Source organism: Terrapene carolina, unplaced genomic scaffold, assembly GCF_002925995.2.
Source record: "Terrapene carolina triunguis isolate 2854851 unplaced genomic scaffold, T_m_triunguis-2.0 Scaffold139, whole genome shotgun sequence".
NCBI classification, from domain to species: domain Eukaryota; kingdom Metazoa; phylum Chordata; order Testudines; family Emydidae; genus Terrapene; species Terrapene triunguis.
In genome coordinates this window covers 1788190-1910646 of record NW_020664490.1, presented here as the reverse complement: position 1 = coordinate 1910646, position 122457 = coordinate 1788190, and the positions used below count along the sequence as shown (strand labels likewise).

The 122457-nt window shown below is 40.5% G+C and overlaps 1 protein-coding gene across 3 annotated transcripts; it reads right to left on the bottom strand.

Moving 5' to 3' along the window:
• Positions 1–6471: 6471 nt before the first annotated feature.
• Positions 6472–116289, bottom strand: LOC112112898 (tumor necrosis factor receptor superfamily member 19). 3 transcript variants are annotated; one of them, XM_029911970.1, is made up of 10 exons: positions 116227–116289; positions 115821–115913; positions 90627–90729; positions 88767–88877; positions 59863–60041; positions 50039–50124; positions 13044–13208; positions 11822–11947; positions 8728–8830; positions 6472–6864 (listed from the first exon to the last, which is right to left on the bottom strand). In XM_029911970.1, exons 3-10 carry the CDS (start codon positions 90693–90695, stop codon positions 6474–6476), a joined length of 1230 nt encoding a protein of 409 aa, XP_029767830.1. In that variant the 5' UTR covers positions 90696–90729; positions 115821–115913; positions 116227–116289; the 3' UTR covers positions 6472–6473. The 3 variants fall into 3 exon arrangements, with proteins under 3 accessions (XP_029767830.1, XP_029767832.1, XP_029767831.1); XM_029911972.1 differs by lacking the exon at positions 11822–11947; XM_029911971.1 differs by lacking the exons at positions 115821–115913; positions 116227–116289 and adding an exon at positions 110018–110076.
• Positions 116290–122457: the final 6168 nt, after the last annotated feature.

Below are 122457 nucleotides of genomic sequence, written 5' to 3'. Positions count from 1 at the left end.
TTTTTTTTTTTTTTTTTTTTTCTGCTTGGGGCGGCAAAAACGCTAGAGCCGGCCCTGGCTCTAATGATTAGGCTTTTGAAGCTTATAAGCTCTCCCCACAGCATGCTTTATTTAAGTTTAAAAATGAGTTTCAGTTTTGAGCTTGGTTATGGGTCAAAATCTCTCACTGGACTTCCCAATATCCCAACCCTTGACTCTACTATAAGGATGCTGATAAATTGGCAAGGGCATCACACCTGCAAGCTCATGTTCAGTTGGTTATCTAACATGACCTCTAAGTCCTTTTCTGAGTCACTACTTTCCAAAACAGTACCTACCCCTCATGTAAATGTGTTGGGATTCCCTTAATTATCACGGCCAACTCTATGAAGTATTTGGATTTAATTTTAAACGGATTACACTACAAAAGCAATCTGTTGAGCTCACCAAATGATTCTCTCTCCACTTGGGACCAATACCCAATTTGAAGCATCATGCCCTCAATGGGTGATATCTTCAAGCTCCCACAACTTGGAGAATTAATAATTCTAATTTGAAGTAACATGTACCTCAAAATAATATTGGGCCAGATTATGCCATTTTTTAAAGCAGCACTCTACTAAAATCAATGGGGAAATCTGTTTAAAAGATTATGGCCTGATATGGTCCATCATTATAGTAATGAGTAATATTCACTGGTTGAAATCAACAAATGAAGAACAATTCATGTAACAGTTTATTCACAAATAGAAAAAGTATTACAAAACAATTTACATAAGATTATAATTTACAGATTTTTTTAAAAAGTCCAATATGTAAAACAGGACTGAAAAAACTGTATGTTAGGCACACTGTCTAAATGTGTTGGTATTTGTTTTCTATTGGCATATACGTTGCTTGCATATACAATATAAACAAGACCAATTTGGTTAAATTAAGAAAAACTATTCAAAAGTATATACACAATATACATATATATTTAAAGAGACTTATTCGGCAGTGTTTTGGTGGGGGTGTTGGTTTATTTTAGTTTTGATTTGTTTTTTACAATTTGCTGTTAAACTATAGGTCTCTCTATTAGAGGAGCTTTGTATATAGCTGCTGGACAAAAGTGATGGAAGTGTAAATTCCAATGGGAAACATACTTATTGGTGAAAGATTCTGACAAAGTTTCAGTACCATTTTAAAAGGAATTCCTGATGGCAAACATTTTAATCTCCACACCTATTCTAACAATATTTTGCAATATAATGAAATGCACTTTGGATTTTTCTCTTTACACAATATATACAAAAACAAATGTATGTTCATGCGGTAAATAGTAGAAAGTAATATTTTGATTTTCTCTTATGTATGAAAGTAACAAAAGGAATTTTGAACCACAGTTTTCTGATCTGAATAAATCTTTAGCAAATTTGTAGATTAACAATTGTACTGCAGGCACAACTGTGTATGTAGTCAGTAAATCAGTGATCATATAGTAGCATTTACTGTATAAATATTCTTACAAATGATTTCATCAGTAACCCTACGCCATCTTCTGGAACTCTTACTCATGATGAGTAGCTCTTACTCACACAAGTAGTCCCATTGTCTTTTGCCAAAGCATCTTGTTGCTTTGGCATTCAACACTGCATATAATTTTTCTTTTGCCGGTCCAAACGTCTGTTGGTGTGTGTCATCAGCAAGAGAGTTTTTCTTTTAAAAAAACTGAATGTTTGCATGGCAGTGTAGATACTTGCAGCAAGAGGGAGCATTTATGGCAAATCTACAGCATTTTGCTGATTACTTTTATTGTGCCAAGACCACACTTATAGTACACTTATAAGAAGAGTTCAAAAATCTCACAGCTCAATCCTGCTGAATGTAGTTCTTAGTTCAGTTCACTGGGACTACTGGTAGTAAGCACAGTACCTGGTTGAAAGTGTGTGCAGTTCAAACCCTAACGTAAGATGCAAAGTATTTCAGGGAGAGGAACAACAGAAGTTACACCAGTAAGATGATATGTTTAACTCAATTTAGTCATGTGCATAACTTGACGGTTCAATTAAGGTATATGTTTAAATAATTATTGTGAACTTGCTTTTTGGAAGAAGTGAATTTTTAAAAGATATTAAAATGAGGAGAGGATAGTGGCTTGGATGAAATTTTAAAAATGAACCAGTAGAAGAAAAGGGACTAGGTCACCATGATATGACCTCTGAAACTCATCCATGACTATAGTAATAGTTTAGCTCTCACTTATATGAATACTTTCATGGTATGTTTACTGTAATTTGACATGACAATTTATTACAAAAATTATTTCAACATCTAAAAAGTATGTGATATAACAAGTCCAATATGCTGACCCTTCCACATATTGAACATACCAAACAACAAATACAAAAAGCCCTATCTATGAGGCTGATTTTTATAAATCTAAATCTAAATTAAGGCAAATCTCCTGGTTTAAAAAGAGGTGTAATGTTTTTAGGGCACTTCAATAACCCATATTATTGTAACATGCTAATTGCTTAGTTCCCAAGAGTAGCTTAATGGCTAAAGTGTAATACATAATAAAAGCGTCATTTTTATCAATAGATGATCATCACATAAATAGAAGTGTTAATTTTTTTTACTCATTCTCAGAAGAAATTGTGAATTAACATTACATCTAGCCAGGGCAGTTTCCTAATACGTGATTAACTTTGCAAACAGAGTAACTGGCAAACTTCTGCCGCACATCTTCTGTCATTTGTAGCCATATTTAACAGATCAGTACAAACACACTAATTTAATTCATTTTGTTATATTTACATAATCTTCTTAGGCTTTTCAAGCACCTTTGAGGCCCAGAAGGTTATTGTTTACAAGAGATGCAAAGTACACCAACAACAGATTCCAAGGCCAGAAGGGACCATAGTGATGATCTGGTCTGACCTCCTGTATAACACAAGCCAGAGAACTTCCCCATAATAATTTCTATTGAACTACAGCAATTTTTTTTAATATCATGAATCCACCTCAGTCTTCTCTCAAGTTGCCCCTTGATGGTTCAGTTACAGCTGCTATGGCTCAGATGCAACTTCCTGAAAGGTCCAAAATGCTGCCAATTTATTTCTGCTGTTTCTGAAATCATGTAACACTGAGGACCAGGCTGTGTTTAATTCACAAGCATTAACAGACAGGCATTAGGGTAGCATTCAGTTCTAGTGCTGGCAGAAAAACTCCTTTTGGCTCCCTAAAAGAAAGTGAACAACAGTGGTTACACAAAATCACATAAAAACTGAATGTACTTCTATACAAAATAAAATGTTAAAAACTTATTGCTGGTTTTACAGTCACCTACTGTAAAAACAACAAACAAAACAAATCACTAAAGAAGGCAAGAAACTGACGTGTCCTAAAAACATTCACTTGTAAATTTAACCATACACTCACACAATTCTAAGCTCTGTTAAAAATCACTCTTATTTGAAATGATTTTATTCTAATGATCATTTATTTGCATTGCAATAGTGCCTAGAGACCCAACCAAGATTGGAGCCCCATTTTGCTCAGTGCTCAAACACATACTAAAAAGCAGTCCCTCCCCGAAGAACATGCAGTGTAAATAGACTAGAATCATAGAATATCAGAGTTGGAAGGGACCTCAGGTTTTTGCCCCCATTGCTCCCCTTGGAAGGCTGTTCCAGAACTTTACTCCTCTGATGGTTAGAAACTGTTATCTAATTTCTAGCCTAAACTTGATGTTCAGTTTATATCCATTTGTTCTTGTGTCTACATTGGTGCTTAACTTAAACAACTCCTCTCCCTCCCTGGTATTTATCCCGCTGATGTATTTATAGAGCTATCGTGTCTCCCCTCAGCCTTTTTTGGGTTAGGCTAAACAAGCCAAGCATTTTTGGACATTGGAAACAATGTTATTCCAAGATATTATTCTTGAAGGGTTGGCACCAGAACTGGACAGTATTCCAGCAGCAGTCACACCTATGCAAAATATAGAGGTAAAATAACCTCTCTAGTCATACTCGAGATTCCCCTGTTTATGCATCCCAGGATCACATTAGCTCTTTTGGCCACAGTGTCACAATGGGAGCTCATGTTCAGCTGATTATCCACCATGAAAACCAAATCTTTTTCAGAGTCACTGTTTCCCAGGACAGAGTCCCCCATCCTGTAAGTATGGCCTACTTTCTTTGTTCCTAGATATATACATTTACATTTAACCATATTAAAATGCATATTGTTTGTTTGCACCCAGTTTACCAAGTGATCCAGATTGCTCTGTATCAGTGACATGTCCTCTTCATTATTTACTACTCCCCCAATTTTTGTGTCATCTGCAAATTTGTCACTGATGGTTTTATGTTTTTTTCCAGGTCACTGATAAAAATATTCAATAGTTTAGGGTCAAGAACCGATCCTTGCGGGACCCCTCTGGAAACACACCCACTCAATGATGATTCACCATTTACAATTAGATTTTGAGACCTATCAGGTAGCCAGTTTTTAATCCATTTAATGTGTGCCATATTACTTGTATATCTTCTAGTTTTTTAATCAAAATGTTGTGTGGTACCAAGTCAAACATCTCACAGAAGTCTAAATTTATTACATCAACACTATTACTTTTATCAACCAAACTTGTAATGTCATAAAAAATATATCAAGTCAGTTTGACAGGATCTATTTTCTATAAACTCATTGATTTGCATTAATTACATTAACAAAAAAGGAGGGTAATTGAGTTCTGGATCAGCTGCTCCATTATTCTGCCCAGGATCTACGTCAGGTTGACAGGCTATAATTATCCTGGTCATCCCATTGACCCTTTTTAAACACTGGCACAACATTAGCTTTTCTCCAGTCTTCTGGAACTTCCCCAGTGCTCCCAGACTTATTGAAAATCAACACTAATGGTCCAGCAAGCTCTTAAGTCAGCTCTTTCAAAACTCTCGGATGCCAGTTTTCTGGACCTGCTGATTTAAAAATGTCTGATTTTAGTAGCTTCTGTTTAACATCCTTCAGAGATACTCGTGCAATGGAAAGAGTGTTAGCATCATCATATGATGAGACTATGTAATCTGTTTTTTCCACAAACACAGAACAGAAATATTTATTGAACAGTTCTGCCGTTTTTGCATTACTATTGATAATTCTACCATTTCCATCTAGTAATGGACCAATACAGTGGTTTGAGCATTGGCCTGCTAAACCCAGCATTGTGAGTTCAATCCTTGAGGGGGTCATTTAGGGATCTGGGGCAAAAATCTGTTTGGGGATTGGTCCTGCTTTGAGCAGGGGGTTGGACTAGATGACCTCCTGAGGTCCCTTCCAAACCTGATATTTTATGAAATCAACCATTGTCAGGATTCTTTTAGTTCCTAATACATTTAAAAAACTCCTTATTGTCCTTAACTCTGCTGGCCAAAGAGTCCTCTTTGTTTCTCTTTGCTTCCCTTACCAATTTTCTACAATTCTGTCCAGCTTCAGTACATGTTTAAAATTATACTTAAATCTAAATTTCTGAGACATAGGCTCTGATTTACAAAAGGTTTAAAAACCAGTTAAACAGACTTTGGCAGGATTTGTTCTGTACATTTCCAAAATATTCACATTCTTGTTAATTCCTAAACCCCTTTTATTTTTCATTCAAGAAATAGAACAAATAAGTGTTCAGATTGAAGGGAAGAGGATTGAAGAGAATCATTTTATAAGTGACATGCAATTTTTAAAAGTAAGAGTAGGATTAGGTACTTTATGCTCCAAATGCCATAAAATTGCTACTTTTCAGATACAGGGCACAGAAGTATTCTAAAAGAAAAATGCCCATCCAGTGGTACTGTGAACTTTTGTGATCCTTACAATGCTCTAGCAGAGACAATAGTTTCTCCCCTCCCTTCATTTTGACCTTGTTTACTCTGTACATTACACAATATTAAAAGATGCAGATTAAATTAAATTGGTTAAACATTTTATTTGTCAACAGGGAGATGTGACTGGCATAAAAAGAAGTTTGATGATCTCTTATATCTTTGTTTCTTCTTTATGCTGTAGTGGCTTCATAGAGAAGGCTTTGTGTAGCCTTTCATACAGATGAACAATGACAAGTCTGCAATTCTTATTTCATAAGCAGGGGCTTCCTATGAGTTCCACCATATAATTATTAAACTAGTTTTTGCACTTAAATTTTCACAACACTGAAAACTGTCAGTGCAACTTGTTCGTGCTGTATACAAAGGCTCAAACCCTCCATTCTGATTCACGCTATTGTTACATTGTAGTATGGGGAAAATACCATACTTTTAAAATTCACATAATGCATTTAAATTTTTGAAGATTTTGCAATTATATAATATAAATTACTCCACCAATTCTTCTATTTATATTTGTCTCAGTGTGGCTGGAGGACTTATACATTCTTATCTTGGTCTCCCTCAGAATGTACCATTCTAACAATAAACAGCTTTTCTTAATTTTTTTTTACAGATATGTATTTTACCTGATTATCAGTCTGCGGGATGATTAACTGTTTCATCACACTCTGACATTGGCAGGTTTTCAGCAGCTGATGAGTTCTGAACTAATGAAGCATCCACACATATGCTCTGTTTGGAAAGTTCAGTGGATTCTGCAAAGCTTCCAGCAGACTTAGCTGAAATAAGTACATCACGTAGATCCTGGTCATTATCTGAATCTATATTGGCCGTGTTTTCAGTCTCTGGATCGAAGGAAGTGATATCTCTTCCAGTTAGTTCTGGATAAGATTCACAGAAAGAGATGCTGTCGCAACAAGCAGGGTTTTGCATAAGAGGCCAAGCATCTGAAAGGTCTCCACAGGCAGAGTGTGAAAGAGAACCGAGGAATGCAGGAATCATTTCTCCAACCGAATTTAAAGTCCTGCAAAGAGAAAAGAAACAAGTTTGAAAAAGTTTTCCAAAGACTATGACACTAGTAAGTGTTACATTAAGAAAATTAAAAATGGGGGAGAGAGATAGCTCAGTGGTTTGAGCACTGGCCTGCTAAACCCAGGGTTGTGAGTTCAATCCTTGAAGGGGCCATTTAGGGATCTAGGGCAAAAATCTGTCTGGGAATTGGTCCTGCTTTGAGCAGGGGGTTGGACTAGATGACCTCCTGATGTTCTATGATTCTATGTTAAGCCAATACTCTGGAGGTAGCCATGTTCTGCTGGAGGAGAGATCCTCTGGCAGAGGTCTGTTGGCCTGCTCCTCAAATCTGAAGACAGCAGGGACATTGGGAACACTATGAAAGGTAGAGAGGATGTGCTGATGGTTCCTCACACTCATTTGTACTCCTTAGTAACTGTCTTCTTTAGACTTCTTCATCCCTTAAAACCAGCCTTCAAAATAGTATCTGATGTGACTAATAAGAAAGGTTTTGCTCTGTCAGAACCCAGGTCAACTGACTCAAGTTTGTGGGACATGCATCACAGGACTGAAAAAAGCCGTGTAGACGTTCCTGCTCAGGCAAGGCTGTAGGTTTCAGATCCCAGACTCCAGCTCAAGCAGGAATGTCTACACAGCTTTTATTAGCCCTGTAGCATGAGCTCCGTGAGCCTGAGTCATCTGACTCTGAGACTCTGTGCCACAGTTTTTCTTTTTACAATGTAGTTGAAGGAAAGAGACTTTTCTGGGAAAAGAAATTGGGGCAAACCCCTAATCTTATGGAAACCACCAAGGGATCTTTCATATCCTGAGAGAGTAGACCGGACTTCTATTTTTAAAGTCTTAACCAAAGACCCCACACAAACTGCATGGAACTCAATTTGTCAGCAATGGAAGGATAAAGGGGCTGAGTCAACTTGGCACTTGAACATGTAGCTGCAGAATGCCTACATGTTTTAAATTTGATGCTTAGACTACTAAGCCATATTGTATCAAGGGCAGCTATTTAAAACCACCTCTAAATTTTTAGTCACATTTGACCACAGGAACAAAACAGCTAAAGGCCAGTTAAAACCTCATATAGAAAACAATTCTGGTTAGAAAATATTCAGTGTTAAAATCTACAGTTAGGAAATATCAGATGACATCAAAAGCTTTCTATTTTTCCTCACTGTATAGGATTTGTGATGCATAAATAACTGTACCACTACTGTATTTATATTTGGCCAGATGCAAAGTTGACTAGGAGTAGATGAATAGTTAGTACTATGGGACTCATCAACATTACATTAATCCAGTACTGGGCATTTGTACATAAATGATTAAACAAAATCTCATAGCAATCTCAAAAGTACTAGAACAGATCAGCCAATTCGGAGAGCAACTTAAAGTTTCTGAACCAAAAAAATATAAACTGAGTTAATGGAGATTACAAGCCATACCACTGGCTTCCAGAATTCTGGTTCACTGTAGTAACTGTTCCAGGCAAACCAGAGGCCGGAATGAGATTACACAACATCCTGCTAGCCCATTGGGGAATAGAGGGTCACCAAAAGGCTACAGGTGGATTGGGAGAGGGGAAGAAAATCCATCTGGGGAGGAAATTAGGACACTCTCCAGATTTTATTTTACTAGTGTCCAAACTTAAGGCTTGGATCTTGTATAGTTTTTTTTCTGGGTGAAAATGCAGAATTTGTTTCACCATAACATGATTTTTTCATGAATCTGGCAAACAGGATTGCCAGCAGTTCAAAGTTTTTCATTAAGCTCCACTGGAACTTGTGTAGCCTGTATAAATATTAATTTGTCTAACGTGCAAAATAGTTAATCCTCGATACACTCTAAAAAACGGTGTTACCTTTCATAAAGTGTAGTGTGAGAGTGGAAATTGCAGCTGTGACCGCTGTGCTCCATGCTGCAGGTCTCGTCACAGCACAGTGATGGAATCAAATGAACTGGGCCTACAGAAGAAAACTTTATTTTAATAGAGGTAAAACATGTCCTCAATTAATTCACAACAGGGCCATAAGTTTAAAGTCTGTATTCTTGTAAACTTATCATTTTTTCCCAATTTTACATAAATTAATTCATGAAGATGTGAGATGTCATTGTAAAAATGGTTTTTTTTTTATTATTCCTTTAAAACCAGTGTTACCCAATCTTTTAAAAGCTGAACCTCCCCTTCAGGAAAACGAAAGCATTTGTGCCCTCCTTCAGTCCCAAGGTGGGTTAGTAAGGGCCTCGACCTACCACTACTTTAGTTCTTCATAATCTGATACTTCCTCTCCTTTCTTACATGTTTTAATGAAGAGTAAAATAGCTAACAAACGCTGACATTTCAACCGTCATCACTGGCATCTGAGTTAGCGCCTCTTGAAAAGAATGGGCAGTCCTTTCCTCATAGCTATTGTTTTAGGTTTTATTTTGAGGGTTTTCTCCACAACAGTAACATTAACAATAACAATAACTGAGAGACTTCGCTTTCATTTAAGAAAAAAATGAGTCTCTGGAGAAAAATTATAGGACTGCCCATGCACTCTCAGCTAATCTTTTGTGCCTATCCTTTGGGAAACTGCACAAAATCATTAAAGACTGTTGCATTGCATAGAATCATAGGACTGGAAGGGACCTTGAGAGGTCATCTAGTCCAGTCCCTGAACTCATGGCAGGACTAAGTATTATCTAGACCATCCCTGACAGGTGTTTGTCCAACCTGCTCTTAAAAATCTCCAATGATGGAGATTCCACAACCTTCCTAGGCAATTTACTTCAGTGCTTAACCACCTTGACAATTAGGAAGTTTTTCCTAATGTCCAACCTAAACAACCCTCACTGCAATTTAAGCCCATTGCTTCTTGTCATAGCCTCAGAGGTTAAGAAGAACAATTTTTCTCCGTCCTCCTTGTAATAACCTTTTATGTACTTGAAAACTGTTATCATGTCCCCTCTAAGTCTTTTCTTTTCCAGACTAAACAAACCCAATTTTTTCAATTTTCCCTCAGAGGTCATGTTTTCTAGGCCTTTAATCATTTTTTGTTGCTCTTCTCTGGACTTTCTCCAATTTGTCCACATCTTCCCCGAAATGTGGCACCCAGAACTGGACACAATACTCCAGTTGAGGCCTAATCAGCGCAGAGTAGAACAGAAGAATTACTTCTCGTGTCTTGCTTACAACACTACTGCCAATACATCCCAGAATGATGTTTGCTTTTTTTGCAACTATGTTACACTGTTGACACATATTTAGCTTGTGATCCACTATGACCCCCAAGATCCCTTTCCATAATACTCCTTCCTAGGCAGTCATTTCCCATTTTGTATCTGTGCAAGTGATTGTTCCTTTCTAAGTGGAGTACTTTGCATTTGTTCTTATTGAATTTCATCCTATTTACTTGAGACCATTTCTCCAGTTTGTCGAGATCATTTTGGATTTTAATCCTGTCCTCCAAAGCACTTGCAGTCCCTCTCAGCTTGGTATCATCCACAAACTTTATAAGTGTACTCTCTATTCCATTATCTAATTCATCGATGAAGATATTGAACAGAACCAGACCCAGAACTGATCTCTGCAGGACCCAATTTGATATGCCCTTCCAGCTTGACTGTGAATCACTGATAATTACTCTCTGAGAACAGTTTTCCAACCAGTTATGCACACATCATATGGTAACTCCATTTAAGTTGTATTTCCCTAGTTTGTTTATGAGAAGGTCACATGAGACAGTATCAAAAGCCTTACTAAAGTCAAGATATACCACATCTACCTACCACTTCCCCCCTATCCACAAGGCTTGTTACTTCAACATACGCACAATGGGCCACAGTTAAGGTTACTCATGCAGTAAAGAGGCAGGGCACTGAGCTGCCATGCTGTGGGTAGCAATTTAATATTGGTACAGGCCAGCAATAAATTACTATCCTTCTGAAGCAATCCTTGAACTGTTCGCTCTTTCTTTCCTTCTTTTACACATTCATCCTTGGGCAGAGACCAATGTCTGTAAAATTTCAGTCTAAAATGAAAAGTTTTAGTAAACTCTGAGCCACTAGAAACAGGGGATAAGAGAGGAAATTATTATGCTGACACTATAATGGTAATTACAAATGTACATAGAAAAACAGATCTCTTAGTATGGTGTTAGATGATATAACCTATCAGTACCATGTGGTGATTTTAACTGTGTCTATACTGATATTAGTTTACCACATGTGAATAACTTTGAATGTTCAAGCCTCCTTGGTAGGTTTACACTATAATTAAGATCCCTCAGCTGGCCCATGGGTATCGGGCTAAGGGGCTGTTTAACTGCAATGTAGACATTCGGGCTCATGTGAGATGGGAGGGTCCCAGAGCTCAGCGTGCAGCTCAAAGTCCTGTGAGCCCTAGTCAGCTGGCATGGGCCAGCTGTGGGTGTCTTACTGCAGTGTAGACATATTCTTAATGTAACCTTGGGATTAGGTTCACTGTGAAAATGCTGAAGTTCAGGCTGACTGATCACACACATCAATTTAAATCTCAAAGCCTGAGCTAACAGTACATTTTAGGAGCAACAGGAAACAAACATGTCTAAACAGACCTGCAGAAGAGTTCTGTGTAAGCTCGAAAGCTTGTTTATTTCACCAACAGAAGTTGGTCCAATAAAAGATATTACCTCATCCACCTTGTCTCTCACATGTCTAAACTGGCAGATTATTTACATGAAGGATCAACTGACCCAAAACAATAAAACAAAACCTACCTCAACAGTTTCTGGAAAATTCTAGGCCTATAATGAGAAGGCCACTTTCTTTTAACACTTACAATCAATCCTAACCTTAAGAAAGACTGATAATGTCCTACCATAACTAGGAAACCAACCAAAGCAACTCATCTGCTAGATGAAAGCTCAGCATTCCATGTGTTCCTTATGTTTAGACTTCTCATTTCCATAAGGCCTTATGGAGACCTAACTTACCACATGTCTGTGATGCATCTCGTTGACACTGACAACATGTTCTGTGAGCATATTCATTAAGCCGGGGTCTATCAAAACACGACAGTTCAGAACCATTGTAATGAATATCCTGTGATCTCATAGACCCTTTGAGTAAAATTGAAGAGAAAATGTATCAGTATGCTGTATTTGTTTTTGTTCACAATTTTTTATACTTATGGAGTATTTGAACATTATAGTTCACAAAATGTTCACATTTCTAGTTTCATAGATTTTAGACCAGAAGGGCACCTTATGATCATGTGGTCTGATCTCTTGCATAACACAGGCCATTGTATTCTTGCACTGAGCCCAAGAAATTGTGGTTCAACTAGAATCTCTTCTAGAACGACATCTGATCTTGATTTAAAGACTTCAAGTGATTAAGAATACATCACTTTCCTTAGTAAGATCTTCCAATGGTTAATTACCTTTACTAGTAAAAATGTATGCAGTATTTTCCATTTGAATATTTTTAGCTTCAGCCACTGGATATTTATTTTGTCTTTATTTGCTAGATTACAGAGCCCTCTACTATAAGCAATCTCCACCCAATGTAGGTACTTATGGACCATGGTGAAGTCACCTTTTAAATTTCACTACAGTAAGTTTAACGGATTGAACTCCTTAAAACTCATTATAAGATCAGCCCTCAAATAATTCTGGCAGCTCTTCTATGAACCTTCTCCAATTTTTCAATGAGTGGCCTCACCAATACCATATACAGAGGTAATATCTCCCTACTCCTACCTGATATTTCCTCTTTATACATCTAAGGATCATTTAAAGTCATTTTTATCTTAATTAAAGATATTTTTAAAATGAGGGCAAAATATCATGCTTTAAGTTTGCTCTCATTTTAATGTTAATTTTAAGCAATCTGAAAATATGGATGAAATGTTGACAAAATTATTAATTAAAAACATAGCTGATTAAGGCATTTCATTCATCTTGAATATGTCTATAAATATAGATAAATCCTTAGTGACAAACTTGGGATTTTTTCTTCAATAATATAGTAATATTAGTACTGAAATTTTAAAGCGACAAGTCTCTCATTGTACATTTTGTACTATTTTAAACAGGCTTACATTCACACCATATTGCCAAAGGCTTGACCCTGCAAAGGGATCTGTTGTACTGCACAATCTTGTTACTCTTAAAACAAACAAACAAACAAACAAAAAAATAGTTGGAAACTCACAGCTTTGCTTCTTCTCCATAAACTGTCTCTTACAGTAAATAACACAGAGGATGAGAAGAGCTAAGAGCACTGTGGCCAGTGCACTGCATATAACAGCTGCTAGAGCAGTATCCCGAGGACTGGAAGCAGTTGATGGGATCTTCACAAGATTCACTTTGATAGTACCTAAAATATAATTAAGCACATAGGTAAGGCATGCTGTGTGGACAGTTTAGGTATATGGAAAATCCAAGAAATATAACTAGAACAGGCTCTTAGCACAGAAAAAAAAGGACTTTCCATCTGCTAATGTATCAACAGCAAAGTTGTATAACTAATATTAATATAGCTTATCCTCAGTTATGTTACTTACTCTCAATTACGCTGCCAGGTGCAGACACTTATAAAATAGCACAATCGGTTAAATGGGCATATAATGAATTGTAGCCGCATACATATAGACACCCTGGTTGTCAGGGAGGATTGAACCAGGACCTTTAGCACCAAAACACAGGCCTTTGCTACTTGAGCTACAGGAAAATTTGTCTAGCTTTGAGAAAGTAGCTAATTGTATAGTTAAAGGGACCACCCACTAGCAGGAGTTACAGTCACACACTAGGCCATTTTTTTCATGCTCCCCTGTTAAGGAATCTTGTTGTCAGTTAGAGGTCCACAGGAATTCAAGTCCATTAGAAGCACCATTTTGTCCTAAACTTGGTTGCATATACACACAGACACCAAGGCTGTCAGAAGGATCAAACTCCAGATTTTCAACTGTGATGGGACTTTATGTACACATAGTGATGGTTTGTTATACACAGATTACAACTCTGTATGAATCTACATTAATTCCATAAACTTTCATGAGGAAAAAAACAGACGTTTGAGCTTTTATCTGACTGCAAGTTTTTAAAAAGCCCAACAAACCACATTTTATTAACTTACGAAAACATGTAGAATGTGCCTAGTCCTGAAAACATCCTTGGTTAAAACTGAAAGACTATAATTTCCTGAGAAATGATCCATAGTAATAATTTTCAGTTGGGAGATCAAGGCCTGCCAGAATACGATAAAATCACTAATCAAGACTTACATGTAATAGGTTGTTATCCTAAGTTTGCAACATGATAATAAGAGAGAACAGGATCCTTAGATTGTTTGAACTATCAAAGCATATTACTTTTAAAATACATTTTTCTAGACCAAGGCCTGATCTACACTTAAAAGTTAGGTCAACATAGCTCTGGTACTCAGGGGTGTGAGTTTTTCACACCCCTGAGCACCATAGCTATGCCAATCTAACCCCCAGGAGTAAATATGGTTAGTTCAATGGAAATTGCTTCTGTCGACCAAGCTACTGCTGCTTAAGAAGGTGGATTATCTACCCCTTCCACCACTGTAGGAAGCATCTACATGGCATATTAATGTAGCACCTGTAGCGTAGACATGGCCTGAGTATAGTATTTCCAATGTACACATCAGTAGGGTTTCTGGACACCAAGTATTTAAAAAAAAATCCCAGGCCCTCTTAGATCAGTCATATTAACAATTGTATTGGCCACAAAACAAATTGGTGTTACTATTAAATATTATGTTCATTCTGACCAACTGCAAGTCTGCAGAGAACATGCTTTTTGACTAAGAAAACATTGACCTCTAGGCAAATGGTTAATTGGAAGTTTTAAAAATTCCTTAAGGAGTGACCATTTCCTTGGGGCTTCAGGAGGCTTGTAGTGAGTGCTATGTCAGGGAAGGAGAGAGGATTTGGCCAGAGTGAAGAGGGGGTCAGCTCAGATGTCCTGGAACAGAGGGAAGGCTTTTAGTGGAGGATTAGCTATTGAAAGTCTGGAAATTAATTGTTTTCATATAATTACAACATTCTAGTAGGCCTTGAGGCTGCATTAGGAGCTGCTAGTATGGATCTGTGTACTCATGCAAAGTCTCACTGTAATCAGTGGGACTCTGCAGAGGAACAGGGTCCATGCTAGGGGATCCCTATGCAAGGCTAGGGTATAAGACAAAATGTGGGTCTTTCTTGTACCATTGTGTCTTGCCAAAGGATAACAGGTTTTTTTTTAAAGTCATGTCTCAAAACTCATGTCCATGAAGATGTTAAAGGAATACTACTCCATGAATTTTCCATGCTTACTGATTGTATAGGTTGAAACTTTTTCCTTGTACTGAAATCACAGTCTTTTTTATTATTATGGCACATGGTCTATCTATTGTTTAGATTTCAGATGATGGGATAAAGGCATTTCCCTTCATTAGTTTACAGCAGGGTTACAGAATGTTAGGAACCATTAGGAAAGGGATAGATAATAAGACAAAAAATATCATAATACCACTATATAAATCCATGGTACACCCACACCTTGAATACTGTGTGCAAAAATGATATATTAGAAATGGAAAAGGTACAGAGAAGGACAACAAAAATGATTACGGGTATGGAACAGCTTCCATATGAGGAGAGATTAAAAAGATAGGGACTATTCATCTTGGAAAAGAGACGACTAAGTAGGGATATGATAAAATCATGAACGGTGTGGAGAAAGTGAATAAGGAAGTGTTATTTAGCCTTTCACATGACACAAGAACCAGGGGTCACCCAATGAAATTAATAGGCAGCAGGTTTAAAACAAAAGGAAGTACTTCTTCACACAACATAGAGTTAATCTGTGGAACTCATTGCCAGGGAATGTTGTGAAGACCAAAACTATACCTGGATTCCATAAAGAATTAGATAAGTTCATGGAGAACAAGTCCATCAATGGCTATTAGCCAAGATGGTCAGGGATGTGACCCCATCCTCTGGGTGTCCCTAAATCGCTGACTGCCAGATGCTGGGACTGGACGACAGGGGCTGGATCACTTGATGATTGCTTTGTTCTGTTCATTCCCTCTGAAGCATCTAGCATTGGCCACTGTCAGAAGACAGGATACTGGGCTAGATGGACCATTGGTCTGACCCAATATGGCTATTCTTATGTACTTACACTCTTATTTGAGCCCCACAAACTTAATGGCCCAGATTAAGTGAACCACTGAAGCATGTGATTACCTTTAAGCTTGTGCTTAAGTTATAGGACTTAAGTACATGCTTAAATGTTTTCTGGGATAGAGATGGATTTAATCACATGCTTAAAGTTAAGCACATACTTAAGTGCTTTGCTGAACTGGTGCCAATATGCTGTTAAAAAACAATAACTGGGAGAACGGGGAGGGAAGACCCTACAGTGAGATTCTGGAAAGAACACAATGTTGTACATTATTAAAAATAAACTTTAAAAAGGCACTTTATTTCAGAAAAAAAATATTGCATTTAGTTTTCAAACTCTGAGTTCCAGTATATCCTAGGACAGGGATCAGCAACCTTTGGCACGCGTCTCGCCAGGGTAAGCCACCTGGCGGGCTGGGCTGGTTTGTTTACCTGCTGCGTCCGCAGGTTCGGCCGATCGCGGCTCCCACTGGCCGTGGTTTGCCGCTCCAGGCCAATGGGGGCTGCGGGAAGCGGCACGGGCCGAGGGATGTCAGCACCAAGGGTACTAAGTTTCAGAATTCTATGTAATGTATTCCATTAGTCAGATACATATTGAGTCAAATCATTGTTAACTAGTAGGAGTTGTATTGATTAAAACAATGTTAATTATGGCTTCATTTAGAGCAAAATGGCACAGTGCGTGATGTGCTACATCTTAATGTTTAGGTTAAAACCCTGAATAGACTAGAGATAAAAATGAATTCAAATGTCTTAGCCCACACATTAGAATAATAAGGGTGTTGCTGATCAAGACAGAAACATTGGCATGACTATAAATAGAAGTTTCCACTTTAGCTGTCCATTCTATATTTGGTTCAAATGAGTGCTAATAACTTTAGTTTGAAAAGAATTCAATTTGCAAATGTTTAAAAACATGAGTATGCTCATTTAAAGGAGAACAAACAAAACAAACAACACCCCTCCAAGCTCTCCTGCCCTACTCTCCACCAAACAGAAAAAACACAAAATTGATAAGACATTACAAGTACTATAAAGATATAACATCTTTGGAAAAAAGAAATAATCCTGATCATATTTCTGAATCTTCCCACAAATAAAAGATTGACTGCTTTCTCCTGATCTTTGAGTAAGAGGTAAGAAACGTTATTAAACATGACCAGAGACTGTGGTAAACACTGGAAAGACTGTCTCCTAACATCTGCAAAAGGACAGCCATTTGTGTGCATGGACTAGATCCAAAAGTTCATCATGTCAAACCACATTTTTCAAATATGCTCCAACTGCTGACTTTGAAGCATTTTGTTTCCAAGTTGGTGCCCCACACAGTTTTTCAAAGAAATGTACCAAGAACCCTTGGGGGTGGAGGGTAGAAATACAACTATACACATATTCATCATTTGTTGAGAAATCTTGCAATACTTGTTTATAAATAGAAAGCTTTAGAACTTAATTTCTTCTTTTTCAAGCCCACTTCTACCACAATACATATTTTTAAATGACTCCAATTGTTGACAGAGTCAGTGTACCGATAGGAAACAGCATCTTCTTGGGTGCTATTTGAATATTAAAAGATTTTTTTAAAAGGCTTTATATACTTAACCCTACCTAAACTGAAATAGGGACACAAAAATATGCCTTTCCACATGTAAATCTGGAACATCCAGAAAAATCCAGTGGCAAAGAGAATATATAATTGTTAATGTGGGTATAATGTTGGCAGCAATGACTTGTTTGGGACTTTTTGTTTCTAGGAGCTCATTTTGCATCCTCTGACATCTGAGGACGTTTACTGCCCATCTATTTTTTTCAAGGACCGCCATATTTTCTTCATTTTGTTGCAGGGCTGCCATCCCTTGAATCAAAGTCATGTCATGTTTGCACAAGGACTTGGTAGGATGCCATGCAGAGCAGAACAAGTTATTTTTTTGACTTCATATTTGGGTTTGATTTGTACTTTGGGCCAAATTCTTTTCCTGAAAAATTTTTATGAACAAGGATTGAATATTTTGGGATGGTTTTCTGTTCAGATCCAAATATGAACGATAGCCTTAAAGCTTATGTAAATCCTTTCCAAAATGTATTCAAGGTATCCAATAACTTCTTCCTTTGAAAAGCTTGTGAATCTTACTCTATTTCCTGTACTCTATTAGGAAATTTATTTTTACTAGTGTTTAGTTTAACTATTTAAAATATTGAATGTATTAGAATAGGCTGAATATTAACCATTTAAAATTTGGCTGCAGCCAAGATAGAAATCAGAGGATCACACTCCACACTCAAATTTCAGAATATTCACTTTTTCCTTGAATTCTCTATTTCATGGTAGGATAACAGATTCAGATCCTGTACTTCAAAGTTCTAATTTCACAGAGGTCTGTATGCCCATATATATTTCTACAATGCATGCTTGTATTATCATGTGTGTGCAGACTAATAAGATTCAAAGTTCTTACAAAACTATAGACTGAAAAGCCTTCAGAAATCACAAATATTTATTTTGGTTGATAAAAATGTACACATTTGTTACGGTTTTAATTAGAAAAGATTTTTCTGCAAAAACAAAAGGATACAGTATAAGCTAACTAGAACTGTACATGATGGATGGGCCTGATTCTGTATTCCTTACTTGAGTAATCCTCATACAAAATCAAGAGGGTTGCTTGCATCAGAGGGCTAGATTGGCAACTTGATGTGCCAGCCCTTTCCTGACACAGCTATTTCCTCCTTTGCACTGGTTCAACTGTACTGGCTGTCATATGGAAGGGAGGGATGGAACCAAAGCTTGCATGGACACATAGGATGGCTCATGACTGAGCCCAGAAAGATTACTCATAAGAGTTGCAAAACTGCAGCTCAACATTGTTACTGCAAAGGGATGCAACAATTAGATTATTAACTATCGCTAATGTTCTATGCAGTACTCATCATGCAAAGAGGAAAACATACTTTAAAAAGGGACCTGTGCTTTTATTGTATTGCTTTAAACATTTTTTGCAACCACTGAAGATAGTAAAGGTGTTGTTTAGTTTCCTCACTTCTGTCTATTAACAGGATATTTGCTTTATTATCAATATCACAATACACTACACTTTCTTGAAAGTAATGGTTTACTCTTAATTTTTGTCCACTCTCCATCTAGATAGCTTTGTACAACAGATATTTTATTGTATTTTAAATACAAATAGTTCAATCTATAAATATGACTGATGAGTCTGAATGTCAGCTGTAGCTATGGCCTTTTGCCTCCCCAGATTTTTTTTGTCTTTATTGACTCAGATCAAAATGAAACTCTTGTGGTGTTCAAATAATTTAGCTCCTACAGAAAGCTGGAATTTCCCTGCCAAAACATTCCATCGCTGATTGGATTCAGTACAATTATTGAGCAAAACAGGTCCTCCCTCTTCTTGGGCGGCATCTGAATTAAGATTTCTTTCCATGCTAGCTGAAATTCTCCAGATAGGCAAAACTAGATTATTTGTAAGATTAGACTAATTAAAAAAGAATGATCAAAATAAACCTGTATGAGGCATTTAAATTTTTAAGACAAAAGTTAGACAGTGTGAGGAACAATCACATGAAAATTCAAGAGATAGATCAGTTACTTCTGAGTTAAGAGAATAAAGCAAAAATAGGATACACGAATCCAGCAATTTTCAGATTTATCTTCACATGAATTTGAATGTAAGAATAAACACAAACACATAAAATGGCTGCTACCATATAACATGTCCTTGTTGATCTCAGACATGCATGTACCTGTTCCTCCTTTGGTGGCCAAATTTTTACTTTTATCTTGTGGATTCAGAGGCCTGAGAGCTGAAGAAGCTAAGGAAGAATAGTAAAAGGCCAATATGGCTCTACCAGGAACTTTTTAATGGCCTGAAAATCAATAAGGAATTACAAAAAAAGTTGAAACGTAGACAAATTGCTAAGGAGAATGTCATAAATATAAAGGGAAGGGTAACCATCTTTCTGTATACAGTACTATAAAATCCCTCCTGGCCAGAGGCACAAAATCCTTTTACCTGTAAAGGGTTAAGAAGCTCAGGTAGTTAGCTGGCACCTGACCAAAAGGACCAATAAGGGGACAAGATACTTTCAAATCTGGGGAGCGGGGAAAGGCTTTGTTATGTCTGTTCTTTGTCTGTCTGTTCTGTGTGCTTGCCAGAGACAGATCAAGAAAGCAAGCAATCCAACTCCATTAGTATTAGTAATTACTAGCGAAGGAATGCATTAGCTTATTTTTATTTTGGCTTGTGATTTCCTTTGTCTAAGAGGGTGGTTTATACCTGGTTTTGTAACTTTAAAGTTTTGCCTAGAGGGGAGATCCTCTGTGTTCTTGAGTCTTTTGTTATTCTGTAAAGTACTTACCATCCCGATTTTACAGAGGTAATTCTTTTACCTTTTCTTTAATTAAAATTCTTCTTTTAAGAACCTGATTGATTTTTCATTGTTTTAAGATCCAAGGGTTTGGGTCTGTGTTCACCTGTACCAATTAGTGAGGATATTATTCTCAAGCCTGCACAGGAAAAGGGGTGTAGGGGCTTGGGGGGATATTTGGGGAAGGTAGGGCTCCAAGTGGCCCTCCCAAAATGTTTGTTTAAATCACTTGGTGGTGGCAGCGTTACCTAATCCAAGGTACAAGGAAGGATTTGTGCCTTGGGAAGTTTTTAACCTAAGCTGGTAGACATAAGCTTAGGGGGTCTTCATGCGGGTCCCCACGTCTGTACCCTAAAGTTCAGAGTGGGGAGGGAACCCTGACAGAGGAGTACAAAATAATAGCACAAGCATGTAGAAACAAAATCAGAAAGCCTAAAGCACAAAATGAGTTTCACTTAGCAAGGGACATCAAAAGCAATAAGAATAGGTTCTTTAAATACATTAGGAGCAAGAGAAAGATGAAGGAAAATATAGGTCCTCTACTTAGTGGGGAAGGAGAGCTAATAACTGATTCATCAAGAAAGCAGAGGTGTTTAATGCCTATTTTGCTTCAGTCTTCAATAATAAGGTTAATGGTGACCAGATACTCAACACAATATTACTGTAATCAAGGAACTAGCTGAAGTAATCACAGCACCATTAACAATTAGCTTTGAGAACTCCTGGAGGATGGGTGAAGACCCAGAAGACTGAAGGGCAAACACTGCACCTATCTTTAAAAATGAGAACAAAGAGGACTCAGGGAATTATAGACCCGTCAGAGTAACTTCAATACCTGGAAAGAACAAATTATAAAAAAAAAAAAAAAAAACCCAAGCCCCCTCAATTTGTAACCACCTGGAGGATAATAGAGTTTTAAGGAATAGCCAGCATGGATTTGTCAAGAACAAATGATCCCAAATCAATCTGATTTCTTTCTTTGACAGGGTTACTGTGCAAGTGGATAGGGAGGAGGCAGTATACGTGATAAATCTTGATTTTAGTAAGCCTTTGAAACAGTCCCACATTACATTCTTATAAGCAAACTAGGGAAATATGGTGTAGATGAAATAACTATAAAGTGGGTGCATAACTGGTTGAGCGACTGTACTCAATGAGTAGTTCGCAATGGTTTGCTGTCAAACTGGGAGGGAATTATCTAGCAAGGTCCCGCAGGGATCAATCCTGGGTCTGATACTATTCAATATTTTCATTAATGATTTGGATAACGGAGTGGAGAGTAGGCTTATAAAATCCGCAGGTGACACCAAGCTGGGAGGGGATGCAAGCACTTTGGAAGACAGAATTAAAATTCAAAGCAACCTTGACAAATTGGAGAATTGGTCTGAAATCAAATGCACAACTTCAAAATGGGGAATAAATGGCTAGGTGGTAGTATTGCTGAAAAGGATTTGGGGATTATAGTGGATAATAAATTGAATGAGAGTCAACAATGTTATGCAGCTGTGAAAAGGCTGATATTATTCTGGGGTTTATTAAGAAGAGTGTTGTATATAAGACATGGGAGGTAATTATCTCTCAGTACTCGGCACTGGTGAGGCCTCACCTGGAGTACTGTGTCCAATTTTGAGCACCACACTTTAGGAAAGATGTAGACAATTGGAGAGAGTCCAGAGGAGAGCAACAAAAGTGATAAAAAGGTTCATAAAGCCTGACGTATGAGTAAAGGTTTAAAACTGGGCATGTTTAGTCTTGAGAAAAGAAGACTGAAGGGAAACCTGATAACAGTCTTCAAATAAGTTAAGGGCTCTTATAAAGAAGAGGTGATCAATTGTTCTCCATGTCCACTGAAGGTAGGACAAGCAGTAATGGGGTAATCTGCAGTAAAAGAGATTTAGGTTAGATATTATGAAAAACTAACTAAATATAGAATCATAGAATATCAGGGTTGGAAGGGACCTCAGGAGGTCATGTAGTCCAACCCCCTGCTCAAAGCAGGACCAATTCCCAACTAAATCATCCCAGCCAGGGCTTTGTCAAGCTGGGCCTTAAAAACCTCCAAAGAAGGAGACTCCACCACCTCCCTAGGTAACGCATTCCAGTGCTTCACCACCCTCCTAGTGAAAAAGTTTTTCCTAATATCCAACCTAGACCTCCCCCACTGCAACTTGAGACCATTGCTCCTTGTTCTGTCATCTGCCACCACTAAGAACAGCCGAGCTCCATCCTCTTTGGAACTCCCCCTCAGGTAGTTGAAAGCAGCTATCAAATCCCCCCTCATTCTTCTCTTCTGGAGACTAAACAATCCCAGTTCCCTCAGCCTCTCTTCATAAGTCATGTGCTCCAGGCCCCTAATCATTTTTGTTGCCCTCCGCTGGACTCTTTCCAATTTTTCCACATCCTTCTTGTAGTGTGGGGCCCAAAACTGGACACAGTATTCCAGATGAGGCCTCACCAATGTCGAATAAAGGGGAACAATCACGTTCCTCGATCTGCTGGCAATGCCCCTACTTATACAGCCCAAAATGCCGTTAGCCTTCTTGGCAACAAGAGCACACTGTTGACTCATATCCAGCTTCTCGTCCACTGTGACCCCTAGGTCCTTTTCTGCAGAACTGCTACCCAGCCATTCGGTCCCTAGTCTGTAGCAGTGCATGGGATTCTTCCGTCCTAAGTGCAGGACTCTGCACTTGTCCTTGTTGAACCTCATCAGGTTTTTTAGGGCCCAATCCTCTAATTTGTCTAGGTCCCTCTGTATCCGATCCCTACCCTCTAGTGTATCTCCCACGCCTCCCAGTTTAGTGTCATCTGCAAACTTGCTGAGAGTGCAGTCCACACCATCCTCCAGATCATTAATAAAGATATTAAACAAAACCAGCCCCAGGACCGACCCTTGGGGCACTCCGCTTGAAACCGTCTGCCAACTAGACATGGAGCCATTGATCACTACCCGTTGAGCCCGACAATCTAGCCAGCTTTCTATCCACCTTACAGTCCATTCATCCAGCCCATACTTCTTTAACTTGGCGGCAAGAATACTGTGGGAGACCGTATCAAAAGCTTTGCTAAAGTCAAGGAATAACACATCCACTGCTTTCACCTCATCCACAGAGTCAGTTATCTCATCATAGAAGGCAATTAGGTTAGTCAGGCATGACTTGCCCTTGGTGAATCCATGCTGACTGTTCCTGATCACTTTCCTCTCCTCTAAGTGTTTCATAATTGATTCCTTGAGGACCTGCTCCATGATTTTTCCAGGGACTGAGGTGAGGCTGACTGGCCTGTAGTTCCCCGGATCCTCCTTCTTCCCTTTTTTAAAGATGGGCACTACATTAGCCTTTTTCCAGTCATCCGGGACCTCCCCCGATCGCCATGAGTTTTCAAAAATAATGGCTAATGGCTCTGCAATCTCATCCGCCAACTCCTTTAGCACCCTCGGATGCAGCGCATCCGGCCCCATGGACTTGTGCACGTCCAGTTTTTCTAAATAGTCCCGAACCACTTCTTTCTCCACAGAGGGCTGGTCACCTTCTCCCCATACTGTGCTGCTCAGTGCAGTAGTCTGGGGGCTGACCTTGTTCGTGAAGACAGAGGCAAAAAAATCATTGAGTACATTAACTTTTTCCACATCCTCGGTCACTAGGTTGCCTCCCTCATTCAGCAAGGGGTCCACACTTTCCTTGACTTTCTTCTTGTTGCTAACATACCTGAAGAAACCCTTCTTGTTACTCTTAACATCTCTTGCTAGCTGCAACTCCAAGTGTGATTTGGCCTTCCTGATTTCACTCCTGCATGCCTGAGCAATATTTTTATACTCCTCCCTGGTCATTTGTCCAATCTTCCACTTCTTGTAAGCTTCTTTTTTGCGTTTAAGATCAGCAAGGATTTCACTGTTTAGCCAAGCTGGTCGCCTGCCATATTTACTATTCTTTCTACACATCGGGATGGTTTGTTCCTGCAACCGCAATAAGGATTCTTTAAAATACAGCCAGCTCTCCTGGACCCCTTTGCCCTTCATGTTATTCTCCCAGGGGATCCTGCCCATCTGTTCCCTGAGGGAGTCAAAGTCTGCTTTTCTGAAGTCCAGGGTCCGTATTCTACTGCTCTCCTTTCTTCCTTGTGTCAGGATCCTGAACTCGACCATCTCATGGTCACTGCCTCCCAGGTTCCCATCCACTTTTGCTTCCCCTACTAATTCTTCCCTGTTCGTGAGCAGCAGGTCAAGAAAGGTATTTAAGCTCTGGAGTAGGATTCCAAAGGAGGCTGTGGAATCCCCATAATAGGAGGTTATTCAAAGCAGGTTGGACAAACACCTGCCAGGGATGGTATAGATTTGTTTGGTACTGCACAGCACAGGGGGCTGGACCTGATATTACTTCTCAAGGTGTCTTCCAGGCCTATATTTCTATGATTCTAGAAACAAAGTGGATTAATTATATCTCTAAGAGGAATCAGATCCATGTTATTAATACTGCTATTATGCCAATAAAGTTTTGTACCTAGGCTGAAACCCTACATCATCATTCATGGCATCCTTCATTTTAACTGAATTAAGAAATGTTTGTTCTCAGTACACAAGCAGCTTAAGTCATTCTTTCCCCCTTCTATTGTATTTTTAAAGATTATCATAACATACAATAAAAATAAAAATTTCAGACAAAAGCAGCGCATAATACACAGAAAACAACAATACCACATTAGGCGTACAAAGAGAAATGGGTTTGACTAGTCAAAGCAGTTACATGGATAGTTTTAAAATAGGAATAATATCATCAGATCACTTCAGCAGGATGTTGTGAAGATAAATTCATTAATGATTTTGACGCCCTTGCATATTTTGGTGAAAGCAGCAAAGAAAAGCCCATAAAGAAGTTATTAATTTTGTATTCTGTGCAGGGTTTATATGGAGTATGGTAAATAAAGCGTGGGGTCAAGCATGGAATGATGAAAATAAAAAGAAATATTGAATTAAAGACTATTCTGTGCTTTCTGCCCATCCTGTGCACTAAATGAGGCAGAGGTCCTATGGAAAAAGACCATGTAATAATGGAATTTAAACTGTATTGTAATGCATATGTACACAGGAGCCAAATTAAGGGTCCATGGGCAAATTGAGTACTAGCATTTCCTAACTTTGGTGTGCTTGACTTTACAACCTTAATGTTCTTTGAATGTAGTTTAATTTTGTACATAATAATTTCATCAAATAACACTGGGAAATTTATTTGTTAAGTGGGTTGAATGGAAAAAGAAAAATAATCAATACAACAACATTATTTTTTCTCATAAAATTCCTCAATCTCCTGCAATTTCACGTCAAGGAACAAAAAAAGGTAAACTAAAGTATAAGGGATGAGAAAGACTAAGTATAAGAAAGAACAATAAAATCAGTGTGTGTCAAATTTGCAATCTGCCTCAAACCCATCTGTAAATTTCCCATCACACATTTACATATATTTTTATTAGAACTATAAAAATATGTGTACATTAGTTTTGTGCATGTAAGATTATAGGCTGCTTTTTGAAAATTTGGTTCTACTTTTTTTTTGTAGTAAAAGCTGCATTTTCTGTCCTAGAAGAATTCATAGAATACTATTACAGTCACAGAAGGTTACACCCAATATGGTCCTCACTAAAACATGGATATGACAATATAGTAAAAGGCAAAAGTTAAGTGAACTTCAGCACTTAATCTCATTCACAATCATTTCCAAAATTTAAACCCACACTATTATGGCAATAATGTCTTCTACAAGCAGAAAGAATCTGTAATGACAGTGAAGAGGGGAAAAAGTGAGAGTGCTTGCAGGTTCAAATTCAAGATATTAAAATAAGACACTAGAACAAAGAGATAATAGAATTTCCTATCAAAAACTTGTCTGAATCTGATATGAAGAAACTGGCAAGAGAGCTTTTAACTTCTTAAAATATATAACCCCTCTGGAAAAGTATTCCTCTTTTTTTTTCAAACCTTTCAAATTACTTTTTTCCTTTTCTCCCCAATAAAGCAAAAGGACGCAATCAAAGTGACAAGGTAATGTTTGCATACCACAGGGGTCTTCGAGGAATTTTTAATATTAATTTCACAGGAATATAAAATACTTTTGTGATTTTCAAAAGAAAGTTGAATGTCTTGGTTAAATTAGTTTCCAATAATAGAGACTACCAAATTCCGCTATTTCAGTGAATCTTAATATTCTCATACTGAAATTCTCAGACAGAATTTCAATAATATAACAGAGCATTGGCCTTTATCTGTAGCTTGAGCATTATTACTTAAATTTCCAGGACCAGATTATGAAGCCTGTACTCACACGTTGCTGAGTAGTCCCACTTCCGTGAATAACTACCCACTGCTGTGAGAAATGGCCCCACAATCTGACCTTCAATGTCTAGTACTATGTCCCACTACAGGGATTCAGCTCTGCAATTATGCTCTTGCTGTCTGTTTGGGAAGAAATCTTTTAGAGAGCCCTTGCCAGTGGAACTAGCTCCAGTGAACCCCCAGGCCTCATTTTTAGCAATCTTCAGGACACAAAATAGGTCTCACCTGTTTATGCAAGCTTACTCATGGTATTGACTACTAAAGAAAGAGTTCTGCTTTTATTATATATTCTTTACAGTAAGAAGCTAATAATGCAAACAGTTTAAGCTTAATATACATAATCAGAATATCATATCAATAGAGATTAAAAAACTAAGTAATCCACACAACCCTCAACTAAAGTAGTTAAGCATTATCTTCACTTTACAGCTCAAGAAACTGAGGCAGAGAAGTGAAGTGACTAACCCTATACCAGACAGTGAATCAGCGTCAGAGCTGACATTTGAAATCAGTATTTTCTGACTCCCTATTTGTTACATTAATACCTATCCCTTTTTGTCCCTTTCTACTTTACACCACGTTAGCAATATTGGGACTCTGGCTGCCAATGGCATTTTAAACAGCAAGTCTAGCAGAAACACAGACTGATTCATTGTTGTTCCACCTCTTGTGCAGTCACCAGCACAGACACCAATACCATATTGATTGGCATAATTCTGCATTCAGTTTGCAGTGGTATAAATGATGATAAATTGGACCTACTGTGCTTAAAAAGCCAGCTGCAGCTGTCAACCCAACCGGGCTGAGACTGCCCATATTACTAATACAGGTGGAGATGAACTGATATTATCAATGGTTGAAAATGTTTCCTTAATTTCCTTATTGTAAAAGAGGCCTTTATATGTGGTTGGTTAAAACTAATACTCTCAGGCTAACCATAGAATTGAAAAATTATATCAAAACCTTTTCAATGAGTCAAACTTCTGAAATTAGGAATTGTTAAAAAAAACTGCACACATCCTTAACTACAGCATTCTGACCAGATATTTTTCCAGATAACCCCAAATAAAACACTACACATCAAAATTCTACTGAAAAAATCTCTCTAATTTATTGTGATTCATGGTATAGTTAAATCTGATCAACGTGAAAGCCAAACTAAATAATAAGCATGTAGATCCAATACCAGCAATCCGTTTTTTTAAAATGACTTTTAGCTAGTGTAAGATTGCTCACAAATTAAGAACAAATACTGTATTTTACAATCAAAGCAATTGCATTCATGAATGAATATGAATTCTGTAGGTGGATTGAAGGGTAAGATATGTTAATAAGTAATCATACAAGAAAGAACACAGGCACTGATACTTATTCAATACAGGTCAATCATTGGCCCCTTCTCTGTAACTGAGGAATTTCAAGTTCATTTAAAGCTAGTGTAATTGAGTCAACCATCTCCACCATTAAAGAGCAATGATTAAGTTAAATTTCTTGCAGACACACAGTACCTAAAACAAACATTCAGAGTGCCTCTGGCAAGGAGGAATACTAATTATAGTATGAGATGAAAGGTTGCACAAGTCACTACTAGAAACAGAAACAGGTAAGCTATTTAGAAGAAATTATTGAAATTCTCATACTTGGTAGTTAAACAGAGCATTTCATTTTGTAACTGTATTCACCCATTTCAAGATTCAAAACTAAAATATTTTCATGCTGCTATATTTTTATATATGAACATAAATTAGAAATGCATACTGTAATTACAAAGTCCTGCTGTATGCCAAAGAAATTCTTAACCAAAGAAAAGAATGAACTTCCTAAAATGGGCTTTTATATAGCAAAAATAAAATTATATAGAGAGGCTTTCAAAGTATATTTGGTCACACACAGCTCTATTTATTTATTTATTTAAACAAAACATGGTTTTAAAAATGGATATTTAAAGATTCAGAGCATAGTGAGGCTTCTAGACTTCAGTTCCAAGAATTTAAAAGGAATCATAAAAGAAACACGTCATTAAGGCCCCAAACATCTGTGGGGAAGGATACACAAGCTCAAAAATAGTTTTGTATTTCAAACTGAAGTTTCCACTGGGATTAGCAGACAGGATTGCCAGCTGGGAGTTAGAACAAAGATATGAAACTTGGGCTCCTGCCCTATACATTACTGACTCGCTTTAACCTTTTGAATGCCAGACAAGCCCCATCAACAGCAGGAGAATCTTGTATTGGACATTCGTGAAGCAAACAGAATCCGACTCAATTTTTTTAAGATTAGTTGACATTTCAATTTTGGTGTGTAACACAATCTATACATTTATTGTTATTTCTGAGTAAATATTTCTTGTTAAATACTTTCAAATGGATTTGCTTAGGAGTTCTGTGTTCTTTATTAAATAAGTTCATGAATAAACACATTAGGAAGACAGATAAAAGAGGATTACAAGTAATCAGTATCAGTTTCATACAGGCAATGCTTAGCAATGCAGTTCAATTTACTGAAATATTTTCAGCTTATGTTTATAGAATTTGCTTAAAATCTAATTAAGCTATTATCATGTACATTTAATATACATACATCTTTTCCTATCATTCCTGATTACTTTGATTTATGTATATAAACAAATACTTTATAAAACAGCATCTTCTCTTTCCTAACTTATTCCAGGATTTTACAGTTTGTACTATGGAAGCAACTGATGTCACATATACTAGATCAGAAAATCACTGAATGATTATATTCTCCTTTTTTCTAACAAATACCTTGGCATTAGTAACAACAGGGAAAGGAAACTTTACAATAATCTTACAGAGTTTTCATATTAAAATATTTCTGGTGGTACCTTGCAGATAGATAGTAGCTTAAAATTATGAGATTTTAAAAAAAGAATAAATTATGGGTCTTTTTATTTGTCTTTTGGTTTTTGAGCTGTTAGTGTTCAAATTTTCTAACTTTTCTCCAAACCCATACGGGCTAAAAATGTACCTTAAAAAAGGCATTTAATTATAGACTCCAGAAGATGAAGCTTTAAGAACATCACCAAATAATGTGAGACTCATGAAAAAATTTGAATTTACAATATTATATACATTGTTTTTAACAACCAACAACTACAACCACCACTCCCAGAAGCTACTGACAGCATCTTTATTAAGTCTTTCAAAAGTCAAACAGTTAAACAAAAAACAAAAACAAAACAAAACCCTCAGTCCTTGCAATCCTAGCACTGGCTGAAGAGCTGGAAGCCACACGGCACCTTTATGTCTTTGTCTGCAGAAACTCACAGTGTTGCCAACTCTCAAGATTTTGTCATGAGTCTCATGATAATTATTGTTTTCCTTAAAGCCTCAGCTCCCGGAGTCAAGTGATATATAATGTTTTCAGCCTTATTCTTAAAGAAAAAGTGAGTTTCTAGCCCTCATGGCTATGGAGAAAGCTTCAAAATGTGATCCTTAAAGGCTCAAAAAGCAAAAGATAAATAAAAAGAACATCAGATCTATTATTTTGTATAATCTCATGATTTTAAAGCCAATCTCATTATTTTTGATGACCCCGACTCATGATTTTTGAACATTTGGGGTTGGCAATACTGAGAAAGAGACTTCAAACCCACCTATATTACAACTATGTAAAGTGCTTTGAATTTACTTGATAAAAGGTGCAATACATGTACAAGAACAGTATAATCCCCACTGAAGAGAACGAGGCTCCCTGGCTTAAATGCATGGGTGAAGATAATGCCTTGAGAACCCTTGCATGACCTAGACTGATGGCCATTGCATCACCTATACAATGAAAGCAAACCACAAATGATGAGAAGGAAAGGTAAACTGCAGTTGTTACCAAATGATTCTTGCAAAATACTCCAGAGGAGGAAAAAATTCAAAAAAAAAAAAAAAGCTAATCTGCCATGAGGAAAAATTCCTTCACAACTCCAGACATAAAGTCCTGTATAATCCTATGCATTTAAGAAAGGGTTGATGTGCTCTATCATCTAACCATCAAACAATCCTAACAGGTGTTCAACCCAACAAACCCAATTCAGCCAAATCTAGATAACACTAGAATTTAAAGGATGGGAATAGAGTGACTGGAAAAGTCTGGTTGCCAGCAAGAAAGCAGCTCCTCCCCTATCAACAGCTTACTATGGCCTCAGGCACATCTGCAGGGGTCAATCAGCATAACCGGTGGGATTCAAACACACCAGTTCTGGAAAAGTCAGGCTTCTGACAGAATCCCATTTGTGTTAAATCACAGGATTACAGAAACTAGAGATGGAAAAGAGCTATTAGGTCTCTTGCCTGGATGGAAGAGGGCACTGGGGCAGAGTCACAGTAAAACATGATTTCTGAGGCAAGAGGAATGTTAAAATTAAAAAGGTGCTTTTTGATTGTTGCTTTTATTGATTTACAAACAAAGAAGTAATATTTTGGGATATTAAGTGATCAGATGTTTTATAAATACAAAAACCTCTTTATGCTACAATTTTCTAAGCCATATTTCAGTCCAGAATGAACTTCCACAGTTGAAATCTAAAACCTTTGAAAAATAAGGGGGATATAATGGAAATGCTGATACAACCCTAATTATGGCCGTGTGTAAGGAATCAGTCTAATAAATCTTGTTTTGCTAAGAATCACATATGTAATTACTACATGTGGTGAAAATGCAGGGTTTTTCAATTTCTTTGAAAAACAAAACAGGAAGGCGGGAGAGTGGAAGCACATCCTTCAGTAGATTGTACAGAAAGGAGAACTACAAAGAAAAATTCACAAAGACCATATTTTGGTTGGCTCTGTATCTGCTTAATTCAATTGGCAAGGTCTATTCTACTGAATTATACATTTAGCTGGCATGTACCACTACAGTCTTGTACTTTCATTTTAAGGACATTTTACAATATTTTAATAATAATGATTTTAAAATTTCAACATTTAAATGACACGTAATGAAAAAAGCAGAAAGCATGCACTCTAGTGCAGACCTGCTCCGAAGTTACACTCTCCATTTCAACAGGATATTCTTCCCCCCGCCCTCCGATACTTGTCTGTGGCCATGCAGATGGATCTGGCTGCAATCTAGTCATTAAAAATCTTCTGATATATGTTCTAATATAAGAACTTGGCCATATCCAGGCACCTACAGAAAATTAGGAATGGAAAATCCTGTTGTCCATCCTTTTGGTTATGCAGGATTGATCCATACGATACAGGGTTATTCAATAAAGCACAGTAAGTAATTAAGCACCACAGATTCCTTTTGGAAACTATTTCTGTCCAACAGATATTACTTTTAGAAATGCATCTCTGATATTCCATTTAAATTTTCATTTGTTTCATTATTCATACCCATACTCATGGACTGTTCTAGCCTCTTTCCCTCTCTACTGGCGAGATTTTCTATTCTCACTGGCATAGGTAGAAGGAAACATCTTGCTTGCTCTCTCCTTTCTTCCTGCCCTATTTTTGATACACTGAGCATCAGTCGCACTGGACCCCTGACAGCCTTTTAAAGAGATGAGATCAGCAGACCTAGGTAAGAGTTACTGCTGAGTCTTGCTGCACCGGTAGTGGAAGAGGGTGAGGGGAAGGGAAAGACAGAGCTACCCACAGAAAAACATTGAATGGATTATTTGGGAAGAAGCAGAAAGCCTGGTTATCGCCCCAGTCACCTACCCTACCCTAACTTACTACAAAGGAATGCAGCAGTAAGTGAGGAGCTAGGACTGGTTGGGTGCTCAGATAAGCATTTAAACTGAAATACTAAACCTCATAGCACCTTCACTACTTCACATCTAAAACTTTACTTTCAAGTCACTCCAGACATTCAATTCTTCCTGAATGACATCACTTTCATTTTTTCATTTTTCAGCAGTAAATCTAAAGTATACAATATTTTATTATATGGTGTCTTATTTTTTCATGAACAGATAGGAGCATTGTCTTTTGAGTTTAATCTTTAGAGAGCTCTCTTGAGTACTGTTTGGATGACAGACCCAAGTAGTGCAGGTGAATGATTTTGTTACCCTAACAACTTGTCTAGGGTGGACAATTGCAATATGTTAGAACATGATCTTGAGAAGTCCTGGTAACTAATGTGACGTTAAATATGACTTAGTGCTCCGTATTGACAGGGTCTTTTGTTTTTAACTCTACGATGAATGAAAGTCAATGGGATTTATGTCACTTTAAGCACTTCTGAAAATCCAACCAGACAGTCCATCTGCACTGAGGATGGGATTTTCCTAAACACTCAGCATAGGGTAACTCTGCTCCTATGGACATCAATGAAAGCAGAGATAGGCCAATGCTGAGATCTTTTGAAAATCCTATCCTCTGAGTTCAACATCGAGTTATTCATCATCGCTGCTCAGGGCATATACTAACTGATCATTTAGACATGGCAAGTTGGGGTGTAAATCTACAGCGCTCCAGTGTGCTGTGCACCAACTGTTTGTGTGGACCCTGCTGCCATGCACCATAAGTTCTCTAGTGCACAATGATGTACTTCTATTTCACAATATATCGATGTGCAGTAGGGAATTTTTAGTGCATAGCAGCAGAGTTCACATGGACTCTGACAATATGTGGCAAACTGGAGTGCTATAGATTTACACCCCAGCGTATTGCACACTATCTGATCATTTAGACAAGCCCTCAGTGTTGTGTTTTAACTTAATATAATTTTACAGTGTGGACAAGCCCTCATTAGACACATACACGAGCACAAAATCCCTCTATCCCAAAGTACTTTTATTTGTGTACATGAGCCTATATATCTAGAACGCTGTGTATTTGAAGCTCACTCAGCAAAATAAGTTGTTTGTGTACAAATAAAAGTCAATAGACTAGATATGTACTAATATGCATAAAAGCAGAGACACTGCTTATTCCTCTAAAGGTACGTCTACACTTACAGTGGCATACAGAGTACAGACACAGCATGCCCAGCTAGCATGGGTATAAATAGCAGAGTAGATGGTAAGGCACAGCTTAGGCAGGTAGAGTGCCCTACATGCCGGAACCCTAAGATATATATTTTACACAGCTCTCTAAATGCCCAAGCCGTGCCTCCCACATCCATACTGCAACTTTTAGCCGTGTAATGTCCCACTGTCTCCCTGCTGCAGTGAAAGGCTCTAGCAGCTGGGAAAGGCTCTACTGGGGGGAGGCAGCATGCTTCAAGAAACTTGTTAAAACTGATGAAGATATTCAGATAACTAAAAGTGAATAGATTTAAATGAAAATGACTTATAACTCAGAGTAGAAGCCAGATCCTGCAAACCCTTATTCTCATGAGTTATCATTAATCAAGTGGGTTGCCCCATTGATTTTAATGGCACCTAATCGCACAAATATCAGTTTTCAGCCTTGGGCTATATTATTAGAGCTGGTCGGAAATTTTCTGAGGGAACATTTTTCTTTTGGAAAATCCTAATTTATCAACATCAGAACATTCTGTGGGAATGTTTCAATTTTGACAAAATTCAGACAGGAACTTGGCTTATGGGGAGCCAGGATGGTCTCCAATTCCAGGCTTGCAACTCCTCAACAGCCCAGGCTTCCATGGTCCCCTGTTTCAGACCAGCCTGCCAAGCACATTGCCAAGGAGACGGCTCCCTGGATTACCCACAGAGTTCTGGAAATATTTTAGAAAAGGTTGAACCAAAATGTCATTTCAACTTTTTCAAATGAAATTTTGTAATTCCCATTCTGTAGGAAATTTCAGGATTTAAATTTTTGTTGGGTTTTGGAACTAAATTTAAAAAATGCCTCAGAAAAGGAATTCCAGTTTCTGGACAGCTCTTTTTGTTATCTATAGTCTGTCTTAAATGATAAGTAATTTACATAATGAAGGACTAATGTCGTTAGTGGCATAGAAATGTGAAGTAATGAAAACCTACGCCTAACTAAGTCCAAGTTAGTGGGGCATGTGTGTGCGAAAAAATATATCACAGTGATAACCCTGGTCTAGGTCAGAGACTGTAGAAAATTATGGAAAGTTATAAAATATGCAATAATTCTTCAAAAAATTTCCCGATTTTGAAAAATATTTACACATTTACAACACATAGCAATGGTCACTCCCCTACTGCCTGGTCAGTGGAAAATTGAAGAGAAAAAGTCATCACCCTCTGCCTGTTGCTTTTTTGTTTGAGGGAGCAGGCACCTGAAGCAAATCAGAAAGGTAAACTAAGGGAGAGGAGAGGCCAGCTGGATTTAAATCAGATAACGGGCCAGAGGCACACCAGTCCTTCTTGAAGCCAAGACAATTAAATAATTTAGAATGTCTAGGTCAAGCTATTTTTGATCTATGATGAGTAAAAGAAATAAAAGAGAGTCAAAAAGCTTTATAGGAGGTGAAAAACAATTTTCATATCTCTGAAATATCTTGTCAAATTTGTCTCAGACTTCCTGAAAATGTTTTACTTTGGCATCAGGTCACATATGGAAAAATATTGGATGGGTTAATTTCATTTTGGCAAAAGTAGGGGTGGCAGGATGAGGTGTGTGTCTTTTAAAATCAGTTTTATAATAGAAAGCTGGTCTCTTCATAATAAACTAATGCTAAGGTCTAATGAATATGTTAATGAAATGGTGCTATGAGTTCCCCTCTCTGGTAACAATAAGTCTTTGTGAAAGGCTTATAGAAGTTGCAGCTTCTTTCTATCACAATTCTCTGTGATGGCAAGGAGGGCTATGAAAAGAGGATGGTGGTGATATAATCTCAAATAAGGAACAAAACTGAAAAAAATGGACATACACGTTGCAATAAACCCCAAATAATTTCACCCTTTATATACTTTCGGCATCTATTTCACAGATTGAAGCATTAACTGGTCTGCAACTAACTACACATTTTTGCATAAAGTCCTACTGATAACTTTTCTGATCTCGACTTGACTTTTTTAAATGTCAGCTTTACTCTTAAACAAACAAACAAACGTAAAAGCTCAGTACATTACTTGATATTTGACAAAAACATTCATTTGGAGGCTGATAAAATTCAAACCACAAAATTCTGAAATGTTAAAAGAAAATGAGACCATAGGAAAGGAAATACCATTATATAAACAGAGGGAATATTATGGAATTGCATGTCATCCAAACTATACCCTCAAGTTAAAACACTATAAATATGCTTGATGAAAGAGAATCAATGGGGAAAAAAACAGAAACAAAGTTTGACATGAAAGGAAATTCCCTCCATGTCTAGTGGGAAAAGTAGACTCTTACAGAGCAGACAGCCAGCAAGCATCTTCCTTTTTAAAGATTATTTTAAAAAATATTTATTTTGTGATCCTGTAATTTTTCCATTTGGACTGTAACTTACAGTTTTGATCATTACCCTTTTTGCTGCTGCCTGAGCAGTCGCTGATCTGATGTTACATTTCTTGCATATCTTAAACTACCATTACTTCAAACAAGAGTTTGCAAGATCTCATCCTTATGTCCCAATATTGCACAAATTTATGCACGTGAGTAAATTTATGTCAAATTCTCCCCTCCCTATACTAGTTGCACTCGTTGCCTTCTAACCCTGTGGAGGAAAGGCAGACTACCAAGATTTTCCCCTTAAATAGTGCTGTCCATTGGAGGAACTCAGAATACTTCATAAACATTGGCCCAGATTTGCAGTTAATTAGGTGTCTAATTACTATTGATATCATTGGGAGTTAGGTGTATCAATAATTTTGAGGGTCTGGGTCACTAAGTCTCCACATTCATGTGTGACAGCATTATTCTAGGGCTGTCAAGCGATTAAAAAAATTAATCACGATTAATCGTGTAATTAAAAAAATTAATCGTGATTAATCATGCTGTTAAACAATAATAGAATACCATTTATTTAAATATTTTTGGATGTTTTCTACATTTTCAAATATATTTATTTCAATTACAGCACAGAATACAAAGTATACAGTGCCCACTTTGTGTTTATTTTTGATTATAAATATTTGCACTGTAAAAAACAAAAGAAAGAGTATATTTTAATTCACCTAATACAAGTACTGTAGTGCAATCTCTTTATCATGAAAGTTGAACTTACAAATGTAGAATTATGTAGAAAAAATAACTACATTCAAAAATAAAAAATGTGTAACTTTAGAGCCTACAAGTCTACTCAGTCCTACTTCAGCCAATAGCTCAGACAAACAAGTTTGGTTACAATTTGCAGGAGATAATGCTGTCCACTTCTTCTTTACAATGTCACCTGAAAGTGAGAACAGGAGTTTGCATGGCACTATTGTAGCCTGCATCAGAAGACATTTACGTGCCAGATGCACTAAAGATTCATATGTCCCTTCGTGCTTCAACCACCATTCCAGAGGACATGCGTCCATGCTCATGATGGGTTCTGCTTGATAATGATCCAAAGCAGAGCAGACTGATGCATGTTCATTTTCATCTTCTGAGTCAGATGCCACCAGCAGAAGGTTGATTTTCTTTTTTGATGGTTCGAGTTATGTAGTTTCCGCATCTGAGTGTTGCTCTTTTAAGACGTCTGAAAGCATGCTCCACAGCTCGTCCATCTCAGATTTTGGATGGCACTTCATATTCTTAAACCTTGGGTCGAGTGCTGTAGCTATTGTTAGAAATCTCACATTGGTACCTTCTTTGCATTTTGTCAAATCTGCTGTGAAAATGTTCTTAAAACGAACACGTGCTGGGTCATCATCCAAGACTGTTATAACATGAAATGTATGGCAGAATGCGGATAAAACAGAAGAGGAGACATACAATTCTCCCCCCAAGGAGTTCAGTCACAAATTTAATTACCGCATTATTTTTTTAACAAGCATCATCAGCATGGAAGCATGACCTCTGGAATGGTGGCCGAAGCATGAAGGGGCATACGAATGTTTAGCATATCCAGCACGTAATTACCTTGCAACGCTGGCTACAAAAGTGCCATGCCAACGCCTGTTCTCACTTTCAGGTGACATTGTAAGTAAGAAGCAGGCAGCACTATCTCTCGTAAATGTAAACAAACTTGTTTGTCTTAGCGATTGGCTGAACAAGAAGTAGGACTGAGTGTACTTGTACGCTCTAAAGTTTTACATTGTTTTGTTTTTGAGTGCAGTTATGTAATAAAAAAATCTACATTTGTAAGTTACACCTCATGATAGAGACTGCACTACAGTACTTGTATGAGGCGAATTGAAAAATACTATTTCTTTTATCATTTTTACAGTGCAAATAATTTTTTTAATCACAGATTTTTTGAGTTAATCGCGTGAGTTAACTGCAATTAATCGACAGCCTTACATTATACCTGTTTTACAGATGGGGCAACTGATATATAGAAAGGTTACATGATGTGGACAAGATCAACAAAAAGTCCCAAGAGCCTATAATAATACCATTTAGCTCCTGTAGAGCACTTTTCATTAGTAGATCAGTATCATTATTCCCCTTTTAGAGATGAGGAAACTGAGGCACAGGGACGTTAAGTGATTTGCCCAAGGCCACCTAGTAGATCAGTGAGAACAGAATCCACAACTCCTGACTCCAGCCATGTGCTTTAGCCACATGACTATTTTTCCCGTTAGAAATGAACCATTAGGGCCATGATTTTTAAAAATTGGGTTACTTAAAGCAAGGTTCCTAATTACATATTTTGATATCTAAACAAAATTGACCTCATTTCCAAAAGTGCTGAACACTTGGCATGTCCCACCAAAATCAACTAAAATACAGAGTGTTCAGAAGTTCTGAAAAATCAGACCACTTATTTGGGTACCTGAAAATAGTCTTAGAACTTAGAGGCACAAAATGTATTTGGAGTGTGTGTGTGTAAAATGCTTTAGGGGAAAAAAAAACATACTGCGCACATTTTACACACAGCAATGAATAACTAGCAAAGTTGATTCCTCCAGGCATATCAGGTCCCCAGATGGCGCTGTGCATTTGACTCTAGATGGTGTTGTGCATTTTGATGGATTTATTAAGCTTTTAAAGCATTATACAAAGTTGTTGCTATCTGTACATTAATCCGTTTGCTATGATGTGGTGTGCAAATTTAAATTGTAAGCATCAACCACAATCACAGTTTTGCTTTTGCTTTTATTACAATGGATTGTTGACTCTGTTTGAATCAATGCCTTACTGTTTTTAATAATTAGTGAGAATTGCATTTTTTTATTGGTATATGCACTTATGTGGCAGGAGGGGCAACAAGTACTACAGACACAAGGAAGGGGGGTGTGATGAAATAAGTTTGAGAACCACTGATCTATGATGATTTAACTTGACATCAACTTGGGTGTTTAAATTAAATAACTTGTTGTCACAGTGCATAGTACGTGGAGTTTCGTATTACAAATTTATTTTAAAAACCCCCCAGAAATATTGGTTATTTCAAAAAGAGGATTCCACATTTTTTACTTCTAATAGTAGTTCTAGACTTGAAGAGGATAAATAACTCTACAGGATCGCATGGTTCAGTTTGTTTCCTCACACACCTTGGAAACAGTCAAAGAAGTTGCTTAAATGAAATCTCTGTAGAAACCACCCCTCGTACTATCGAGAAATTATCAATGCTTGACACACACATTGTTTAGTTTGACATTATGACCCTCTATATATATTTACATACGTAAAAGAGGCATAAATCTACCGGCACAAAGAAACTTAACACTTCCATTCTTAATTAAAAAATGGTTCCTACACTCTAGTTGCGCTAGATATTTGTCAGAAGTGCAAACGCATGAACATTTAGAAACCAGGAGAAAACTAACATGCTATACTAAAAATGAAAAGTGAATTTAGAAATAAAGCTCAGTGGAGGTGGCCAAAATGCAAAAGATATTCATTAGGGTATAAAACATTTCAGTAGGATAAAATTAGACATCAGCACATCAGCATTGTAATGCGTTCATTATCATCTAAAAACCTATTTATTTGTCTTCTACATGGAGTGATCTGTGGTTTGACTCTCACTTCTCACCCTTAGAAGCTTACCATATCTGCAGATCAACAGAACTCAGATCAAAAATCAAATACAAGTGTTTATGTTTTGCATTTATAACACTCAGTGGTGTACCTGCTTAAGGTTTCATTTACTTTAACTCTGTGTTTTTATGTATGATGTATATGTTTCATACAGAAAAATAAATGTTTTTTAAATTGAAATTTAGGCTTAGCCTTTGGAACCATTCTGGTGAGTATTTCTGAACATGTCCAAATTACAATCACAAATTATTAAAACAAAAAAACAGATCTTCAAATGTGTGCACACAAACCCTGGTGACTTTGTGTGCCTGGAGTAGAAGGTCAAAACTGGTTTAGTGTTATCCAAATGGCACAATATATATGCCAGAAATTTATTCCAGAATTGGTTTAAAGTAGAAAAATGAAATTAAGTATATCAGGCCTCACACATACAATGGAGCATGATAAGGATGATAAGTAGAGCTCCCCGGATTTCAATAGAGGTCCACCAGCAGAGATCTCACTGCAGGATCAGGTTCACATAGTTCAAATGTCATAAGCAGTGCTGCGCTTCACAACCTTGCCTGGCATAAGACAGTGAACCTATCAAAAGTTAAATTTCTTTATACTATCTTTTGCTCAATTAATTTCATTACGGAACATGCATTACCAGTATATATCTGATCCCACTCCTACACAGTTATATATTAAATTCTTCCCCATATTAATCTTTGCTCCTTATTGTCCACATTCATTCTGGATTAAGAAAAAAAGTAAAGAGAATGTTCCACAAGTTCCGAAGTTGAGATAGAGTAAATGCGCTTAAAGAGTCTTTCATTCTGAAAGTTTCCACTGGTTTGAGAGATATTCCCTATACTTAAAATGAGTACTGCCACTGGAACCAGTAATATCTCTAAAAAAGAAAATTTACATAAAACAATTGAATATATATAAAAATTAGTGCCTCTTTTAGGTCTAACTGAAGGTATACATCCAATACATGTAATACTACACTCTTCAGTTGTAGACACTTCCACCACTGTGAATTATTCAACAAAACATTTCTGATTCACTGAAGCAAAAGATGCAATTGTCCTGGAACCTGCAGATGCTAGCTTCTCAAGCTTGATTCAGAGTTGGGTCTCATCTCAACCTTCCCCTGCTTTCTTAAAGGTGCGGGGAGGGGCTACTACAGAGAATGAAGCAAAACTTCTTAGGAGCAGGAAAAAGCGCCCAGAAATGTGGCTCTCTTAATACAGCAATCACCGAACAGTGACTAAATAGCAACTTCATTCTGAGTACAATTGTGAGATGTTTTAAGCAGGAGTTTCCTATGCGCTGCAGAAAGTCTTCCTGGAAGTTAAACAATTCTAGACATGCTCCAAAGGGAGTGGAGTTATGCTGTATACCCATAACTGACAGTTCTGGTTCTCTCTCCTGAACTGAACAGTAGAAAGAGAACCCTCTGTAGGAAAAGTCAAGATGGCTAAGGAAGACAAGCAATTTTCTTCTCAAATTAAGCTTTGATTTGACTGTATCTTTTGGTTTATTGCATTTGTTGGTTTATTGCTAATGACTAATCCAAAGTACATGATCCCCTCCAGGCTCTCATCTCATGCACTGTGATATAGTGGTGGTATTCAAAATATGGAAATAACCCCTTTTCCAGGAACAACTTCATCTGCAACTGCCTGATTCCTAGAACTATCCCCATTGCAGAGTTCCCTTATTATGGTGACTTTTTTCCCAGCATATCTTTCTGGGGCTGGCCCTTTAAATGTACCAGAGCCAAAGAAATCCAGTCCTAAAGATGCCATTTTAGAACTGATTGCTGCATCTTTCTCTCCTTTATCTTGTAAAAACCTGCTATTTTTTTTCCTTTCTGGTTGCTAAGGAGATGGCACATTCTCACAAGTATCGTTTTTGAAGTGTGTTCTGAAACATCCTCTTGTAATGGGTAAATCTCAGATTAAGGATCCATGCATAATAAAATATAATACATAAACTGCATTATCAGGATAGGAGTCTGTTTTATCATCAGCATACTGTACATCTGTTCTTTATATTCCTTACCTCCTACTTTTATCTCAATTCTTTAAGAGCTCTGTTAGATTGTATCAGCTAAAGTTTTAAGAGCTGTATGTGTAGGGAAGTAGAGGGTACATCTATTTCTGTGCCCTTTAAAACTCAACAGAGACTAATAATCCCACTGGTGGTTAGGTAAATCCTTATCTTAGAATTTGTTTGAATTATATTTGAGAAAACTATTTCAAGACTATTGTTTTGTACCGGTAAGTTTGTACCGTCATCTGATGTTTCATCGGCTTCAGAATTACTGAAGCCAATTCCTTCTTGGGCTAGTAGACAAATTACTATTAAATATAACAGATCAGTAAATTGCGATTAAGGCCTTTTTATATCTAATTAATGCATTTGTATCTTATAACTTAAAAAAAAATTAGAATAAATTGACTTGAAATCCTCAAGCTGTGCGTGTAACTAAACTATATAACCAGGTCTCCTATTCCTCTTCTATTTAGTCTGACTTTTACATCCACTTGGGTTTTGCCTTAAATTACACTGAAAGCTCCTCAGGTCATATATTGTCTTTTGCTATGCATTTCTACAGCATGTGCTCGGCCCTCATAGGGGCTCTACTGCAATACAAAATAATTTAATGATAATAAAAAACCCCATATATTAATTCTTAGAGGAGTATTCTCTATGCTTTTTCCAGAATTAGACATATATGTACTCAATTCTGTACGCTATTCTCCAGGGACTGGCTCTTTTCCAATATTTCTTCTTCTTTTGTAATCCTCATTCAAATTAGCTTTTTGTTCCTTGATTGTAATCAATCAAAATATATGATAAATTCTTCACAGTTAAACAGTTTTATTATTTGAAAATTATTAAATAATTAGCTTAAAATATATAGATTCATAGATTTCAAGGCCAGAATGGACCACTGTGATCAGCCTCTTTATTGGTAAATGCATTGGTATTAGTGGAGAAAACACGGTTTTCAATTTTTCCAAAATTTGTCATTTGTTTACCTGCTTACTCCCAATTCTAAATATTTAAATATGAAATTCAATTAAGACAAGTGCAAAGTACTACACTTAGGAAGGAAAAATCAAATGCAGAAATACAAAACAGTGAATAATTGGCTAGGAAGTAGTATGCAGACAAGGATCTGGAGGTTATATTGGACCACAAATTAAATACGAGTCAACAATGTGATGCAGTGGCAGAAAAGCTAATATTATTCTGAGTTGTATTAAGTGTTTTATCTAAGACACAGGAAGTAATTGCTCTGCTTACTCTACTTGGCACTGGTGAAGCCTCAGCTGGAGTACTGTAGCCAGTTTTGGGCACCACACTTTTAAGAAAGGTGTTCACAAATTGGAGAGAGTCCAGCGGACAGCAACAAAAATGATGTAAAATTTAGAAAACCTGACCTATGAGGAAAGGTAAAAAACCTGGGCATTATTAGTCTTGAGAAAAGAAGACTGTGGGGGACAGGGATGTGATAACAATCTTCAAATATGTTAAGGCCTGTTATTAAGACGATGGTGATCAATTGTTCTCCAGGTCCACTGAAGGTAGGATAAGTAATCACCTTAGTCTGTAGCAAGAGAGATTGAGGTTAGATATTAAGAAATATGTTCTAACTTCAGGGATAGTTAATTACTGTAATAGGTTACCAAGGGAGGTTGTAGAATCCCCATCATTGGAAGTTTTTAAGAAAAGGTTAGAGAAACACCTGTCAGGGATGGTCTAGGTATACTGCATAGACCAGTGTTTCTCAACGACTGGTCTGTGGACTGGCACCCAGGGCCGGCTCTTGGTTTTTTGCGGCGCCAAGCAAAAAACAACAACCAAAAAAAACCTCCGAGAGTGCAGCTGCTGATGCAAAAAAAAAAAAAAAAAAAAAGACCTCAGAGAGTGCAAGTGCCGCCCCTAGAATTGTGCCAACCCAAGCATGTGCTTGGTTTGCTGGTGCCTAGAGCCGGTCCTGCCGGCACCAGTCCCTGAGATCTGCCTGACACAGTTTAGGATGCAGCAAGCCAGTCCCTGGTATCAAAAAGGTTGAGAAACACTGAACTAGTTGACGTCTTGAGGTCCCTTCCTGCCCTGTATTTCTATGATTCAACTGATGCCTAAAAAGTGTACACTTGTATTTCCACTAAAGAGCTGTTTCCAAAGCATCAGCCAATTTTCTAGACTGGTACAACATGCAAGCACCTGTGAGTGCCCTCAATTTTTATTTACTGTAATGAAGCTTTCTCCATCTTGCAGACATTATATAGTTTTGGTTGAGCCCCAGACAACTAGCCCTCATCCATGACTAGAGCTATATAAAACACCAACACAGTGAAATAAATGAATTTATAGATTTGAATGTTATTAGCATACTGAAAACATCATGACTTATACTTCTTCACAGACCTCCTACTGGTCCCACATTAAACATGAGGTGTAACAAGTCAACCCAAATAAGAAGATGACTGATTTCCCAGGAGACGGAGAGATCCTTCAGAACTGACTCTCTCTGGGTAGTTTTTCAGTGAACACTAAAATAGGTGCATTTAATTAAGTATATATGTGTTTCATATCTCTCAAAGTTAGAGTGTGATTGCCTATACTATTCTGAGAATAGTTTGGAAACTCAAACACAATGAAGCTTCCTAAGGCAAAACTTTATCCTTTGAAAAGAAATAAGAGATGGAAATTAATGTTTTGGCATAGCTTTCCTTTTACTTAATTATCAAACTTCCATCTTCAACCGAGAATTCTATCCCTTGCAAAACACACACAAGTACATCTTCTAACGATCCTGAAATAAAGTTATGATAAATATGGCATTCACAAATTATTTCTAAAAACGTGACTGTAGGACAACGCAGATGATAAAGCCAGGTTTGTGAAGAAGAAAGCTCTTATTCAAACATGTTTATCTGCATAGATGGAAAAAATAGGTAAAGCAAAGTAAAATGCCTTTTTGGTAAAAGTTCTCACTTTTTCAAGTCTGCCCCAGTCTGACAGCTCCTCTTCAAAATGGAAGACTTCAGTAGGATTGTTCAGTTGTATGCTTTATTTGATACAATTTGTTTTCTTTGGGTATGTCTACACAGCTGACGTTAAAGTGCTGCCGAGTCGCGACTCCAGTGCCGCGAGGGGAATAGCTACTAGCGCTGGGAGCGCGGCTACCAGAGCTGTAGCACTATCTACCTGCCACTTTACAGCGCTGAAACTTGCATCGCTCAAGGCGATGTTTTTTCACACCCCTGAACGAAGAAAGTTTCAGCGCTGTAAGTGGCAGTGCAGACAAGCCCTTAGTTTTTCCTTTATTTCCTATTTGATGAGACCAAGACTAGCTGCAAGTATCTCACTTACTCTGTCATAATTTCATTGCTGGACATGGACAATTCAGGGTTAGACTTGCATCTACTTTTCCCTTCCCAGCCTATAGTATTGTTTGTTTGTGTTTGACACTAGGTCTCTAGCACAGACAGATGAAGAGTACCAGTTGCATTCACGTAGTTGCCAGGAATACATTGTAACTATGCCTGCACTTCAGTTTAGAAAGTGAATGCGTATAGCCATAGCACAAATACACCAAGCACTCCTAATCTAATGTTTGACTGCTGCACCAAAATGTAGGGGAGGTTATTTATAATTTATTTGAACTCAATATTTTAAAATATAGTTATATCTATGGATATTTAATTTTCTATTATGCCAAATTACACAGAGAATTCATTGTTTTCCCTTGAAAGTTTACACAAAGGTGATAATTCTCCTGGCCTTTAACACTCTTTACTTGTCCATTATAGAACCCTTTCAACTTCATCTTTAACAATCCACAACTTGTTTTTCCATGAGTAAATATTTAAACCAAATTTCTGTTTTAAAATGTCTGCAAAAAGACAGAAGATAAAAGCAAGAACTTAGATTTATAGCTAACTAGGTAATAATCAACTGCTCCCCATACACTGAGATCCTCATCAATGGCTCAGACTTACTATGAACCTTTAGCCCAGGAAGTTCATGCCCTTATGGTAGTGTTCATAAGCAAATAAAAACTTGCCAAAGCAGCTCACAAGACAGTTAATTTATTGGAGCAAGACATTCAAACTTTTCCTTTTCCTCCATAATAGCTCAACGGAGTTAGCTGCACAAATATTTGTCATTCTATTTCACATTGAAAGAAGAAAGGGATTAAGGAGTGATAGAGCATTAGACATCTAAAAGCCAAACCGTACTTAGGATTGGGGGTAAAGCGTATTTTCATGTTTTGTCATTTACGTTTCTCAACACCACTGTGTTTTCTAGTTAAGACTCAAAAGAGAGACTTTCCCCCCCTTTAATGTTACATGGACCCTACAAGACATCAGTTTATTCACTTCTTCTTTGAGAATTCCCTATCAGTCCCTTATATAGAAAACCTTCTGGGCTGCTTTGAGGACTGGAGTCAAGACTTTCCTAAAACAAGAAAGCTCATGTCAGAGACCAGTGAAGATCAGACTACTCAACCCCTTAGTTCACATATCATACCGGAAATATTACACTAAGTGAAGAATTTCCATTAAATAATTGACCATTTTATATTACACATATATAGACAAAGTTAAAATTAAAATGCGCTAAAAAATTGTCCTAAGAATTGTGCACTGGTATAGACTTAGTCCTTGTTTCAAACCATGCTTAGTAGCTATGGATTTTTTAAAAAACCTTTTCTTTGATTTTTACAAGGAAAAAAATACATGGTATCTGCATAAGCATTCTGTTCTCATTATAATACACAATCAATCATGTTTAATGGTATCTACACTAAATTTCGCTAGAATTTCCCAAGTTGCTGCCACCAGCTCAGTTCCAACAGTGGTAAAAGCAGTAATGCACTCAGCGCATAGTCAACTTGTGGAACTCACTGACAGGGGATAATGTGAAGGTCAAAAGTATAACTGGGTTCAAAAAATAATTAGCTAAGTTCATGGAGAATAGGTCCATCAATGACTCTTAGCATGACCACTGTCAAATAACATGATACTCGGCTTACGCGGACCATGGGCCTGACCCAGGATGACCATGCTTATGTTCTTAAAAGTGCTACTGTAGACAAAAATGAATCAAGGTCTGGAAAATCTTGATTTGGTGAGACACTTAAGAATCTCATTCTACATAGTTTATGCGATAGAACACTGAAATGACTATCACAGTTTATAAGCACATATATAGGGAGATTTCAGATAGCAGATGATTCTTTAACAGATAGTGACGACAAATTCCAGTTCCTGGAAGGTGAAGCTTGACAAATTCAGCTAGATGAATAATAATAATACCTAATTCTCATTGTGCTTTTCATCAACAGATATATATGGCCTCTTACCTCCAAAGCTAATATTACTCCTGTAAGCAGAAATTCCTACAAAATCCATAGAGACTGGATATCGGATCTCAAGACCCTTCAAGAATTTTTCTTGCAGATCTAAGGACATCCAAGTTTGGAGGCCATGGCCCTATAGGCCTCCAAACCTTTCCTACTCAGGTACATAAATCAAGAACTTCTTGGATATCTTTTCAATTTTCATGGCTGTTTCATGGGAGGAATGATATAACCCTATATTTCAGTCATTGTAGACTGCAGAACAGAAGGAATCTAGACTTCAGGAGTGAAACACAAAATTCAGCCTTCATGTATGTAACTGATTTAAACATACTTTTATTGGTGCATTTTGAGTTCCCAAAGGAACGTTGGACACTTATTTGCTATATAAGAGATGATCGAGAAATTAATATTTTTATATGTGATAAGGAAAGGAAAAGTGTTTTCTTTTCCCGATTAATTATGTAAAATTTTATTTCAGAAAGGTGCACCAAAATGTGGGGACTCTATCCACTTCATTCACATGCTGAAATGTGACACTGAATTTGTGAACATTTAGTTGAGAATAGTTACAATATAACAAAAACTTTTTCCTTTCTTCATGTTTTCCCCATTTCTACACCTGACTCCATTTAAGGAATTATGTGCTATGAAGAATGTGAGATTCTTATGAGGTATCAATTATATTTATTTCCAAATATTGGCTTTTTTTTAAAGCAAATTGTAAAATGCAATTTCACTGAGAATTTAAGATAAAAAATGGTAACATGCAAACAGATGATCTGAAATACCATTTTAAATGCAATTTGAGCTAAGATTAGATTTCTGTATATATTTTACAGAAACTTAAGAAACTTGACATAAGTTGAGCTGAGATCTTACCTAGAAAGCATATGTGAATCATAGAACTGTCTGACTGGAAGGAACCTTGAGAGGTCTTCTAGTCCAATCCCTTGCACTCAAGGCAAGACTAAGTATTATCTAGACCAGGGGTCGGCAACCTTTGTTGCTCTGCTCTGGAGAATGGAAGACTTGCTCAAGAGGGATCTCTAGACTGTCCACCACCCATTTGAAGAGCTCTTCAAACTGTTTAAAATTGTCGGTGGCTTAGGTGGGGGAGGCATGATGGCCTCATCTAGGGAAGAGGATGAGTTATGGGTAGCAAATATATAGTGTCTTGTTCTAGAGCCTCCTCCCATTCCTCAGTTGCGTTTTCAGTGGGTTCTGATTGTGCAGGCACTGATGATGGTGGTGGGAATATAATTCCCTCCCTATAGGGGCTCAGGGTCTGCTGTGATGCCTTCTATAAGTGGCCCATGGGTCCTAGTAAGGCCAGTGTGTTGGGAACAGCATAGGTGGGCCCATCCATTGGTGGCTATATCATGGGTGCATGTCTTATCCATAATAAGGCCTATGTTGTAGAGGTCCAGGTGTTGGCATTGGTCAAGCAGGGGAAGAGTGTCTTGAAGAGAAAACACCTTCTTCCACATCCTCATCCTCCTCACTGGACAGAGGAGAGGCTAGCAGTGAATCAGATATTTCTCATCCTGCGTGCACTGGAGAGCCGTCAGTGCCAAAGAGTGGTGATTCCGGTATCAACAGGACTAAAAGGTCTTTATGATAAAGAAAGTGTTGCAATGCTGGTGGTTTCATTGCTGATGTATTTGGCACTGTAGGTCTCGGTGCGGATGGTAAAGTTGTCATTGCTGATTGCATCATTGCGGATGTCGTCATCAGTGCCACTGTAGCTAGCAAAATAGGCAGTAGTGGCATCGCCTGTGGTGAAGGTCTGAGTGCTGCTTCCTTAAGCAGTGTCGACAGTGCTGTGGTGGAGGAGGTAGGCTTGCTCTTGCCTCTCGACTCCAAGTCAGTGTGCCTGAGATTGGCAGAGGCCACGGTGTAGGCAGTGCTGAAGGATCCCAGTGTCTCATAGGTACTCAGCTGTGGTGTGGTCAGTACCGAGGAAAGAGACCGAGCCGGAGACTATTTATTTTTGGAAGGCTCTCCCTGAGGAGAAATTGCTGCTCTTTTCCTCATTGACTTTCTAGAAGAATAAGCCTTCCTCTGTGAAGAGGGTGAGGTCTCCAGGGACCTTTGTCTAGAAGGGGTTTTCTGGCCAGGGTCTGAAGCCGGATGCAGGGACTTTTCCATGAGAATGAGTTTGAGATGTAAGTCTCTGTCCCTTCTAGCGCAAGAATTTAGGCACATTTCTGAGGGATGTATGACTCACCAAAACAGCGGACAGGCCGTCCGACACTGGCATGGTGTTCTGGCATGAAAGGCAGTGCTTGAATCCTGGTGAGCCAGGCATAGCTTGAATAACTGTGGTTCACCCGTAAGGGTGAGTCCTAACTAATCTAAGGAAAAAATTTGTTTTTGTTTTTTTTTGGTTTTATTTAAGGGCTAGAGTAACGGGGAAGAGAGGGTAAGTACCTAACTATTAAACTAAACTACTTTAGATAAACTAGTTCAACACTAAACGAGCTAACTGTAACACTGCTGGGAACTCAGTCTCAGGCTGAGGACAGTTGAGAAGGAACAGAAGGGGTCACACTGCGCGTGCTAGATGAGACACCAATGGCGCCACGAGATGGGGACTGTGTATACACGACCCAGACGGTCATTGCTGCTGAAATTCTCTGATTGAAGGTGCAGGGACACACCAACACCTGAAATGGAGCACCCATAGTTTGAAGAAGAACCCAATAATTACAGAAAGAGACAAAAAAAATTAAGTCACCCATGTTTTGTTGCAGGATTGGGCTGAATCAATTGGGTTTTGGCATAATAGAACACAGCAACTGCACTGAAACAAAGATGTTTACTTTCTTGGTAGCAAAGTTGATTAAAGAGAAAGCAAGTGGGTCAGTTTCAGCAATGAAAGTACACTTAGCTGAGCTTTCTAGATAAAAGTAGGAAAAAATGTACAAGGCCAAAAGTTGGTCCTGTTCTAATTTGAACACAATGAGCACTTACAGTGAGGTTCATAGGGAGGAGGGGGATCTCCACAAGGAACACACTCCATGTCTTGAAAGCCGCCAAGCTTCGTCTTCCTGTAAAATCTAGAAGATAAAAGAACAGCTTGTAATTATTATTTTTTTATTACAGTAGAGTCTTTACTCCTAGGAGAATTCTGCACTACTGTGCATGAGCAGAATTCATGTCCCCCACAGATTTTTTTTCTCTCCATGGAAAATACATTCTGCTGGAGAGGTGTTGCAGTTACTCCTTTCACCCACCAGGAGCTATTATGGCACCAGAACAGAGGCAACTGGCTCAGCCAATCCCAGAGAGAGACAGGGAGAGGCTGCGTTCCTCACAGCACTCTGCCTGCGGGGCTAGATGAAGAGGCATGGAATATTGGAGGAGGGGGTGCAGGACAGACAGAGCAAGGCACATGGGACTGCTGGGAGGTCACAGCCTGGGATTCAGAAGGAGTCGTAGGGGTGCAGGGACACATAGGGATGGGGCAGATGTGGCTGACTGAATGGGGGAGGCTATGGGTCAACCAGGATCTGCATGGGAGAGGCTTCCCAACTCCCTAATAATTATTCCCCTGCCCAAAATAAACCTGTTCCATACTTCTCCCACCCATACCCAACAACCATCCAGGTTCACTCCTGGGCTCCTGCCCAGCAATTACTTCCCTCTGCCTCAGATCATCCGTTATCCCTGACTCCCTCAAGCCTTTGCACTGCTTCTGAGGGGTATGGGAAATATGTTTCTGTATTGAAGTTTAAATGAATTATTACTCAAAGTTCAGTATTAATATTCCTACTAAGGAATCTATTTGTCAAAAAACATTTCCTGAATCTTTTTTGTTGTCTGTATTGTTACAGATATACTTGCTGTCAGGTATTTTGAAATAAATTAGCAAAATAATTGAAACTGGTGTGATTATATTGTGTTATTTTGACAAAAAAATTCAGAATTTTGCAGCATTTTAAAATATTGTGTGCAGAATTTTTAATTTTTGGCAAAGAATTGTCTGTCTCAGAATTGGAGGACTGCTTACAATATGGCTAGTTTATATAGTTATGTAGAATGACATCTGAAAAGTATTTAAAAAATTTAAAAAACAATTACTAACCTTTCCATAACTGTTATTCTGTGAAATGTGTTGCTTATGTCCATTCCCATATAGGGGGATGTACATGCCGCATGCACTGTTACTGGAAGGTTTTTCACTCAGTAGTATCTGTAGGGTCAGATTGGCTCTGGCCCCTCTGGAATCAAACCTACATGGTGCTGTATATAGGAGCCTGCCACCCCGTCATTCCTTCTTGCCGGCAACTCTGACAGAGTGGTAGAAGGGCGGGTTTGGTAATGGACATGAGCAACATATCTTGAAGAACATTCGTTATGGAAAGGTTACTAACAGTTTTTGATTCGAGTGCTTGCTCATATCCATTCCCATGTAGGTGATTTCCAAGCAAATGCAGGAGGTGGGTTCGGAGTCAACGAAAAGTGGACTGTAGCACTGCTCTGCCAAATCCAGCATCATTTGTAACCTGTTGCGTGATGGCATAGTGGGTTGCAAAGGTGTGGACTGAAAATCACACTGCCGCTCTACAGATATCCTGGATGGGAACATGTGCCACGAATACCACTGAAGATGCTTGCGCCATTGTGGAGTGTGCCGACAATGCTGGAGCAGGGACTTTCACCAGGTCATAGCATGTGTGAATACAAGAACTAATCCATGAGGAAATTCTTTGGGCCGAGACAAGGAGGCCTTTCATCCTATCAGCCACTGCCATGAAGAGCTGAGTAGTCTTGCTAAACGATCTGGTCCTATCTATGAAGAAGGCCAGCGCTCCTCTAGCGAGTGGAACCTCTGCTCCTGGCAACTGGCAGGTGGCTTCGGGAAGAAGACAGGGAGGAAAGTGTCCTAGTTATTGTGGAGCTGCAATACCACCTTTGGGAGGAAGGCCTTGTGGGGGTGCAGCTGGACCTCATCCTTGAAGAAAACCATGTAGAGTGGTTCTGAAGTAAGGGCCCTAATTTCTGAGACTCTCCTGGCCAAGGTGATGGCCATGAGGAAGGCCATCTTCCATGACAAGTAGAGCAAAGAGCATGTCGCCAACGGCTCAAACGGTGCCCCTGTGAGTCTTGAGAGAAACAAGTTAAGGTCCCAAAGTGGGATTGGCTGTCTCACCTGCAGGTATAGCCTGTCCAGTCCTTTAAGAAAGCGGCTACAGAGTGCGTTAGCAAAGATGGACCCTCTGCTCACGCTTGGGTGGAAGGCTGAGATAGCTGTAAGGTGCACACTAATCAAAGACATCGACAGCCCTTGCTGCTTTAGATGTAACAAATAGTCCAGAATACATGGTATTGTCATTTGCATGTGCAAGATCCCCTTCTGTCCTGCCCTGATTGAGAACCTTTTCCATTTCACCAGGTAGGTAGCCCTGGTGGATGCTTTCTGCTACCTAACAGAAATTCCTGTACCGGACCTGAGGATGCTGACTTCAAAGGATTCAGCCATGGAGCTTCCAAGCCATCAGGTGAAGGGACTCATGGCTCAGATGAAGGAGACATCGACAGCTGTGGTCTCCTGAATGGAACGCCTGCGCAAACCACCTCTGGGGGCAACCACCAGAGGAGGGCATTGAAGTGTGAGCACTTTGTCCAGGCAGTCCTGGCCTGGCCGGTATACTGTCACTAGCCAGGCCTGAAGCAGTCTGAGTCTCAAACTCATGCGCTTTACCAGATATGTGCACAATGCCATGTGCCCTAAGAGCTTTGGGCAGGTCCTCGCAGCGGTAGTGGGATGTTTCCTGAGGTTCTCTGTGATTGAGCTCAGTGTCTGGAACCTGGCTTCTGGTAAGAAGGTCTTGGCTTGGACTGAGTCAAGAATGGCCCCTATGAACTCAAGCCTTTAGATGGAGATAAGGGTCGACTTTTGCGCATTCAGCAAAAGGCCTAACCTCTGGAAGGTTGACAATATTAACTGAATGTGTGCTTCCATTCTCTGGACCAGCCTCTGACCAGCCAGTCATCGAGGTAGGGATACACTGTACTCTTCATTTTCTCAGGAAGGCAGCAACTACCACCAGGCACTTTGTGAAGACCTGAGGGGCCGTTGATAGGCCGAAAGGTAATAGTGTGAACTGATAATGCACCTATCCCACAACGAACCGCAGGAATTGTCTGTGGTCCAGGACTAAGGATATGTGAAAATATGTGTCCTTCAGGTCGAGGGCGACATACCAGTCTCCTGGATCTAAAGAGGGGATAATGGAGGCCAGGGAGACCATGTGGTACTTCAGCTTCTTCATGAATTTGTTGAGGTTTCGCAGACCCCGAATGAGTCTGAAACTGCCTTTGGGGATTAGGAAATATTGGGAGTAAACCCCCTACCCCTTAACTCCAGAAGAACCTCCTCTACCGCTACCACTTGCAGGAGCATTCGCAACTCCTGAATTAGAAGTTGCTTGTGAGAAGGGTCCCTGAAGAGGGACGGGGAGGGAGGGCGAGAAGGGGGGGAAGAACTGAATTTCAGAGTGTATCCTAGTCCTATCGTGCATAGCACCCAGCGGTCTGAGGTGATATGGGCCCATGCCCTAATAGAAGTGGGATAGCTGGTCTACTAAGATAGTGGATCCAGGTATAGCTCAGATATGCCATCCTTGGGTGCACCCTCAAAACGCCTGCTTGGAGCTAGCTGACTGCTCGGTGGGCCCAGATCCCTGGGTCAAGGAAGGTTGGGGAGGAGGCCTCCTCGTGTAATTCCTGCCTTGCTTTCTACTATAGTACTGCCTCGGTTGTGACTGGTAGAACCAAGGTAATGGTTGCGGCTTGAAATGTTTTCTCAACGGGGCCAGGTTGTGCAGATCCAAAGATTTCAGCACAGCCATAGAGTTCTTCAAGCTGTGCAGCTTAGCATCTGTTTGCTAAGAAAATAGCACTGTGCCTTCAAAAGGCAGGTCTTGGATAGTTTGAGGCACCTCATGAGGGAGGCCCAAGGACTGTAGCCAAGAGGCTCTTCACAAAACAACTGCTGAGATGGCTACATCCAGAGCCGCCTGCAGGGACACCTTGGCCACTGCCCTGCCCTCCTTGACCAAGGCTGAGAATTCTGCTCTGGACTCCTGGGGCAATAACTGTCATTGCTCCCCAGTATTAAAATCATATCGGCTAAGGAGCACCTGCTGATTTGCAACGTGAAGCTGGAGCCCCTTGTAGCATAGATCTTCCTGCCAAAGAGGTCCAGCTTTTTGGCATCCTTAGCCTTCAGGGTAGGACCCCATTGCCTTTGTCACCCTCGCTCATTTGCTGCTGAGACTACTAGGTACCCAGGAGGGGGATGAGTGTAAAGATATTCAAACCCCTTCAGTGGGACAAAGTATTTTCTCTCCACCCTCTGTGGCGTAGGTTGCACAGAGGATGGAGTCTGCCACATGCTTTGACTGGTTCTAAAATGGCACGATTTGGGGCAGGGCTACCCTGGATGGACCTGACGGTTCCAAAATGTCCACCATGGTGTGGGAGGTCTATGCAACTTCCTTCACCTGGATCCACAGGTTTGGGCGACCCTCTTTAGCAGTTCCTGATGGGCCTTGTGGTCATCTCAAGTGAGTGCCCTTGAGGTTTCCACACCCGCCTTGTCCGGTGAGGAGGAAAGAGGGTCCTAGGATCGGTACCAGTCCTTGTTCTTGTCTGTTTGCTTCTGACAGGTCCCTCGATACTTTCCCTGAAGCACGGTACCTGGCTCAGTGCCTTGGTCCAGTCCCTGCATCGCTAGAGGAGGTGGTGGTGGTGGGGCTCTTCTCTCTGAGGCCACTGAATAGGACCTCCTTGACTGAGGTCCTTAGGCCTGATGAAAAACCCACGGAGTCCAAAAGGGCCATTGCACTGGCATTTGCCAATATGCTGGCCAGCCTGTAGGTGGGAATCCTTGGTTCATATAATCCATTCAGTACTGTTGGTACAACTGATTCCAGCTCCTTCTTGAGACATAGGACTCAGGGTCTGAGTCTGATGCCAAGGATTCACTACCCAGAGACCAGGGAGGGGAAGTGCTGGATGGTGCCAGCAAGCGGTGCTGGGCTAGGGGAGACCAATGCTGCTCCCTCATTGCTGACTTCCCTTTGGACAGCACCTGGGGGATCGGTACCATAATTGTCCTTGCCTCCGGTGCTGGCTCGTGTCTAGATGGCGACGGCAGTACCAGGAGGGACATCAGATCCTGTCTCTCCTTGAATGCCTTAGTTCCGGACAGGAGCACCAGCCCTGCACTCCTATGGCTCTTTGACGGAGGAGAGTCCAATAGCACTGGACTTGACAGCTCCCTCTCTGGGCCGGAGTCAGTGGTGCCACAGCAGCAGTCATTGAGCCAGAGTGGCCCTGGGTGGGTCTCACTCTTCCAGAGTCCTTATGACTGGCAGGCTTTGGGGTAGAGGAGCACCCCCTGTCTGTTTTACGCTGTTTCTTGCACAGTACCAGAAAATGGGAGCAGTGCTGCATGCTCTCCTGCACCAACTTCCTCTACACTGGTGAACTGTGGAAGTGCTGGGAGTCATGTGACGCTGATGAGGAGTCTCTTCTCGGTGCCGAGGAGGCCAGGCTGCGGTGCCTGTCCCTCACGGAAGCTGGCACACTCCTCACAGAGGCAGAGGTGCTTGGTGCCGAGTCGGGGTGACCCAGTTCCGAGGGATGAAGAGCCCACCTCCATCAGGAGGAACTTAAGTCTCTGCTCCCTTTCCTTTTGAGTCCGGGGCTTAAAACCTCTATAGATCCTGCAACGATCATGCAGGTGGGATTCGCCCAAACACTTGGGTTGAGTGCGGATCACTGAGAGGCATAGGCTTGTGGCAAGCCTTGCATGACTTAAACCACGGAGACTGAGGCATGCCCTGATGCCAGGGTGGGAAAGAACCCCATTAAGCAGGGTCCTACTCTATACTAACAACTATTAACTAACTGCAAACATGAATTACTAAAATTTTATAACTATTTACAGGAAAAAATACAAAGAAGTCCACTGGGGAGAGAACCTGCAGACCAAGAACGAGCAGTTCCGGCGATTGTCACAGGCGGAAAGAAGGAAGTGAGGAGGCAACAGGCTTCTATATACAGCGCCATGAAGGCGTGACTCCAGGGGGCACTGGAACCAACCCAACAGATACCATTCAGGGAAAAACCATTCAGCAATGGTGTACGTGGTGTGTGCACACATACATGTGAATGGACATGAGCAAGCACTTGAAGAAGAACATGCTACTCTGCAAAACCTTCAGAAAACCAAGATGATTCTCTCAAACACAATTCTGTTGTGAACTGTACAAGAAGTGAACTAGGAGAATGTTTATGTTACAAAACTCATCAAAGAATGAATATGAAGTAGCCAAGTCACCCTATGATCCATGTTTCACCCTCACGCCGTTCCCTTTTGTGCTGTCACTCATATCATATTTAAATTCTGGACTGTAAGCTTTTGGGGGCAGGGACCTGTCTATTTATTTATGAGGCATTTAGCACATCTGTGGGCATGGTACAAATAAAATATGATAAATCTACAACTTGAATCTGTCACCCATATTAGAGCTTATTCGCAAACAAGCTAAATAAAGCAAGGTGAGGCAATACACAGGGTTGAAACATAGGGCATGAGGAGTAAGTCAGATGGCTATAAGGAGGAGCAAATGAACAAAAAATAAACAAAGAAAGAACTCCTGAACAAACAAATCAATAAACTACCCCCAAAAATATAAAATCCAAACACTATAACCCAAGCAGAGATTTGACCCTGAAAAGAGAGAAGAGCCGAGACTTTATGAACTTTGTTACTGATTTTGTGCACAATGCTCAGATGCTAGCTATGGTGATGGGCATCAGGATACAATCTTAAAACAGATAAGAGAAGTAGCAGAGGATAAATGAGAACTTCCTAATATGCTTTTGAGAGTTAGGTTTTAAAATAACCTGTGCCAGAGTATAACAGCCTACAACACCTCACCAACTTATTTAATTTTGTTTCGAGCCTTGTACTAGGTTTGAATCATGTAAATTGTGGTTTCTTCAAGGCAACTTCTTGGATTAAATGTTTACTTTGATGTGACTAGCACACTTATGATCTATCTAAAATAACACAAAGTATTGATTGTACTGGCACCAGGTTGGTGATAATGTGATTGCCTACAAATCAGACAAATTTTAATATTTAAAAAACCCATTATCAATGCACCCATTAAAATAAAATATATCAACAGCTCAACAAACTAGTTTGATGCTGTGATATGAACAGAGAAAGCACACATTAGATAGAACAGAAGGATGTTAAAAGCCAGTATGCAACTACAATACAGACCATTGCTGAGATGCAAAACTCAATTCTCCTTAACTATAGGCTAAACCATTTAGCTAGTTATGTTTTGCATAATCTTTAAATTAGTTATTTTTTGTTATGCTTAATTCCTCTCTCTTTATTTTCTCTATTGAATACATCTCATATTATTTAAACAAACCGGAATTGTTGTTGCTTAGGCATTGCTAAGTGTTCCTAGAGGAAGAAAACTCGCTTCTGGATTCAGAGGAGACAGAATAGGGATAGAGGTAAAAGTTTGCACACTCTCTCAAAGGCACAGGTAGCCCATGTCCAAAAGGTGCTAAAAAATGCCTGTAGTCGGTATGGGTACGTGTGAAAACCTAATTAGGAGCCCTTTAGTGATGGAATAAAATACATGACTCACAGGTAGGACAATAATCTGAATTGCTATACAATTGCCAAGAAGGAATAAAATGGTGACTTAGTCCTTGGCAATTATTTATTGTATTTATTATGGTAATGCCTAGGGTCACCAATCATCGACCAGGATCCTGAGGTATTAGGTGCTGTAAAAACAAATCACAAAAACAGCCCCTGCCACAGAGAATTTACAATCTAATTTTACAAATGGATGAGACAGATTGATAGTGTGGGACTAACAAGATGAGACAAACTCAGCAAGGTCTGTGAAATAACCACAAGTCCCAGTTTGTCACTTGTTTAGTTAAAAGGAGATTCGCAACACTGATGCCATGTTGATGAATTGATCTGTTCATTTATTTGACCAATCATCAGTGAATTCTGTCCAAATCCCTTAATGTTCAACAGTTGACAACCCCCAAGATCACGCTCACTGATTCATCAATTTAGTGTAAGAATAAGGAGGATTGAGCACAAGCCATCACCACCAGTCTTGAATTAAAAATATTAAATAAGAATAATCAAGGATGGGCAGTGGCCTTGGGGTAGTGGGAGTAAGCAAACAAATATTTTGGCCGATGATGAAGAAAATAAATCATATGTTTATAAATTTGTGATAGTCCTAACAATCTTCTAGACCTAACGGTAGCTATGGAATGAATCTGTACACCATAAGAAATAGCACTGTGATCCTGCAAAGACTTATACATGCACTCAACTTTACACACTGAGTAACTGCATTGATCTCAATGGAACTACTCACGGTGGGTAAACAAGTCTTGAGCATGTAAACAAGTCTTTACAGGATCAGGGCCTAAATGATTAACATTCTCAGGTGCTATAATGACCACTTATAACTTATCAAACTTCACTCCAGACACTGCCTCAAGCTATACTGTATTGGGGTGGGGGAAATCAGGCACAAACAAGATGGGCCTCAATGCAAATCACTAAAGTTAACAGGACTCTTTCAACTCATTTCAAGGGATCAGGTCTTATAAGCATAATTCAATCTCTCACTGTTGTGGCCATTATTTTTCAACACTCCGTCATTTTTTCATTCTTTGTTGCTGTAGATTGAAAACTTCTTGGGAAGGGAATCTGTAGCTTTATTGCTTTGTAAAGCACAATGCATATACATATAAATAGGAAGTTTTACTCCTTCTTGGTAAGATTTTCAAATGGGTACTCTAGCTGAATAACACAACCTATTCAAATCCTATAGAAATCCTATGTCTAGAGACCATGGGAATTAGAACTAGAAATGAGTATTAACTTTCGATCAGGATAAGACAATATAAAGATTTAGTTCTTTCTCACTTACATTAAACCATTGCAGATAATTCACAGTACACTGTGTAAATGATAGCAATATTAGTGACTATACGCATTCATAGGACCAAATTGTGCCCTTTGTGGTGGGTGACATCCCATTCAAAGTAAGGAACACAGCATGGACACTGAACACAGAATTTAGCTCCCTATTACCAAATCTTAGGATGTAAAAACCTGATGATTAAACATATTTAATATTTTTCAGAAGTAAAAAATATATTCATAAATATCACAGTGATAATGAGAAGTGTAAAGGTTAACCCACAAATAAAGTTTCAAGATTAAAGAGGTTTCATCAGAATTTAGAAAATATTTTGACTTCAGTGTTGGGTTGATAATACATTTATAATCATTTTTAAATTGGTTTGGAGAGGTAAGAGGAAGAAGTCAAATTGGAACTTATTTGCAGTTTGGAAATGTCTAATCAGATGTTGAGTTCTTTAAGAAATAACAGTAATAATAATACTTAGCATTTTATCGCACATTCTGTATTCAAAGCACTGTGCAGACATTGATGGACTACTCCTCACAATACTCCTGTGAGGTAGGTGGGTAAATATTATTATCCCGATCTTACAAGTGGGAAAACAGATAGATAAGTGAAGTGATTTGCTCAGGGCCATATACTAAATTGTTGACAGAGTCAGAATTAGTACTCTGGATTTTCTGACTCCCAATTATGTACTCATTTCTCCAGATCACACAAACAAGTAAATATTAATGCAAATTGTTTTAAATTTTGTATTTCAAGTTTCACCTACAGAAAATGACTCACCCTGGTAAGCAGTCCCCACACACTGCATTGCTGGTGGCAGAACAGTTGGACTTCTGAAACCGGTTAACTACTGCACAGTCCAGACAAGGTTTGCACTTCTGAAATCCCCAGTCCTCCTTGAATCTGTTTAGCCTGCATGTCATGCACTGTGCATCCTCCCCATATCCAAAGCCGCATTCCTGCAGGGATTAACAAGCAATAGCAAGCTATTCAAACATTGAATGTGTGAATAAGGAGAGACTTCTGGGAGTGTAATTATTACTGAGAGTTGGTCTTTCTAGAGACAAAAGCCATCATTTTCGGCAAGTTCAAATGTGTCTTCCACTGCTAATAATCTCCCTTACTTCTATAAGTAATACTGAGTCATCCACTTTATTTGAGAAACCACTGAGCATTTCAATGATAAAGGTCTTCAGGGACTCCAATTGCTTCATTACTAGCAGCTTATGGTAGAATTATTGAGCTGTCTGTTTTTTAATTAAGCTGGTCATGCGAATGTGCAGAACCTGGGACAAATGCAGTATTTGGGCACTTATTCATTTACAAAAACAGGAAAGGAACACTTTGATATTAAGGTGCATAGCTAAAGTGAACAAAGTTAATTGCTGAAGAGAGGACAAATCTTCAAAGGTTTAAAATCTCTGTTGGCAAATACAACATAGGGCTGGTTAATGGACACAGAGAACAAGGGCTTGAAATGTTCATTACCCACTAAGAATTTTAGTAATTTAACTATCTCCTATTTAACTAACAGTTTCCAACACAATTCTGGAAAAGCTGCAAGACCTCTGTGAATCAGGAGAAGATGATGACATTTATTAAATCTGAATATTGCAAGAGCTGGTCACTTACCCCAACAACTAATTTGTGCAAAGAAATTAGTTTTTAATTTCCACAATTTTGAGAAATATTTTTGAGCGGGTAGGAATACAAAAATAAAGATGATATGGAAATGTAGGTTATAGCAGAAGTAACAAAGGTCTGGAGAATTATGGAATGATGTCCAAATGAGGAAAGATTTAAAAGATTAGTACTACTTAAATGTCAAGAGGAAATGAACGAAAGGCATAAAATGAGGAGTAAAGAGAAGATAATTCAGATGTGCCCATTTTCCCTCTTTCATGCTACATGAAGAAACGGACACCAAGTAAAATTGAAAGGCAACAAATGTAATCAATAATCTGTGGAACTCACTCCCACAAGATATTATCAAGGTAGAGAGCTTATTCAAATTTTAAAAAGGATTTGACATTTATATAAAAATAACCAGTTACATGAGCTAGGATAAAAATGTATATGGTATAATAAATCTCATCCTTTAGGACATACAGCTTTTATTGCCTCAAGTTAGGAAAACACTTCCCTCACAGGCATGTTATTGCAAAATTGTGCTTTAGGCATTTTAAAGCATCTTCAGAAGCATCTGGTACTGACCGCTATTGGAGACAGGGTAGAGAACAGAACAGATTACAGGTCTGAATTGATATGACAATTTCTATATAAGGGCATTTTATTAATATAGAATCTTATCCACAATTGTTTGTGGCTCTCCCCAACTTCTTTGTTGGCAGTAGTTCTCGTAAAGGAGAGTAGTGAGGAATGAGGGTTTCACAACACTGAGGAACTCAGAACAAAACTTAATGCAGCCACTAGATGAATTAAACTTGAGTGGATTCTGTGCTGTTTTTTGTTCTGGGGGATGTAAGAACAATCTATAAAATGAAATCCTTCCATCCCAACCAGTCACATCCTCTTAGCCACACATGGATACCTCCTCAAAGGGACAGCAACTACTATACTACACAGGTGATGCTTTCCCAAACACCCCCTTTTTTCCTCAGGCATGGGGAGACCATGACTAGAATGCCCTCTCCACATACAAGTTTTAAAGACATGACAAAGGCCCAAACTGTTTTGAGAGAAAGAGAAACAGATATTGTAAATGCACAATACTAAAAAACCCACCCCCTCTGCCAAAAAAACCCTAGTTACTTACCTGTTTTGTAACGATTGTTCTTCAAGATGTGCTGCACATGTCCATTTCATTGGTGGTGTGTGCATGCTCAGCGCACTGAAGCAGTCTGTGCACTGGGCGTGCATGTGCCTACAGTGTAATGGACATGTGCAATCACTTGAAGAACTGCACATTTATAAAGATTTTTAGTCGCAAACTAAAGGCCAGATTGTGCAAAAAGAGAGAGAGAGAAAAAAAGGCTGTGCTCCCCTAGAAAAACATTGGTGAATGAAAAATGGAATCCTTAGCACTAACCACCTAGACTGCCTGCAGACCTGGGCTGTGGCCACTAGCAGAGACACTGCGGAAGATTAGAGGATCCTGACTATTTTTTCTACCTCACAAGAGATTTTTGTACAACAGCTCAAGACATTGAACAAGCCCACCCTCGTTTTCCCATTCTGTAGCAAAATACGAGATCTGCCACAGAACTTCTCCTCAGCTTGCACGGAAGGGTACAGATGGACACACAGATATACACATAGATCTATAAAGGATATAAACTGTATATTGTGTATTCATGTCATTTTATGTACCTATTTATTGTGCAGCTAAACATAATTTTGCACAAACAGCTGTTAAAATAATGTTATTTATATTGCAAAATCAAGCACTCAAAAGTTGTGAAATTCCACATTTAAGGTTGCATGGGCAACCATAGTTCTTGTTCATCCAGCCTTGCACTGAATGAGGGGGAAAAACAGTATGTGATCATGTAATTGAAAGACTGTATCAAAATGCATACACACAAGGGGCACAATTTCAGACATCCACACAACCTTCAACATGGCATTTTCCATCTGGCTTTCTTCTCTCTCTCCTGACCCCAGAGTTGAAATAGATCCTGCACTAGAGGGAGGGTGGGGTATATAAATGGACCAACTGGGGCAATGTGCAGGTAGTGGCCCTGATTGCTGTTAGTGCTTCTACAGAACTTTTCAGAAGGTTCCCACAGATTTCCAATGGCCTTAGTCACAAGCTATGTGTACATCAGTTACTCCTGAGGGCATTCTGCGTCAAAAAAAAAAATCTGTACACAATATTTTAAAATTCTTCAAATTTTATTTGTCAAATGAATGTGGAGGCTCCAGCAAGGCATTGGGGAGCACAGGCCACTGGCTACACAGAGGTGGGAGATCACTGTGCAGCTCCCCCCCGGGACGTGGACTCAGCGGTGAGGCTGCACCCGACCCTGACAAAGCACAAGGACCGGGCCTGCCCCAGGAACACCCTAGGACCCTGCCCTCCATGCCAGGTGCACCAGGTGTGGGCAGGCAGGCTCAGCAAGGCAGGATCCAAGTGTGGAGAGGCTTAGTATGGGGGGATGCATGTGTGGGTTGAGACGGTTCTGTGGGGGCAATCTGGATACAGGCAGTTCAATTCACTGAGGTATACCAACTCCATATAAAAAAAGCCCTAGGAAATTAACACAAACTATATTTTGTGACAGTTAGGTTTGCACCAGGTCACACCCCATTTACACAAAACCTTAAAAGCTTAGAAATCAGAAGTTAAAGTCTGCCACATTCCTTGCTACCTTCATATTGCCTACAATACTGCTAATAACCGACTCCCATAAAGCTTTTACTTTCATCTGCAACATCCAAAAATGCAATACGTGCTCCAACTTCATCAAACTTGTGCTGTATCGCAAAATCTTAACCGGGATCTTAGCAATGATAAAAGAGATTAATTTCCCGAATACTTGGAATGCGTGACAATCAGATGTGCTGATTTGTTGTTAAAAGAATGTATAAGATTGCAGTTTCTTTTGGGTTACAGTGCAAGTTTGATAACGACAGTGTATGTAGTGCTTTTTAATGCAAGTGAAAGTCATATGGGAGTGTTGGAGTGAGTGAGTAATTGACAATGTTGTAGACAATATGGAGGTGGCAAGGATTACAGGAGACTTTTCCTTTAACTCCTCATTTTCATGATTTTAATGTTCTGGGTGGAAGGGCTATGTCCTAATGCAATCTTTACTGTCACTAAATGTACTTTTTGTTTGCATTAATGGTGACTTGTCATAATCTCAATAATCTAAATGGCTAGGTTTATTTAAAAAATTAAGGTAGGACAAGGAAGGGGTCTTATCTTCTGAGTGCTTCCATCTTTATCTTTTAGCATGCTGCAGAGGGTTCTCCCAACATAAGGAGTGTGGAATTTTCAGGCATTACTATCTCCAACAAGGTGAAGATGAGGCCAAAAGTTGGCATGAACTCTTGGCTGACAGGAACAAAATTTTCAGCCAGAGTGGTAGCTAATCATTGGACCACACAACTACTACCCCTGTAAACTTCTCCAGCTTGACTATATGCACACTAATTGTATAACAGTAGAGCTCATCACCATCAAACAACTTGTTTAGTTGTGTAATGCTTTGTTCCCTGCTGTTTGGAGATCATTGATCAAAAGTAAATAGCAAATTAATATTTAAATAATGGAAAACTGCACATAGCAAACACTTCCTTTTCAATAGACAAGTTACAATCACCTCAGATAAAGGAAAACACCTGTTTTTGTCTTTCAGAATAAGGCTTTGAAGTGTTTGGTAGGAGCAAGATAATACTTCAGGGGTTTAAATGTTTCACAAACATCATCATTTAAAAAATAAAGTGAGAAAGAGCAGGATGGATGGATAGAAAACAAAAAGAGAAATGAGTAAATAATATTGGTTGCTGTGGCTAACAAGTGAAACAATTCAACTTTATGTAGTAGTTCATACTAAATTTAAAATGTTATTATTGTCATGAAGGATGCTGTAGGAACATTTATTTTTAATAGTTAATAGATAATTAAAAAGGAAAAAAAATCAAAGGACTTTAGAATAACATTGTTACTTTCTTCCTGCCCCAAAAGAATAATTAATAATCATAATAATATTATTGTGAAAGAGATCTTAACAAAACTGAAGAAATGGTGCTCACCCTGTGCAGTAACTGGTTCTTTGAGATGCGTCCCCTGATGAGTGCACCATTCTAGATGTGCTTGCATGTCCTGCGCCTTTGTTTGGAGATTTCTCATTGCAGTGTCCATTTGGCCTGCATGTGCATATTAGTCAGTTTCGTGCTCCATGCTGTTATATAGCACTGCGCAGGCAAACCACGTTCAGTTGCTTGTCTGCCACAAAGCTCCATAGCAGAGAACTCCAAAGCAGAGGGGAAGGAGGGCAGCACCTACAAGGGCAAACATCTTGAAGAACCACAGTTACTGCAGAATGTGGGTAACCATTTCTTCGAGTAGTGTCCCTATGGGTGCTCCACTCTTGGTGAGTACTGAGCAGTTCCCTTTAAGGAGAAGGGGGCTTCAGAGTTGAGTCCAGTATTGAATAAAGTATTGCCAAGCCACATGCAGCATCAGAAGCCAAGTCGTGAATTACTGCACAGTGGTCAGCAAAGGCATGTACAAAGGTCCAAGTTGCAGCTCTACATATTTCAATGATGGGAACGTTTTTGAGAAAGACTCTAGAAGTGGAAATAGATCTTGTAGAGCGAGTTCGTATGTCCCAGGGTTTTTGGAGATTAAAAATTTGGTAGCAACAGCTAATGCAGTCAGATATCCACTTGGAAAGTCTTTGTTTAGAGTTTGTGGACCCTTTTGATCTGCCTGCCATTGAGACAAATAATTTGGGAATCTTTTTGAAAGGTTTAGTCCTGTCAAGATAGAAGGCCAGAGCTCTCCTGACTTTAAGTGTGTGAACAATGCCTTCTCTTTGTCGAAGTGAGGTTTAGGGTGAAAGATCAGGAGGTGGATGGGTTGGTTAATATGGAACTCAGAAGATATTTTTGGTAAAATCTTGGGGTGTAGTTATAATGTGACCTCCTCTTTGAAAAATATTGTGAAAGGGGGGTATGCCTTCTCACTCCTCCATCGACAAATGGAGGAGTTAGAAGGTACCCAACGGTTCAAACAGAAATCTTGTATGATATTCAAAACCCAGATTGAGGTCCCAAATTGGAGTAGGATGTTTGACTGGTGGAAAGAGATTTACGAGCCCCCTGAGGAACCTGATCACCATTGGGTGGGCGAATATGGAATAACCTTTTATTGCGGAATAGAAAGCTATGATGGCTGCGTGGTGGACTCTAATGAAACTCAGCAACAGCCCCAGGTTTTTTTAGTCTAGGATGTAGTCCAGTATATTTGACAGCAATGAGGTTACCGGTAGAATGTGTTTGAGGTCACACCAACAGGCAACATTCGTCCATTTTTGTAAGTAAGGGTAGCTTGGAGATGGTTTTCTGGTGTGTAATAGCGCTCTTTTTACTTTCTCCAAACAGATCCTCTCTAATCCCGTTAACCATCGATCAACTATGCTTTGAGGTGAAGAACCCCAAGACTGGGGTGAAGGATCTTTCCATCTTCTTGGGATAGGAAATGAGGAGTAGCCTGGAGAGTGATCGGTAAGGAAACAGCCAGATATATCAGGTAAGGAAACCATGTTTGTCTGGGCTAGGTTGGGACTATAAGAATAACTCTGTCTTTGTCCTTTTTTATTTTGAGTAGAACTTTGGCTATTAGAAGCATGTGGGGGAAACATGTACACTAGACCCAATGACTACCGAAGGTAAAAGGCATCCCCCAAGGATTGGTGACCCAGACCACCTCTGGATCAGAACTGAGCACATTTCTTATTTACCACCATGACACACAGGTCTATTTGAGGTGTGCCTCATTGCTGTAATATGTGGTGCAGTATAATGGAATCTATCTCACACTCATGATCTTGAGAAAAGTGTCTGCTTAGTGTGTCCACAGTCACATTCTGAACTCCTGGGAAGTAAGCTGCTGTGATGATAATCTGAATGCATATGCACCAATTCCAAAATCTGACAGTCTCGGCACAGAGGGAGTGGGCTATCTTGCCCCTCCTTGCTGGTTGATTAGTAGTGGAAACTGGAGATGGGCATATCTGACTGCATTGAGTTCCTGGATGTTGATGTGCAGAGTGTTATCCTGAGATGTCGACCTGCCCTGGGCTGTGTGGGTGTCCAGATGCATTCCTCATTCCAACAGGGATGCATCTGTCATTATAATTGCTGGGGGAGGGCAAGTGAAAGGGACTCCTGCACAAACATTGTGAGGATTTTTCCACCAATTGAGAGATTCTTTTATGAAGATGGGTATGGAAAGTAGTGTAGTTAGACTGTGTGTGTTCAGTGAATAAACAGTCCTCAGCCACCCCGAAGGCATCAGACTCACAGTTTTGCATGGTCCATAACGAAAGTACTAGCTGCTATATGTCCCAATAGCTGAAGACCGTTCTGGCCCATAGTTTGAAGGCTGATCTGGATTGTATTGACTATGTTGAATAGGGCCATGAATCTGTGCATTGATAGGTAGACTCTTGTCGCTACTGAATCAAAATGAGCTCTTATGAATTGAATGTTTGCACAGGAAGTAAGGTGGATTTTTGAATGTTCAATTGCAGGCCCAACTGGAGAAAAAGGTCTACGACCTCGCAAGGATTGGAGATCATCATCTCCAGATGAAGTGTGAGCAGGCTTCTTAGGTACTGAGTGAGAAGAGGTAGTACTCTTCTTGCCACCTCACTCTGTTGATGGTACTGATGACCTCTTGGAGCCTAGGACTTTATAGTCTTAGGTTTAACCATGCCCTTGGTACCAGAGGAACCAGCAGCCTCATGGGTACTGGGTCAGAGAGCAGTTCAAAGGGTGGACCTGTGAATGTTGACAGGACAAAGTTGAGATCCCATTGAGGCACAGGTATAATGACCAGTGGCAAAGTCCTGATCAAGCACTTCATAAGTCTCACAGTAGCCACGTGTGTAAAGACAAATTGTCCCTCTGCTGGAGGAAGGCATTAATTGCTACTAAGTGTACTTGCAGCAAATTAAGGGCTAGACCTGAAGTTTTTAAGGAGAGGAGATAGTCTAGGATAACTGGAATACCTATGGCATCTAGCGATTGTTGGTGGTGACATGCCCAGGCCAAAGCACGCCACCTTTTAGCCAGGTAGCAGGCTCTAGTAAAATCCCTTCTATCTTGGTTAAGGATTTCCTGAACAGGTGTGAAACCTGAACATTCTATTTCCGACACCCATCCAAATACCGGAATGAGCCAAGGTTGGGGTGCTTGATCTTGGGGTGCTTGACCCCACCTGAGTTAGGAGATCCTAAAATGTTGTGGATCCTGATAGGTGAGCATGTGGGCATCATTGTGAGTTCCATGAACCAGAAATGTCTGAGGCAGTTGCGTGCTGGGAGGATGGTGTGGCTCTGTTGCAACTGATCTTCCATAGAAGTTGCAGTAGTAGAGAGATGGGAGGAAAGGCGTATCTGAGACCATCCATTCAAGGAAGCAGGAGAGTGTCGCCCTGGGAATCATGGCCTATGGCTTCCCTGGGGCAATACATGGAAGCTTTTTATTTGTCTGGGATGCAAAGAGGTCCCATAGCAGAGTTCCCCATTGTGTGAATATTTTGGTTAGAACTGTGATGTGGACCTCCCATTTGTGGTCTGCAGATAAACGTCTGCTTAACTTGTCTACCAGGGTGCTGTGTACACCCGGGAGATATGCGGCCTGTATCATGTTATTTCTGATGCACCAGTTCCAAAGTCTGACTGCTTCTAGGCATAGGAGACGGGATCTTGCTCCTCCCTATTTATATACACCATTGTGGTGATATTGTCTAATATTACCTGTACATGGAGAGAGTGTATGAGGAGAAGGAAGGTCTTGTATACAAGACAAACCATTCTCATTTCCAGAAAGTTTATGGTCCAGGTACCCTGAGCAATGTGGTAGTCCAGGTGAGTGTCCCACCCCATAAGGGAGGAGTCTGTCAGGATGGTGGCCCTTGGGCTGAAACACGTCCCCACGAGGATTTTGCTTGGGTTGGACCACCAAGCAAGGGAGGTGAGAACTCTGGTGGGAACAGTCATGGAGCCAATGCGATTCCTGTTTGGTCATAAGGTGGAGCATAGCCAAGTTTGAAGGCACCATAAGTAAAGTCTGGCGAATGACGTAACGTAGGTGCATGTGACTTAACAGAGAAACACTGGCACACCACAGTTTGTGGGTGATGCAAGGGATCAAGTTGCACATCACATAAAATCTGTCTGTGCAGAGAAAGGCTCTTGCAGAGGTTGAATGCTGCCATTCTCCTACAAAAATTATTGTCATAGTGGGTGACAAAACGAACTTCCCTGCATTTATGCAACAGCTAAGGTAGCAAGAAGGTACCAAAAAAGAACTTGCTGCTGCTATGACTTCCTAGTGAGATTGGCCTACCAGGAGCCAGTCATCCAGGTATGAAAACACAGTATAGGCCTGATGTCGCATCTGGGTTGCTACTATAGTGAGAACTTTTCTCACCCTACGTATGTAACGAGACTAAAGGGGAGGATGTGAAACTGGTAGTGCTCTTGGCCAACCATGAGTAAAAGAATAAAAATAAGCTATAAGCAGTTTAAAAAGTTGGTTTCGCATACACGGTGTAGTAATTTTTGTTAATACTGAGAGCTACAATTCTATTTAAAAAGGGACAACTTAAAATCACATTTGTCTCATTTTTTCCCAAACCTACTATTTTTACAAGTTAAACTACAATTACCGGAGCTCAAATTAGAGGAGAAAAAGTTTTTTTTTCCAGTTTGCTTACTCAATACATTTGAAAGCACAGTGTAGAGTCAGTTCTACAATTGCTCCTGTACTATTGTATAGTTGCAACTGCTTGACCATAGATTAGGATTGCAATTGAGTTTCCATTCTTAATTCTGATTTTGGCTTCACTCTGAAATTCATGAAGAGACTATATTAGTCTTTATATGTTGTGGCAGAGGTCCGACCTGGTCTCCGTGGGTTCCGCGCTTCCAGGCGGTTTATGCTAGCCTCAGAGGCTCACTGCGACTCTCCATGTAGCACTTCTCTCTCTAGGGCCAGGGTTATAGTCTACTGAGCCCTTGTCATCATAAGTCAGCAAGGAGGTTGGTGAGAGAACTTCTACAGTCTCTGTTGTTCCTACGGGCTTATTCAAGAACAGTTTAGCCTCCTGTCCTGACAGGGGCCTGTCTTCCCCTCCCAGGAGGTGTTTCTGTAGTGGCGGGTTGGGAGGAACCAGGGCCACCCTCTACTCCAAGTTCCGGCCCAGGGACCCTAGTGGCAACATCTGTTGGCAGCCGACCTTTCACTGCCAGAGCTGCTACACTTCCCTGGGCCACTTTCCCACAGCGCTCCCGCTTTTCTCTCTTAACGCCTTCTTTACCCTTACCTTAGAGCTCCCTTCCAGTGGCTTGAGGGTGTCTTCATTACCCAGCCCTTCAGCCGCACTTCCTTTCCTGTGGCTCCCTTTTCCTTCCCCCGGCCTGACCAGAGTGAGCCCTTTTACAGTATCAGAGGGGCCTTAATTAGAGTCAGTGTTCACATTAGCTTAAAGGCCTCACTTGACTCTTTGCAGGCTAATTGAAGTCATGTGTCCACCCTAGCATGGAGCAGCCCCCGCTCTGGTCAGTCAGGGAACAGAAAACTGCTTATCCAGTGGCCAGTATATCTGCTTTCTACTACTCTGCTGTACCCAACTGGCTTGGGTCTATCACAATGGGTAAGGTTACAGCTAGGTGCAGAGTAGCATACTCTGGAGCAGGTCCTCAAGGAATCAATTATGAAATACTTAGAGGAGAGGAAAGTGATCAGGAACAGTCAGCATGGATTCACCAAGGGGAAGTCGTGCCTGACTAACCTAATTGCCTTCTATGATGAGATAACTGGCTCTGTGGATGAGGGGAAAGAAGTGGATGTGTTATTCCTTGACTTTAGCAAAGCTTTTGATACGGTCTCCCACAGTATTCTTGCCGCCAAGTTAAAGAAGTATGGGCTGGATGAATGGACTGTAAGGTGGATAGAAAGCTGGCTAGATCGTCGGGCTCAACAGGTAGTGATCAATGGCTCCATGTCTAGTTGGCAGCCGGTTTCGAGCGGAGTGCCCCAGGGGTCGGTCCTGGGGCCGGTTTTGTTTAATGTCTTTATTAATGATCTGGAGGATGGTGTGGAGTGCACTCTCAGCAAGTTTGCAGATGACACTAAACTGGGAGGCGTGGTAGATACACTAGAGGGTAGAGATCGGATACAGAGGGACCTAGGCAAATTAGAGGATTGGGCCAAAAAAAACCTGATGAGGTTCAACAAGGACAAGTGCAGAGTCCTGCACTTAGGACGGAAGAATCCCATTCACTGTTACAGACTAGGGACCGAATGGCTAGGTAGCAGTTCTGCAGAAAAGGACCTAGGGGTCACAGTGGACGAGAAGCTGGATATGAGTCAACAGTGTGCTCTTGTTGCCAAGAAGGCTAACGGCATTTTGGGCTGTATAAGTAGGGGCACTGCCAGCAGATCGAGGAACGTGATTGTTCCCCTTTATTCGACATTGGTGAGGCCTCATCTGGAGTACTGTGTCCAGTTTTGGGCCCCACACTACAAGAAGGATGTGGAAAAATTGGAAAGAGTCCAGCAGAGGGCAACAAAAATGATTAGGGGTCTGGAGCACATGACTTATGAGGAGAGGCTGAGGGAACTGGGATTGTTTAGTCTCCAGAAGAGAAGAATGAGGGGGGATTTGATAGCTGCTTTCAACTACCTGAGGGGGGGTTCCAAAGAGGATGGAGCTCGGCTGTTCTCAGTGGTGGCAGATGACAGAACAAGGAGCAATGGTCTCAAGTTGCAGTGCGGTAGGTCTAGGTTGGATATTAGGAAACACTATTTCACTAGGAGGGTGGCGAAGCACTGGAATGCGTTACCTATGGAGGTGGTGGAATCTCCTTCCTTAGAGGTTTTTAAGGCCCGGCTTGACAAAGCCCTGGCTGGGATGATTTAGTTGGGAATTGGTCCTGCTTTGAGCAGGGGGTTGGACTAGATGACCTCCTGAGGTCCCTTCCAACCCTGATATTCTATGATTCTATACCTTTTCTACCAAATTTGAAGTATATTGGAAAAGAGACTGCGCTCTAAAATCAAAGATGTTCAACAGAATTCAATAAGTGTAATACATTTTTGCCACTTCATAGATCACCCCACCACTGTAAAACTCTACTTTACTGGCCTCCTTTTATTAAGATCTATGGAACAGCATTAAAGGTTACTTAATTTAAGTTAAATCTTATTGAGGAAAATAGAAAGGAGCATAAACTCTGGCAAGTGAAGTGTAAAATATAATTAGGAATACCAAAAAAGAATTTGAAGAACAGCTAGCCAAAGACTCAAAAAGTAATAGCAAAATTCTTTTTTAAGTACATCAGAAGCAGGAAGCCTGCCAGGGTCACTGGACAATCAAGATGTCAAAGGAGCACTCAAGGAGGATAAGGCCACTGTGGAGAAACTAAATGAATTCTTTGCATTGGTCTTCATGGCTGAGGATGAGAGGGGGATTCCCCAACCTAACCCGTTCTTTTTAGGTGACAAATCTGAGGAACTGTCTCAGATTGAGGTGTCATTAGAGGAGGTTTTGGAACAAACTGATAAATGTAACAGTAATAAGTTATCAGGACAGATACTATTCACCCAAGAGTTCTGAAGGAACTCAACTACGAAATTGCAGAACTACTAACTGTGGTATGTAACTTATCTTTTAAATCCGTTTCTGTACTAGATGATTGGAGGATAGCTAATGTGATGCCAATTTCTTAAAAAGGCTCCAGAGGCGATCCTGGCAATTACAGACCAGTAAGCCTAAACTTCAGTACTGGGCAAATTGGTTGAAACTATAGTAATGAACAGAATTGTCAGACACATAGAGGAACACGATTTGTTGGGGAAGAGTCAACATGGCTTTTGGAAAAGGGAAATCATGCCTCACCAATCTACTAGAATTCTTTGAGGGGGTCAACAAGCATGTGAACAAAGGTGATCCAATGGATATAGTGTACTTCAGTTTTCAGAAAGCCTTTGACAAGGCCCTTCACCAAAGGCTCTTAAGCAAAGTAAGCAGTCATGGGATAAGAGGGATGGTCCTCTGATGGATCACTAACTGATTAAAAGATAGGAAACAAAGGGTAGGAATAAATGGTCAGTTTTCAGATTGGAGAGAGGTAAATTGTGGTGCCTCCCAGGGGTCTGTACTGAGACCAGTACTGTTCAACATATTCATATGATCTAGAAAAAGGGGTAAATAACGAGGTGGCAAAATTTGCAGCTGATAGAAAACTCCTCAGGATAGTTAAGTCCAAAGAAGACTGTGAAGAGTTACAAAGTGACTTCACAAAATTGGGTGACTGGGCAACAAAATTGCAGATGAAATTCAATGCTGATAAATGCAAAGTAATGCACATTGGAAAACATAACCCCAATTATACATATCAAATGATGGGGTCTTGGGGCTGGTCTACACCCAGCCGCTAGTTCGGCGTCTGGGGATCGAAGTTCTGGGTTCGACTTATCGCGTCTGGTCTGGACGCGATAAGTCGAACCAGGAAGTGCTCGCCGTCGACTGCGGTACTCCAGCTCGGCGAGAGGAGTACCGCGGAGTCGACAGGGAGCCTGCCTGCCGCGTGTGGACCGCGTCTGAACCGCGGTAAGTTCGAACTAAGGTATGTCGACTTCAGCTACGTTATTCACGTAGCTGAAGTTGCGTACCTTAGTTCGACTTGGGGGGTTAGTGTAGACCAGGCCTAAATTAGCTGTTACACCTCAAGAAAGATCTTGGAGTCATTGTGGATAGTTCTCTGAAAACATCCACTCAATGTGCAGTAGCAGGAAAAAAAAGCGAATATAATGTTGCGAATCATTAGGAAAGGGATAGACAATAAGACAGAAAATATCATATTGCCTCTAGATAAATCCACGGTACACCCACATTTTGAATACTGGGTGCAGATCCGGTCGCCCCATCTCAAAAAAGTACAGAAAAGGGCAAAAAAATGATTAGGTGTATGGAACAGCTTCCACATGAGGAGAGATTAATAAGACTGGGACTTGGAACAGAGATGATTAAGGGGGGATATGATAAAGGTCTATAAAATCATGACTGGTGTGGAGAAAGTAAATAAGGAAGTGTTATTTACTCCTTCTCGTAACACAAGATGTAGGGGTCACCAAATGAAATTAATAGGCAGCATGTTTAAAACAAACAAAAGGAAGCATTTCTTCAGACAACATGTGGAACTCTTCGACTGAGGATGTTGTGAAGGCCAAGACTATAACAGGGTTAAAAAAAGAACTAGATACGTTCCTGGAGGATAGACTCATCAATGGCTATTAGCCAGAATGGGCAGGGATGGTGTCCCAAGTCTCAGTTTGCCAGAAGCTGGGAATGGGCGACGGGATGGATCACTTGATGGTTACCTATTCTGTACAGTGTTCCTGAAAATGCATGCATCATGCACCTTCCCGCACCACCCTGCATTGATGTCAGTGAAACGCCTGCGGTGATCCAAAAGTGCCTGCAATACCATAGAGAACTCCCCCTTTCTATTGATGTATTCTGTCGCAAAATGGTCCGGGGCCAAAATTTGAATATGCATTCCATCTATCGCCCCTCTGCAGTTAGGGAATTCCATTGCCACAAAGTTATCCAGCATTTCATGGACATTTTTGAGAATCACAGTCCTTCGTAGCTGGATGCAATTAATGGCCCTGCACACCTGCATTAACACAGCCCCAACGGTCGATTTCCCAACTCCAAACTGATTCGCAACTGGCCTGTAGCAGTCTGCAGTTGCCAGCTTCCACACAGCGATCGCCTTGCAATTCTCCACTGAGAGGGCAAGCTCTTATTTTGGTGCCCTTGCACTGCAGTGCTGGGGCGAGCTCTGTACACACTTCCCGGAAGGTGGCTTTCCGCATCCAAAAGTTCTGCAGTCACTGCTCGTCATCCCAGACCTACATAACAATGCGATTCCACCATTCAGTGCTTGTTTCCCAAGCCCAAAAGCGACGGTCCACCATGTGCAGTTGCTCCGTGAATCCCAAAAGTAATCTGGTGTTGTATCTTTTCATGGCACACAGCAGGTCAGGCAACTCTGATTCCTGTTCATATTGGAAGCATGACCATCCGCGATGTGTTCATAACAGTTACCACAACAATAGAAAGAAGTGTGGGATCCATCCTTTCAGGCAGAGAGGCAGGCGTATAGTAAACTGGGGCCGTTAAAAATGCAGTGAAACGCAATCAGAAGCCCCTGGAATGATGGGACAGAAAAAATGCATTATGGGATATTGAGCCCGCACCCATGATGCATTGTGATCCATTCCACCTTCCCACTATTCCTAGCTGCAGAAGGTGGCAAATAGCACAGTGGGATAGCTACCCACAGTGCACTGCTCTCTCTGTCAATGCTAGAGTGCCAACTGTGGACACGCTCTGCCAACAGAAGGAGAGTTGTGTGAATATGCACAAGCAATGTAATTATACTGGTTTCTGATCAACGACGTGACTTGCATTGACGAAACTCTGTAGTGTAGAGAAGGCCTGGGTCTCCTCAACTCCTTCTTCCCTAACACCTCCCACCACCACCCTGAATGCTACTGAGCATCTCCTAAGATCTGTAGGAAGGAAGCCTTGCTCCTGCAAGCCTCAGAAGCTCTGCAATGGGGGTAAGGGGTTGGAGAACAGAGTATTTGCAGGGAGAGGCATTTCCCCTTTTCGTGACCCTCCTGAGGTACATGGGGGAGGAGGGGAGAAGACTCACTGGACCCTCCTTGTGACTCTTAAAGCACTTGTCTAGATTCCCAACCACACACAAGCCTTAAGAATGCTCATCAGGGCTACTCCTAACCCTTCACAATGTTTAGTAGTCGTCTTATTCCCTGACAAGTCTCATTTAGCTCTTCTGGGTCCTGACAAAACCTAGTTTGGCCCATCAGGAACCCTCCAACAACTCCCATAAGATATTAGGGCTGGGGACTCAGGATGCCATGAAAGAGTCTATATGACATTTGTAACTAACATTCTTAAAATATAATGCGCACATTCAAGAACACGTATCCACAAACTTAGATTCAGCTTAGTAAAGCTTCCCTCTGTGTAGACCTGTAAAATAGCAACAGGGGAAAGATGTTTTGAGAACTATGCATATATTACTAAAGCCACACACGTGGGAAAGAGGATATGGTGAAAAGAAAATGATAGACACTCATATGATGATAGTGCAATTCTAAGAAGGAAACAGATCGAAACACTCCTCTAGACCTACATATAGACTGATTTCCTGGCCTGCAAAAAATCCTTCTCCATCTCTGCAGAAGCCACTAAAACAGAAAAGAACTATACACAGTGATGATCTGCTTCACTACCCTGGAGTGCCTACAGCAGAACTCACCATTATGTGCTGCAACTATCTTAACTGAAATGATCACCCACATCCAGGAGAGCTTGACAGGATGTATGATACTGGATCCCATAAATAGATTGCTTTCATTTAATGAATTCAGCCTGTTTATGTTATAGGAAATGTTGGACATACTTAGAGAGACAACTGAAAATGAGGTCCCTGCCCTTCTTAGTTAGTAAAAGAGATCATTAACAAATCTTTTGGATGACATTGCTAATACTTCATTTGTAGATATAATCATCCTTCCCACCTCAAAGCCTTACTATAGTTAGAACAACTGTGGAGAAACCTTGGCTAGATGCAACAGACATAGCCAACTACAACCCAGTCTATCACCTGTTTCTGTGCAAGCTTCATATTAAGCTTGCACAAAGCTGCCTTCAAACATGTTTCCACAGCCACTATCATAGATCCCCTCATAACCTGGTTTCAAGCCAAGATTCAGAATAGAAACAACATTGCCCTAAGATAATCATGCCCTAAAATAATTTATAGTGTTAAGGCAAACGTCCAGACCCCTGGACCTCTCTGCAATATTAGATATGGTTCTCCATAGGATGACATATCTTACCTGAGGGAGGAAGAGATCCAGGCAATGCTCGTAAGTGTTCTGAATCCTTTCTCAAGTGCTGAGATAGCAGAATTGGGAAACAGCATCTATGCCGCCAGGCCCTTCACAGGGATTAACTCTTTCTCTGGTTCTATCCAATATGTACACGCAGCAGTCTCAGATCCTGGGTTAACAGCACCTGTGACCACCACGTGTTTTCCTTAAGGGCAACCCATCTAGGTCTTAGATCTCCAGCCATCATCTTTCTAGGGACAGAAACCCATAATTCTCTCCCACTAGTCCAGGATCTTAGCTGCATACCCCTGCAATTCACTGTGATCAACTCAGCAGGTCTGACTTCAGTTCAGCACCTGCAGTTCTCTTCTTCCTAGGGCAATTAACAGGTTAACCAGCAACCAAGTAGCTTCCACAAAACAAAGTACTATTTATTCAGAACAAATGCATTTAAGAGAAAACATAACTTAAAAAACAAACAAATAGCTTATATCACCAGGTTACCCATTGCTCACATGGAGACCCAGGTAGATAGGTTCTAAAATACTTCAAGTCCTCTTGCAGGTCCTGGTTCTGTTGGTCAGAGTCATAGGCTAGGTCTACACTACCCGCCTGAATCGGCGGGTAGAAATCGATCTCTCGGGGATCGAATTATCGCGTCTCGTCGGGATGCGACAATCGATCCCCGAATCAACGCTCTTACTCCACCAGCGGAGGTGGGAGTAAGTGCCGTCGACGGGGAGCTGCGGAGGTCGATTTTGCCGCCGTCCTCACAGTGGGGTAAGTCGGCTCTGATACGTCGAATTCAGCTACGCTATTCGTGTAGCTGAATTTGCGTATCTTAAATCGACCCCCCCCCCCATAGTGAAGACCTGCCCTCATACCTGTCAGTTCTCAGATGGCATGAGTGACCCTCTCCCCATGTCAGGGCTGCTATTTTATACAGTGTCAAGTTCTTTGTCTTCTTAAATCTTTGAACCAAGTCAGTCCAATTTGTGAAGTTTCACCCCACGGGGAAACAGCACAAAACTCTTGTTACCCACATTGTTTCAGTATTGGAGATTTTCATGAATTCCACACCTGTCCCCCCTACCCCAATTGACTTTAGCTCCTGCAGGAAGCATACCTTATTTTAGCCATTTATCCAGGAACACAATCAGTAACCAGCCCATAAAGATACATGTAACATTTATAAAGTTGATACTATAGTCTTTGAATTGTCCATGATTCCATAGCATCACATCGGTCATAGCAGCCACTGGGAGAAATGGTAAACCTTCTCAGAATCAAGCATTAGCAATATGTGGAAGACACACAACTGTCATTTGCAACCTACACTGAACGGTCACCAAGTTACCCTAATGTCTGGCTAGGATCAGCATCTGGATGAGAAAGGGCTGGCTAAAGTTGAATACCAGAAAGACAGAGGTGTTTGAAGGCAGAGGGAAACACCTTGAAAGAGCTGGCTTCCATAGATACAACCCAAAAATGTAAACTCACAGATTGTTGAGACAATCTGCAGTTTGGCAATTCTGCAGATTCCTCATTGATGCTGAGCCATTTTATAGCAGTATCCAAGAAAAATGCTTTCTATTGTTATCTCTAACTGGCTAAGAGACTGTGTCTCATAGTTGCTGCTGATCTGGCCATGACAAACACATACCTTTGTATACTCTCAGGATTACAAGTTAGTTTATATGGGTTTGAAAAAACATCAAACTTGAAAAAACTGAAGATGATGCAGAATGCAGCAGCACACCTCATTAGTGACACAGATTACTGACAGCATATTACTCCATTACTCTGTTCTTTTCACTGACTCTCCATAGAACATTTTGTTAAATTTAAGTTCTCAATCCTTATTTTCAAAGCACTAAATGATCTGGGCCCAGCATACCTAAAAGACCACTTTATCCTTTGGAACCATGACTGTCCTCAACAGCCCCACTCCTTAGGAACAATGTAATTGTCCATAATAAAGAATGAAATGCATCTATGTGGGAGACAGGGATTTTTGGGGGCCTGGCCCCAGACTACAGAACATTCTCCTATGGAAACCAAGTATCACAAATCCCACAATACTCCAGCCCAAATGAAAGTACATTTTGACATTGTTTTACCTAAAAATAGAACATATAACATTTGCTTATTTGAAAAATAAAATGAGCATGTACACAAAATTATAGAACTTCACACAAAATTTTCCATTGGGAAATAGGAGGAAATGGAGTGGAACTACATTTGATAGATTTTAGTTTTCTTGTTTAACTTCCTAATTCTGGAAGCTGCTCAGATGTCATGGTGACAGTAGTGATCCAACTACCTGAATAAAACAGTATCTGAAACTTTTTAAACTATAATTTAACATTTGCTAGATTTCAAGTCAGTGTTGTCTCTTTAATATCCTATTTGTTATATATAGCTATTATTTATGCAGGCAAGTTTTAATGCAGAAGCTGATATTTTGAAGTCTTCATACTTTTTGAAGGTCTTATTAGCTCCTCTAGCATAACAACTCTAGATTTTTCCTAGTTTTTTTTAAAGCTTTTAAAATAAGAAAGGACAATTAACATATTATAGCTTTTGTTATTGCAACATTAAAATGTATTTCATTTTCAAAAATCAGTACATGTACAAATTAAAAGTTGATCACAAAGCATTATTTCTACAATGCAATTGCCAACTACAATACAGTGTACACTTTTTTTCTGAAACGTTAGACCTAAGGTTGGTCCTATGAGCTGATGCACTAGTGCTGAGTCCCACTGAAATCAATAGGACTCCACATGATTAGAAGAATCCATGTCAGTGTATTGACTTTGAGAACTGTTGTTTTGGATACTTAGGGTAACATTTTTATTCTTACATATGTGCACTAACTTCCTTGTCATAATGATCCAGTATGTCTTACACTTTTTATACAAAACACTTTCTCTATAAATAATTAAAAATTTTGTCAGCATATATGCATGATATATTTTGGCAATATAGTTTTTCTCTCTGGAGACAGAAAAAGTTCCCAATAGTAACTTATATAATGTGTCTCTGGGGATGTCTAAGAAATACAGCTCACTAAGTGCAATTTAATATATTTTTAAAATAACGAGTACATACAATTCATGTCTTTTTCATGTGACCTACCCTCAAACTCTTGTCAAAGCTTAACATATTTCAAGTATCACATGTATTTCTTAAAATTAAATAGTGTTATAACATTTTTATGTGAGAATATATTGTATATCGAATTTATAACTGCACAGTTTTCAAATTATCAATATATTTCTGACTTTACAAATATAAGTAAATTTAAAAAACCTTAGTTCTTCCATAAACTGACATAATGTGTTTATTTCCAGATGCTACTATTCAACAGTATTACATAGCAATATAGAATCACAGAATCATAGAAATATAGGAATGGAAGGGACCTTGATAGGCCATCTAGTCCAATTCCCTACAATGAGGCAGGACTAATTATTACCCCTAGACCATCCCTGACAGGTGTTTGTCTATCATGTTCTTAAAAACCTCCAGTAAGGGAGATTCCACAACCACCCTAAATAATTTGTTTCAGTGCTTAACTGCTCTTACAGTTAGAAAGTTTTTCCTAATGTCTAACCTAAATCTTCCTTGCTGCAATTTAAGCCTATTACTACTTTTTTTTTTTTTTTTTTTTTTTTTCCTTCTTTTTTTATATTTAACATTTTTTCTTTTTTTTTTTTTTTTTTTTACTTGTCCTGCCCTCAGTGGATAAGGAGAACAATTTATCACTTTCTTTTTTATAACCGTCTACATACTTAAAGACTGTTATCACTTTGCCGCTCAGTCTTCTCTTCTCCAGACTAAACAAACCCAATTTTTTCCAACCTTTCCTCAGTCCACAGAAGAGCAACAAAAATATGACCTTCTCCAATTTGTCGACATCTTTCCTGAAGTGTCCAGAAGTTGACATAGTACTCCAGTTGAGGCCTTATGAGTGCAGAGCAGAGTGGAAGAATTACTTCTCGTGTCTTGCTTACAACACTCCTGCTAATACATCCCAAAATGATGACTTTTTTTTCATCAGTATTACTTTGTTGACTCATATTTAGATTTTGATCCACTATAACCCCCAGATCTTTTCTGCAGTACTCCTTCCTAGGCAGTAATTTCTCATTTTGTATTTGTGCAATGGTTATTCCTTCCTAAGTGTTGAACTTTGCATTTGTCCTTACTGAATTTCATCCTATTCATTTCAGGCCATTCCTCCAGTTTGTCAAGACCATTTTGAATTCTAATCCTGTTCTCCAAAGCAGTTACAACCACTCCTAGCTTGGTATCGTCCGCAAACTTTATAAAAGTGTCCTCTCTATGTCATTATACAAATAATTTATTAAGACACTGAACAGAGCCAGACTCCAGACAGATCCCTGTGGGACCCCACTTGACATACCATTCCAGCTTGACCATTGATAACTACTCTCTGAGTACTGTCTTCCAACCAGTTGTGCACCAACCTTATAGTAGGTTTGCCTAGGCTAAATTTCCCTAGTTTGCTTAGGGGTAGATCAAGTAAGACCGTGTCAAAGGCCTTACTAAAGTCGAAATATACCACATCTACTGCTTCCCCCCTCCAAAAGGCTTCTTACCCTGTCAAAGGAGAATATTAGATTGATTTGACATGATTTGTTCTTGACAAATCCATGTTGACTATTACTTATCACCTTATTATTTGTAGGTGCTTACAAGCTGATTGCTTCATTATTTGCTCCCATTATCTTTCTGGGTATCAAAGTTAAGATAACTTGTCTACAATTATTCCCTGGGTTGTCCTTAATCCACTTTTTATGGATAAGTACTATATTTGCCCTTTTCCATTCCTCTGGGATCTTTCCAGTCCTCCATGAGATATCAAAGATAACTGCTAATGGCTCAGAGAGCTCTTCAGTTCCATGAGTGTTCTAGGATGTATTTAGGCAGTGCCTGCCAACTTGAAGACATTTAAAGGGTATGTCTACACTGGCAGAGTTACATTGCCGGCAGTTACATCACCGCTCAGAGAGCGCTGAAGGGAAACCGCTGTTGTGTGTTCACACTGTCAGCTGTCTGCACAATAACATATTCACACTTGTGGCACTTGCATCGGTATTTGGAGCAGTGCACTCAGGGCAGCTATCCCACAGAGCATCTCTTCCTCTTCTGCTGCTAAGAGTTGTGGGAAGGCGGAGTGGGTCACGGGGCATCCTGGGTCCTGTTCCGATGCCCCGTGATGCATTGCTTCACATCCCAGCAATCCTTGTGCTTCCATCCACATTTGGCGCCATCTTTCAATGGTTTGTGTACTGCACACTCTGCCTCTTCGGTCTGCAGGAATGGATCCCGCACTGTTGACCAATATGCTGCTCGCTCTCACTAACACGTCACGAGTGGCAGTGGAGTTATTCCTTAAAATACGAAGGCAAGAGGAGTTCGACATTGATCTCGCCACGCGTAGTAGCTATGACACGAGATTGCTTGTGGCTTTCACGGAGGTGCTGACCACAGTGGAATGCCACTTTGGGGCTCGGGAAACAAGCACTGAGTGGTGGGATCACATCGTCATGCATGCCTGGAATGACGAGCAGTGGCTGCAGAACTTTCGGATGAGGAAAGCCACATTCATAGGACTGTGTGATGAGCTCGGCCCAGCCCTGCGGTACAAGGACACGAGAAGGAGAGCTGCCCTGTCACTGGAGAATCGCGTGGCGATTGCACTGTGGAAGCTGGCTACTCCAGACTGCTACCAATCGGTTGCTAACCAGTTCGGAGTGGGAAAGTCGACCATTGGACTCATGTTGACGGAAGTGTGCAGGGCCATTAATCGCATCCTGTTCTGAAAGACCGTGACTGTGGGCAACGTGCGTGACACTATGGATGGCTTTGCACAAATGGGCTTCCCTAACTGCAGAGGGGCGATAGATGGCACGCATATTTCAATTCTGGCACCAGACCACCTGGTCACCGAGTACATTAATCGGAAGGGGTATTTCTCTATGGTTCTCCTGTTGCTTGTGGATCACCGTGGGCATTTCACAGACATTAATGCAGGCTGGTCCGTAAAGGTGCGTGACGCATGCATCTTTCGGAACACTGGCCTGTTCAGGAAGCTGCAAGCAGTGACTTTTTTCCCAGACCAGAAGATCACCGTAGGGGAAATCAAAATGCCCATTGTGATCCTGGGAGACCCTGCCTACCCCTTAATGCCGTGGCTTATGAAGCCATACATGGGGAAGTTTGACAGCAGCAAGGAGCTGTTCAACAACAGGCTGAGCAAGTGCAGAATGACTATTGAGTGTGCTTTTGGCTGTTTAAAGGCTCGCTGGCGCTGCCTATATGGGAGGCTGGACCTGGCCGATGACAATATTCCTATGCTTATAGCTGCCTGCTGTACGCTCCATAATATTTGTGAAGAGAAGGATGAAAGCTTCACTCAGGGCTGGACCGCTGAGACTCAGCGCCTGGAGGCTGAATTTGAACAACCAGAGACCAGGCCTACTAGAGGGGCACAGCGCAGGGCCATAAGGATCAGGGAGGTCTTGAGGCAGCAATCTGAAGCTGAAAACCACTAATATTTGTTGCTATGCTCAGGAGTACAGTGCTTGTAATGTTAGGAGGTGATTGTGATTAGTGCAGCCGATGCACTGTGAAGGTTTAAGAAAATTGCCTGTTGCTTTGCAGGGCTCTGTTTGCTTTCAATTAATGGAATAAATCATAGAATATCAGGGTTGGAAGGGACCTCAGGAGGTCATCTAGTCCAACCCCCTGCTCAAAGCAGGACCAATTCCCAACTAAATCATCCCAGCCAGGGCTTTGTCAAGCCGGGCCTTAAAAACCTCCAAAGAAGGAGACTCCACCACCTCCCTAGGTAATGCATTCCAGTGCTTCACCACCCTCCTAGTGAAAAAGTTTTTCCTAATATCCAACCTAGACCTCCCCCACTGCAACTTGAGACCATTGCTCCTTGTTCTGTCATCTGCCACCACTGAGAACAGCCGAGCTCCATCCTCTTTGGAACCCCCCCTCAGGTAGTTGAAAGCAGCTATCAAATCCCCCCTCATTCTTCTCTTCTGGAGACTAAACAATCCCAGTTCCATCAGCCTCTCCTCATAAGTCATGTGCTCCAGACCCCTAATCATTTTTGTTGCCCTCCGCTGGACTCTTTCCAATTTTTCCACATCCTTCTTGTAGTGTGGGGCCCAAAACTGGACACAGTATTCCAGATGAGGCCTCACCAAATGTCGAATAAAGGGGAACGATCACGTTCCTCGATCTGCTGGCAATGCCCTTACTTATACAGCCCAAAATGCCGTTAGCCTTCTTGGCAACAAGAGCACACTGTTGACTCATATCCAGCTTCTCGTCCACTGTGACCCATAGGTCCTTTTCTGCAGAACTGCTACCCAGCCATTCGGTCCCTAGTCTGCAGCAGTGCATGGGATTCTTCCATCCTAAGTGCAGGACTCTGCACTTGTCCTTGTTGAACCTCATCAGGTTTTTTTTTTGGCCCAATCCTCTAATTTGTCTAGGTCCCTCTGTATCCGATCCCTTCCCTCTAGTGTAATAAAGATTGCTTTCAAACCAAAACAATTATTTTATTAAAAAATAACAACCGGAGGAGGGACACAAACAAAAAATCACATCAGCACTGTGGGAGATGGGGGAAGGGAGGGTCCCAGTAGGAGGTGGGGTCCTGGGACAGTGAAAGATTTGTGTATGTCCAGGTATCATATGCAACCTTGTCCTTTGGAGTACAGTGCAGCAGGTACTGTACTTCATCAGGGCTAAACTGCAGAGGGATGGGTGTTGAGTGCAGTGGGTACTGGGAGTCCGCAGGGCTAGACTGTGACGGACAGATGGGGAACAGAATGAAGCTAGGAGGTTGATAAGAGTGTGTTGGTGGTGTCTGGAGGGCACATGGGAAAGAGTTTAGCGACAGCAACTGCAGGGGAGCGTGGGCGTGGAGCTGCTTGGTTTGCAGTGTTAGTAGCACTTGGCGCTCCATAACATTGAAGAGCCACTCCACGGCTTCATTCTGGCGCACTGCATTCTCCTTTCGGTCCCTCTTCTCGCTGTCCCACCACTCCTTCAATTCTTGGTTTTCGGCCGCGGAGTGCATCATGACATCACGTAGAAAGTCCTCTTTAGTTCTTCGTGGCTGCTTTCTAATTCTGCGCAGCTGTTCATCCAGCAATGATAAAGGAGGAGGCTGGGGTTCCAAGGTCGTAACTGTGAAGCCAAAATGCAACATTTTACAGAAGCAGTATTGTTTGCAACACACAGACCACTCATTCAGTGATTTAAAACACAAGCACTATTCACATACCTGTCACTAACTGGCTGACCCCAGGCAAGCACACATGAGCAACATGAGCAACAAGACCCTCAAAATGATGAGTAACTGCAGGGGCAATCAGTGTTCCCGGACCGTACTGTATGCATGGCTCTTCAGGAGAGCCCACACTGTAGGTGGGGGGCCTTATAATCATTACTGTACCCACATTTTCCACAGGCTGTGTTAATTATAGAAGATATCTCATTGCTGGGGGTGAGCAAGGAATCAGGGAAGGGTCTTCTCCAAGACTGTGGCTTCCGCCCTGGCCCTTATGCAGCTCTCCTTTGTGCAGCAATGGTTCCCCCCCGAGTGATGGCACAGTGGCGTGGGAAAGTTACCCTTAATGGGGTAAGAAACAAAGCAGCTTGGTCAAAGAACCTGCGGCAGCGGATAGCCCAGTATCTCCATGAGAGTTTTGTGGAGATCTCTGAGGCAGATTCCTATGAAGTGAGGGAGTCAATCAACACCCTGTTCCATCACTCCGACTAGGTATGTGGTGGTACGCGCATCATACAGACACAAGCCTGCTTTCTGCAACCCTCCTGCCCACAACAGCTTGATTCAGCAATTCCCAAAATCAAAGCCACTTACCAGGGGCCTCCTCTCCTTTTTGCTCTTCGCCAAGCTCCAACAGCTGTGACTGGCTAGCCTCCTCTGGGGTAGAGAAGAGCTCCTGGCTACATGCATCTCTGACCTCTGAATTATCCTCTGCCTCTAGGTCCCCCTCCCCCTCCTCATCCAAGATTTCCTCTTCTTGGCTCGGTCCACTCTCGACTGGCATGTGAGCCACCGAAGTGTCCACAGTGGCTTTCGCAGTGGAGGTGGGGTTGCCACCGAGTATCGAATCCAGCTCTTTGTAGAACCGGCAGCTCATGGGCGCAGCTCTGGAGCGGCTGTTTGCCTCCTTGTGGTGGGCGTTCTGCAGTTCCTTCAATTTGACCCTGCACTGCAGTGTGTCCCGGTCATGATCCCTTTCTGTCATGTGTCATGAAATCTGTCCGTAGGTATCATAATTCCTATGACTGGAGCGCAGCTGGGACTGGACAGCCTCCTCTCCCAAATGCTGATGATATCCAGCAGCTCAGCATTGCTCCAAGCGGGGGATCATCTGGTGCGTGCAGCAGGCATGATTACCTGGAAAGATGCGCTGAGAACAGTGCACACGTCACCAAGCAAACAGGAAGGGGACTGTCAAAATTCCCTAGGAATTTAAGGAGTGGGGCTTACGGTTGGTCATCTGAGGACAGGGTAGTAGAGTTCAAATTGATGACCAGAGAGGCAAGAACAGGTATTGCGGGACACCTCCGGGAGGCCAATTGCAGCGCTGTAATCGACCAGGGTGTCTACACTGGCACCGCGGCGCTGTAGCCCCGGCGCAGAAAGCTGTACGCCTCTCATCGGGGTGGTTTTTCTACAGTGCTGCAACTGCGCAGTTTCTGCGCACTAGTGGCTTGGCAGTGTGTACATCTCGGGAGTTACATAGCAGAAAGCTGCTTTACTGCGCAGGAACTTGCTAGTGTAAACAAAGCCTAACTTGTCTAAGTAATTCTTAACTTATAGTGAACATCAATGTAAACAGGGTAGAATGTTAGTTGTAAGATCACTGCTAACCTTTTTGGTGAAAACTAAAACAAAAGAGGCATTTGGCACAGGCCACTGCTGCATTTTCTGTTGCTGTCTTCCCATCCTCATTGATTAATGGGCCTACTCTATTCTTTGTCTACCTCTTGCTTCTAATGTATTTGTATAATATAGTTACAATTACATGTATTGATGAAGCTTACTGATACAGTTAGTGAATGGTTAATGTCATAATGCATATGTACAAACAGACAGTTACAGTAACTTGTTCATCACTAAACTAATTGCCTCTCTTGAGCATTTGGAACTACTTGAAAGAATATATAACAAAACCATATAGGTTGATCTATTTACTGTCATAAGCCAGGGCCATCCTATTTTTGTTTATAGTTTTCTTTGTTAAACCTAAATTAGATTGTACACTCATTACAGCAGGAATTTGTCTTTTTTATTTGCCTTTTAAGCGGCAAGCACACCTATTGCACTATATAAAATAGAGTAGTAATGGTCACATTAATAATGAATTTGTTTTAAAAATGTATTAATATAATGTATAAAGTGTCAGATTTGTGCATAGCTCTGTAAAAAATCACAGATGACATAACATGCTGCAAAGAGATCATAATCTGAGACCAATCCTGCAAACATTTTCTCACACAAAGTTCTATTCAAGTCAACTACTTCAATAAGACTACTCACATGAGTAAGGATTTGCAAGACCATGCACTAAAGCACACTGCCTCATGTGCTATATACACACACACACACAGGGGAATTCTTATTACAGTTGCTAGAACAGAGCTGAAAGAGGCTCCACATGGCCCCTGCTCCAAGATAAATCCTGGGAGATGGGGAATGCTGGCTAATCAGCACCCCTCCCCCGAGCTCGCCAATTGATGCCAGAGACTCCCGGGGAAGGTGGGGGAGGAGCTGCATGATGTCCCTCAGCGAGTCTCTCCCTCCCTCACTGCTGGGACTGTTCTCTTTCACCACTGGCCCCATCAAGTTCCTCCACCCCTTGAGGCAGGTGGCTGGATATTGCAGCTGAATGCACTGGAAAATAGAAGCATTGAGGCAGCACTGCTGGAGGAACTGAGGCAGCACTGCTGGGGGAACTCAAAGCATAGTGATACTGTGACTCAGGGACTGTGCAGGTCTCATGGATAGTGCTCTAAATCAATAAGTCAATTGCAAATTAAGATCCAGATACACCAGTACGCACTACTTGCTTTGTGTTATCATGAAAAGCAGCTATAAATATCGTTTACCCAGCTAGTGGAACCTGGCTGCTTTATGTTGTTTTCATGTACTGGTGAATTCACCCTTAAAAGTTAAATTTTTAAAACATGCTTTAAGATTTGTAATATATATCATATCTTCAAATCCATTGAAAATATCACACGGTAGCATTCTCTTTAAACAAGAAACCCAGTGTTTGTATTCAATTTTTAAAAAATAAGGAAATTCCCAGAGAAAAAGGATGTTAAAAATGGAGTTAGGTTGATAGTATTTATCAGTAATTTACAAGTAAAAAAATATTAGAGAGATATTGTAACTATCCCACAATCAAGCATTATAAACTCAGGAAACCCAGACACCAGGTTACACTTGAAAAAAATCCAAATGTGTTGAGATAAGAAATGCACAGGTAAGCAGGGCTTTGGAGCTGTGCTCCGGCTCCACTCCAGCTCCAGGCAAAAACCTGCAGCTCCACTGCTCCGGAGCTGCTCCGCGCTCCAGCTCCGGGCTCCGCTCCAAAGCCCTGCAGGTAAGGCACCCAAACACTCTTATGCTGTAGTGCTATGAGGGAGAAAAAAATTCTAATGTCTTTAAAAATCAGTTTAGTGTTTATGGTTCCTGATTAAATTGCCTTAATCATCGCTGTTTGGGTACTGCATGGCATCACTATTTTCTGAACCATATAGGCTTGGGTTACGTATAGGAACTAAAAGTTACATACTTTTAAAAAAGGATACATGTGGACAACAAGCTGAACCCATAAAAGTTCTTTCATGCATAAACTGATATTGATTATTTTAACCATACATGTAAACATATTTGTGGGGGGAAAAAAATCAAGAAAGGGTCACATGACAATATATCCCATACATACCTTTGACAGCTCCATTCCAGGTCCACACTGTTTGCAGAGGATACAGTTTCCAGCATGGTCCCTGAACTCTTGCTCTCTACAATCCCCCGTCTCACAAATTACTTTACTCAACTTCAAAAAAATACAAATAGTTAAAAGAAATTAGCAATAATGCTTTACAGTTAATCTGGACATTTACATTTAGGCCAAATAATTGATTTTAAACACTATACAATCTTATAAAATTAATTAAAATAGAATGTATAATTATATCTACTTTAACCCAACACAAATCTTATTACTTAATACTACTTACAAATGATATTAAAATAATAATTTATTATTTTAAATTCACTTTGAGAAAAGGTCTTTTCTGTAAACAAGATGGTTCAGTTAATGCCATCTCCCTGGAAATATCTTTCTAGAATATGGCCAAAATTTTCAAATATGGGTGTGTAACGTTGGGCTCCTAAATTCATATTGCCTAAATAATATGCCTAAATAAGTGGCCTGATTTTCAAAAGTGCTCAACACCCAGCAGCTCCCACTGACTTGAGTAGGACTTGTGGGTGACTGGTACTTTTGAGAAAAAAAAAAAAAAAAAAAGTCAGGCAACTTATTTAGGTGTTTAAATATGGTTTTAGATCCTAACTTCAGGCACCCATTTTTGAAAATGTTGGCCTATATTTTTATACCTCTAATTTGTTCTAAATTGCAAGAGTGGGCTTCAGTTATTTAAACCATCTGTATATCTGGGTTTTGTAATCTGGGAAAAAGAATAGAATCTGTATATTTAAGTATACATTTTTAAAGAGATTATCAATGGCACCCAGAGTTTAGGATGAACACTTCAAAAGGTTTTTTTTTAAAATTTGCACCAATAGTTACACAATTATTTTCTTGCTTAATACATTAAATACACATAGAGATGCAATTTCTACCTTCCATGCTTTCTGAGTACAGCTTCTGACCAAGCTAGAAACTACGGCTTTGATGCTGCAATCTGCACCACAAGCAGAAACACCAATACAGAGTCTCAGTAAAATCAGTGGAACCCTGCAGAGATGCAAGGGTCCCCATGAGCAAATCCTACTGCAGCATCAAACTCAGTACATTTACCATTCTGTCTCAAGTGCACACACTTTTTTGATTAAATGACTAAGGCCCAGTTAATCACTTATCAAAAGCACATTCTGGAAGATGATTTTGGTAGTCAGTCTAGTTCCAAGTAGAAGGGCATCCACATCACATCACAGTTGCCACTAAGTTATCACCCTGTTTGGTAGTTTCAGTAGTAAGGTCAAAGCATGAATCTGCTATGGATACTGAACTACCTTCATTCCTACAGATTGTCTCTCTGGGTCAGAGTTCAGGCACACTGATATGGCAGTGGAAGCTTGCATTGTTGCCAATTGTGCTGTTGCTGTTTTCTGCATAAATAGAGTACTTGACTCCTATGCCTTAAATCTGGCACCTTGCACTGAGAGATGATCAATGATGTACTCACGCGTAACCCTGGGGATCTTGCTCCAACTTCAGAAGTCAATAGACTGACATGTTGCACAAGCACTAAATTCATATATGTTTTATTCTGCCCAATCAAACCATCCTTCATGTGGGCATATTCAGAGAGAGGTGGATTTTTGAGGGGCAGAAGAGTGGGATGGAAAGATGTGTCACATGCAATTTGAATAGAGTAATTTTTAAACTGGAAGAATGTATAACTAATTGTCATTGACTTAAACTGATATTCTCAAAATACTGCATTCTATATATTAATAGTTGTATTAAATATATATAAAATTACTCCACCTCACTAGTTTATGCAATTATTTTCCAACATTCATGATGAAGAAAAGGAAGTTCTCATTATTTACTTACCAAATACACTAATAATAGTATAAGCATCTTCACTATTTTATCTTGTCTTTGTAATCCTTCACTGCCCATATCTTAGAGTTAAACCTCTCTCCCTTATGAAGAACTAAATCAAAAGAAAAAAGGAAAGTATTTAAAATCCCCAAGTTGGACAACGAGTTTACTTTGAATGTACTATTTATGTAAAATTCAGCATTATATTATACTTTGGTGTTCTGAAATAGATATTTGTCAACATTGCTCAAATGTTTCAGATAAATAATTCCTAAAACTCAAAATAATGACTACCTAATTTACAAATTGTGGTTTGTTTGTTCGTTTGTTTTTAAAACGAGTGGATATATAGACAAAAGGCAATATATCATTTCAATTTCTATGCAAATTTTTCCATTCACTTCAATAAATACTCAGAACATGCACAGAAAAATACGATCTTGCTGATCAACTGCGACTGGAGAACATCAAGACTCATTGACAGAACTGTTTTCCAATCCATGAAGTTGACCTGAAGTCTGCTACATACCTGGAAGGTACCAAGTAAATATAGGAAAATAGACATATAAACCAGTCTATTGATTCGGGGGCCTGTTCCAAAATCTATTGAAGTCAATGGAATTCGTTCAGTGGACTGCATCACATTCTAAGCAAATATTCTATGAAATTCAGAATAAATGATCAATTTGGTCACATCAGATACATTTCAGTACACCACCATCTCAGAAAATGGATTTAAAAAAAGGAACAAGGAAAGAAAAGTATTAAAAGCCTTGCTGAATACGTTTTTGGGAGGAGTAGAAAGCTGGGAGAGAGGGGAGAAGTAGGAAAGGGGCACAGCTGGTTCTAGGGTTTGGATTTAAGCTTTCTAGAAGCTGAGAAGAAAACAGGTTCATGATTTGCACATCCACAAACACAAAAGTTTTTAGTGAAAAGACAACCTGGAACTAATTTTTCATTTCTGAATTTGGTAGCGAAATAGAAATATAACCTGAGTTTGCTGTGCAAAAATCTATATTGCCGCACACAAAAATGCAGAGTATAAGCCCATTGTATATAATTTGTTATTCTGTAAATACAAATGAGCAAGAATTCAATACTAATTTGCCTTTCTTACTCTAGCACACTGTAACATTATTCCTTTTCACTTATCTGAAATGGAAATTAATAGAAAGCTTTAAAAAAAAAATCAAAGTTAAACTAAATTATGTTTAAAAAGCAAAATTAATGTGATTCAGTGAGGTTTTGCATTTAGGAGTAGAAATGACTGACAAATGAGAGGAGGGAGGACAAAATACAGATGAAGGGGTTCTGAAAATCAGGAATAGTTGCAAAGTATGTGTTACAATACTAAACTGTCAATTAAAACAACTTTTGTTTTTGGGGAAACAGTTTAATCACACAAGTGTAATAAAGCATCTGAAAAAAAATATGTATGTACATTAAAAGTTATTTGTATACCAATGTTAGGAGTCTGAGTAACAAGAATTGGAAATTCTCATGGAAGAGAAGAAATATGATATATTTGGTATTACTGCAACCTTGCAGGATGATTTGCATGATTGGAATATTAAAAATCACTACGTATAACCTGTTCAGGAAGGATATAGTGGGTAAAAGAGGTGTATGTGAGGGGGGACTTTACTTTAAAGACACCATTACCTGTTTTAGAGTTATTGATAACTCAGAATCACAAGATCTTGAATACATGTGTATCAATGTGCTAACTAACAAAGCCCAAGAGGGAGTACTGGTGGGGGTCTGTTATAGACTACTACATTAAACCAGAAAATAGGATGAGATACTCCTTAAGCACCTGTCTGTAATATGTGGAAACTAATACTGTGTTATGATGGACTTCAATATGGGAGACAGAAGCTGAACATCTCATGTAGCCGGTAGTAAAATATCATTCAAGTTTCTGAACATTATAGATTTTAATTTTCTAACACAAGACACATTACACCCAACATGAGGTAACTACTGTGAACCTCATTATGACTGACAAAGATGAATTAATCACTGAACTAGAAGTTGGTGGTTGCCTAGGGATCAAGTATCATTCTCTGATTACACTCAATACAGGCAAACAGAGGACTGGCCCAGTATAAATACCTGGTGCTTCAAAAGGGCTAATTTTCCCAAACCAATGAAAATTATGAGCAAAATTCATTGGAAGGAAAAATGTACATAGAAAAAAAATGAATGAAAATTGGAAGTTTTTAAAGAAGAAGTTTATTAAATGGCCAAAAAGCCATGATTCCGCAATCAAGACAATATTGGCTAAAAGTCTAACCTGGTTCCAAAGTAAAGTGAAAGCTGTGTAGGGTTGCCAACCCTCCAGGATTGTTCTGGAGTCTCCAGGAATTAAAGATTAATGTTTCATTAAAGATTATGTTGCATATGAAACCTCCAGGAAAACATCCAAGCAAAACTGGCCACCCTAGATGTGACATATATGGCAATTTCCTCCAATATCCTTGAAAAACTTTATTGAATTAAGTTTAAGTAACTTTGGAGTCCATTGCATTAAATGCAAAAGTTATGTATTATTGTGGGCTGTGATTGTATGCAACCTCATTAGGTGGGCAGATGTGATGATGTGAGCCCTGAGAAGTGTTATGAACTTCAAAGGATTACACTGAATAATGTACCAGACGAGAATTGACTTTTGGGATCGTGTCAAGTGGTTTGCCTGGAGAATCTCTAAGGGCAGGTGAAAGCAAATTCCCCACCTTCAGTTATACACAGTCTTTTGAAGCTATGTTCTGAGGAGAGGACCATTATCTGCTGATTACTTGTTTCTGGAGTCTCAAGATCAAAGGCCCAAGCTTTATAAAGGAAAGAGTAACCTATTCATGGGTGTGCTATTTCTGAGCTAAAGCTGTTATCAACTGGTAACCACAGGAAAACCCATTGGTGGGGTTTGAAGGACTGACTCCTACAAGAGCCCTTGTTGAAGTTGGCAGGAAATCTCTAGTAAGCTTATTAGCATGCCTGTAGGTTCTTTGATTAAAAGCATTACAGAGAAAACATTAAAAACAGCTTAGGAATAAGTGTGCTTGCTTATAAAGAGCTGTGTGGTAACTTGTTAGTGCAATTACAGCTGTGCATACCCTTTAGAGAGAATGCAAAACACAGATGCTGGCCTGTTTACGTAGTCTGGTTTGCCGGGAATATTACAGTACAAGCAAGGAACTGTGCAGCCTGAAAACACTCCATCAGGAGAGAGAGTGACATGGGTTTCCTCCCAAGACAGGTGACAGCTGAGGAGCCCCGAGCCCAAGAGTAGGTGCCCTCAAGGGAGTAGGGAGGGGAAATAAAGGTGCACTTGCCCTGAACTGTAACAAAGGTATCAATTAGAAGAGTAATGTGTAACAAATGCAAAAAGGGGGTGTCATAACTATAAAGGGAAGGGTAACAGCCCTCCTGTGTACCATAATATAATCCCTCGTGGCCAGAGACACCAAAATCCTTTTACCTGTAAAGGGTTAAGAAGCTCAGGTAACCTGGCTGACACCTGACCCAAAGGACCAATAAGGGGACAAGATACTTTCAAATCTTGGTGGGGGGAAGGCTTTTGTTTGTGCTCTTTGGTTTTGGTGGTTGTTCGCTCTTGGGACTGAGACGGACCAGACCTCAATCCATGCTCTCCAAATCTTTCTGAACAAGTTTCTCATATTTCAAACTTGTAAGTAAACAGCCAGGCAAGGCGTGTTAGTTTTATCTTTGTTTTCTCAACTTGTAAATGTACCTTTTACTAGGGTGTTTATCTCTGTTTGCTGTAACTTTGAACCTAAGGCTAGAGGGGGTTCCTCTGGGCTCTTTAAGTTTGATTACCCTGTAAAGTTATTTTCCATTCTGATTTTACAGAGATGATTTTTACCTTTTTCTTTAATTAAAAGCCTTCTTTTTAAGAACCTGATTGATTTTCCCTGTTTTTTAGATCCAAGGGGGTTGGATCTTGATCCACCAGGAGTTGGTGGGAGAAAGGAGGGGGGATGGTTAATTTCTCCTTGTTTTAAGATCCAAGGGGTTTGGATCTGTATTCACCAGGGAATTGGTGAAGAGTCTATCAAGACTACCCAGGGAAGGGAATTAGCACATTGGGAGTGGTGGCAGCGGACCAGATCTAAGCTGGTAGTTAAGCTTAGAAGTTTTCATGCAGGCCCCCACATCTGTACCCTAAAGTTCAGAGTGGGGAAGGAGCCTTGACAGGGGGAAATAGATGGCAATCAATATAAATTAGAAATTATGAAGTGTCGAAAATTGATATGGGAAGCTAAAGCCATCAGGGAAAAAACATGGCTGGTAGGACTAAGGACAATAAGGAGTTTTCTTTAAGTATAATAGGAACAAAAGAAATCTTAACAATGATATAGGACAATTACTAGTCAGAGATGGTAAAACTGTCAATAGTGATGCAGAAATAGCAAAAGTGTTCAATAAATATTTCGGTTCCATATTTGGAAAGAAGCAGAATGATATAAGGACACCATATTAGGATGACAAAAGATATGAGGATTACAGTTCATTAGTAACTGAGGAGGATGTTTACATCTATGAGGGATAAACATTTTTAAATCAGCAGGCTTGGATAACTTGAACCCAAGAGTTCTAAAAGAGTTGGCTGAAGAAATCTCTAGCTGACAATGTTATTTTTTAATAAATCTTGAAATACCAGGGAAATTCCAGAAGACTGGAAGAGTGCTAATTTTGTGCCAATATTCAAAATGTGTAAGGGATACGACCCAAATAACTGAAGGCTGGTTATCCTGATGTCAATTCCAGGCAAAAAAATTGAAAAGCTGATACAAGAATCAATTTATAAAGCATTAAAAGAGAGGAATATAATTAATGCCAGTCAACTTGGTATTATGGAAAATAGGACTTGTCAAACAAACCTTTTTAAATCTTTGATGAGATCACAGGTATGGTTGATAAACTAACTGCAAGAAATATACTTAGATATTTAACTTAGTACCACACATTTTGATTTAAAAAAACCCAGGAATTTATAATAAGAATAGAGCAGAGTACATAAAAAAAATCAGATTTTTTATTTTATTCAAATTATCTTAAGTTTTCCTTTTTTAAAGTAAACTGGCTTAAAATGAAATCTGAATGTAATACAAAATATGTTAAGGCCTAAACTTGTTATAATCTCTTAAAACATTTTAATAACAAATAAATACGCTGAATCCATGAGTCTCTATCAAAAACTTTGAGTTAAATGCTGCTTTTCTATATAAAGAAAGAATCAGGTGAAAAACATCTAACTTTTGAGGTCAAGTTTTAGAAATATGGCACATTAGGTCATGTATTGTGTTAAGGACTTGTTTGGTTTAATAAAAATACATTTTATATGCTGTTGTGTGTGTTTAAATTCCAGTTACCATCCTAATAGAGCTTGACATAAATCATGAGCAAAAAGTTAATTATCTAGGATATAACCAATATATAGTTCACCATTTTCTAACATAGTAAGATGTCCAATTAATAAGAATCTGAAAATATTAAGCTATATAATTGCTTAAATAAATGTATATAGTTATAGTGTACCCTCCTAGGTAACAAAATAAAGGCAGTACAAATGAGAAAGTTTATTTAAATTGAGGCTTTCCACTTGTTGATTTAAATCTCCTTGATTTAAATCAATCCACCCTGGAATAGAGCACATGTTAAATCGTTAAGAACTGGCTAACAGATCTCAGAAAGTAGTTGTCAATAGGGAATCATTATTGAATGGTGGCGTTTCTAGTGAGATGCCTCAAGAATCAGTACTAAGCCAAACCCTATTAAACATTTTCATCAATGATCAGGAAGTAAATATAAAATTACTATTTATAAAATTTGCAGATGACACAAAGATTGGGATAGTGGTAAATAATGATAACAGGGCAGTTACATGGCGTGATCTCGATCATTTGGTAACCTGGGCCAATTCAAACAAAATTCATTTTAATACAGCCAAATGCAAAGTTACACAATTAGGAACAAGCAATGCAGGCCATATCTACAGAATGGGGGATTGTAGCCAGGAAATCAACAACTCTGAAAAGGATTTAGAGGTCACAACAGATAAGTAACTCAACATGAGCTCCCAGTGGAATGCTGTGGCAAAAAGGACAAATGTGATCCTTGGATGTATAACCAGAGAAGTAACAAGTAGGAGTAAAGGAGGTAATTTTACCTCTGTATACGACACTGGTGAGATCGATACTGGAAATCTGCATACAGTTTGAGTGTCCACATTTTAAAAAGGATATTGAAAAATTGGAATGAGTATAGAAAAGAGCCACAACATGCCTTACAGTGAGAGACTTAGAGTGTTAAATCTGTTTCGTTCAAAAAAAAGATGATTGAGAGGTGACTTGGGTACACCGTACAAGTACCTTCACAGGGGGAAAATACCTGAATACTAAAGGGCTCTTTAATCTATAGGAGACATAGGAAGAATCAATGGCTGGCATGTGAAGTCAGACAAATTCAAATTAGACACATATTTGTAAGTTTCAAATCAAGACTGGATGCCTTTTTGGAAGATATGCTTTAGCCAAATATGTTATATGGCTCAATATAAGGATAACCGGGTAAAATTTAAGTGACCTGTGATACATAGGTCAGACTAGATCAGTGGTCTCCAAACTTTTTTGATCGTGCACCCCATCAGTAAAAAATTTTTGAGCACGCACCAAGCAAAAAACAAAGCAAAACTCAGACTCCTACCCGAACTGCCGAAGTAAAAAAAAAAAAAGCGCTCCTTCTGCCGCGTACCCCCAAGGATCCTCTTGTGCACCTCCTGGGGTGCGTGCACCCCACTTTGGAGACCACTGGACTAGATGATCTAATGGTCCCTTCTGGCTTTAAACGCCATGAATATGGATTTTTTATTATATAGGTAATTTTAAAAAAATTAAGGAAACAATAGTATATGAACTTTAAGATGTCTATTGTACTCTTTGAAATAAACAACATGGATGAAATCCTGGCCCCACTGAAGTCAATGGCAAAATTCTTATTGGCTTCAATATAGGCAGAATTTAACTCCACTCCATTTTCCGGTATCAAAAATTCATATTCTCACAGAAGAAAATAAAATAAATTATTCATTTTCTTTAATGCTATAAAGGCAGGAAAGCATTAAGTCAGGCAATTAAGAATAATTTGAAGTAAACATAAAACTGAAAATTGATAGCTTTTAAATTGCTTTGATTTGACTGTTCAATTACTATTTGATTGGTAAATTATGTGCACTTATACCATTTAGTCTATTCCAGAGTAATACATTTTATTTGACAAGGGGTAAACAAAACATAATATGAATATAATTAGGAATCTATAACACACTAAATAGTGATCTCCATAATCACAACACTATCACAAAGTTCAAATATGGGATTTTTCATTTACATTTAAAAAAACATTAAAAACAGCAATTCTGTTTTGAGAAAATGCGTACTTTTGTCTGTTTTCTTTCATTGTGAAAATAGATCTGTGAAATGTCAAAACAGAAGTTTAAGAATGTAAAATTGCTGTTTTGATAACTATTTTCACACTTCTATATAAAATGACTTATATAAATGATCTTGCTAAAGTGTACTAAAAATTACCCAAAATATGAAGCTGTGGCATAATCTAAACAGTCTGGATAGTTTTTCAGAGCAAGTCACTTAAATTCTTCTTTATTTTTCCATAACTTAAGAACAGCTTGATTTATTAGCTACCAGATGTAGCACTTGCTATAAGTAATAGTTTTATTGCAATAAAACTATATTAACTTTGTGAAATGAAGCCCCATTCATACTATACATTTTTTCCAAAATGCAATAACCTGAAACTTTAATAGTGTTAAAATCAGTTGGCAAACATGTAATTTATTAAAACTAGTGCTGAAACAAAGACAGTGATATATATACATTTTGACTATTATAATGTTATACTGTAATCACAAGTGGATTAAAAACAAATGTCAAAAGATGGCAAAGACTGATCATCAGTATAGAAAATTCTATTCTAAAGACTGACAGTAACCTTTCCTTTCTGATACATTCCTATATCTTAGCTTTTGGAGTCACACTGTGTTCCTTGTAAAATTATCCTATTACAGCATATTGTTTGTAGATTTTTAGAACCTAAGAAGCATACAGAGGTGCACACTGTATTAAACTGACACATTTTTGTTGGCTTAAGTGTAGAAATGTTTCTCTTATTGCAACTGTGAAATATTTTCTATTGAAAAAAATCTACCAGCTTTATAACTCTGTTGCCAAAACCAACACCTTCAAACATCAGGAGTTCCAATATGTTACAACTCAGAATCGAGTTCCAAAAACCAAGTGTTTTTGAACTGGCATCTAACTATCAGACTTTCACAACTCATCTACCTGTTTTGCTGTACCATATGTTGACTGTTCAGTTTGTAAATAATGTTACCAATCTCCCGGTTTTTCTCAGCTTTAAAAATGATAAATTATCAAAAGGATATCTGGGTTTAAGCTCTAAATAAATATCATAACTTGCAAAGGAAACTTGTGAACATCTGGTTCTTAAACTTAAGGGACACTCAGTCAGGTTTAATAGGTGCAAAAGGTATTCAAATCCTTTCAGCAGAGATGTATGACTGTGGTTTTATATCATGCAATTATTTAAGTTATTGTCCCAATTCCACTAAAACAAAATCCCAGGAGAGATATCAGCTATTATTTGTAAGAAGCAGAATGATCAGTGTACAACACAAGACTTCTGTACCAAAAGTAGAGAGTAAAAAAAATTCACTCCTCATCCGGAAATGTAGATAAAAATAATCCGAGTGGTTGAGGTACACTAATAACTGACTCACCTGAAAGCAAGTCTTGAAAGAGACATAACTGTGCCAGCTGCATGTTTCCTGTTTCTGTCTCAAACTTGAAAGTGCTGCTTAAAAAGTAGACATTACAGTGCTTAATAATAGGTTGCCATTGGGCAAATTTGTTCTCTCTTGGTATCAACTTGGCATTACGTTGATGTCAGCTGGACAATAGCCAATTATTCTGTGTATTCAAAGTAACAAGTAGCTAATGGATGTTTCTCCAAGTATTGAGTGAGTGCCCTCAGATATTAGTTCAACAGATTTAGAGATTTTCCCACCTCCCACAGACACCACTACTACTTAGAAATCTACCCAATTGAGTTTTTTTATTTATGAAAATAAGGACATTTGAAATTGATGGTGCATGTTACTGATGTCAAAAAGTAATTTCATGTACAGATGCACAGTGATATATTAATCCAAACTATATTAGGAAATGTGAACAAAGGTCATACATTCCATTCAATTTGTAAAAGAACTCCCATATATATTAAATATTAATTAACACAGTTTTATGGCCATTTGTATATGCACATGCCTCCTCATATGTGGTGAGTGTGAGATGATAAAATAAATTAAAGAGCCGTGCATGATAAATTTATCATGCACATTAGACCAGGGATCAGCAACCTTTGGCATGCGGCCCGCCAGGCCGGTTTGTTTACCTGCCACGTCCGCAGGTTCGGCCGATCGCGGCTCCCACTGGCCGTGGTTCGCCATTCCAGGCCAATGGGGGCTGCGGGAAGCGGCACGGGCCGAGGGATGTGCTGGCCGCCACTTCCCACCACCCCCATTGGAACTGCAGCCAGTGGGAGCCACGATCAGCCAACCTGTGGACAAGCGCATGCCAAAGGTTGCCAATCCTTGCATTAGACTGTCTCGCCTGCCCTCTGTTCAATAATCCCTTGTCTTTCAGAATTTATTTTAACATTCAGCTCTTAATCTTTCACAGAAATATCTCTTCCTTCTCCTTCTAAATGTAGAATTTACCAGGAAAGACATACCAGCCTGAGACTCAGGGTATGTCTACACTACGAAATTAGGTCGAATTTATAGAAGCCGGTTTTATAGAAATCGGTTGTATACAGCCGATTGTGTGTGTCGCCACATAAAATGCTCTGAGTGCATTAAGTCGGCGGACCACGTCCACAGTACCGAGGCTAGCGTCGACTTCCAGATCGTTGCACTATGGGTAGCTATCCCACAGTTCCCGCAGTCTCCGCCGCCCATTGGAATTCTGGGTTGAGATCCCAATGCCTGAATGATGCAAAACAGTGTCGCGGGGGGTTCTGGGTACATGTCGTCAGGCCCCTCCCCCTCCGTCAGAGTAACGGCAGACAATCGATTCGCGCCTTTTTACCTGGGTTACCTGTGCAGACAACATACCACGGCAAGCATGGAGCCCGCTCAGCTCAGCTCACCGTCACCATATGTCATCTGGGTGCCGGCAGACGTGGTACTGCATTGCTACACAGCAGCAGCTAACTAATTGCCTTTTGGCAGTAGATGGTGCAGTATGACTGGTAGCCTTCATCGGCGATCTGGGTACTGGCAGACGTGGAGCTGCATTGCTACACAGCAGCAGCCCCTTGCCTTTTGGCAGTAGATGGTGTATTAAGATTGATATCCATCGTCGTCATATTGCAGTTCAATCAGAGGCACCTGGGCAGACATGCTCAGTCCTATTGAACCGTCTTGACGATGATGGCTATCAGTCTTAGTACACTATTTTCTGCCAAGCGCCCAGTATTTTCTGCCAAGCACCCAGAAGATGCCGAGGGCTATCAGTCATGCTGCACCGTCAGCTGCCAGCTTAAGATGTAAAAAATAGATGGACCAGATTTGTTCTGTATTCATTTGCTTCCCCCTCCCTCCGTGAACTCAACGGCCTGCTAAACCCAGGGTTTTGAGTTCAATCTTTGGGGGGGGCATTCTGTGTGACAGTTGTTTGTGTTTCTCCCTGATGCACAGCCACCTTTGTTGATTTTAATTCCCTGTACCTGTACGCCATGTCGTCACTCGCCCCTCCCTCCCTCCCTCTGTCAGATACTAGTTTCGTGCCTTTTTTCAGACCACACGCCATACCGGTAGCACTGGGATCATGGAGCCCACTCAGATCACCGCGGCAATTATGAGCACTATGAACACCACGCGCATTGTCCTGGAGTATATGCAGAGCCAGGACATGCCAAAGCAAAACCAGGACCAGCCGAGGAGGCGATTGCAGCGCAGCGACGAGATTGATGAGGAAATTGACATGGACATAAACCTCTCACAAAGTACAGGCCCCAGCAATGTGCAAATCATGGTGTTACTGGGGCAGGTTCATGCCGTGGAACGCCGATTCTGGGCCCGGGAAACAAGCACAGACTGGTGGGACCGCATCGTGCTGCAAGTGTGGGACGATTCCCAGTGGCTGCGAAACTTTCGCATGCGTAAGGGCACTTTCATGGAACTTTGTGACTTGCTTTCCCCTGCCCTGAAGCGCCAGAATACCAGGATGAGAGCAGCCCTCACAGTTGAGAAGCGAGTGGCGATAGCCCTGTGGAAGCTTGCAATGCCAGACAGCTACCGGTCAGTCGGGAATCAATTTGGAGTGGGCAAATCTACTGTGTGGGCTGCTGTGATCCAAGTTGCCAGGGCAATGAAAGACCTGGTGATATCAAGGGTAGTGACTCTGGGAAACGTGCAGGCCATAGTGGATGGCTTTGCTGCAATGGGATTCCCAAACTGTGGTGGGGCGATAGACGGAATCCATATCCCTATCTTGTCACTGGAGCACCAAGCCACCGAGTACATAAACCGCAAGGGGTACTTTTCAATGCTGCTGCAAGCCCTGGTGGATCACAAGGGACGTTTCACCAACATCAACGTGGGATGGCCGGGAAAGGTACATGATGCTCGCGTATTCAGGCACTCTGGTCTGTTTCGAAAGCTGGAGGAAGGGACTTTCTTCCCGGACCAGAAAATAACCATTGGGGATGTTGAAATGCCTATCGTGATCCTTGGGGATCCAGCCTACGCCTTAATGCCATGGCTCATGAAGCCGTACACAGGCAGCCTGGACAGTAGTCAGGACCTGTTCAACTATAGGCTGAGCAAGTGCCGAATGGTGGTGGAATGTGCATTTGGACGTTTAAAAGCGCGTTGGCGCAGCTTACTGACTCGCTCAGACCTCAGCGAAAAGAATATCCCCATTGTTATTGCTGCTTGCTATGCGCTCCACAATATCTGTGAGAGTAAGGGGGAGACATTTATGGCGGGGTGGGAGGTTGAGGCAAATCGCCTGGCCGCTGATTATGCGCAGCCAGACACCAGGGCAGTTAGAAGAGTGCAGCAGGGCGCGGTGCGCATCAGAGAAGCTTTGAAAACGAGTTTTGTGACTGGCCAGGCTACGGTGTGAAACTTCTGTTTGTTTCTCCTTGATGAACCCTCCGCCCCGCCCACCCGGTTCACTCAACTTCCCTGTAAACCAACCACCCCACCCTCCCCTCCCCCCTTCGAGCACCGCTTGCAGAGGCAATAAAGTCATTGTTACTTCTCATTCATGCAATCTTTATTAATTCATCACACAACTAGGGGGATAATTGCCAAGGTAGCCCGGGAGGGGTGGGGGAGGAGGGAAGGAAAAGGACACACTGCAGTTTAAAACTTTAAAACTTTAGCACTTATTGAAGGCCAGCCTTCCCATGCTCGGGCAATCATCTGGGGTGGAGTGACTGGGTGGCCGGAGGCCCCCGTACTGTGTTCGTGGGCGTCTGGGTGAGGAGGCAATGGGACTTGGGGAGGAGGGCTGTTGGTTACACAGGGGCTGTAGCGGCGGTCTCTGCTCCTGCTGCCTTTCCTGCAGCTCAACCATACGCTGGAGCATATCAGTTTGATGCTCCAGCAGCCGGAGCATCGACTCTTGCCTTCTGTCTACAAGCTGACGCCACCTATCATTTTCAGCCCGCGATTCAGCCCGCCACCTCTCCTCTTGTTCATATTGTGCTTTTCTGTAGTCAGTCATTGACTGCCTTCACGCATTCTGCTGTGCTCTTTCAGCGTGGGAGGACATCTGGAGCTCCGAGAACATATCATCCCGAGTCCGCCGTTTTCTCCTTCTAATCTTCGCTAGCCTCTGCGAAGGAGAAACATTTGCAGCTGGTGGAGGAGAAGGGAGAGGTGGTTAAGAAAAGACATTTTAGAGAACAATGGGTACACTCTTTCACGTTAAATTTTGCTGTTCACATTACACAGCACATGTGTTTTCGTTACAAGGTCGCATTTTTCCTCTTATATTGAGGGCCTGCCGGTTTGGTGTGAGAGATCACTCACGCAGTGCCAGGCAACAGATTTCGGCTTGCAGGCAGCCATGGTAAGCCACAGTCTTTTGGTTTTTTTAACCTTCTTAACATGTAGGAATGGTTTCAAACAGTAGCGCCCTCATTTCCCATACCAAGCACCCGTTGGGTTGGCCATTTAAAATGGGTTTGCAATGTAAAAGGAGGGGCTGCGGTTTCCAGGTTAACATGCAGCACAAACCCAACTAACCCCCCTCCCCCCCACACCCAATTCTCGGGGATGATCACTTCACCCCTCCCCCCCACCGCGTGGCTAACAGCGGGGAACATTTCTGTTCAGCAGAGCAGGAACGGGCACCTCTGAATGTCCCCTTAATAAAATCGCCCCATTTCAACCAGGTGACCGTGAATGGTATCACTCTCCTGAGGATAACGAAGAGCGATAAGGAATGGATGTTGTCTGCATGCCAGCAAACACCGGGACCATACGCTGCCATGCTTTGTTATGCAATGATTCCAGACTACGTGCTACTGGCCTGGCGTGGTAAAGTGTCCTACCATGGCAGATGGGATAAGGTAGCCGTCCCCAGAAACCTTTTGCAAAGGCTTTGGGAGTACATGAAGGAGAGCTTTCTGGAGATGTCCCTGGAGGATTTCCGCTCCATTCCCATACATGTTAACAGACTTTTCCAGTAGCTGAACTGGCCGCGATTGCCAGGGCAAATTAATCATTAATCATTAAACACGCTTGCTTTTAAACCATGTGTAATATTTACAAAGGTACACTCACCAGAGGTCCCTTGTGTGCCCTCAGGGTCTGGGAGCACGCCTTGGGTGAGTTCGGGGGTTACTGGTTCCAGGCCCAGGGTGATAAACATATCCTGGCTGTTGGGGAAACTGGTTTCTCCGCTTCCTTGCTGTGAGATATCTTCATTGTCTTCATCCTCATCTTCCTCGTACCCCGAACCCGCTTCCCTGTTGCGTGATTCTCCATTGATGGAGTCAAAGCACACGGTTGGGGTAGTGGTGGCTGCACCCCCTAGCATCGCATGCAGTTCCGCGTAGAAGCGGCATGTTTGCGGCTCTGCCCCGGACCTTCCGTTTGCCTCTCTGGCTTTGTGGTATGCTTGCCTTAGCTCCTTAATTTTCACGCGGAACTGCTGTGCGTCCCTGTTATGGCCTCTGTCCTTCATGGCCTTGGAGACCTTTTCTAATATTTTGCCATTTCGTTTACTGCTACGGAGTTCAGCTAGCACTGATTCATCTCCCCATATGGTGAGCAGATCCCGTACCTCCCGTTCGGTCCATGATGGAGCTCTTTTGCGATCCTGGGACTCCATCATGGTTACCTGTGCTGATGAGCTCTGCGTGGTCACCTGTGCTCTCCACGCTGGGCAAACAGGAAATGAAATTCAAACGTTCGCGGGGCTTTTCCTGTCTACCTGGTCAGTGCATCTGAGTTGAGAGTGCTGTCCAGAGCGGTCACAATGAAGCACTGTGGGATAGCTCCCGGAGGCCAATAACATCGAATTCCGTTCACACTACCCCAATTCTGACCCGCTAAGACCAATTTTATCGCTAATCCCCTCGTCGGAGGTGGAGTAAAGAAACCGGTTTAAAGGGCCCTTTAAGTCGAAAAAAGGGACTTAGCCGTGTAAACGTGTCCAGGCTTAATTCGATTTAACGCTGCTAAGTTCAACCGAAACTCGTAGTGTAGACCAGGCCTCAGGATTGGCAATATTAAGTTCTGACCCAGTAACAGGTTTTCCATAAGTGTCATGATTTTTAAGCTGCTACTTCATGGCTTGGGATGCCTGGTAAAGGGGATTTTATATCACAGGAATGGGAAGAGTCCCAACTTCCCAGTGGGCTCATCATTCGCAGATTTGCCAAATGTCACACACTCCACTTGACACTCATACATGCAAGCTATTCCTCATGCATTCCCATGGCCCAGAGTGAATGTCATGCATTCTGCTGCTGGGCTCTGGGCAAGAAGTTTGGGCTGCAGTTTATCCTGCCTGCCACCAAAGACCACTATAACACCTGCTCAGCAGGCAGCTTCTCTGCCTCCGCTTCTGACTGCTCTCTACTCTCTATGCCAGTTCTCGGCCACAGAGCGTGAAGGAGGTTGCATTAGCAGAATCAGTGCCTTACAGACAGGAAAGGTGAGTAAGGGGAAGGGGGGCAGGATCAAAGGGAGAAGCAGGACCTGTTGTGGGGACAAGGGCTAATGGACAAAAGATAGGGACACAAACTAATAGGAGGGAAGGGACTAATGGAGCTTGCACCACCGTATAACCCCTCCCCCTCTTTGTTTCCTTCCACACAGCAACATCACTTCCCCCCAGACACCCCTGGTTACCTCTAGCTCCCCACAAGCCTTCCCTCACTTATTATGAAGTGATACTCCTGGGGGAGTTCTGCATCACTGTGTGTGCACAGAATTAATGTCCCTGCAGATTTCTTTGCTTCCCCGCAGAAAAATGACTTCTGATGGGGGAGCAAAAAGAAGCCACAAGAGCGGTAGCGGTAAGGTAGTGGCAGCGCAGGCAGGTTGGTTCAGGCACTCGGAGCAGCCAGTAGAAATGTAAAACCCCGCTGGTAGGGGAGGATGGGCAGTTGTGCATGTGAGAAAGAGAGACTTTGTCTGTCTCGTTCGCTATTGCGTCACACTCATCTTGGAGGGGTCGGGCTTCAGTGTGTTTCTGAGCAGGTAGGAATGGGACAAACTCTGTCCCCTCAGGCAGAGCAGAATGTATGCTCCTGGGGGAATTCTGTGCCACTGGGCAATTCAGAATTTTACAGAAATTAATGCTGTGCATGCAGAATTTCCTTTCCCCCACAGTAAAAAGCTGCAGTGCTGCTAGGTGCCACTAGACCTGGTAGAGTCCAGCTCGCACATAGAAGACACTGCTTGAGGGAGAGAGAGGGAGCTAGAGGGTTCCTGGCAGCTGCAGTTCCCAGCATGCCCTGAGGGAAGGAGAGGGCAGCGAAGGAAACTCCATGCAAGCCTGGTACTGAGCATCACGCTGTTTCTCCCTCTGGATTCCTGAGCTCTGGGAGGGGGGCGGGTGTCTGGGCTGGAGGGGCCATGGCTGGGCTTTGGGGGGGAAGGGGTGCAGGTATCTGAGCCGGGGGCGGGGGCTGTGGCTGACTATGGGGTAAGGGGTTTTGGGTGTATTGGCTGGGTGGGAGCCGTGGCTGGCCTCTGTGGGGGGAGGGGTTGTGGGTGTCTGGCTCCCCGGCTGGGCTTGGGGGCGGGAAAGGGGCAGAGAAGCAGAAACTGGGTTGTCATAGGGGTTCTTTAACTCTCTATTCTTGGGGGAAATTTTGTGTGTCTGTATTGTTACAAAGATACTTGCTGACAGGTATTTTGAAATAAATTACCAAAATAATTGAAACTGGTGTGGTTATGTAGTGTTATTTTGACAAATAAAATTTGCAGATTTTTGCAGAATTTTAAAATGTGTACAGAATTTTTATTTTTTTGGTGCAGAATGCCCCCTGGAGTAAAGTGTGCAAGGAATAAGGTCCTGCCTGGCTGAACCTGCCCTCTCTACTCCAGGGAAGCCGGTGTGGGAAATCTGGTGTCTATCAGATATCATTCACCACCACTAAATCACCACTAAACACGTTAGAATTGCATATATTGCATAAAATGTCACACATGGAACTACACAAAACTTGGCAGCCATGCATTCACTTCTGCCTCTGTAACTGCCTGGGATACCCGACCTTAAAATTGTCACATTACAATGTCTAGAAAAGCTAATTTAGGCCATTTTTAGAGGTTTTTCACATAAATTGTGAGATTTTCTCCCTCTGAGCACTGTATTCTTGGACTCATAGTTAGCAAAGGCACAGGTAAAAAAAGTGCCATAATTTTTAAAACTTTCTAAAAGTGTTCCTAAAACAGGATTTATCTGTCATGTCATATTTGCAGAATACATCGTGGTTAGGTGTGGTTAGGTTATCAGCATGAGTTGGGTCAGAACTGTACCGTTCATCCTTGGCTTTGCCACTTGTGAGTGATGTGTACCAAATACATGCTGATCAAACTATTATACTAGCTCATCATCATCCAGGACTAACACAAATTATTTTTTTACGGAAATCCTTCAGTGAGAGAAGCACAAAATGTTGAAGCGTTGTCTATAACTACATCAAGAGAGAGATTTTACAGGGCCAGACTTTTACTCAGAAAAGCAGTCCCAATTCCACTGAAGTCTATTGGACTACTTATGTGAGTAATTATTACTCACGTGTTTCAGGATCAGGCCTGTAGCATGTAATATTGCTGCATGTTTAACTTATCTTACTCTTCAATTTCTAAAATAAATTACTTTGCTGAGTAAAATCTCATATTAAACTTCAATTGTAGAGACCTATGAATGTGTTTCAGTACAATAAAAATGGATGTCTATATGATGCTCTTGCGTTCCATTTATATTACTATACACTGCTGGCTCTTTTATCAAGATTGCTTCAGAAGTGTCCTGCTCTATTAACTACTCAATATTTAACCTTATGATTATTGCACCTATCTAAAAAATTACAAGAGCTGCTTTTATGTATTACTGGACTTTCAAAAGATCCTACTGTGTTACTTTTAACAAGGAGGGATAGCTCAGTGGTTTGAGCATTGGCCTGCTAAACCCAGGGTGGTGAGCTCAATCCTTGAGGGGGCTATCTGGGGCAACAAAAAACTGTCAGGGCCAGTACTTGGTCCTGCTAGTGAAGGCAGGGGACTGGACTCAATAACCTTTCAAGGTCCCTTCCAGCTCTATGAAATAGGTTTGGGATAGGCACAGAACTGGGCTTGTATGATCAGCCTTCTCCTATACTGAAACTGGAAAATATAGAATAAAGGGAATCAGTCATACTTAAAAAACTGATGTAAGGTAAGAAGGAGGGGGGCAGGAAATCAGTAAAATTAAATCATTATCTCCTTAGTCAGCAATCCAAACTGCTAACATTCTTAAAGTAGTACAGTAAATCATTTACTAATAGAGTACAACTCTCCGAAATAAAATGTGAAAAATAAACTTACTCCCACTTCTATAAACCTTGTTTATACAATGAAAAGCTTCCTGTTTATATATGAAGTTGTCTTAAAATGTGATAAAAGTGAAACTTTACTTGAGTAAGATTACCAAGTAATTACCCAGCCTGTTCACAGACCTGAATAAATGTGTTGTTTTGCTCATATTTAACACAACTGAACCCTATTGTTAATGCAATAAAACCATCCATGTCAAAGATTTACTGTACAGTAAATGTAGAAATGTTAAACAAGTATCAATTGTCAGGACTATTCATTCATTTTGACTGAGCTAAAGCTTTATCTCCAAGGGCAGATTAGATAATTTTTATGATGTCTGTCTCTTTAAATAACCAAAGGGTTTTCAAAAGAGCACAATTGTGAATTTTTAACTTCCAACTCCCACCCAGCCTAAAGAGACTGTGCCAGTTTTTGTCCTACTATTGCTTGCCCAAAAATTATTTCAAGTAAATAGTAATGTATTAAAGTTTTACAAACAAAACATCATCATGAAAAGTAAGACACGCCTTTCAGGAACATTTTGCTTTCAGTACCTCTCTCAGGCTGATCAAAACCCTTTTGTCTGCTTTGGAGAAGTAGCTCTTAGCTGTTACGATCTGCAGGGCTGAGCTCATAGCTACCACACATTATCTATCATGAGTTTTTATTTTGCTTGGCATCTTTCACATACATTCTGAAGCGCTTTTGGATACGAGCTAGGAGGGGGCAGAGCTGGATACATTATGGAACAGATCAAATTAAGTGAAATAAACAAAAAGAGCATGTTTCATGAGGAAGGCTGTTTCCATCACTCCCAGTACTGCCTCCCCCTGAAATGCAAGTGCTGCTGTTGGTGCAGGTTCATGGCAGCAGCATGATGAGGGGAGCAGGGAGGGTGAAGGCATCGGGACACGCCAGGGGCTCTTGGGACCGCTCCTAGCAGCAACTGACTCCGGGCAAGGCCACTCTCGGGGGAGCTGGAGAGTCTCTGAACACCCTCCGCTCGCAGCCCTTTGCCCCCCGCTACAACCTACTACTCCCACCCAGCCCCAGTCCCGCCTCAGGCCTCCTGCCCCACCTCCCCCCAGCCCCCCATCACCCACCCAACGCAGCCCCCGCCGCCCCTGCTCCTACCTGCCCCAGCCGCCTCCTCCTCCTGTTCCCAACCGTTCCGCTCCCCGGAGGTGGGGGGTGTCTGCCCGCTAGGGTCGCTCTCACACACCTGCCGCCGCGATGGTCCCGCACGGAGTCAGCTCGCCTCCCTCGGCCGCCTCTGCCCAGCGCTCTCGCCGCTCTCTCGTAGCCTAGGCAACAGCCCGCCGCTTCCCCTCCCTCGCTGGCTGGACTCGAGTACGCTCAGGTGACCCAGGGCAGCCAATCGGCCACCCGGGCGCCACGTGACGTCACAGTAGCAGGCGCTCGGCGCGAGTACCGGCGCTGCCGAGGTAGGAGGGAGAAGCTGCGAGGGCCAGGCCAGGGCGGCGGCGGTTGGGCCGGCTCCGGCGGGTTTCTCGGGTCCCGTCCCGCACGCGCGTTTCAGCCACGAACGCTCCACAGCGCCGGGCGGGGGGGGGCTCTTGGCGCGGCGCCTCAGGGGGCGGCAGCGCGCGGGGCGGGGCAGGGCACTGGGCGATGCTGGGGGAGCTGGTGCTGGGGCCCCCTAGTGCCGGGTGACGGGCTTGGGAGCCAGTCAGGCTTGGCCGCTCTCTGCCTGCCAAGTGTCCCGACGGGCTCCGCCTGCCCCAGGAGTCCCGAAAAGCCCGGGCTGCTGTTTAGCGACCCACGGGCTGGCCGTGCGGCCCGTCGGCAGGGGAAAGTGACTGCGCCCGGTGAAGCGGAAGAAGACACTCTCCAGGGCAGGCCAGGGACCCTCCGGCGCATTGAGCGAGGCGCGGCTAATCAAACCACTAGGGACTCCGGTAGCAAAATGATCCGAGGATTCCCTGCTCCTGAGCTTGGCCAGTTTTCTGAGATTCCTAGGGGTGGAGCCCAGTCCTTCGCTCCCGAGAATCCGGTGATGAGGCTGGATGATTTACTGGCGTGTTTTCACCCAACTCTTCAAAACCAGGATTCCCACGTGCTGCCTCGCATGCTGGTACCTGTTGATTTAGCATCAACTGATTGGGGCTTGGGGGCTGCAGCTGCATTGATCAAACTTAGTATAACTCCCCCAGGCGCTGTGTCCCTCCCTCACTAAAAATACTGATTGCTTCAGGAGAGCAGTGGGCCAGGAAAAGATGTTTCCACCTCATAGTTCTTCCGCCACACAGTGCCACGTCCTTTTCCTCCTTCCCATGTTTTAATTTTTTTTCCTCCTTTTTATTTTTCTATATCCTGAAATAATAATTTAAAATCCTACAGAATTTAATCAGTTATCACTGCAGTGGAAGAACATCAAAATACACTGCTAAATGGAATCCAGCCCCTGGCATACAATATTCCTTTTACAGGTAAACTGAAAGAGCCTGATTCTCCTTTCACTTACCCTAGTGTAAATCCATAACTATTGAAGTCAATGGCATTTCACCTAATCCAGGGGTGGCCAACCTGTGGCTCTGGAGCAACATGCGGCTCTTCAGAAGTTAATATGTGGCTTCTTGTATAGGCACCGACTCCAGGCTGGAGCTACAGGTGCCAACTTTCCAATGTGCCGGGGGGTGCTCACTGCTCAACCCCTGGCTCTGCCACAGGCCCTGTCCCCACTCCACCCCTTCCTATCACCTCCCTTGAGCCTGCCATGCCCTCGCTCCTCCCCCTTTCCCCAGAGCCTCCTGCACACCATGAAACAGCTGATCAGGAGGTGGGGGGGGGAAGAGAGGGAGGTGCTGGTCGGTGGGGCTGCTGGTGGGTGGGTGGTGCTGGAAGAGGGAGGACGGGGGGGAGAGATGATGGGGGAACTGTTGACATATTACTGTGGCTCTTTTGCAATGTACATTGGTAAATTCTGGCTCCTTCTCAGACTCAGGGTGGCCAGCCCTGACCTAAGGTGAAACAGGCTGAGATGAGAATCCAGCCCAAAGACTTTCTCTGCCAATATTTGATTTCAAGGTTCTTTGTTTCTAATGAACCAATTGATGAAATTACTAAAACTTAGCAGAGGGTGAATAACAAATTCATTGGAAATGGACTTGGAAGTTATGAATCCAAAAATTCAATGAGTAATAGGAATTTTAGATAGCTAATTGCCATCTTTCAGTAATAAGGAATTTTTCAAATCCTCCAAAACAGATGGTAATAATGCCTACCTCTTATTTATGGATGCAGTGTAGTTGTAGCCGTGTCGGCCCCAGAATATTAGCGAGACAAGGTGAGTGAAATAATATCTTTTATTGTACTAACTTCTGTTGGTGAGAGAGGCAAGCTTTTGAGTTTCTTTCCCAGACCTGAAGAAGAGCTCTGTGCTTGAAAGCTTGTCTCTCTCACCAACAGAAGTTGGTCCAATAAAAGATATTACCTCACCAACCTGAGCTTTTGTTTAGCAGTTTTCATCCATAGAACTCAAACTTTAGAGCTTTATAATGGCATAAAAATACAGTTCTCTTTCACTAATCATGCAACTGACTATGATAAAAAGAGAATGTAACATATTCAGTTGGGTCATAAGAGGCAAATGGTTCCAACAAGAATAAGTAGTTTATATATTTTCAAAATGTACTTGAACAATTTTACAATTTATTAATGGGAAAAAGTGCCTAATGAGGAATACTTTGTTTTAGCACCCTGGACAAAGGGAACACTGTAGGACACTGGAATTTTTATAAAGAGTGACATACTATATAGTACAACCATGGTACATCTGTTGTGAGTGACAGCTGTTGTAGAGCAGTGAGAATTCTACATCCTTCTGCTATTTACAGACAGCTGTTAAAAGTATGTTATCTATTTTGTGTTGACACCTGTAAATCCAGTAAATATTTGTTTCTCTCTGTGGAGTCACTGAGAATTACTCCTAAGCATCTGAGATTCAGATATTTATTTCAAAGTAATATAATTTTAGATATCATTGATTTTTCCTATAAACATAAAATGGATGAGTCAATTCCATGTAAATTGTGAATTTTGAAAATTGGAAACATTATTTTAAATGAGGTGATGTTTGATCTCTATTTAAAAAAATGCTAGTTCCTTTTTAGGACTTGGCAAAAATTGTAAAAGCAGATTTGTGTTGTAGGGAAGGCACAAGAGAAACAGTTGGGAAGTAATTTAGGTTGACCCTTTTGACAGGGCAAAGTTGCATGACATATCTGTTGTGAAAGCAGGAATTGTGCAGCAAATCGGAAATTGGTATCTGTATATCTCAAAGATTAAGATAGATCTACCCTTGTTATGACAGCTGTTGGAAACTGATGTCAGCATAGCCTTACAGTGTCTTTTGATATTCTTAACTATTACAAATCTCAAAATGTTTATGATATCTAAAACAATCTGTGGAAATGGATCAGTAATGTTAACCAAGAACTGCTGAAGCCTGTCTAATAAGTAATATTTACATGAGTCCTCTTCTAGCCAGATTTGCTTAAAAAAAGCAATGTGAACTCTTTTTGTTTGTGCAGATTAAAGCTGAGGATTAATCCATGTTTATACTGTGCTTTGTAAATGTAAAGCCCTAAAAATGCCAAGTATTATTATTATTCAATCTTTAAAAGCCAGATCCATGAAAGGCTAAATTATTATAGCATTGCTTACTAACAAAATGCCTACGTTTTTTTTCTTGTACTTTGATATCTCCCACTGCGCTCTCACTTTTTAGTGCGCATTTTGCTGTATGCAAGCATTACATTTCAAGCCATTTAAACTGGAAAAGGATCTGTGTTTAATAATTGGGCAAGATTACTTAAAATCCCTGGCATCTCTTGGCAATGTTAGGGCTGGAATACTGCAATGGTTACTTATGTTGAGTAAGTATTATTCACATTAGCAGTCCTGTTGACGTCAGTAAGTTACTCACTTATGAAAGTGTTTGCAGGATCAGGCCCTTACGATGACCTTTTACTTACGTTTGGCTCATAATACACTGAAATAACTATTTTGATTTCTGATGTGAACAAAACCAGTGAAATACAGTAGTTTTTTTTCTACATTTTTCTTACTACTTGGCAGCAAATAGCAGATTTAGAAACAGTTTCTTCCAAAAGTAATAGGTAGTACAAGTCAATAAAATAACAAGAAGTCGAGAAAATGATGATCAAGAAAAGATGTCTGCTCAGCAGAATAAAACAGGGAACATATCTTTAAGCACACCAATAATAATCCATTGAGACAATAATTGTTTTTTCTAAATAACATACTGCATTTTTATTGTAGCTATGCCTTTTAAAAATGCCTTTTCTTGACCACATATTATTCATACAGTGCTAATTGCCTTTCTTATAATGTAATGGTCTCTCTAAAAAGGAATGTGAATCTAATTGGTGCTGTGGGAAGTTAATTAGTTGAAATCAGGCCTAGTTGATCCAGGACTGACTTATTAGAATCTCTGGGTATTTGAAAAAATTAAAATGTGCTTTATATACATAGTCTAGAATAACTGGTTGTTTTTTAATTTGGAATAAAATGAAGTTTGCAAACTGATACAGATTAATGAAGCCTGCCTGCATATTTTTAAAATGTGCTGATAATTTTATCTTTTCTTACCTAAGTTTATGCAGGATGGGGAAGATATTTTTACATGTTATTGTAGCGGCATATACATTTCTAGTAAAGTATAAAGATTTCTGTTTGATGTTTAATAGGTTGATAAACTGTTACTGTCATTTTTTAGCACCCTTTTTAATGAATATTCAATATTTCATTATTTGTGTCGGCTCTGTTTGTCATCTGCAGTTTTGTAGTAAAATGCTATACTCAAGGTGGATAATTTAAAGTTTAAGGTATTCAAATAGATATTTAGGGCCAGATTTTCAAAACTGCTCAGCACTTGAATGCTGAACTCCTTTGAAAATCTGGCCCTTCATTAGATTCATAAATGAGAGCTCAGCTCCTATTAAAAATCTGGTTCCAACTGTGGGTGCTGAGCATGTGAAAACTTGACTTGACCTCATCTAAAATTCTGTCCCTTAAATATGCTAGTACATGTTATATAATTCTTAAATACCATGAGTGGATATTCTCAAACATATTATAGGAATTGGTGGTTGTTTTTTAAAAACACACAGTAACTGACTAAATTTAAACATGAATTTGGAGACCTGAATATAAAACATTAGGGATGAAATCCTGGCTACATTGACCTCAGTGGCAAAACTCCCATTGATTTCATTAGGGCCAGGATTTCACTCTGGATGTGATTAAGGATTTTTTAATATTTTATTAAAAATGACTTAAAGGAAGCTAATATCAGACTGAGGTGTTATTTGTATCAATAAGTATATGAGGGAATCTATATAGTTTTACTAGTTTTAAATGCTAAAATGAATAACTTTGCACTTAAAGGTGTCATTACATTTACAAATCAACATATTATTTATAGTTAAAACATATCTTCTGTTTCAAAATATATCCTGAGTCCACAGTTATTACAATTAAAAGTATTGCTAGGAGAATGAATTATATATAGACCTAGCAAATGGCCTGGGAGGAGGTGGGAGAATAAAGTATACATGGTTTGCAAGAGACATAATTAATCTGTTCTTACATTAATTAAAAAAAATCTGTAATGCACTTCTAAGTCCCACAACCTTTGTATTAAATAAATATAAATTGACAAAGCTAAAGACACAGACTATAAACCCTACAGCATAAAATGGTATACACCAAGAATATTAGTTGAAATTAATTTAATCTTGTTTAGATCTCTGATTTTGTATCTGTTAGGTAGCTTGTCCTCAATAAAACTTTGCATAATAGATTTTCCACATAAAAATGCTGCATGAACTACTTACTGCATTCCTACATAGGTCTGTATCTTTTAAACTGTGTACATTTCAATCAAGATGTGCAAAGTTTTTCATTCTAATATAAACTAGCTTTGTCAGTTTTGAAAAATCCTGCAATAAAAGATTGCAATGAAATACTAAATGCAGTACCTGCTATATGCTGAAGTTTTTCCAATAGCCAGCCTTTCTGCAAATTAATCCACACTGCCAGAGCTTCTGTATTAACTGCTTTTAACTTGCCTCCTTTAAAAAAAAAAAAAAAAAGTATGTCAGCACAAGCCCAGACGAAACTCCAAATCCAGGAAAATAAAATTAACCATGCAGATCAAAGGCAGAGGAGCACCGAGACCAAATGCTTGTAATCTGATCAGTGATCAGTTGCCATACATCAAAGGCAGTGCTTTGGAGAGGGAAAAGAGCTCTTTTCAGCAGGTAGTTGTACTCTTAAATTCTGCCTTCCAATCCTCAAATTCTTTTGTTTAAAAATGGATCACTTTAGTTCTCCCTTCCCTCTCCCTTTTTTTGTGATAGCAGAATGTACATGATTCTTACTTACATGCTTAGAGTTGAGTGGCTGGATTCAGTTCCCAAGCTATGTTGTGAATTGTGTGTTGGAAGCTTTCCCCAGTGCCAGCGGGTTCCGCTTTATCCCTTTCATCTCACTGAACTGCAGATCCCATGACATCATTCAATGCTGTGGGACTGGTTAGAGAGCTATAATACAGCCTGTGGGGGAATACAGCTAAAGAGCAACAAAAGTTTGCATGATTTCTAACCAGGTTGGCGCATTGTGAGACGCACAAGGCTCATTTCAAAGTTTATCTGTAAGTTTCCTCCCAAGAAGAGAAATGGAATCCTAGAAGTTTTTTTGTGTGATAAGATTCCTGATAATTTTCAAATGAGGGTATTTAATAGCATTACCCTTGAAAAAACCCACAATTTTCCACAAAGGCCTGGCTGTCAAACACACAGTGATTTATTTACAGCTGCTAAGCAATTACCAGAACAACAACAAAAAACCACTTACACACATTACTGGTGACAGAAAAGCTTCATGGAAAAGATGTCTTAAAATTTTTTAACAACTTTTTAACAGCTGAAACTCCAAGTTGAGAAGAACTTCCATCCTATTGTGAATTACCATTTAACTTCTTTGGTTGGTAGAGATGGTACCAGCACTGATTCCTGGGTTCTTTTCTTCACTGCCAGTTATTGTGTGGTATTGTGCAAGTCATTTAACCACTCAGGGCCTGATTCAACTGTGTAATGTAGACACTTATTACAGCAATAGAAGAGGTTCTTCCATCGATGTAGTAAATCCACCTCTCCCATGAGGTGGTAGCTAGGTCAACGGAAGAAGTCTTCTCTTGACCTAGTGGTGTCTGCACCAGGGTTTAGGTCAGTGTGACACTAAGCACCCCTGTATTCACACCCTACACACTATTGTAATAATCTTTATGCAAAACATACCTTGTGAGGTATCATTTGAAAACTAGTAACTCACTGATCATGAATATTCTCGTGATGTATGTACACGATGTGGTATTAAGTACACGCTGGAATTACACCTAAAATGTGTATAAACCAGGTATGTCAGGGAGTTGTTAAACAGGTCTTTTCTAAACAAAGGATGTTTGTTTTCCTCAATTTACATATAAGCAGTAAACAGACCCATCAAGCTAACAAAGGGTAGAGGCAAACCTCACACTAACAAGTGGGGGAGAAGACAGCATAGTGTATACATCCAGCAGGAGAGAGAATCTCGGTCTGGCTTTTATTTTTAAAATAATCCATTTCAGAGGTTTACTAGTCTGTAAAGATATTGGGGGGAGGGGTAACGGGTGACTGAACCTCAAGTGATAAGTAATTGAATCAACTGATTATATACAATATTACTGTATTGTAGAAGTGTATCATGAGTAAGGTCTTTTCTGAAAACTAATGATATGCTGGCATAAGAACGGCCATACTGGGTCAGACCAAAGATCCATCTAGCCCAGTGTCCTGTTTTCTGACAGTGGCCAATGCCAGGTGCCCCAGAGGGAATGAACAGACCAGGTAATCATCAAGTGATCCATCCCCTGTTTCCCATTCCCAGCTTCTGTTGATTAACATCATTATGAAATGTATGTATTAATACTATATGAAGAATTATGGATACTTCTTGATATTAGGCTATATAGTTTGCCCGGACAGGAGGGAATGTCATAGCTATTTACCTGTCTCCTATGTAAATTAAGCATGGAGCAATTGAAAACAATGGAAGCCTACAAGGATGGAAGAACAGCATGAAGTCATCCTGCCTCTTGAAGCAAAGTCATTGAACTTTGGAAGATGCAATCATGGAGAGAAACAAGAGTCTTGCAAGCTGAGAAAGATTGGTCCTTGAATCAAGGGGGAGGGGCATTTGAAGTCTCTGGAGCTGAGTATAGATGAGAAACCTGGTTAGGCCAAGATCTTTCACCTAAGATGACAAGGGAAACCAGCATCTTGTACTTCTCTGGAAGATTCTGACTAGGGGAAAGTCAGTCATGACTGGGAAGAAGAATGACTGGTGAGAAACCATCTTGAACAAAGCCTGTATCTGGCTAGATTAAGTTTTAGACTTTTAGAAGCATACAGTAATTCCTTGCTTAACATTGTAGTTATGTTCCTGAAAAGTGCTACTTTAAGCAAACAATGTTAAGTGAATCCAATTTCCCCATTAGAATTAATGTAAATGGGGGGGGGGGGGGGGGGGGCGGTTAGATTCTAGGGGAATTTTTTTTGCCAGATAAGACTAATATATACACACACACACACACACATACAGTATAAGTTTTAAACAATTTAATACTGTACACAGCAATGATGATTGTGAAGCTTGGTTGAGGTGGTAGAGTCAGAGGGTGGAAGAGATATTTTTGAAATATTTCCAAAGGGAATGCCTTACTGCTAAATGATCTAGCACTCAGTTGAGCCCTCAAGGGTTAACACGTTGTTAATGTAGTCTCACACACTACAAGCGAGCACGAATGGAGAGAGGAGAGACAGCATGACAGAGAGAAACAGAGACACACACCCTGTGTGTGAGAGAGACGCGCATTGCCCCTTTAAGTACGCTGACCCAACTTTTAAGTACACTGCCCTTTTATGTAGATCAGCAAGTTGAGACAGCAGCTGCTGCCAGCAAGCTCCCGCCGTCCTGAGCCCTGTCGTGTCCCCCGCCTTGCACTATGGAGATGGGTTAAAGGAGCGGGGGGCAGGGGGACACCCTGACATTAGCAGCCTTCTTTCCCTCCCCGCTCCCCTGCACAGCAAGGAGGAGGCTCCTGGGAGCAGTTCTAAGGCAGAGGGCAGGAGCAGCACAGGGCAGTGATGGGAGGGACAGCTGAATTGCCTGGCAATTGATAGCCTGCTGGGCAGCTGCCGCACAGGGAACTTAGGGGAGCAGGGAGCTGATTGGGGGGCTGCTGGTCCACCCTGGTTCCAAGCCCCCACCAGCTAGCTGCAATGGGCAGCTCTTTCTGCAAGCGGTGGACAAAGAGGCGCCTGCCAAACAATTTTATAAGGGAGCACTGCGCAACTTTAAACAAGCATGTTCTCTAATTGATCAGCAATGTAACAACTTTAACCAGGACGACTTTAAGTGAGGAGTTACTGTATTTTGTTTGGTTTTACTTATACTTGAACTCACTTAATCCGATGTATATTTTGTTAATAAATTTATATAATTTTAACCATAAACCAAGTTAATAAGCTGTCATGTTTTTTGTGACATTTTCTCTGAACTGTCCAGGAACAGTCTGGACACTGCAGATCACCTGGTTTTGGGGAAATTCAGGACTGGGAGTGTGTTGGGATCACCTTGCTGGTTGTAACCAAGGCTGGTGGAAGCCAGAGTGGGGGTGTAGACAGGCTGCTGGGGTCAGAGCTGCTGAACTGGGATTGTCTAGCACACAGACATTCAGGGTGTGACCTGCATGCAGTTCAAAATACTGCCTGGATCTGTGCTGGGGGTTGAACTGTTCCCTAGCAAGCTTCAATACAGTGAAGATATAAAAGTGACAAACTGAAGTTCACCGTCCCCTAGTCAAGGACAACTTTGGCCTACGGATGAATTCAGCCCTCTGCTTCACTGTAACCCTCTGTAAAATAGATATAATATCTTATAGGGTTGTTGTTTGTATTGTATCCAGCGCTGCTGCAGGTTGTCCCAGTGTACCAGTTTCCTAGATTTTGGCAATTGTACCACATGCTCAGAGGCAAGTGTTTGTAGGCACACCAGGCATAGTATTTGGTGGGTTCTGATAAACACTTTGAGCAAATGAAGATTCCTTTACCAGGGCTGCCAAAAATAAAAGGTGCATATAACTTAGACACAATTGTTTTAATGCTTAGAACAAAAGATAACTCAGCAGTTCCTAACACAGTTCCTAGAGAAGTCTAGTACCAGGGTAATAAGGTAAGAGCCTTGTCAGGACCTTCCCCCCCTGTCCTGCATGCAGGCTGCTCTTCTTGTCCTCCTGTTATGGTGTTAAGGAGTAAGTCTGTACAGCTCTTGCCATTCTCAGCCTACAACCTACCTGGCCTTCTCTCCCCAGCCAGCTACCAGTCTGCTGTTTCCTGCTTTCACACAGCCCCAAATCTCTCCTGCACCTGTCCCCTCTGACTTCAGTCTGTTCTTCCTTTTCTGTACTTGAGTATTTAGGAGCCCTCTACTGGCTGAATGTTGAAGTGGAAATAACCCATTGCATACTCAGTGGTCAGGCTCATTGCAACAGTAATTAACATTTACAAAGTGCTTTGAGATCCTCCTATGAAAGGTGTTATAGAAACATGAAGTTCTGTTGTTTGGATGTAGATGGTCCAAAACAATATTTTAACATGCTGGTTGGGCTCTTTGGTGATGTGTATAGTAATCGAGATACTAAGGAAAATATTTGTAAATTTGCAAGGTATGATGTCACAGCTATGAATCAACTCCCAAAGAATACATTACTGGAAAAACTGTAAGCAAACTGGAAGTCATTGCACCTTTGTCTAATTTCCACTTTCTGCTCTTCTTTAAATACAATTACCAGAATTGCTCACTCTTATTTTAACCTTCATTTATATCCTTCTCCCTACATACACACATTTCTTCTTTCAGGAACATCAGCTGATGACAATTCCATTCCATGTCTCCATAGCAAAACTGGAACTGCCAGCACTGAAATGAAGTGGGAGGATGAGGTATAGAGAGTGGAAAGAACCCTCACTGTTCACTTCAAAGGGCTTTCTTTTAGAAGCAATGATTGTTTGCAAAAGGTAACACCTTTAGTTCTCTTGGATTTAAATAAAAGTAAAGATTAAAAGGCTTGTTCTTTGTTCTCTATTTCATAAGCTTTAAAAAGACAGGAAGATTAAGGTTTGTAATCTTAAATTACTACTACTACTAATTGTACTTTGCACGTACAGAGCATTTTTTCTATGTGGAGTCCAGCAGTCTGAGAAACCTGCCCTCTCCATATTCTGCTGATTCCTCATAACTGGATCAGCGGCTATTATTAACTAATAATAAGAATATTTTGCATTTATATATTCTTTTCATCTAAATATCTCAAAATACTTTTCAAAAGTCAGTAAACATTACTATCCCTATTGTGCGCAAGGAGAAACCGATATGTACAGAGGGTAAGTGACTTTCACACAGCAAGCCAGTGGCAGAACCAGGAACAGATTGTAGGTTTCTTGACTCCCATTTATTTGCTCAAACCATTATAGGCCTTGATCCAGTAAAGATCTTAAGCATGTGCTTAACTTTAAGCACGAGTAGTCCTATTAAAGCCAATTGGACTATTCGCTAGGGGTCTGGTCCTGCACCATTGAAATCAATAGGAGTTTTGCCTTTGACTTTAGTAAGAGCAGAATCAAGCCCCAGGACAGTACTCGCGCTTAAAGTGAAGAATGTGTATCGCTGGATCAGGGCCATAAAGATTAGTTATCTAGCCCTAGATATAATGATGGTTCTATATAGATGTTTATTGGTCGATAAAATAAAAACACCAATTTCAAATGTCTCAACATATAAAAGTTCTGATTTTTATTTTGTTAGTATTTTTTTTCTGATCTATGGGATATCTATGTGTGAATTAGGGGTTAGAGCATAGGACTGGGAATCAGGAATTGTGGTTTTATGTCTGGCTTTGGCTCTTGCTTTGTGTGACCAGGAGCAAGTCATTTCACCTCACTGGGCCAGATCCTCAACTTGTATAAATTGTCATAATTGAATTGAAATCAATGGAGCAATGACAAGTTACACCATCTGAAGATCTGGCTCACTGTGGGTTTCTCCATTTGTTAAAAAAAAAATCTCTCATTGGGTACTGTGAGAATAATTAATGTTTGTAATAGTATATTGAGATCATAGATGAAAGGTACTATGTAAGTGAAAACTATCATGAAGAAAAACTATGCATTTACCAAAATATGTTTTCACCGCTCTGTTTTTAAGCTTACTTTAATATTAATAAACATTCCTGGAGCATTGGTGCACTTCTCAGGTGACTGAGGGCAACACCGCCTTTGGCTGTGCTCTCACAAGCTATCCAAAGTATGCACCAATGGCAAAGGAATGCACTCATGGTTGTGCCTTATTGCTTAATTAAGTAAGAAACTAAGATGTTTCCCCCATTTATTAAGGGTTTAACGCTCCTTTACTGAGAGAATCTATTGCAACTTTCTACCTGCTGGGGTTTCTGAAGCTCTTTGCACCAGCATGCACACTTTAATAATGTAACATTCTTTTCAGAGGTACTGGTACTGT

What these genes read in the sequence shown, in the direction of transcription:
- LOC112112898 (XM_029911970.1), bottom strand. Translation starts at nt 90,695, where the DNA reads ATGGGCAGTGAAGGATTACAAAGACAAGATAAAATAGTGAAGATGCTT. An exon ending in TACTATTATTAGTGTATTTG is followed by an intron (nt 88,878 to 90,626) that starts GTAAGTAAATAA and finishes ATTTTTTTGAAG; the next exon opens with TTGAGTAAAGTAATTTGTGA. An exon ending in TATGGAGAAGAAGCAAAGCT is followed by an intron (nt 11,948 to 13,043) that starts GTGAGTTTCCAA and finishes TTTTACTCAAAG; the next exon opens with GGTCTATGAGATCACAGGAT.